At 41.1% G+C, this 126,925-nt stretch overlaps 8 protein-coding genes and 1 long non-coding RNA gene across 14 annotated transcripts; 4 read left to right on the forward strand and 5 right to left on the reverse strand.

The window, feature by feature from the left end:
* Window positions 1-42,441: 42,441 nt before the first annotated feature.
* LOC103713493 (cytochrome B5-like protein) lies at window positions 42,442-49,389 on the reverse strand. Of its 3 annotated transcripts, none has more exons than XM_008800446.6 (7): window positions 49,249-49,389; window positions 47,499-47,590; window positions 47,380-47,417; window positions 46,011-46,088; window positions 45,820-45,911; window positions 44,767-45,006; window positions 42,442-44,554 (listed from the first exon to the last, which is right to left on the reverse strand). In XM_008800446.6, exons 2-6 carry the CDS (start codon window positions 47,575-47,577, stop codon window positions 44,940-44,942), a joined length of 354 nt encoding a protein of 117 aa, XP_008798668.1. In that variant the 5' UTR covers window positions 47,578-47,590; window positions 49,249-49,389; the 3' UTR covers window positions 42,442-44,554; window positions 44,767-44,939. The 3 variants fall into 3 exon arrangements, with proteins under 3 accessions (XP_008798668.1, XP_088564654.2, XP_089782379.1); XM_088708528.2 differs by having other exon boundaries at window positions 45,766-45,911; XM_089926253.1 differs by lacking the exon at window positions 46,011-46,088 and having other exon boundaries at window positions 45,766-45,911.
* LOC103713491 (uncharacterized) lies at window positions 43,202-44,446 on the forward strand. The gene has a single exon (XM_008800445.6). It carries the CDS (start codon window positions 43,202-43,204, stop codon window positions 44,162-44,164), a length of 963 nt encoding a protein of 320 aa, XP_008798667.4. The 3' UTR covers window positions 44,165-44,446.
* A 3,173-nt stretch (window positions 49,390-52,562) lies between the features above and the next one.
* Window positions 52,563-57,546, forward strand: LOC103713490 (uncharacterized). 2 transcript variants are annotated; one of them, XR_605073.6, is made up of 4 exons: window positions 52,563-53,119; window positions 55,136-55,251; window positions 55,482-55,607; window positions 57,071-57,546. XR_605073.6 is itself a non-coding variant. In XM_008800444.6 (3 exons), exons 1-2 carry the CDS (start codon window positions 52,707-52,709, stop codon window positions 55,239-55,241), a joined length of 519 nt encoding a protein of 172 aa, XP_008798666.4. In that variant the 5' UTR covers window positions 52,563-52,706; the 3' UTR covers window positions 55,242-55,251; window positions 55,482-55,662. The 2 variants fall into 2 exon arrangements, 1 of the variants encoding a protein (XP_008798666.4); XM_008800444.6 differs by lacking the exon at window positions 57,071-57,546 and having other exon boundaries at window positions 55,482-55,662.
* A 736-nt stretch (window positions 57,547-58,282) lies between these two features.
* LOC103713508 (ABC transporter C family member 10-like) lies at window positions 58,283-66,942 on the reverse strand. Of its 2 annotated transcripts, XM_088708539.2 has the most exons (12): window positions 66,805-66,942; window positions 64,674-66,709; window positions 63,946-64,266; window positions 63,780-63,866; window positions 62,793-63,389; window positions 62,534-62,698; window positions 62,134-62,428; window positions 61,236-61,450; window positions 60,839-61,144; window positions 59,864-59,927; window positions 59,523-59,762; window positions 58,283-58,761 (listed from the first exon to the last, which is right to left on the reverse strand). In XM_088708539.2, exons 1-12 carry the CDS (start codon window positions 66,818-66,820, stop codon window positions 58,634-58,636), a joined length of 4,470 nt encoding a protein of 1,489 aa, XP_088564665.2. In that variant the 5' UTR covers window positions 66,821-66,942; the 3' UTR covers window positions 58,283-58,633. The 2 variants fall into 2 exon arrangements, with proteins under 2 accessions (XP_088564665.2, XP_088564661.2); XM_088708535.2 differs by having other exon boundaries at window positions 58,440-58,761; window positions 62,134-62,698.
* A 3,225-nt stretch (window positions 66,943-70,167) lies between these two features.
* LOC149768807 (uncharacterized) lies at window positions 70,168-70,488 on the reverse strand. The gene is made up of 2 exons (XR_016397848.1): window positions 70,359-70,488; window positions 70,168-70,267 (listed from the first exon to the last, which is right to left on the reverse strand). It is a non-coding gene; the product is annotated as an uncharacterized LOC149768807 (long non-coding RNA).
* Window positions 70,489-72,121: 1,633 nt separating this feature from the next.
* LOC103713489 (V-type proton ATPase subunit E-like) lies at window positions 72,122-78,188 on the reverse strand. The gene is made up of 6 exons (XM_008800441.6): window positions 77,899-78,188; window positions 76,730-76,830; window positions 75,602-75,758; window positions 74,973-75,169; window positions 73,428-73,527; window positions 72,122-72,422 (listed from the first exon to the last, which is right to left on the reverse strand). The coding sequence occupies exons 1-6, from the start codon at window positions 77,998-78,000 to the stop codon at window positions 72,387-72,389; spliced, it is 693 nt and encodes a 230-aa protein (XP_008798663.3). The 5' UTR covers window positions 78,001-78,188; the 3' UTR covers window positions 72,122-72,386.
* A 4,486-nt stretch (window positions 78,189-82,674) lies between these two features.
* On the forward strand, window positions 82,675-93,872 carry LOC103713488 (hydroxyproline O-galactosyltransferase HPGT1). Its single transcript, XM_008800440.6, has 12 exons — window positions 82,675-83,123; window positions 83,292-83,355; window positions 83,719-83,768; window positions 83,870-84,063; window positions 85,246-85,309; window positions 85,392-85,464; window positions 86,763-86,886; window positions 87,664-87,751; window positions 87,861-87,911; window positions 92,927-92,998; window positions 93,116-93,231; window positions 93,489-93,872. The coding sequence occupies exons 1-12, from the start codon at window positions 83,011-83,013 to the stop codon at window positions 93,512-93,514; spliced, it is 1,035 nt and encodes a 344-aa protein (XP_008798662.2). The 5' UTR covers window positions 82,675-83,010; the 3' UTR covers window positions 93,515-93,872.
* A 762-nt stretch (window positions 93,873-94,634) lies between these two features.
* On the reverse strand, window positions 94,635-102,653 carry LOC103713487 (Ubiquitin-associated/translation elongation factor EF1B protein). Of its 2 annotated transcripts, none has more exons than XM_088708570.2 (5): window positions 102,346-102,653; window positions 99,830-99,882; window positions 97,758-97,922; window positions 95,877-95,978; window positions 94,635-94,988 (listed from the first exon to the last, which is right to left on the reverse strand). In XM_088708570.2, exons 1-5 carry the CDS (start codon window positions 102,497-102,499, stop codon window positions 94,854-94,856), a joined length of 609 nt encoding a protein of 202 aa, XP_088564696.1. In that variant the 5' UTR covers window positions 102,500-102,653; the 3' UTR covers window positions 94,635-94,853. The 2 variants fall into 2 exon arrangements, with proteins under 2 accessions (XP_088564696.1, XP_088564703.1); XM_088708577.2 differs by having other exon boundaries at window positions 99,830-99,903; window positions 102,346-102,634.
* A 7,308-nt stretch (window positions 102,654-109,961) lies between these two features.
* Window positions 109,962-122,659, forward strand: LOC103713486 (G-box-binding factor 3-like). The gene is made up of 13 exons (XM_088708585.2): window positions 109,962-110,496; window positions 113,167-113,247; window positions 113,784-113,828; window positions 113,934-114,026; window positions 118,600-118,683; window positions 118,891-118,950; window positions 119,107-119,264; window positions 119,393-119,447; window positions 119,557-119,605; window positions 120,237-120,502; window positions 121,052-121,129; window positions 121,245-121,370; window positions 121,915-122,659. Exons 2-13 carry the CDS (start codon window positions 113,188-113,190, stop codon window positions 122,140-122,142), a joined length of 1,302 nt encoding a protein of 433 aa, XP_088564711.2. The 5' UTR covers window positions 109,962-110,496; window positions 113,167-113,187; the 3' UTR covers window positions 122,143-122,659.
* The last annotated feature ends 4,266 nt before the right edge of the window (window positions 122,660-126,925 follow it).

A 126,925-nucleotide genomic window follows, 5' to 3' on the forward strand; every position in this document is an offset into this window, starting at 1 on the left:
CTTCTGACTCGATTATGTTGCACCTCATAGCGAACTCATCAAATTTGGCAATGTATTCAGATACAGTTTTTCCTCCTTGATTTAATCTTTGCCATTGATCTAGTAACCTCTGTTCGTAGGATAATGGGACGTATTTCTCTCTTAGCTTAATTTTCATCTGTCTCCATGTATTGATAGGTAGTTCTTCTCTTTGCCTAGTGATCCTCTCAATATTTCCCCAGTATAACCTTGCATGTCGTGTCAACCTAAGCTTGGCAAATTTGAATTTTCTTTCTTCCGACATTTCATACCACTCAAAATATTGATCCATGTCATTTTCCCAATCAATGTATACCTTAGGGTCTAGACTTCCTTCGAAGGAGGGTGCATCAAGTCTGATACTCCTAAGGGCTCGTTCATCCTGGTCTACATGATCCTGTTGTGGTCGTCGCTGATTATGTTCAGGAGTGAAAAGGTGGCGATGGGGTTGGGGTGTCAATTCAGGTTCCACGCGGGTCTGTTGATTTTCCTCTAGGGTTCCTAGCCTCTCCTCAACTTGATCAAACCTATTGTTCAATTGTTTGAACTGCTCAGTCATAGTCCTTAGGATGGTCTCAAGATTGGGGTCCATGGCTTCAATGGGTTGTGTATGTGATGGGTTGTAGGGTGATCCTGATCTAGTTGTCATACAAGGCTCAAGACAAAACAAAATGACTAGCCTATGCTAGGGTTTGCTAAATCTAAATCAAAGACTTATCTAATCAAAATTGGTTCACCACTTGCCCAGGCCAGTTGGACCAAGAGTTCGTGTAACCGCCATTAACCATACTTAGCTGACACCAACCGCTTAACGGGGCTGGGCAGATAAGATGGTAGCCACGACCCTGATCGGAACTTTTCTAGACAGCAAGGAATTAGCCAAATTCAATTAGCCTAAAGACTCGTTGTGGTTTCTAAGTTAAGTTGGCTAGTTGAGTTTTAAATTAGGCTTAGGTTCTAGATTTATGAGGGTGGTTGTTTTGGGCTAAGGAAAGGTGATGAAATCCTTCCCTTATGTTGCAATTAGAGTGCCCTTAATATGATTTATGATGGATGCAACTATTTTAAATGTCCACACAAGTTGAGATTTAAAATTTCAAATTTCAAATTTCGAATTTAAACTTTTGAATTTTGAATTTCAGATTTGAATTTTAGTTTTCAGCTTTTGAATTTCAAATTTCAAATTTCAAGTTTAAATTTCAAATTTAAATTTTGAATCTCAAATTTTTTTTGTTTCAATTTAAGTTCCCATTTTTAATTTCGAATTTTGAATTTCAAATTTGGATTTCAGATCTAATATTTCAAAATTTCAAGTTTTGAAATTCGAATGCAAAAGTCATATTGGAAATTTCAGATTTGAAAATTTTAGATTTGGAAATTTCAGATTTGGAGCCCAAACCTAGAATTTCAAATTTAACTTTGAAATTGTTAACTTCAAATCCTAAATTTGTGGAGATCAGATCTCAACTTTAATAACTAAAATTCGGAATTAAAATTTGAAATATTCAGATTTAATTCATAAACTTAATAAGGCATGCAAACTAGGATTTTGGCATCAATGGATTTCAGGAAAGTGCAGAAATTTCAGCAAGTGCAGAATTTCAGCATAATCAATGTGCGTGTCCTAATTAACCTTGCTCTGATACCAAAAATGATGCGGGATGAATGCGAGGGATTTAAACATAAGGATTATCAGTAAGTTATGTTGATTAACTAGCCTAATAGCAGCAGAAAATTCAGTCACATATGGGATAAGAAAACATTAACATGAGCATAGTAATTTCAAGACTAGTTACCCGCATGTACTAATTCATTTAGGACTTAGAAGAATGGACCGTTGTGGTTGAGAAACCACTTGATTAGGACACTTCCTTCAATAAATCAGACCTAGAGTTGAGGTTTACCAAACATTGAACTTCTGAAATTTTTTTGGAGGAGGATCCTTGATCTCACTCTCGAAGGTTGATGATTGGATGACCAAGCTTCATCTTCCGTTGCAACAGGGCCCTTTTGCTATTGGTTTGGAAGGATAATTGACCCAATGACATGGAGTACTTTAAGGACCTGCAAAGAAATAGGGATTAGAACTTTGGCGTGAGAGGGGAATGGAAATCACAAAAGAAAAAGGAGGCGAGAGGAGGTAGGGCAGCGGTGGATGTGGTAGTGGCTTTAGGGCCTCACGCCCAACTTGGAACAAGGGCCTCACGCCCAACCTTCTCTCAAGGTGACAAAGCAAGATTGCTAAGGAAGAAAGAAGCACTTTTTATTCATTCATCAATTGAAATTACAAGATATCATGAGGAGGTATTTATAGACTTTCCTCATGATTTGAAATTTAAACACATAATGAATGGCGCTCCACATTTGAAGGCTTGGTTGCTAGAGAAAAGGAAAGAAAGTTGGCCGGCTTTAAGGGGGAGGATTTGAAAAGTTGTTGGCTCCCATTTGAAATTTTCTTGCATTTAAATTGTGGCCGACCTCTTGGACTTTGAATTTGGGTGACGTGTCAACTTGTATGAGGTGGCATGGTGATTGGTTCTTCTGATGAGGTGGCATGACGTTGCATTGGTTTCTTTGATGAGATGATGTGGTCGGCTCCTTATGCTTGACTTCATCCTGGTTGGCGTGCTTCCATTGGTTGGAGTGGTGGTGAGGTGGCCAGCTGATGTTGATGTGGATGCCGAGGTGGTGCTCCAAGGGTGTGCAAAGGTGGTGGTAGAAACATGCAACATGTCCTGACTTGGCTTGCTTTCTGACTTATTGAGGCTTGCTTTCTGACTTATTGAATTTATTTACAGGACTCGATCAAAGCCACAGTGACCTTGAGTTAATTGATTGGAGTCTTTTCTGGATTCTGGTGCCCGCACCAGTCTCGGCCCTGATGCAACGAAAGTCAATGCAAACAAAGTGTTTCCTCATTTCACTTTCGTCCTTCCTCTTTTTAACTCTTGGTAGCGTCTCGCCGACTCCTGACTCTTGAAGTTCCTCCGGCACTAGGCCAGGCATCCGAGGGTTAGGCCTCAGGAAATCCTTCCGGCGCTAGGCCAGGCATCCGAGGGTTAGGCCTCAGGAAATCCTTCCGGCACTAGGCCAGGCATCCGAGGGTTAGGCCTCAGGAAATTCTTTCGGCGCTAGGCCAGGCATCCGAGGGTTAGGCCTCAGGAAATTCCTCCGGCGCTAGGCCAGGCATCCGAGGGTTAGGCCTCAGGAAATTCCTCCGGCGCTAGGCCAGGCATCCGAGGGTTAGGCCTCAGGAAATTCCTCCGGCGCTAGGCCAGGCATCCGAGGGTTAGGCCTCAGGAAATTCTTCCGGCTCTAGGCCAGGCATCCGAGGGTTAGGCCTCAGGAAATTCTTCCGGCGCTAGGCCAGGCATCCGAGGGTTAGGCCTCAGGAAATTCCTCCGGCGCTAGGCCAGGCATCCGAGGGTTAGGCCTCAGGAAATTCTTCCGGCGCTAGGCCAGGCATCCGAGGGTTAGGCCTCAAGAAATTCTGCTCATTGGTCGGCCAAGGCTGGCGCAAGCCGAGGCGACCGGTCGGGGCTTCAGGCTAGTCTGCTCTCGGGATGATCATCGGGTTAGCCTGGCATCCGAGGACTGAGCCTCGGAGAATTCCGCTCGTTGGTCGGCCAAGGCTGGCGCAAGCCGAGGCGACCGGTCGGGGCTTCAGGCTAGTCTGCTCCCGGGATGATCATCGGGTTAGCCTGGCATCCGAGGGCCGAGCCTCGGGGAATTCCGCTCGTTGGTCGACCAAGGCTGGCGCAAGCCGAGGCGACCGGTCGGGGCTTCAGGCTAGTCTGCTCCCGGGATGATCATCGGGTTAGCCTGGCATCCGAGGGCCGAGCCTCGGGGAATTCCGCTCGTTGGTCGGCCAAGGCTGGCGCAAGCCGAGGCGACCGGTCGGGGCTTCAGGCTAGTCTGCTCCCGGGATGATCATCGGGTTAGCCTGGCATCCGAGGGCCGAGCCTCGGAGAATTCCGCTCGTTGGTCGGCCAAGGCTGGCGCAAGCTGAGGCGACCGGTCGGGGCTTCAGGCTAGTCTGCTCCCGGGATGATCATCGGGTTAGCCTGGCATCCGAGGACTGAGCCTCGGGGAATTCCGCTCGTTGGTCGGCCAAGGCTGGCGCAAGCCGAGGCGACCGGTCGGGGCTTCAGGCTAGTCTGCTCCCGGGATGATCATCGGGTTAGCCTGGCATCCGAGGGCCGAGCCTCGGGGAATTCCGCTCGTTGGTCGACCAAGGCTGGCGCAAGCCGAGGCGACCGGTCGGAGCTTCAGGCTAGTCTGCTCCCGGGATGATCATCGGGTTAGCCTGGCATCCGAGGGCCGAGCCTCGGGGAATTCCGCTCGTTGGTCGGCCAAGGCTGGCGCAAGCCGAGGCGACCGGTCGGGGCTTCAGGCTAGTCTGCTCCCGGGATGATCATCGGGTTAGCCTGGCATCCGAGGGCCGGGCCTCGGGGAATTCCGCTCGTTGGTCGGCCAAGGCTGGCACAAGCCGAGGCGACCGGTCGGGGCTTCAGGCTAGTCTGCTCCCGGGATGATCATCGGGTTAGCCTGGCATCCGAGGGCCGAGCCTCGGAGAATTCCGCTCGTTGGTCGGCCAAGGCTGGCGCAAGCCGAGGCAACCGGTCGGGGCTTCAGGCTAGTCTGCTCCCGGGATGATCATCGGGTTAGCCTGGCATCCGAGGGCCGAGCCTCGGGGAATTCCGCTCGTTGGTCGACCAAGGCTGGCGCAAGCCGAGGCGACCGGTCGGGGCTTCAGGCTAGTCTGCTCCCGGGATGATCATCGGGTTAGCCTGGCATCCGAGGGCCGAGCCTCGGGGAATTCCGCTCGTTGGTCGCGCGCCTATCACTTGCCGCTCGACGGGGTTTCTCCGTGGCCAGCTGCGATCGTATTTCTCCTCCTCTCGACGCGTCGCCTGGGGAACACCAGAAGACTATTAAATGCTAATTGAGGCATTACCTGAGAAATCGGATCGGCCAGTTGCTGCTTGCGAGGAGTGCCAGTTAAGCGGCCGCGATACGCGCGTTCTTCGAGGCGGATGCGGCCTGGGCGCGTGCGGAGATACGCGTGCCGTGGGATACACGCTGCCCGGAGTGTCCTGCATGAAGAATGCAATTAAGGAGAACGACGCTTAGGAGGTCGTGGGAGGATACGCCTCGAGAGCCGGAACGGCTCCGGATTCGATGCGCCTGCATTTATTGGAGCCACCCGCATCGGAACGACCGGGGGGCCACAGTTTGGCTATAAATATAAGGGCAGGTGCGGTGGAGCCTGCCAAGCCGGAGCTGTTCAGGTTGCCATGGATCGTGGACCTCCTCTCCGGTGCGTGGCTGGGAAGCCCCTGCCGGAATAACGGGAGGTGCGCCCCTCGCGACTTCCGCCAACTAGCCGTTTCATCTGGGATCAACGGGGAGATTCTCCCCGGTGGAACTCCGCTCTAGGCGTTTCATCCGGGATCACATCCCCCCTCTTTTCCGTCCCACCTCCCGATTGAGCTCTGCGCCAGACGCTTCATCCGGGATCGCGCCTCCTCGCGCTCTTCTCCCTTGTATTCCTTCCCTCCCCTTCTCTTGGGGAGGGCCGGAATATTCTTTGGAGGTGGCGTTCCTCTAGGAGCAGTGTGAACTCCTCCTTCGTCCACTTCTTCTTCGTCCGCGCCAGCTCTCCGTCTTTTGCGTGAGGCGTCGATGGCGCCTCCGGGGAGAAGCACCCACGCCCGGTGGGATTGCAGCTGCTTCGGGTGGAGGGTTCGGGATCCCGGATCTTCAACTCTACGGAGTCCCCACCTCTTCCTTACTTTCTTTACTCCCCAATCCCCCTCTGGGAATTCTTTGTAATCACACGAACACGCCATTGCGACCAGGAATTATTGAAATGAAAAGGACTATACATTTTTTGAACTGTCTTTCTGGCTTTGTCTTTCTACTGGTAATACACCCGTAGGTTAGCGGAATTCCAGCTCCTTGGAATTTCTCGACCATCTAGGGCCTCCAACTGGTAGGAGCCAGGTCGGTTTACCCAGCGAACCCTATACGGGCCTTCCCAATTTGGCGCCAGCTTCCCACCTTCCGCGGGTTGAGATGCTTTGGCTCGCCTTAGCACCAGATCTCCGATTCTGAAAAGTTTTGGTCGGACCTTGGAGTTATAATATCGGGCCACCCTCCGCTGATACATCGCCATCCGAACCTGCGCCATTTCCCTCGCTTCTTCCAAGAGGTCCAAGTTTCCTCGGAGTTGCTCCGAATTGGCCTCGGGTCGGTGCGTAGCCACCCGGGGCGAGGGGAGTCCGAGCTCCACGGGGACAACCGCTTCCGTGCCATAGGTTAGGCTGAAAGGCGTCTCCCCGGTAGGGGTCCGATGCGTGGTCCGATACGCCCAAAGGACGTTCTCGAGTTCTTCGACCCAAGCTTGCCCCGTCCGACCGATTCGCGCCTTAATTCCTTGGAGGATTGTCCGGTTTGTCACCTCGGCCTCACCGTTGGTTTGGGGATGCGACACAGATGTGAACCGATGCTCGATCCCGAATTTCTCGCAGAAGTCACGGAAATGCTTGTTGTCGAACTGTCGACCATTATCCGAGATGAGGACCCGGGGTACCCCAAATCGGACAATGATGTTTTTCTTCACGAACTTCCGGACTTGCGCCTCCGTGATAGTGGCCAGCGGCTCTGCCTCCACCCACTTGGTGAAGTAGTCGATTGCAACAATCAAGAATTTTCGCTGGGCGGAAGCGACGGGGAATGGTCCGAGGATATCCATTCCCCACTGTGCGAAGGGCCAGGGTGCGGTGATTGGTGCCAAGGGGACAGAAGGGACTCTCTGGACGTTGGCGTGGCGCTGGCAGGCGTCGCATTTCCGTACGTGATCCTTTGAGTCTTCCAACAAGGTAGGCCAATAATAGCCTTGCCTCATGATCTTGTGCGCCAAGGACCTAGCCCCCGAGTGCGATCCGCAGACGCCCTCATGGACTTCGCCGAGGACGTAGGCCGCCTCCGAGGGGCGGAGGCACCTTAAGAGGGGGGCGGTAAACGAGGTCCGATACAGCCTCCCTTCATAGAGTACGTAGTGGGTGGACTTCTTGACGAGTCGCCGAGCTTGATCTTCGTCTTTGGGGAGGATCCCTTCGGCGAGGTAGGCGACGAGCGGGTCCATCCAAGACGGCTCCGGATCAATCGCCATCACTGCTCCGGCCTCGCCGATGCTCGGGGCATCCAGGGTCTCCAGGTAGATTGCCCTCGACAAGTTGTGCGCCTCTGCGCCCACCAAGCGGGACAACCTGTCGGCCCTGGCATTTTCACTTCTGGGGACTTGCTGGATGTCGACACTGCCGAGGTCGGAAATGAGTGCTTGCACCTTCCGGACGTAGTTCTGCATGGTCGGGCTCCGGGCCTCGAACTCCCCACGGACCTGCCCGACCACCAGCTGGGAGTCGGTGAAGACCTTCAAACGCCGGATGCCGAGCTCCCCGGTGAGTTTGAGTCCTGCGACTAGGGCCTCGTATTCCGCCTCGTTGTTGGTAACTGAAAATCCAAACCTCAAGGCATACTCGGCTATCACTCCATCAGGACTGGTAAGGACCAGCCCGGCCCCTCCACCCTCGGGGTTCGACGACCCATCGATGTGAAGCGTCCAGGTCGGGAGGTCGAGGCTGGGCGTTTCCGGCGGTCTAGGTTCCGCCTCCTGCACCGTGCACTCAGCGAGGAAGTCCGCGAGCACCTGGGCCTTGATGGCGGGTCGAGACTGGTAGCGGATGTCGAACTCACCGAGTTCTACTGCCCACTTCACCAGCCGTCCCGCATTCTCGGGGTTGCTGAGGATCTGTCGTAACGGTTGATCAGTTAAGAGGGTGACAGAATGGGCCTGGAAATAGGGGCGGAGCCTCCTGGTCGCGGTCAACAGCGCGAAGGCGATCTTTTCGGCCTTCGTATACCGCGTCTCGGCGTCCCGTAGGACCCGGCTGATGTAGTACACAGGCTTCTGGAGCTTTGCCTCTTCCCGAACCAGCACCGCACTGACCGCGGTTGGGGAGACCGCCAGATAGAGGTAGAGCATCTCCCCTTCTTGCGGCTTGGACAGTAGGGGAGGAGACGCCAGGTATTCCTTGAGCTGGTCGAATGCTGCTTGACATTCGGCCGTCCAGAGGAAGTCTTTTGGGCGTTTTAACACCTTGAAGAATGGTTGGCAGCGTTCGGCCGATTTTGCCACAAATCGTCCGAGCGCGGCGACCCTTCCAGCGAGCTCCTGAACTTCTTTTACTTTGGTCGGAGGGGACATACCTTGGATGGCCTTGATTTTGTCCGGGTTGGCTTCGATACCCCGTTGGTTGACAATGAAACCAAGGAACCTCCCGGCCGAAGCGCCAAAGGCGCACTTCGCTGGGTTCAGCTTCATGCGAAACTTCCGTAAGGTGGTGAAAGTCTCCTCCAGATCCACGATGTGCTGGTCTGCCTGGTGGCTCTTCACCAGCATATCGTCCACGTATACCTCCATGTTCCGGCCGATTTGCTCTTTGAAGATTTTGTTGACGAGGCGCTGGTGAGTGGCGCCAGCGTTCTTCAGACCGAAGGGCATTACCTTGTAGCAGTACAGCCCCCGGTCCGTTATAAAGGCAGTTTTCTCCTCGTCCTGTGGGGCCATCATTATCTGGTTGTAACCGGAGAAGGCGTCCATGAAAGACAGCAGCTGGTATCCGGAAGTCGCGTCGACCAGTTGGTCTATCCGCGGAAGCGGGAAGTTATCCTTAGGGCACGCCTTGTTCAGGTCGGTATAGTCGACGCACATCCTCCACTTCCCGCTCGCCTTCCGGACAAGTACAACATTTGCCAGCCACTCGGGGTAACTCACCTCCCTTATGAATCCTGCCTCCAAGAGTTTGTCTACCTCCTGCTCGACCACCCGGATCCGATCCGGGGCACAGTGTCTCTTCTTCTGCTTCACTGGCCGGTGGGTCGGGTCGACGTTGAGGGCGTGAGAAATGACCTCCGGGTCGATCCCAGGTACATCGGCCGCCGACCAGGCAAATACATCGGCATTGGCTCGGAGGAATTCCACCAACCGAGCCCGAGCTCCCGGGTCGAGATTGGCGCCGACCCGGACCACCCGGTCCCGGCGGCCTTCCTCGAGGGGAACTTCGACCACACCCTCGGCCGGCTCCCCCTGCCGCAAGGCCACCTCGTCTCTGGCATCAAGAGACTCGACGCTTAGGGCTTCTGCGGGCTTCTTCCCTTTGAGGGTCGCTAGGAAACATTGCCGTGCGGTCGGTTGGTCGCCTCGGACCTCCCCGATCCCGACCGCCGTGGGGAACCGCATGAGCAAGTGGTACGTAGAGACCACCGCGCGAAGGGCGTTCAGTCCGGGTCGTCCGAGGATAGCGTTGTAGGCCGAGGGAACACGGACGACCAAGAACCCGAGTCGCACCGTGGCTTCTGCGGGTGCGACGCCCGCAGTCACAGGCAGCTCAACGACACCTTCCGCCGGGACAGCGTCACTGGTGAATCCCATGAGGGGGGTGGATATTTTGTGCAACAATTGTCTAGACAAGCCCATCTTTTGGAAGGCCTCGTAAAACAAGATATCAGCTGAGCTTCCACTATCCACAAGAACACGCCTTACATCATAGTTTGCCATAGTGAGGGAGATCACCATGGCGTCATCGTGGGGGGTCTGAACCCCCTTTACATCCTCATCACAAAAGGTGATTACGTTGCCGACCCTCTGCCTCTTTGCGACGGCCGCCCCTGACGCTTCCGTCGAGCCCCCTGAGTTCCTCACGGGCCGGGGGCAGCCCCCAGTGATAGTGTGGATCACGCCCGCAACGGGTCGATTCTGCTCCCGAGGCTCCGGAGGGGCCGGGTCGGCCGGACGCGGGTCTGCGGGGGGACGTCGGTCGCTCACATATCGACCGAGACGCCCCCGGCAGATGAGAGCCTCGATCTCGTCCCGAAGCTGGAAGCAGTCCTCCGTGTCGTGGCCGTGGTCTCGGTGGTACTCACAGTACGCCCGGGAGGGCCTCTTCTCAGGGATCCTCCGCATCTGTCTCGGGGCCGGGAGGTCCTCCCGCCCCTTGATCTCCATAAGGATCTGGGCCCGGGGGGTTAGGAGAGGGGTGTACCGGTGAAAACGTCGGGGCGGAGAACGAGGGCGTGGGGCGCCGTGGTTCTTCGCCGGCGACGGGCTTCTGCGCCGACGCTGAGGCGTCGGGCTCCTCCTCTGGCGTGCCTCTTTTCGCCTTTTCTTCCCAAGCTTTTGAGGGATCTCGGCGGCCTCCTTGCTCCGGTGGGCGGCCGCCTCCTCGGCGTCCGCATACTGGTTCGCCCGGGACAACAGCTCTGGGAAGCTCCGCGGCAGGCGTTTGTCTAGGGAGAAGGTGAGTCTGCCCTTCCGGAAGCCACGCTTCAGGGCTGAAAGAGCTACCTCCTGACTCAGGTTCCGGACCTCCAGCGTAGCCCTGTTGAAGCGGGTAAGATAATCCCGCAGGCTTTCTCCCTCATTTTGCCGGACATCAAAGAGGGAGTCGGAAACCAGTCGCCGCCGGCTACTGACGGCGAAATGAGTGATGAAGAGGCGAGTGAACTGGTCGAAGGACCGGATTGAGTCAGCCTCCAGCCCGGCGAACCATGCCCTCGCCGGGCCACGGAGGGTTGCCGGGAAAGCCTTGCAGAGAAGGGGATCTGATGCTCCGTGGAGGAGCATAAGGGTCCTGAAACTCTCGACGTGATCCCGTGGATCCGCCGCCCCGTCATAGGGCTCGATCGCCGGCATTTTGAACCCCGGCGGATTCGGAGTCCGCAGGATCCTCGAGGCGAGCGCCGGCTGGGAGGAGATCTCTAAGTCGGCGAAGGGATCTTTGGAATGGCCCTTCAGGATCTGGAGTTGTCGGTGGAGATCGTCCACCCGCCGGTCCAGGGAGCGCGACCGGTGGGTGGGAGACAAGGAGCGGCGAGAGGGGGACCGACTGGAGCGCGGGTTCCTCGAGGACTGGGGGGTCTGGGAACGCGCCCGGGCCCGCCTCTCGTACCCCGCGCAGCTCCGGTGGGAAGGTCCCGGCAGAATGGAGCGTGCTCGAGAATCCTCCTCGCGCCGGCGCTCCTCCCCATGGGAGAGGAAGGAGCGCGGGTTGAGGAGGACAGGCGAACGCTCAGGCAGCAGCGGCTCCTGAGCCCGCTGCGGCGCCCGGGACATCGCACTCTGCAGATTCTGCACCGCATCCGCGAGGGTGCGAACCTGCTGGGTTAGCTGGTCGAACTGGGCGGCTTCGACCATCTGAATGGGCGGTGGGGCGGTGGAGTGTTGCTGAGAGCGTGTTGGAGATGCAGCGGCCTTCCGGCCAATGGCGCGAGAGGCCCCGCGACCGGAAGCATTGGAAGCTCCACGACCACCTCGCCGTGCCATTACGATCGCTCTGAGATCCGGGCCCTTCCTCTAGCGCCAACTGTTGCTGGGGGTCCAAATCGAGAATGATTGGCACAGCGGTGTGAACGGGGTTCCCTTTGAATTGCTTTGGTTGCGCTCCACCTTCCGCCGGGAAACCTGCAAGCAAGCCTCGCACCACCACTGGGGTAGTGGGGGCCCTCCGACGATCAAGTTAGAGGGAATCGAAGGAGAAGGAGAGGTAGCAGGTAAGATGATGCTATGGAGAATCTTGCTTACCCTCCCCCTTCCCCCCCCAGCCCCATATATATCAGGCTGGGGGGTTTTTCTGGGGATTGGTCATCGTGTGGCATGATGGGGTTGCCACTGACATGGCCGTTACAGGGCGTCGTGGGGCAGCGCCGGGTACGGCCATGGCAGGGCGTAGTGGAGCCCCGCTTCGTACGGTTGTTACAGGGGATCGTGGGACAGCGCCGGATTTGGCCGTTGCAGGGAGTAGTGGAGCAGGGGGCCGCGACGTGCCTCAGGAGAACAGTCTGTTGTTGTCAAGAGATTGCCGACCCGAGGTCGGATTGCTGGATCAAGGGGCAGCCGACTCGGGGTCGGACTGCGGAGCCGAAGATATCCGACCCGAGGTCGGATTGCTGGACCAAGGGGCAGCCGTAGTCTTTCTGGGCGCGTGTGCCGGTCACGTGGGGCATGGTGGCTAAGTTCCCCCGTAACAGCAGGAGTTGAACATTTGGTCAAGGCAATCGGCTCGGCAGGGGTGCCGAGCCGAGCTGGTCGCCCAATGGGGTGCCCTGTGGCGGGGTTGCTTCTAATGCTTCTGGTCAGCGTCTTCTAATCGAGCGCTTTTCTGGTCGGCGTCCTCTGGTCGGCTCTTTCAAGCCGAGCATCCCTATTTGGTTGTGTTGGTTGGTCCGAGCGCCTCTTCTTGGCGCTCCCTCTGGTCGGCACTCTTGGGCCGAGCATCTTTTCGGATCGGCGCTCTCTAGCCGAGCACCCCTCTGGTTGGTGCTCTCTGGTCGGTACTCTTTGGCCGAGCGCCTTTCCGGTCGGCGCCTTTTGGCCGAGTGCCTCCGTGGCGGTATGACTTGGGGTTTTTCTCCCAACACTACCCCCCGACACCGAGTTCCAGTTGGCTACCAGCTGGAGCGCGGGAAGTAGCTTTAGTTGGGTCGTTACGAATTCCGAAAATTTTAATTTATTGCGCATTTTGAATTATCGGACGCTTCGAGATGCCTTTAATAGGCGGCGTCTCTTCTTTCCCGAAAATCCTCATTATTGGGACACCTTTTGCGAGGCGTCCTCGCGCCGTGGGCTCATGATGGGGCCGCACGATCCGATGGGGCGCTTCGGCGTTCGAAGCGTTAGCCCTAATTAAATGCGTCGTTCTGTCTTTTGGACCGACACGTGTGGTCATCTCAACGGGGTGCGGCTTTTCTTTTTGCCGATCGGGGCCGTTGGGGAGGTTTATATAAACTCTCCCCTGGCCCTTCGTCCCCTTCCTATTGCCTTCTGCTTCCGACTTTTCTTCCCCCAGCTTTTCACAGTCCGAAGTTCTTTTCTCCGACATCTTCCTCAGGTCCCCCTTTTTCTTTTTAATCTCTCTCTCTCAATGGGTTCTCTTCCCAGTGAGGTTGTATCTACCATGAGCATCCTGGAGGTCGAAATGACCGAAGAGTGGTTTTTCCCTCTTCACGGGTTCCGTTTGGAACCCGCCAGGCGTGGGGATCGGGTAACCGATCCTCCGGTAGGCCGGATTGGAGTGTACCTGGAGTCACTCTGGGCCGGTCTCCGATTTTCTCTTCACGGCTTCGTGAATGAGTTGCTGATGGTATGCCGGCTGGTTCCGGCGCAACTCGCTCCGAATGCCTGGAGGACAGTGATCGGTTTCCTGTCACTGTGCTTACTGCACGGGATTCCGACCTCTGTCAACGTTTTCCGGCGACTTTTTATTTTTAAGTCGAATCCGGGAGACGGTGAGTGGCTCTACATCGCCCTTCGGGCGGGTCGGCCACTCTTTCATGGTGCCCCCTCGTCCATTCATGACTGGAAGAAGAAATTCTTCTTCCTAGGTTCTGAACGGACCTGGGGGTTTGACCCCAGGTGGGGGCCGGCCCAGCTCAGGTCCATCAACAAACCCCCCCAGCTTTCTCCATGTGAGCAGGGGATCATCGACACCATCCGTGGCCTCGGGGACGGCATTTTGCTGAACGGCCTCATATGTGAGGACGCTCTGGTGAACGTGGGCCTGAGCTCGGCACGTCTCCACGGTAAGGATAGTTAGTCTCTTTCTATTTCCTTACTGTTCTAATGTTCTAATCCTGTTCGCCTTTGCAGATATCGCAAAGATGGTGACTGAAAGCGAAGTCCTCTACGCCCGCTTCCAGAAGAGGGCAGCCGAGCTCTCGGGCGAGCCCACCGAGCCGAGGAAGAAGCAGAAGGTCTCGGCGACCTCAGCGACCGCGGCGACAGCAGTGGCCGAGGCGGGTCCTTCTCGCCCCGCGCATTCCGAGGCGGGGCCTTCTCGCCCCGCGCACCCCGATGCGGGTCAGAGGGAGGGCGCGGATTCCAGGGGCTCGGGCTCCCGGGGAGCTTCAGCAGTGCTCCCATGCCCGGTGCCCCTGGCACAAGTTCCTGGTCGGCAGGACGCACCAGTTGCCGACCAGGGGAGGAGTCCTGCGGGTCCCGCGCTTGCGCGCCCCGCCTCAGTCGTGCGGCAGTCAGATCGGCCGCTTGTCCGACCCCAGCCCCCTAGCTCCGAGCCGGGGAGCAGTCAGGGAGCCTCGGGGTCGGCTCCGCCGAGGCCAGCCAATGCTGGCCTTCCGGGCCCATCAGGCTCGGGGGAGCGAGTGCCTCTTGCACTCACCTGGTCGGTATTCGAGGGCGATTCAGCCCTCGAAAACCCTCGAGTGGCGCGCGAAGTATTTCGGGTCGCGCTGCTCCCGGCCGACCGGGCCACGATACAGTCCATGAGCTACAATGCCTTCATGGACGCTACCCGCTGCAACGCCGTCCGGGTAAGTAAAATTTTTCATCTGCGTAATTTGTAAAAGATTTTTACTCGCAGCGCCTTATGTTTTTCTTTTCGTCTCTTTTACAGCACTTGCACGAGACGGAAATGCTGATGCACATAGTCCAAGACTACCGGGAGCGGGCCCGGAGGTGCCAGTGCGGTTACGAGGAGGCCGAGGCGAGGTACCTGACCGCCGAGGCGAGGTACCAGGCCTCCGAGGCCGAACGTCAGGTGCTCCAAGAAAGAATTGGAGCATCCGACGAAAGAATTCGAGCTCTGACCGCTGAGCTCGATGAAGAGAAGGGCGCGCACACATTAACAAGGTCCGAAGTGCGCGCCGCCGAGGCTCGTTTGGCCGCAGCCGAGCTGGCGTCGGCCTCCCGCGAGCAGGAGATAGGGAATGCCCGCCTCCGACACTTGGAGCTTGAGCGGGAAATAAAAATCCTCGAGCGGAAGGCCGCATACCACGAGGCTCGGGAGCTCGCGGCTCGGGAGCAAGCCCAGAACACGGTGAGGCTCTTCCGCGAGTCGGAGGAGTTTCACGACCTCCTAGCAGAGGAGGGCGTGAACGGGCTAATTCAGGGCTTCCGGGACTTCCGCAACCAACTGCGGCGGCTTCTCCCGGATTTCGATGTAAACCTGCTCCAACCGGGAGCAGGGGTCAAGAGGCTGGAGGCGGAGGCAGAAACTCCGGGGGCCGACCAGGGAGGTCCGGCCGAGGCGACCGAAGCCGCCCCTGAGGCTACTCCCATTGCTGCCGAGGCTACTGAAGCCCCGACTGCTGAGCCTACCGCTCCCGATACTGCCGAAGCCGAAGTGGTCAAGCTCGAGCCTTGATGTAATTTTTGTTATTTTGTAAAGTCGGGATGGCCCCCCATACTTGTAAGGGCCGAACCCGAATTTTTGTACTCAGCCTACGGGCTTTTTGAAATGAATATACTTTTTTGGAAACTCGTCTGTAGTAGTCCAAGTTTCTCTGCTCGGATCCATTTTAGGTTCCGAGGATATGGGCTCTAGGGCCTCAGCTTTACCCGCCACAGGGTTTGGTTTTAGGTTTGGCTAGCCGAGCTCCATTGCTCGGTCCTTCGACCAGTGGTATAGCAACGCTTATGCTTATGCCAAGGGGATTTGGGCTCGGAGAATTTTTTCGAGCCTAGTCCAGAATTCGACCAAGCCCTGGGGCGGTCGCTAGGACTTGGATTTTTTAGCGTAGTGAACTTTGAATCCGAGCCTCGGGTTGCCGGGGCGGACCGGATTCTTTTCCAACGAATGGGTCGAATGCTCGTCAGCTCGTGACGGGGATTCAACAAACTAGGTTTATACCAAGTTTGTTGGTATCGTGAGTGTTTCACGCCGAGGCGACTAAAACATTCTGCTCGGAGTCCACTCTTTGAGGACGTCGGCAGAGAAATCCAAAACAGATAAGATAATGTAGAAACATTAAGTAAATGGGTACCTTGTACCGTGTGCGTCCTTGCGCCGAGGCGACTGAAGACGCTCCTCTGCTCGGGGTCCGTTCTTTGAGGACGTCGGCAGAGATCCAAGAATAGATAAGATAATGTAAAAATATTAAATAAATGGGTACCCTGTACCGTGTGCGTCCTTGCGCCGAGGCGACTGAAGACGCTCCTCTGCTCGGGGTCCGTTCTTTGAGGACGTCGGCAGAGATCCAAGAATAGATAAGATAATGTAAAAACATTAAATAAATGGGTACCTTGTACCGTGTGCGTCCTTGCGCCGAGGCGACTGAAGACGCTCCTCTGCTCGGGGTCCGTTCTTTGAGGACGTCGGCAGAGAAATCCGGTGATGGAGAATGAGCCGAGCTTGTTGGTTGAAGCCGGTGGAGAACGAGCCGAGCTCGTCTTGGTCAGTGAAGACCGCATCCCGACGCATCGGGGCATCCCGAAGAATCGGGGCATCTCGACGTCTCGAGGCATCCCGGCCGAGGTCGGGGTAGGAGAACGAGCCAAGCTCGTTGGCCGATGGAGCACGAGCCGAGCTCGTCGGTGGAAGTCGATGGAGGACGAGCCGAGCTCGTCGGTCACTTAAGACCGTATCTCGACGTCTCGAGCCATCCCGACGGATCGGGGCATCCCGACGTCTCGGGGCATCCTGACTGTGGTCAGGGTAGGAGAACGAGCCGAGCTTGTTGGCCGATGGAGCACGAGCCGAGCTCGTCGGTGGAAGTCGATGGAGGACGAGCCGAGCTCGTCGGTCACTTAAGACCGTATCTCGACGTCTCGAGCCATCCCGACGGATCGGGGCATCCCGTTGTGGCAGGGCATCCTGACCGTGGTCAGGGTAGGAGAAATAAACCTGGGATCATGAGATAACCAGAAAAATCGGTGAGCTTGAAATGAGTATGCAGATCATAAGTTTATTATGAAATGAAATCCACAGAATGAAATTCAATAGTTGAATAATGAGGGACCCCTTGGGGTTCTACTGGTGGTACACGCGGAGGTTTTCTGAGCTCCAGCTCCGCGGAATGGGAGTCCCATCTAGAGACTCCAATTTGTAGGTTCCGGGTCGGCGGATGCGCGTGACTCGGTATGGTCCTTCCCAGTTCGGGGCCAGCTTCCCTTGCTCAGTTGGTCGGGAGGCTTCAGCTCTTCTGAGGATAAGGTCCCGTGGTCTGAAAGATTTGACTTTGACCCTGGCGTTGTAGTATTGAGCTGTCCTTTGCTGGTACCTCGCCATACGAACTCAGGCGGCCTCCCTTGTTTTCTCGACTAGGTCAAGGTTGCTTCTGAGCTGCAAAGAGTTGGAGCTGGCGTCGTGATGCTCGACTCTCGGAGAAGGAATCCCAATCTCCAGTGGGATGACAGCCTTCGTCCCGTATGTCAGGTTGAAGGGAGTCTCGCCGGTGGGGACGCGGAACGTGGTCCGGTAAGCCCATAGGACATTGTATAGGTCTTCGACCCATTGTCCTTTGGATTTGTCGAGCCTGGCTTTGAGACCCTGCAAAATCGTACGGTTTGTTACCTCGGTTTCTCCGTTTGTCTGAGGGTGCGCAACCGAGGTGAAGCGGTGGTCAATGCCAAGCTCGGAGCAGAATTCTCTGAAGTGAATGTTGTCAAACTGGCGACCGTTGTCAGAGATGAGGATGCGGGGAAGCCCGAATCTGTAGATTATGGACTTCCAAACAAAATCCCGCATCTTCTGCTCGGTGATCCGGGCAAGGGGCTCGGCTTCCACCCATTTTGTGAAATAGTCGATGGAGACGACCAGGAACTTCCTTTGCCCGGTGGCCAGTGGAAATGGCCCTAGGATGTCAATTCCCCACTGGGCAAAAGGCCAAGGGGAGTTGATTGAAGTTAAGGGAGCCGAGGGCCGGCGCTGGACATTGGCGTTCCTCTGGCACCGGTCACATCTTTGGACAAAGTCCATAGCATCCTTCTGGAGTGTCGGCCAATAATATCCTTGGCGCAGAATTTTATGGGCCAATGCTCGCCCTCCCAGATGATTTCCACAAATCCCTTCATGGACCTCGCGCATGGCGTAATCAGCCTCCGTTGGGCGAAGGCATCTGAGGAGGGGAGATGTGAAAGATCTTCGATAGAGCTTTCCCTCGTATAGTATGTACCGGGTGGTGGAGCGCTTTATTCGGCGAGCTTCTTGTTCATCAGTGGGAAGGACTTCATCTTGCAGATAGCTGATGAGTGCGTCCATCCAGCTCGGCTCGAACTCAGTGCAGAGGGTCTGCTCTGGCTCGTCTGTACTGGGCTTTTGGAGGTACTCCAGTACTGCCTCCTTGGGAAGCTCGCTCATGCGAGAGGACGCCAGCTTTGATAGCTGGTCGGCCCTGAGATTCTCCGACCTGATAACATGTTGAATGTGAAAAGAGTCCAGGGTCGAGGCGAGATCCCGTACCTTCTGAAGATACTTCTGCATGGTCGGGTCTCTGGCTTCAAAGTCGCCCATAATTTGGTTGACGACGAGCTGAGAATCACTGAAGGCCTTCAAGTCCTTTACTCCTAACTCTTTGGCTAGCTTGAGCCCGGCGACAAGCGCTTCGTACTCTGCCATATTATTGGAAGCAGGAAACTCGAGGCGTAAGGCTTGCTCAGCGACCACCCCCTCCGGGTTGGTGAGGATAAGTCCCGCTCCGTTACCCCTCGAGTTTGAAGAGCCATCGACATGCAGAGTCCATGCCAAACTCGGGGTCGGAACCGTTGGTGGCTCAGGTTCGGGCTCGGCCTCGTCCGGTGTGGTGCACTCGACTATAAAGTCTGCGAGCGCTTGTGCTTTGATCGCCGGTCTGGATCGGTACTCGAGGTCGAATTCTCCGAGCTCGATGGCCCATTTAGTGATCCAGCCCGCACGGTCTGATCTTTGCAGGATTTGCTTGACCGGCTGGTCGGTCAGTACAGCCACTGTATGAGCTTGGAAGTAGGGTCGGAACCTCCGAGCTGAGATGACCAGAGCATAGACAGTCTTCTCCAGCTTGGAGTATCGGGTCTCGGCGTCCCTCAAGATCCGGCTGGTGTAATATACTGGCTTTTGAAGTCTACCCTCCTCTCGGACCAGGACCGAGCTTACTGCTACAGGGGAGACGGCTAGATATAGATAAAGCAGCTATCCCTATTGAGGCTTTGTGAGCAGGGGAGGGGAAGCCAGTAGATGCTTGAGCTCCTCAAAAGATTGCTGGCACTCGTCCGACCACAAAAAGTTCTTCGGCTTCTTGAGGGCTGTAAAGAATGGAAGGCAACGCTCGGCCGAGCGGGAGATGAATCTCCCAAGGGCTGCCACTCGGCCTGTGAGCCGTTGTACCTCCTTGACCGTCCTGGGAGGCGTCATCTCTTGAAGGGCTCGGATCTTTTCGGGGTTGGCCTCGATTCCCCGTTGTGTAATAATGAAGCCGAGGAATTTGCCGGAGGTGACTCCGAATGCACATTTGGCTGGATTGAGCTTCATCTGGTACTTTCGAAGTGTGGAGAAGGCTTCATTGAGGTCGGTTATATGGTCTTGTGCCACCTTGCTTTTCACCAGCATATCATCAACATAGACCTCCATGTTCCGACCTATCTGGTCTTTGAAGATCCGGCTGACCAGCCTTTGATAAGTTGTCCCGGCATTTTTTAAACTGAACGGCATCACTTTGTAGCAGTAAGTTCCCCCGTCGGTGATGAAGGCTGTCTTTTCCTCATCTTCTGGCGCCATGCGGATCTGGTTATGTTGCCCAAGGTGACAACCCAAGAGGGGGGGGTGAATTGGGTCTTTTAAAAACTTTTAAACTACTTCTAATCTTTTAGATTAATTATGCTAAGTTATATGGATGGTTAGTGAAGCTTAACCTTAGCAAGAGTATGATTCTAATCTAATCAACTATTAAGCAGTGGGTTCAATAAAAGATTAGTCTAATTTTGCCCTAGTATGCTATTCAATTTAATGATTGAGTAAATTGATTATGCTTGCAACTAAAGGATGCACGAAGAAGAGTTAAGCAAGCTTAATATCTAAGTAAGTGAGTGAGGAGGTCAGTCAACAAAGAGCATCACAAACACAACAAAAATATAGTGGTTCGGTGCATCCCAGCACCTACATCCACTCCCCAAGACCTCTTGGGAATTTCACTATAATCCTACAGATTACAGCCGGTTGTTTTACAAGCTCACAACCCAACTTGTTGTTTTACGAGGTCACAACGAACTCGGTCGGTTTTTCCAGGCTCACCGACTAGAACCACCCCCGATTGTTTTTCCGGGATCACAATCGAACCCTTACACGTTGGTTTTACCCTCGGCTCACCAACAAACCTAAACCCCGTTGATTTTCCCTTTGGCTCACCAACAAACCTTACACCGTTGGTTTTCCTTTCGGCTCACCAACAAACCTTTATCCCCTTGATTCAATCCCTTGATTGAATCAAATTACAAGATATTAAAACAAAGAATAAAAACAGATCAAAGCTTCTTAAACAAGCAAATATAACAATATAAACAAATACAGTAAAGAGAAGCCCTCAAACGAGTTTTGAAGATGGAGGAGCTCGACTTCTTCTTTACTTGACCCTCTTCTGATTTGGCACGAAGTAGAGGATTACCGCGGCAGCACACGGATGGAGAGGAAGCTTTGGGATACACTTGGAAGCTCTTCTTCTCTCTATTTCACTTTGAATGGCCCTTATTGTGCTTATGGGAGATTTCCCTTGGAATCTCTTCCCTAAATGTTTTCTCCCACTTCCATGAGTTCTCCCCTAGCTCTCTTCTTGTTTTTATAGCTTTAGATGGCGTGGAAACAAGAATATAGCCGTTAGAGACAAGAAAAAGAGCCGTTGGACACAGTCTGCATTTCCTGACAATGTTACCGTTGGGATCGGAGTCGACTCGCGCGATCAGGAGTCGACTCGCCTGTTGCAGGAGTCGGCTCGTGCTCTACTGGAGACGACTCGGCTACTGTTCCAAATTTGAATTAAAGTGCATGCCTTGACTGGGAGTCGACTCGACTTAACCCGGAGTCGACTCGCCAACATCTGGAGCTGACTTGGCATCTTCGGAGTCGGCTCATCCCATGAATCCAGAGGACATACTTTCTGATTTTCTTCCTCGAGTCGACTCGGATTCTCTTGGAGTCGACTCGGCTCTCAGAGCCCGAAAACTGATCCTCTGCATTTTTGGGGTCGCGCTGCCTTGGAGTCGACTCGAACTGTCTGGGAGTCGACTCGAATCTCAGAGGCAGTAACTTGGTTTTCTGTCTGTTGATGGTCGCGGAGTCTCGGAGTCGACTCGTGCAATGCGGGAGTCGACTCGAATCTCAGAGTCCCAAAAATGCTCTCTGACTTTTTCCTTGTGTTCCGCTGAGAGTCAACTCTTGCTTTCTTTGGAGTCGACCTACCAACCATCGGAGTCGACTCGCGTTCCACTGGAGTCGACTCGAATCTCAGACCCGAAAACTGCTCTCTGACTTTTCTGCCTGTGACTCCTAGGAGTCGACTCATACTTCTCCGGAGTCGACTCATACTTCTCCGGAGTCGACTCGAATTCCACTGGAGTCGACTCGAAGACTGTTCTTTTGAATTTTTCTTTTGATTTTACTCCTCCAATTTGAATCCTTTGAACTTTAAACTTTGGGCCAATAAATTGTAGCTTTCTTCCAACTTGAGAGCTTTGGAGGCCTTCTTGTGTTCTTCCAACTTGCTATGTTCCTTGCAAAATAAATATCTTTCTCCTTGCAACATAAACATTAGTATCTATACTTCAAGGTTTTGTGATCATCAAAATCAATCTATGAATCAATCTTTGGGTCATCAATCTCCCCCTTTTTGATGATGACAAAACTTAGAGTATATGCAATATAAAAGATATTGATTTCTAGAAGTAATACATAGCTAAGTTGCATGAAGTAGAAAACATATATATTTAAAAACATACTTCATGATAATGCTTTAGATTTAATCAGCTTAACACAATCAACATATTTAAATTTTAAGCTGATTTGTATTCAATTCACAGTAATAAAGCATTCTGAGTATATAGCATATACATAGATATTTCTCCCCCTTTTTGACAACATCAAAAAGATAGTGAAACATTAAGTACAAAGATCAGAGCAGAACACATCGAGTGTGAATTCAAGAGGTTTTTTAATTTGATACCACAGATAGTTTTCTAATCAAGTGTAGGTGGAATCTTCCTTAGGTTAATTCAAGAAGTACCACAAATGATAGTCAAGGAAAAATATGAGTGGAAATCTAACCTCTCTTCACTAAGTATGAAAGCTTGTTCATTTAAGACCTTTTGCCCAATCTATTAAGTATTTTATCAACATGAGAACAATTTAATTAATTTTCAGAGTAAAAGATCAAAACTTATATATTTGGAAAAACATATCATCATGTTGGATCATTAATTCTTAATGATTTCAAAGTTCTTTTATGATAATAAGAGCATTGGGGCACAAATACCAAAATATGAGTTTATGCAATTTTTGATACATCTTTGAGCTCTTTTAAAGACTTTCTTTTATTCCTTTAGAAAATAAGCACAATTTGATACATAAAATAATGAATTGGCACAAAATAGAAGTTCTAAAGAGCAAGCCAATTAAAACTCATTAGTGAGGTTCAAAATAGATTTTCTAAGAGATACTCAAGAAAATTTAATACATTGTTCTCCCCCTGTTTTATTAAATTAGAGGCTCTTAAGATTTGTAATTTGGTTCATGAGTGATGCATAAGATATACTAACCAAATAACACGCCTCAAGGTGTATCATAAAGATTTTCAGATTTAAATTTCAGATGATACATATTGGAGAGTATTAGGATCACTTTTCATTTAGTATTCTTTTCCTCTCCTATAGATTCATGTAATTAAGTTCCATAAGACCTCTCCTTCTGAAATTTTCTTTCTCCCCCTCAATTGATCATTCCATTTAAGAGTTTAGAATCCTAAGATAATGTTCAACAAAATTGTCAATCTCAAAAATATATTTTCTATAAGTTTCAGCTTATTTTCATAAGACTCAAGGTTTGAGATAAGACAACCTTTATAGAACTCATCTTAAGGTAATTAAAGCATGTCTTGCAATATAAGGAGGTTCATCAAAATCAATCCATAAAATTCAAAGCATGCATCAAAATAAAGTGTCTTTGGGATAGGATACTGAATATCTAAAGCTCCCCCTCAAAAGATGCATTCTTCTTTAATCATTTTAAATTGTTGAATTTCAGATTATAGTGATAAACGGGAACCAATATTAGTATACTGTGTTTGCAATCAAGATCATCGAAAAACACATCATTTGAACCAATATTAGTATACTTTAAAAATAAGAAATGATATGTTTCGGATGCGTATCGGAGCAATCAACCAAGGCATCAAAATTAATTCTGTTTTTCTTACATTAAGAATTTATTTAAAAATCATATTGAGTTTAAGCTTTTATATAAAATCAGATTCTGAATTACATAAGGATTTTCAATAGAGGCTTTCAAAATCATAATTTGAGATATGTATCTTCCACATTGTAGCTCATCTTAAATCATTACGATTGAAAACACATATTTCAAACATATAAGAGCATATTCAGAATATTTGTATTTATGTTGAATTTTGGTGTGAATTAGAACATTATATACTAAAATTAGGCAAGTTGAAGGATAGAACAAGATCAATTTATTTTCCCTAAATAGAGATATCCTTCTCTTCTCCTTTATTCAACTTTCAGGTTTTAATGATGATTGTTAACAACCAATCTGAAAATTTCTTTTCAATAATGCCAAACAAAAATTTTATGTAATATTCCAAACATTCAATCAAGTTGTCCAAGCATGGAGCATTACAAAATATTGAGAACCCATAAATCAAGACATCATACCATATGCAAAATATATCATGTGTTGAGTCATGCATTAAAATACTAAGAACAAGCATGTCAAGAATCAAAATCTATTCCTTTTCAAATAAACTCCCCCTATTTATATATAATCTTGCACTGATTTTATCCTTAAAGTATGTTTTCAAGTGTTTAAAAAATTGACTTGATTCTTCTTATATACTTTTATTAACTTTGTCTTTCATTTTTACTTTCTTATGCTCTATACTCTATTTGCTCCCTATCCGGTGGAGTTGGGAAGGGGCACGAGGTACTACCACTAGCCTCCCTCTTGTGCCGTCCCTAATATGCCCTACACCGAATAGTTGGGTCAAATAGTGCCGGGTACTACCACTAGCCTCCCCATTGGCACCATCCCTATGATGAGCAATATAGAAAGGTTAAAATGTTCACTCCAAACTCTCCCTGTTTGAGTGTAATTAATTATAGATTTTATCCCTTCCAAATGTGCCGAATATATTATGCTTGTTTTGCTTTTCCTTAAGATTGAAGTACTTGCCTATGCTCAGATTTTTCATCTCTTGAACAATGTCCATTTTCTTTTCTTTATCTCTCTCTCTTTTTGTCATTCTCAAGTAATTTACATGAAAGAGTAGAATAAAGAGATAATCTTATGTATCATATAGATGTATATTATGCAAACAACATTTTCATTGTGCACAAGGATTCATAACTTCTCACAAGTTATTTTACATCAAAATTTTAAGCATATACTTGTGTATTTCATGGTTATGATGTAAGCTAAGAAATCATTTAGTTTGGGCAAACCATGATACAATTTCCAAAAGCATAAGTCAATTAATACATATATGGACATGATATCAAAAGATTAACAATTAATGATTTTAATCATGTCATAATAAGATTTAAAGTTATTGACTTTGCTCAGCTAATTTATGAGAGAGATATCTAGAATTACTTATTCATTATATGTTCTTCAAGCCAAACTAGATTTCTTATGTGTGAACTTTTGGCTGAAGAAGATCCTCTCTCTTGTTTGCATGTGAATGTTTATTGTATCTTATGTGGAGGTGTCCTTCAAGCTAAAATCACTCATTTTCTTGCTCAAGGATTCTGCATTATTACCAAACTCCTTTTCTTTCTTGAAAGAAAGTCTTTAGTTTCTTACACAACATTCATATAGCATATTTCTTAACTAGGTAACTCAACCTAAGATATGATAATAATTGAATGTTGAGTCACTTTACTCAAGAAATTGCCTAAACATAAGCAAACATATGTCACTTGAACTAAAGAGATAGTTTCATTAACCAAGACTGTTCAAGGACAAGCATGTGAGGCAATAGGCAGATTTATCAAGGTCAAATCAATTTAGTTTAGATTCTATTTGCTTAAGATAATTATCAATAAGATGTGTTAACTAAGTTTTAATCAACTTATCTTAAACGTTTGTTTCTATCAAAATTCAGATTATGACGTATTTGTTATCAATAAAATATGATTAATTAAAGTTAGATTGAAGTCTTGCACAAGGTCACATAATGAGCATACAATCTGGTCTACTAGCTGTATGATAAAATAATTACTCTATCATGCTTTAATACAGCTTTAAACAATAGATCTACTTTGCTCATCCTTTACAAATTCTACAAGATGGGGTCATAGACATACCTTCTTCATGCCAATCTTCTATCAGAGTTTTCTTGTGGACTAATGTTGGTCAATGAAGATCCCCTTTCTTGTTTGTCTTAATTTGGAGTTTGAGAGAAGATGTTGATTCATTCATCATATATATTTCAAACTCACTTAACATGAGCTAAGTAAAATCTTCATATAACTTTTCATTAGTAGAACCAAAAATTATGTATACTTTGAGCAAATAAGACCTCACAGGTTCTTCTTTTTGATGCATAGATTTATCACGATTACTTTCTATCAAAAAGGTTACTTAAGCTATCATGCTTTTGATGCTTGTTCCAAATCACATATTGCTTTATCATATATGTAATGTGTAATCTTTAAATATGGTGGTTATTTTATTTAGATCTCCTTTTTAATGAAATAACCACATAGGAGTGAATTCTACACATTCATTTGACAGAATATAAAGCTCATGAGGCAAGCAAATGATAGTGGTGATCTTTACTTTTAATCATGCAAGAATCAAGATCTATTACATCTTTTCTTGATTTAGTCTTTTAGTAGTCATCAATTTTTCTTCATTAAGTGCATTTCTGAAAAGCTCAATTTGGTTCTAATTATTAACATGTTTTCAGATTGTTATATGTAAAAGATTAACCATATACATATATAATTTGATTTTAGTATCTTGATAATAAATCAATAGTCTCATAAAGAATAAAATGAATTGATATTTCTGCAACTAAAATCTTTTCATTGAATATTCTATATGCATTGCTTGATGAATGATATCCAAGAATAGAAATATCTTTATCAGATTTGGCATTATTTTCATAAGACCATATCAAGCATAGTATGTACGACTGAAAAATATGAGAGATATGCAATGGTTCATTTTCTATTTTTCAGAAGATCAAAAGAAGTTTTCATCAAAAATAGATCTAATAGAAGTCATATGTATGACAAGCAGTGATGATAGCCTAAAAAAAAAATATTTAAGTAGATGACTATCATACACAATTGTCTTTTTCATTTCTTCAAGAATTCTATTAATCCTATTTTACTTAAGGTGTCCTTGGTGCTGAAATAATTAATTTCTGTATAAACTTTATCAGGATTTTGGTTTTCAACACTGTGCCATGATACTCTTTATCTTCACAGTTTGGAAACCTTTATCATTTGAAACATTTTTACAAGATTTAGCAAATACAGAAAATATTTCAATTTTATTTGCCAAGAACACATCCAATGTAAGCTTTTGAAAACTTAGTGATGGAAACAATATCTTTAGATTTAGAAATTGATTTTTGTTTGTTTCCTTAGTTAGCATACATAGTAAACTTTGACCTTTCAGAAGATAATCTAAGTAATCCAATGGCAAGATCTTTTGAGATTAAGTACATACTAGCATGAGTTGATTTTATATGCCAAAGATGGTTTCTTTAATCTTGGTATTCATAGTCCATATATTCAAAAGCACACCAAGTACACATTATCATATCTATGATCAATAAACAATAATGCCATAGATAAAAACTCTCAATCAAGCATATAGAGAATTCATAGAGTTATTCTTAATAAATTGATTAATTTTTTAGCAACTTATCCAATAGTGAGTAAAGTATACTATAAAATGAAGTGATTTGATTATATTTCTAAAAGTATTTTCTATATCACAAAATTGGTCAATACTTGCAATTCATATTTTAATCAAATACTAAAGCAAAAATAATGATGAAATGCAAGGTTTACTGATTTCATTATTATTATTATTATTTTATTATTTAAAATTACTTTTCATAAGTATGTTTTAAGTTTCATTTTTGACGTGTGTCTAGAACACCCATTTGTATGAAAGTTCTATTTATTCCATGGGTATCTTGGCACACCTATGTCTACATCCTCATATTTTCATTTTGAGTACCCAAGCTTGCTTGGGTCCTTGAGAGTTAGGACATAAGGTTCCTTTTGGAACCCAAATTTGTTTAATTGTAATAACTTTACCACTTGATTTAATTATGTTAGAACGATAGGTAAAGTTGTTATGTCCATTCTTTTCATGTTTGAAATATGTTATCTTATTTAATGATTTGCTTGGTGAATTGATAATCTTTTTCTCTAGAGATTTATTGTTAAGTAAAGGAGTCAAGCCAAGTTTTGATTTATCATAAGCAACATATTGGCTTTCAAACATCATTTTTAATCGCTCTGAACTTACCGTGAATCTGTTAATAAGAGATTTTGATTGGTTAATTTCTTCACTTAACTTTTGATTTTCTTTAATTAAATACTGGTTTTTTTGAATCAATTGTTCTGAATTTAACCTTAAACTTTCATTTTCAGAATTTAGTTTGTCTTGTATTTCAGCAATAGAATTTCTTTCTTTTGAAATTTGCAAATTTAGCTTTTTAAGATTTTTATTTTTCATAGCTAATTTTCTACATTCACCATACAAATCATGAAAAACATTTAAGAGTTCATCATAAGAAAATTCTTCATGAAGTTCATTAGATTCAGATTCTACTTTATCTTCTAGTGCCATAAAACATAAGTTAGTTACCTCTTGTAGTTGATTGTTGCTTCTAGCTTTCAATTTCTTGCTTGACTCTTCCTTGGTCAAGACTTTCTTGCTTTTTATCTTTTTCCTCCTTTCTTCTTGCTTCCTCTTCTTCCTTGTCTTTAGGAAGCTTTTGAATCTTTCGGTGTTTGCGAATGGATCCTTGTTTCCATCACCGGACTCTTTGTTTTTTGAACTAATCTGCCTCAGAGTCGACTCGAGCCTTGTTGGAGTCGACTCGGCTAACTTGGGAGTCGACTCAGAAATACTTGGAGTCGACTCGTTCACAGGGTCTTCAAGACTGTGTCTCTGCCTTTCAGACTGTTCTTCTCTAGGAGTCGACTCGGACAAACGGGGAGTCGACTCGGCTACTGTGGAGGATTCAACACCTTTTTCTGCAGTCTCATTGTTAGTATGTAATTGAAGCACATGTGAGCTAATCTGAGATTTATCATAAATATTTTCTAATGTATCCCAGATCTCCTTAGCAGATAAGCATGCAGAAATTTCATTAAACTTCGTTTCATGAATAGCACAATATAATATGTTCATAGCATTAGCATTCAATTGTGCTAAGTCCTTTTCATTAATAGTCTTAGAGAGTGTATGAAGGTCATTTATTATGATTTTCCATAAATAATAGTTTTGTGATTGAATAAAAATGCGCATGCGTGCTTTCCAATATGTGTAGTCTATGCCATTAAACAGTGGAGGCCTATCAATTAACTGTCCCTCTCCTAGAAAACTATCTATTTGAGTTGTCATGATCTTTGGCTCTTGATCGTGAGATCAATAATTAATCTTGAGCACCTGCTCTGATACCACTTGTTGCCCAAGGTGACAACCCAAGAGGGGGGGGGTGAATTGGGTCTTTTAAAAACTTTTAAACTACTTCTAATCTTTTAGATTAATTATGCTAAGTTATATGGATGGTTAGTGAAGCTTAACCTTAGCAAGAGTATGATTCTAATCTAATCAACTATTAAGCAGTGGGTTCAATAAAAGATTAGTCTAATTTTGCCCTAGTATGCTATTCAATTTAATGATTGAGTAAATTGATTATGCTTGCAACGAAAGGATGCACGAAGAAGAGTTAAGCAAGCTTAATATCTAAGTAAGTGAGTGAGGAGGTCAGTCAACAAAGAGCATCACAAACACAACAAAAATATAGTGGTTCGGTGCATCCCAGCACCTACATCCACTCCCCAAGACCTCTTGAGAATTTTACTATAATCCTACAGATTACAGCCGGTTGTTTTACAAGCTCACAACCCAACTTGTTGTTTTACGAGGTCACAACGAACTCGGTCGGTTTTCCCAGGCTCATCGACTAGAACCACCCCCGATTGTTTTCCCGGGATCACAATCGAACCCTTACACGTTGGTTTTACCCTCGGCTCACCAACAAACCTAAACCCCGTTGATTTTGCCTTTGGCTCACCAACAAACCATACACCGTTGGTTTTCCTTTCGGCTCACCAACAAACCTTTATCTCCTTGATTCAATCCCTTGATTGAATCAAGTTACAAGATATTAAAACAAAGAATAAAAACAGATCAAAGCTTCTTAAACAAGCAAATATAACAATATAAACAAATAGAGTAAAGAGAAGCCCTCAAACGAGTTTTGAAGATGGAGGAGTTCGACTTCTTCTTTACTTGACCCTCTTCTGATTTGGCACGAAGTAGAGGATTACCGCGGCAGCACACGGATGGAGAGGAAGCTTTGGGATACACTTGGAAGCTCTTCTTCTCTCTATTTCACTTTGAATGGCCCTTATTGTGCTTATGGGAGATTTTCCTTGGAATCTCTTCCCTAAATGTTTTCTCCCACTTCCATGAGTTCTCCCCTAGCTCTCTTCTTGTTTTTATAGCTTTAGATGGCGTGGAAACAAGAATATAGCCGTTAGAGACAAGAAAAAGAGCCGTTGGACACAGTCTGCATTTCCTGACAATGTTACCGTTGGGATCGGAGTCGACTCGCGCGATCAGGAGTCGACTCGCCTGTTGCAGGAGTCGGCTCGTGCTCTACTGGAGACGACTCGGCTACTGTTCCAAATTTGAATTAAAGTGCATGCCTTGACTGGGAGTCGACTCGACTTAACCCGGAGTCGACTCGCCAACATCTGGAGCTGACTTGGCATCTTCGGAGTCGGCTCATCCCATGAATCCAGAGGACATACTTTCTGATTTTCTTCCTCGAGTCGACTCGGATTCTCTTGGAGTCGACTCGGCTCTCAGAGCCCGAAAACTGATCCTCTGCATTTTTGGGGTCGCGCTGCCTTGGAGTCGACTCGAACTGTCTGGGAGTCGACTCGAATCTCAGAGGCAGTAACTTGGTTTTCTGTCTGTTGATGGTCGCGGAGTCTCGGAGTCGACTCGTGCAATGCGGGAGTCGACTCGAATCTCAGAGTCCCAAAAATGCTCTCTGACTTTTTCCTTGTGTTCCGCTGAGAGTCGACTCTTGCTTTCTTTGGAGTCGACCTACCAACCATCGGAGTCGACTCTCGTTCCACTGGAGTCGACTCGAATCTCAGACCCGAAAACTGCTCTCTGACTTTTCTGCCTGTGACTCCTAGGAGTCGACTCATACTTCTCCGGAGTCGACTCATACTTCTCCGGAGTCGACTCGAATTCCACTGGAGTCGACTCGAAGACTGTTCTTTTGAATTTTTCTTTTGATTTTACTCCTCCAATTTGAATCCTTTGAACTTTAAACTTTGGGCCAATAAATTGTAGCTTTCTTCCAACTTGAGAGCTTTGGAGGCCTTCTTGTGTTCTTCCAACTTGCTATGTTCCTTGCAAAATAAATATCTTTCTCCTTGCAACATAAACATTAGTATCTATACTTCAAGGTTTTGTGATCATCAAAATCAATCTATGAATCAATCTTTGGGTCATCAGGTTATATCCGGAAAAGGCGTCCATAAATGCCAGCAGCTCGTGACCTGAGGTGGAGTCCACGAGCTGGTCGATGCTAGGGAGTAGGAAGCTGTCCTTTGGGCAGGCTTTGTTCAGGTCGGTGTAGTCCACGCACATGCGCCACTTCCCGCTGGCCTTCTTGACGAGGACCACGTTGGCGAGCCATTCCGGGTAGGATATCTCCCGGATGAAGCCAGCTTCAAGGAGCTTGCCGACCTCTTCGGCTGCTGCTCGCTGTCGTTCAGGGGCAGCGCCTCGTTTCTTTTGTCGCACGGGCTTGCTGGTTGGCTTCACTTGGAGCCGGTGGACCATGATCTCCGGGTCTATCCCCGGCATGTCTGCAGGCGACCATGCGAAGACATCCATGTTGTCCTGTAGAAAATTGATGAGGCGACCCCTCTCATGCTCGTTGAGGCCAGAGCCGATCTGCACGGTTAGTCCGGAAGAGTTCTCTTGTAAAGAAAATTGAATTAATAACTCACCAGGCTCTACCCGCTCTTTCTGAGAGTTGACCCGTGCCTCCAGAGTCTTAGTCGAGGGCCGATCGGTTGCTGGGACGGGCACCTCGGCTGGTCGCTTTGCCTCGTGGGTCGCCAGGTAGCATCGCCTTGCCACCATTTGATCTTCTTGAACTTCGCCGACTCCCTGGCCGGTGGGGAACCGCATGAGCAAGTGGTGAGTTGAGACCACTGCTCGGAGGGCGTTGAGGCCTGGCCTTCCGAGGATGGCATTGTAGACTGAGGGAAGGCATATCACGAGGAAGCTCATCCCCACGGTGCTTTCACGGGGGGCGAGCCCAGCTATGACCAGAAGGTCAATCTCACCCTCTACTGGGACTGAATCCCCAGTAAATCCAACTAACGGAGCATTCATCCTCCGTAGCTGTTCTTTAGTCATCCCCATTTTACAATAGGCACCATAATACAAAACATTCGCCGAGCTTCCATTATCGACTAAGATGCGCTTTACATCAAATTTGTTTATGATCATGGAGATGACCATGGCATCATCATGGGGAGTTTCGACTCCCTCCAGATCATCATCTGAAAAGGAGATGGCTTCAGAGGCGCGCAGGCGCTTCGAGGAGATTCCTTCCCCTGAAGTTTTTCCAACCGAGGCCCCGCCTCGGATGGTGTTGATGACGCCGGCGATGGGCCTGTTGGCATTTGAACCTTCAGGCCGTGTGGCTCCTTCGGCTGGCTTCTTCTCCTCACGCCGGCCTTGCACAAACCGATCGAGCGCCCCTCGGCGGATGAGTGCTTCGATCTCGTTTCGGAGCTGATAACAATCCTCAGTATCATGGCCGTGATCCCGGTGGAAACGGCAATACTTCCGGGAATCACGCCGGATTCTGGTATCTTGTTTCGGAGGTGGAAGCCGGATGCGATCCCGACCCTCGATCTCCATGAGGATTTCAGCCCGAGGAGCATTGAGGGGAGTGTATTTTTCATACCTCTCCTCGGGTGCATGGGCCCGCAGTTGGAACTTCGGGCGGAGTGGTGACCTTTGCTGTGGCGGTCCCCTCAACCGGGGTGGACTCTTCGGGCGGGGCGGATTCTTAGCTCGTCGCGGGGACGGGCTTCTGGGCTGGCCGCGCTCCTCGCGGCGTCTCTTCCTGGGGTTTTGCTCGGTCCCGCCCCGCCTAACGGCCATGGCTTCCTCAGCCTTGGCGTACTTCCGCGCCCGGGCGAGCATTTCGGGGAGGTCCGCAGGAAAATTCTTCTCGATCGAGAAGAGGAACTTGTAGGACCGGGCTCCAGTCTTCAGTGCTGACATTGCGATTGACTGGTCAAGCTCCCGGACCTCCCATGTTGCGGCCGTGAACCGGTCCAAATACTCCTTGAAGGATTCTCCCTCCTTTTGTTTGATATCAAGGAGGGAGTCGGATGTCCGCCGCTGGGGCTGGCTGGCGGCAAAATTGCCAGCAAACTGTCTGCCGAGCTGCTCAAAGGAGGAGACAGTATTCGGCTTCAGCCCGGTAAACCACAGCCGGGCTGGTCCTCGGAGTGTCGCCGGAAAAGCCTTGCACATCATGGCCTCCGAGGCTCCTTGTAGGGCCATTAAGACCCGGTAGCTTTTCAGGTGGTCAAGGGGATCAGCCTTGCCGTTGTAAGGCTCCACCTGGGGCATCTTGAACCGTAGCGGAATCGGTTCATCTTCGATCTCCGGAGAGAAGGGTGACTTCGTAGTGAACTCGAAGTCGCCGTCACGTCCTGATTTTCTCCCGTGGAGTGCCTGGATCTGGCGCTCCAGCTTCTCGACCTTCTTGTCGAGTTCGTCATTCTGGAGGATTGCTGCAGCGGTTCGTTCGGGTGCAGGTTGCCCCGGAACCGACTCAGCTTCTGAAGGTTGTGGCCAGCCTCCGTGGCCTCTGACTGGGTGTTCTCTCCAGAGGGAGGCCTGGACTTGAGAGTCCTGACCTCGAAGGAGAAGTCCGCTTGTAGGAGGCTCCGGTTGAACTGGAGCCGGAGGAGGTGATGCCGTTGGGATGCCCCTGGGTTGCAGGCTTTGGACAGCGGTGGCCAAGGCCTGCACCTGTCGCACCAGGGCATCAAACTGCTCCGGCCGAACTTGAGGTGCTGACTCGGCCGGAGGTGGTGAGTTTTGGACAGAAGTTCAGGACTGGGTGGAGGACGTCGAGAGGCGTTGGAAGCCCCTTTGCTTCTTAGCTTCATGGCAGCGACTCGGGCCCTTCCTCTAGCGCCAACTGTTGCTAGAAATTGGACCCGGGGGCCGCCACGGAGCCAGGGGAGGAGGAGCTCCGCCGCAGGGAGGGCGGACGGCGGTGCGCCGGCCGGCTGCGTCCTCCTGGAGGGTGAGCGAGTGAGGGAGAGTGCGTCCTGTCCTGTCCTGCAAAAAAGCCGGTGGCCGGGCTCCCCGGCGCCGGCCCTCCGATGCTTAAGTCAGAGGGGGCAAATATGTGGAGAGAGCAAGGAGGAGATATGGGGAGAAGATGAAGAGAATATTGTGCTCAATTGTGTCTGTGCTGTTTACTTGTGTTCCGGTCCCCCCCCTTCTTTCCTCCCAGGCTCCCTTTTATAGAAGGATTTTATGTTGCCCGGGAGGTGATAGGGGGTTTGTTCTCTTTTGTAATAATTGGGCACGATTTGGCCCATTAATGGCGTAGTGGAAAATAAGGCCGAATCAGACCGGAACCAGGGAGTTGTCACGGTCGATCGGACCTGTTGGAGTGGTTGAACCGCCGGCCGTGGTAGGCCTGGGGTCCATGGATGGTAAGTGCATTTATTACCGAGTGAACCGGCGGTCAGGGAGAGCCATACGCTTTGATGGTTCAGTGATCCAGAGATCGTCTTGAGCCGCGTTCATTAAATGACTGAGTGCATCGGAGACTTGAGGGGGTCTCATGCATTAATGGCAGGTCGTGCCAAATACCTACGGAGATCTTATGCCTTGATGGCTTGGAGATAGCGGCAGGTTGTAGTGGAGTTGTCAGGTCCCTCAGGGGGTTAGGCAGGAGTTGAACATTTGGTCAAGGCAATCGGCTCGGCAGGGGTGCCGAGCCGAGCTGGTCGCCCAATGGGGCGCCCTGTGGCGGGGTTGCTTCTAATGCTTCTGGTCAGCGTCTTCTAATCGAGCACTTTTCTGGTCGGCGTCCTCTGGTCGGCTCTTTCTAGCCGAGCATCCCTACTTGGTTGTGTTGGTTGGTCCGAGCGCCTCTTCTTGGCGCTCCCTCTGGTCGGCACTCTTGGGCCGAGCATCTTTTCGGATCGGCGCTCTCTAGCCGAGCACCCCTCTGGTTGGTGCTCTCTGGTCGGCACTCTTTGGCCGAGCGCCTTTCCGGTCGGCGCCTTTTGGCCGAGCGCCTCCGTGGCGGTATGACTTGGGGTTTTTCCCCCAACAATACTCAAGACCAATGAAGAACAGCAGCACTGAGAGGGGCATGGCAAATTGGAAAGAGTAGGAGAACGCCATTGTTAGACTTTGAGATGAAATATGGAGGCAATTAAGCGTGCATTTAAGAAGAGAACTCAAGCAACATGGAAGAGAATTCAACCTTTCCCTAAAAATCCACCACATGTAAGTATTGACTACAGAAGTGAGGGGATATATCAAAATTCAGAGGTAATCTATTCGTTGCCACCATCAGAACTCGAACAAAAACTTACTGGGATTTAAAAACGACATAACATGGTTAATTGGTAAAAAATGTCGAAGTTAATGTAACACGTGCAGTTTTTTGGTTTACATGCCGCTCCTGCAGTAAGAAAACCAGTCTAGTGAATGCTTTAAAAGAGATGAGTGTGGCAGCAGCAGGATTAAACGATAAGATTATTGATATTAAAAATGAGAAGCAAACCTTATCCTAAGATCCGAGGGTCAGCTCTGAGGGGTTGACCAGACACCAGAGTAAAACAGTCAAAAAAAGTGATTTCTCACAAAAAAAAGTCAAAGAAAGCGGTCCTGACCAATTGGTTCTATGAGAGTGCTCGGCCAAACAACGCATTCCCATTAATGGAGGAAAGAAGTCTGGAAGTCAACATCCATCCAAACAAGCAGCAGACTGTGGATGGTTCTTTGTTTCTTCGTAAAGTTGGTACTGCAGCACTCTCCATCCTCAGAAGTCTGGAAGTCAACGTCCATCCAAACAAGCGGCCTCCCCTCCGGTGATCATTTGGATGTGTGAACCTTCGGTTTCTCCTAGTCGAATTTAGATACGTGAACCGGCTTGTCTTCTTCTTCTTCAGAAAAAAAAAAACCGGCTTGTCAAAATTACATTCCTTGGACATAATTACAATTTCCAAAAATCCTCTGACCATTTTGTCTCCCTCAAAAATCCCCTAACTATTATGTATCCCAAAAATCTCTTTTTTCCAACTCATGATGAAGGTCGTACCTCGTCAACTAATAGTCTTACCTGAGCTGATGGGCATCTCCTTGAGAGAGGCTTAGGTTCATGATTCCATAAACTAAGGGTTCGAGTAAAACCATTACTTTGTTGGACCTCAGTATCATTGTTCAGCCTCCAACCGGTGCCTAAAGGCTCTGAAGAGATCTAGCTCCGTCCATGCTTCATCATTCAGAGTTTCAACACTACTACAACCACAAAAAAGAGAAGCTCTGCAGAAAATTTAAAATGGTATAATTCCCCCTTCATCAAGCAGCAGCCTCCGCCACAGTCATCCAGTAATTTTTTTTGGGTAAACACTAATTTATCGATGTTATTACTGCTGATCAGTTTTGACTTAGTTTCGGATGTTCTACCATGTGATTGTGATTTTTATCTAACGCACATTCTACATTTTATGCCTCTTATCTGACCATCACCTAAGCACTAATCACCTATATGCCATCGAAGAAGTGAAGGATTTTGTGTTTAGTTTCAAAGGAGGTTGCAAGACTCAATTATGCCATCCTCACCCTCATTCCAACCATCTCCAACCTTTTCTTAATGATCCCATTGATCCAGCTTAGACAACCTATATTAAAGGAAAGTATATCATGGACAACATTCAATGTGCCAATGAAATTCTCCACTACTAAAGGAAATCGAGCACTGAGGGGGCGATTTGCAAACTTGACTTCATGAAGTCTTTTGATAGAGTTTGCCCCTCTTATCTCATTAGACTTCTTGTTAGGATAAGTTTTCCCACAAGATGGATTAATTGGATCTCCAATCAACTACTTTCATCCAAAATTGCAGTTAATGTGAATGGAGAGCTTGGTGGCTGGATTTTCGGCAGGAGGGCTCAAGCAAGGTGACACACTCTCTTTTTTCTTGTTCATACTTGCAGTGGATCCGCTTTATAGAATGCTTAATGCTACGGCTTCGGAAAAAGAATATGAGGGATTGGAGAACCCATACATTTGTGGAGGCACCAAGATACTACAATATGCAGAGGATACATTGGTGTTCTTTAAGATAGAGAAAGATCATTATACGGTATTGAGAACCATCCTCTTTTTTTTTGAGCTACTTAGGGTTGTCCATCAATTTCCAGAGAAGCTCAATCTTTTACATTGGCTATATACATGAAGATGGGCCGGTGCATGGTAGGAGGCTCAATTGTCCTCAGATTCCAACCCCTCTCAAATACTTAGATTTGCCACTCAATGGTGCAAAACCTTCTAAGTTGCATTGGCTCATTCTATTGCAATGAATTGAGAGTAGATTGGCTTCTTGGAAAAGCATGTATCTGTCATTTGGAGGTAGGCTTACCTTGATCAATTTAGTTTTTACTTCACTACCTCTATACTTCATGTCTGTATTCAAGCTACTAGCTTGGGTGATCAAAAGGATTAATAAGTATAGGCAAGCTTTTCTCTGGATCGATACCTTTATCACTTATGGCTTCTCTTGTAAGGTCAACTGAAAGACTGTTTGTTTGCACAAAGAAGGAGGGCTAGGAATCAAGGACATTTAATAGTTTAACAATGCACTTTTGGCAAAATGGGGTTGGAGGTTTATTGTGAAAGACTCGAGCATTTGGAGAAAGCCAATTTAATTTGCATATCATAGGAAAGTGAAACTATCAATGTGTTGGAAACCACCAAAGAGATGCTCTAACTTTTGGAAAGATGGCATTAAGGCTCTATCGGCCTTCTAGAATCTAGGGCTCGTTTGGTTCGCAGGAAGCATTTTCCTTCCTAGGAATATGATTCCTGGGAAACAAATTCCTAGGAAGAGGATGCCTAGGAAAATACTTTTGGCATGTTTGGTTGACCATGGGAAAGTGACAAATTTCCAAGATGCTTATGTTTGGTTGGCCATCCACTTTCCTAGAAAAGTTATATATAATTCCTATTATGCCCTTAATAAAAATTAAGTTTTTAATGCCTCTTTAATGCTTCTTTAATGCTGAAGGGACTTTTTGGAAAAAAGTAAAAATGGAGCGATTCCTGCCTCATGGGAAAGTAACTTTCCCATGTTTCTCATGGGAAAGACTTTCCCATGAAATGTGGGAATCACATTCCCATGGGAATACAACTTTCCCTTCTCTCTCCTTTGAAAACTCCAACCAAACAAGAGGCATTTCATTACTTTCCCGTTGACCACACTTTTCCCCCTTCTTTTTCCGCGAACCAAACGAGCCCCTAATTCACTTCAGGATCGATAATGGCCAAAACACCTTTTTTTGGAAAGACAGCTAGCTTTGTGATGCACTACTCAAATTGATCTTTCCTGCCCTCTATGCTCGCAGCACAAAGAAAAATGGCATTGTATCTGATTTTTTAAATTGCATAATTATGTCGTGAAAATTTAGACCATCGAGCAATCAATTGGCAGAGATCTTTCAATAACAAAATCAATTGCTCTCTTTGCTTGCCTTGGTAACTTTGAATAAAGATGTGGATAAGATTGTTTGGAAACTAAGCAGTAAAGGAATGTTCACCTCTGCATCCCACTATTAGTTCATTAATTCTAGAGGAGTGAAGTGCAATTTTGCCTCCTCACTTTGGAGCTCATTGCCACTTAAAGTAAAATGCTTCTTATGGCTTTGTTTGAAAAAATGGCTCAATACTAGCGTTAACATCGGAAGGAAGCTTGGAAAAAATATGGATGGATGTGTATTATGTTGCGATTCTATTGAATTTGTAGACCATTTGTTCTTGGAGTGCAATATTTTTGCTACCATTTAGAGAGAGTTTTGTCTTTTAGTTAGTGTGCTGCAATCGCATAGAACTTTTGAAGGATTATATTTGGATTGGAGGAAGAGGAATTTTTTCAAAACTGCACAACCGATGGTTCGGATGCTTATTGGCGTCATTTCATGGTCGTGCTGGAAAGAAAGAAATATCAGAATTTTCATGGATAAGCAATCTTCTATAAGCTCGATTTCATCAGAAAGTTTACGGCTATTCTCTTTTTGGTCCAACCTCTATAACGCAAAGTTGCTTAATGAGCATGCAAAAATTTAGCACAAAATAAGAAAATTACCTATCTTGTTAAATGGAGCCTGACGTTGCTGGTACTTGGCAGATGGATTATTCAATGTGGGACAACAAGCAGGTCCTTTGTTGAGTTAAAGTTGCTTCGTTTGTTTCTTTAGGTTTTTCTTCGCTTTTCTATTTCTGCAACTACCTTGTTTCTGTTATATTGTCTTGCTCTAATCTCATCTCCGTTAGCTACAGTAACTCTTTCTTTTCTTTTGTTGTAATTACTTTTGCTCTTTAATAAAAGCTGGGTGGCCGAGTCGGCCCCGAGGGGGTGGTCCGGAGGGGGCACATGTGTTCCTTCATGTGGCGAGAGTTGGAAGGTATCTACCCACTGCCGTGGCAAATACCAAATGACTGATTGGTAATGAGTGGAGTATCGATAAGACAGGTGATCCATAGGTGGATGCCCTCCCTTGAGGTGTTGGCCAACTACGGTCAACGTCGAAGCAGCGGAGGGTCTAAGGGTGAGCGACCTTCTCGACTTCAAAGGAGCGGAGTGGGATGAGGACAGGCTGCGTCAGTTGTTCGGGGAGCATCATGCTGAGCGGCTCCGGTCTCTCCCAATTTCGTGGTGCGCCGATCCTAATATCCGGGTTTGGAGCTATTCATGCAGGACCAGCATGAGGGTGGAGGATTTCTTCCAAGTCCTCTGACGGGAGCACGAGTTGGGTCGGAGTGTGCTTGGATCTAGCGATTTGGACTTCACCCGAGGCTTGTATTATTTTTATGGAAAGTGGTCTGGGAGCGCCTTCCGACGAGTTTGGTATTCAATAGACATGGCCAGAGGATTTTTTTAGAGTGCGGGATATGTGGTGTGGATGAGACAGTGAATCATGTGCTTTTCCAGTGTGCGAGGGTGAGGGGGACTTGGCGGATCACAAGAACTCCATCGGATGTTTGGAGTCAGAGGGATCAGTTCTTATAGGCCATCCGTTGGTGGGCGAGTAGTCCACGACGCGCTGGAAGGCTATTAGAGCAATTTGTACAGCATACCAGATTTGGCAGGCAAAGAATGCTCGAATCTTTGGAGAGTGCAGCATGTCACCGAGATTCGTAGTGGAGTACGCCTAAGCGCAAGCTGCGAAGATCAATCATGACATTGGTTCAGACATACCTTTGACAGCTAGGGATATCTAGGATTTCCATTCTGCTTTTGCAGCTGCCCGTACGGTGTTCTTTACTTGGGAGCCCCCACCTCCGAGTTTCCTCAAGGTCAACTTTGATGGATCCGTCTTGGATAGAAGCATGAGGAGAGGTGCGGGTTTTGTCATCAGGGATCTGAACTCTATAGTGGTGGCAGCGGGCGGCTGCCAACTATTTGACATCTCGATCTCCGGCGTTGAGCTAAGGGCTGCCTGGGCGGGCTTTTGACATGCGCGGCAAGTGCTATGGGCCAGCTTAATCATCTTGGAGAATGACTCGGCCACGGTGATCAGTTGGATCCAGGAGGGCTTGAGGGGTGTTGGCATGGACCACCCTTTACTCTGGAATATCTGATGATGGTTAGGGATGGAGGGGTCTTTTAGGCCAGGCATATATTTAGAGAAGCTAATGGTGCTGTGGATTAGGTGGCTGCCTATGTGGCCAACCATTCCAAAAGCACTATGTGGGTCGGGGAGGGGAAGCTGCTCCGGGCACTTCGTGATATTTTGTTTTTTGACTTTATTGGATATATTTGTATACGTACTGTATGAAATACCTGCTTTAGAAAAAAAAAAAAAAAAAAAAGAAGCTGGGTGGCTGCTTTACCAGTCACCTTTGTCATCAAAAAAAAAAAAAATCACTGCTGGTAATGCATGTTTTTCTTACCACAAACATACGTGATCACATGATTTGCAGAGAAAAGATGCATCATTTGCAGCATTAACTTTAAAGTCCATCACATATACAAGAAATTTCAATCACTTACAGACAAATGGTCGTAGATATATTTATATATAGACAGTATAGTCTGTCCCGCTGAATCTTGGATGCATGTGTCGAAATGATCGCAGAGTCTTCCAGTGCAGATCTTGGCTTATCTTTCTTCCTCACTTTCTTGTGGTCAATGGAATTTAGCCCAAGGATGGTGACAAGTTCATGACATTCGATGACCATCAGTCCTCAAGTTGGGATCATTGAATGAAACAATGTTCTAAAATTATTGAATGAAACAGTGTTCTGAATGATGCCTTTGCTTCTAAAGTGACCCTTCGCCAGCAACATAAGATCTCTTTGAAGCCATACCTACTGTGAAGGGATCAAGCATCTAATTTTCAGGCAATAATCAGAAACCATGTTGGATGGATCTGCCAGATCGTCCTCTTGACCAGCTCGGACCAGACCAAACTGGCTAAAAAATAGTAATAGGTTCTACAGTTTTTTCATAAAAAAATAATTCTTTGGCTTTTAGGAACAAAACCAAAAGGATAAATATATTTCATTTTATTTTTTGAATATTTCAAGTATTACTATTTAAATTAGTTAAAAAATAAGCTTTAATATTTTTCTACAAAATATTTTGAATTTTTAAAAATAGATAATTCATGAGTGTTTTCTCTTTATGCTGCTATTTATGAATACTGTAAAATGTTGGCTTATGTCCTTTTGTATGATGAGGATAGTTCCATATCATTTAAGGGTAGTATTTAGAGCTGATAATATATCATTGATTATGCATATACTTCTAACAGTCAATTTCTTCCATAATATTAACATTTTAAAATGTTTTTAATTATAACTTAGGGTACAAAATATTTTTAACAAAAATGCCCCTTATAAATAACTTAGGGTAGTATTTAAAATATTTTTAATTATAACTGATGACTCAAGCACAATCTTCTTATTTATAACAATGGCTAAAGTTTAACTGCATTTGAGTCTCTATTATAACTTTGAGTTAGGTGATCAGCCGGTAGCAAAAGCGAACAGCAAAGGCATTCATGTAAAAATTTTATATGTCTGTACGTGTTATATTACATATATTACAAGCTCAAGAAAGATGCTTCTTATCTAAATAATCCTCTAATAATTTTCTAGTTGTAAATATTGATTTTTTAAAAAAAACAACTATTTAGCCTTTTATTTAGATGCTCGTTTTTTTTTTCTTTTTTTTTGTTTAGGTGAAAGGGAAAAGAGGGGTAAGAAGAGCCTCACCCGCATAGCAACCCTCACTGAGCCGCCTCCTCATTAGAGAATGTTCGATGCGGGTAGAACCTTTTTTATTCATATCCTTCCCATCCGTAGTAGAGCTTCAGCCCTATCCCCGTATGAGTACGTCACACCAGCACCACCTAAGTAACGGCATACAATATAGCGACTCTACTGGACAATCCAGGCAGGGGGCGTCCGGTCCCCACATTTAATCGACGCCTGCGCGTTTCGAACCTGGGCCACTCCGATATAATCAAAGTCCCGTTCTCACCGTGCTACCATCTCGGTGGTATTTAGATACTCGTTTTGATGTGTTTGTTTAAAGCAGTTTTTTTTTTTTTTTTTGTTGGACCATATTCATATTATGAGTGGCACCTAATGATTTGCCAAACCACTCCACAAATCATGACAATGCCCTCCTACCCTATCAAGATTCTTGAATAAAGTGATGGATAGTGGTGCTGCCTAACATTACTTTTATTAAAGCGATACCTGCATTATAGAATTAGATCAATTTAAAGCAAATCAGCCTGAGCCGCAAATGGGTTGTCATTATAAATCATGCAAATTTTCTCTTGTAGAAATCAAATAGATTCGTACCAAGCCTACGAATTCAATCATTATTTAATTGATCTCTTAAAGTTTTGGCTTCCCATCTCCTTGTTTATCACGCCATTGACATGTATTTGAAACATATATTTTGAAAGGATAATAAATGATCCTTCAATTGAACGTATCATGCTGAGCCCATGTCTAAACAATTGAGCAATGTCTGAAAGACTCTGTAAGGATCAAGGTTGACATGAGATTGTGCGAGTGGATTTGATCCACGCCATCGGCTTTGCAGCCGTTCAAAGCTGGAATAATCCGCTGCCATCCACGGGGAAACCGTCCGAAACGCCGACCGCACCCACCTCTTTAAAGTTTGGAAAAACGACAACCATCGCCATTGTTACCGGCATCACGCGCCTGTTTGTCTTCGTTTATATTTAGAGCTTGGCCAGCCGTTTTCTGTTCTCTTCTGCGTGTCTTGTTCCTTCCGCCACCCCTCGTTGGCGTCGTTCTCTCGTTGTTTTCGAAGCTAAACCAAACGCGTTTTGACAGCTCTTTCGACCATGAAAACATTCCCACACCCCCTTACGAAGAAGAGATTAATCCCGAAAATAGCGGTTTAAAGCCCTTCTCCTCGCCTCCCATGGAAGCAAATTGTGATTTGTGATGGCTCCCTCTCTCATCTTTCCAGCTACCGGTCCTGTGACACCCCTTCCTGCCTCCATTTTCTCGCCCCATCTTTTCTTTCAACCCATCCAAAGAGCTTCTCATCGACGAAAGAAGTTGCGAAGGATTCAATGCATGGGCGAGCTGAGATACTGTTGAAGAAAATTCAAGTGCTTTCGATTGGATCGATGGATCGAAGCCGCTTTTGGTTCTCCATATTGCTGCTCTCCTCTTGCTTTCTCCTGTCGTCGGGCCAAAGCCCGAGCAACATCTCCGCCACCGACGCGTTGGATTCCGTAATCCGAGATCACGCTTTCCAAGCGTTGGAGGGGCATCGCACTGGCGTTGTGTACGACATCTCCCTCCCAGCGAATCTATCGGGCATGACGGCTTCGGTCTTGAGGCTGAGGAGCAGGAGCTTATGGAGGAAGGGTGCCAACTTTACTGCCTTCCATATTCCACCAGGAGCTGCTGCTGTGCCTTTCGTCAGGAGGCTGGTTGTCGTCTCCCAGGACTGGGGCAATTGGTCTGCTTCTTATTACAATGTGACGGGCTATAGACTCGTTGGGTCCGTCATTGGTCTCCTAGCTTATGATGCATCTGATGCTAGCTCCAATAGCACCATGGAGCTCAATTTCAGGGCGACTGGAGCTGCCATCTCCATTAGCTTCCCCGGAGCTGCATTGCCAAAACGGTCGAATTCTACAGCAAAGTGTGCAAGATTCGGACCAAATGGAACAGTGCATCTTGGCGATCTAGCATCGTCGAATGTGTGCACGACGAGGAGCACAGGCCACTTTGCAATCGTTGTGCCATTGGAGGAGCCGGACAGTCCTCCGGTGACGGGACAAGGGAAAGAGAAGGAGTGGTGGATTTGGGTGGCGGCAATTGGAGGTGGAGTAGTTGGGTTGGTTTTGATGAGCTTGATCGCCATGGCGATGTTTAGGTTGGTTAAGAAGAGGAAAAGGGAAGAGATGGCAAGGCAGGCTGAAGAGGGTGAGGCTCTGGAGGCAGTCTGGATTGGGAGGAGCAGGATGCCTTCTGCAACAATGATTAGAACTCAACCAGTGCTCGAGAATGGATATGCGCCATGAGATGTCTTCCTTTTCCTTGCTCCCTCTCTTCTAAGAACATCTTGATGCAAAAAAGTGATGAGGCAAAGGAGATAGATAGGAAGCACCTTCCTCCGGGTGGCTTAGAACGCAGAATTGTTTCCCTAAATGCAGATGCCAGAGACGGCCTCAAAAAGAGAGATGTGGGTAATGATGATGAGAGCCCAAATTTGTTTCATTGGTTTTCCAACTTTGGTCCTTCGCAGATTGTGCATGATTGAAATTGCAGATTTCTTGCATCCATAACATTTTTCACTAGTGTCAGTCCAAATTTCTTGCATCTTGAGCTTTCTCTTCCATATATACTAAAATTCTTTCTGTATTTTCACTCTTTATCAACTTCCCAAGATAGAGGAACACAAATTTGCCATTCTGTAAAAATAAAGAGAAAGAAGTGATACATATTAAAAGAAAATGAAGTAAAAGACCTGATAAAAAGTTCAAATATTACGAGGTCATAGATTGAAAACTGTTTTTGCTAGCAAGCACGTTGAGTTAGCAAGAAATTCGCAAATAATTTGTTAATTCTCAACATAGTTTTTGAAAGTTGCTCGAATCAGTTTAAGAGGTAGACTGAAGAGTACCTTCCCACAGGTCATTGCAGTTCTACGAAAAACTACACTAGCACTACAGGGAACATAGCACTGTCTATCTGCTAACTAGACTAGTTTTGAATTAGGCCTGCAATACTCTCGAAGGCATTTGATGTGGAGCTCACGGAATTTTTCTAAGTTTCAGATTTCAGATAGCTTAAACTTCAGCTCTTCAGGTCCCCAACGTAGAACTCATCAACCATGTCAAAGACACGAGTAGCATGTTGTGGCCTGCAGAAACAGAAAAGAGAAAATTAAATACCCCAGGAGAAACAAGGTGAAAATTTTAAAAGGAAAATAAAATTAAGGTAGTATTACATTTCTTGTCATCTAAAAAACAGTATAAATCAATCAGATTTCATCAAAATGAGATTTCCCGACCATTCAGCTATAACTAAATTATTCTACCTAACAAAAATACTAATAACTTTTATGGGTTATTAACCAACAGAAAAAGCCTGCTTTAGATCAAAAGGTATTTTTCTATATATTAAATTATTAATAGACAAGCATGTTCAATGGACAGATGATGAAGCAAAGCCTAAGCCAGATCTTGTCAAACTCCTATCTCTTTTAAGACTCAAGCTAATATAGAAGAGGAAGTCCTGAGTTTTGACAAAGTTAAATTGAGCGAAAGAGTGATCAGCTTGATGATATTTGATCATGATGCACTCATATTTGATTTTGATAAATTCCACTCAATGCTTGACATTGTCCTACTATTCAGATGGATTGAGACAAAAATACAGGTGGGACTTCGCATACATCAGCTGCTGCCTGGAGCCAACTGACTGAAAACACAAGGCAAGTAACACATGTAACAGATATATTAACAAAGAATCATTAGTAGGAAATCATCAAATTGTTAAAATTTTCTATATTTCAATTATCAGAATTGGAGTGAAGAAAGTTTTGATGATTATAGTGCAAGCAAAAAAGGCTGGAAAGAAGGTCATTCTGCAAAGTAACACCAATCAAAGTTTAACTTACAACAACATGTTATTTACGAAAAATAAAACATGACTTTCCATAACAGGCACAGACCCGTAAAATCCCTCGGTTGAATCACCTCCAGCATTGTTTAGTATAGCATCGCCACCTGGATGTTCCTCCACATATGGAGTAACATCATACACCTACACAGAGAGCAAAGATATTGCTTTGTGAAGCAGACTATTTTGCTATCATGAAACTTTAAAGAAAAAATAGTGTGAATACAAACTACATCATACAACCTTTCCTTTGACAATGATCCAACAATCATCTCTCTTATTATGTAGGGAGACCTCTTTCTGTGTGTAAGTCTTCAATGTCTAAGCAACAAATATAAAGAAAAGAATTGCTCAAGAACCAATGTCTAACAGGGAAATTCTAATTTGTAACAAGATATTCAAACTACATGAGTACTACATTGTACAGTCAGAACACATACATGTCACATACATAACGTACATGGAAAAAGAAAAAGATGTACAAAAAAAAAAGTTTCCCTCCTCCCATGTCTGCAAGCTTTTTCTTTAACTTAAGCATGAGATGTATCAATCTAGTGCACAACGATCCATATAAAGCACTATGCTTTCATATATTTTGTGTGATAAGTGCTATATGGAATTGGCATATCGTTTAAAGATTAAAGGCTCAGTGTTCGGATCTTATAGTGCTTAAAATCTTAAATTCCTTACAGGTAAATTTAGCTGACAAGTTGGGAAAAAAAATTGAGAGATACAATTGCCAAAAGTTAGATTTGGAAAACAACAGATACTATGACATGCCTAACTCATCGTACAAAGGCAGAATAGAAGCAAAACTACTAGGCAACTGGACAAATTGGTATATTTACTGGATCCCATTCCCTTGGTTTGGATAGTTTAGACCTAACTCCTTTCCTGCATTCTGTATGGCATGACCATCACAACTTGACCAGAAATGGGACACCTTGGATTGGCTTAACAGGGATGAGTTTGTGTTTATTGCAGGGATTAAGGTGCAGCATGATCATAGCAGGATAGAAGATTGAGCAGTCTCAGAAAAGTCCTCCCACAAATGCTAGACATGCCATCCAAGTTCCTAGCAGACTGAATCAGAAACACCAATTTCATGAGCGGGCACTAAATTCACTCAGCTGCTTCCTGCTTCTGTCCCCTATGTTCTATTCTTTCATTAATAAAGATTTTACTAGCATGTCTCATGAATCTTCTTAATCACTGATTTATGATTTCAAAATGTAGTTATATGGATTCAATTTTTCCTTCCATCCAGCTCGTCTATACAAGACATAGAAGATACATGAAGACCAATATTTACAAATTCATCAAATTAAGAAATGATGCGCAAGATTGATAGACAGTCCTGATTGCATGGGAAAAAAATCAATTCAATTAATATATGCAGATATAGTTTGGATAAAGAAGAAATTAAAGAAATTTTCTAATTGTATAGATGCCAATAAAGAACAAGTTAAATTTTAGTAATATATTTCACACCCTAAGCCTTAATCATTTTTTATCATAAAAATTAGGCATTCTTAAGTATCTCAAGCATAGGAAATAACAAAACCAAAATAAATATCCAACAAATTGGTAATTGTATGTTTAATTAATGTACCTTTGACGTAGCACTGGTATTAGTTCCTTTAGCTTTACCTACATGGATAAAATAAGGTGGAAAATTGGCATGATTAGAGCATATATCGCTCAAAAGATTTAGGATGTGAGTGATGCTACCTTTATTTTTTGATCTTGGGATGAGATAAAGAGCTCCAAGTACAATAAGTACAACCAATGTCATGACAATCATCTCCATTTGAATCAAGACTCTGCTATTGAACAATAAATTAAAAGAGGGATCCCATGACTATAAAATTAAGGAATTAAAAATCGAATTACAAATGAATTAAAAGAAAGAAATACTAGAAACAGACTTCATTCAATCAGATATCTGTAAGAAAATCTTCTCATGATTGTCATCTACATCAAATGATGAACCACAAATTGCATTCTTAATCAAAAAATCTTCTTAGGAAAAGGCAGTTGTTGTCTTTCAGAGCTCCAGTTACCTTATTGAACTGGCATTTGCCCAGCTCAGATCAGAACCCACTAAATAGAACAGAATTGGAGCTAATGAAAAGAAGGTTTCCTGGAAAGGTTGTCACCACAATAAACATAGATCTTGCTAAGTTTCTTAAAGAACATTACTGTTACTAGCCAAAAGGAGTACTGAATCAAAGTATTCTACATTGACAGAATAATTTCCAACAGAATGTATCAATAAAATTACACGGTGTAGTTTTCATGATTGGAGAATCCTGATGCACATAAATTCTATTGATGTAATCAGTTGTTCTAATGGAAGAATTTCATGTTCAGATTTTCCGAGCAATCTTATTGTAACAATCGAGGACCTTATCCAAAATGGCTAGCCGAAAGATAATTTTTTAGTTCCTTAATCTTGTATAAGTACGCAAGATCTTCCTAGCGAATAACCGATGTGGGATTAAACACATGCTCGCATGAGTCCTCACATTCTCTTTCCGTTTAAAACATAACGTTTTCGTCATGCTAAGGATCTAAATCCATTCAAATCTAATCACAAACACCACGATTGGCCCATGGTCAGCCTTAATGAGCCCATGTTGGCTATAGGCTGGGTCTGCTCTGATACCATTTGCAACAACTCAGGATCTCACCCAAAAAAGCTAGCCGGAAGGTATTATTTGGATTTCTTAATCCTGTATAAGTACCCAAAATTTTTTTGGCGAATAACCGGCGTGAGACTAAACACATGCTCGCATGGGTCCTCACACTTACGCTGGGCCAGGAGTGTGTAGATCATTGTTGTTTTTGTGTTTTTGCTTTTCTACAAATTATAGCATCTGCACAAAACTTTAGCTATCTCTTGCCTTTTATTTTCACTCTTGAAAGCAATAAATCTTTGCTATCAAACATTCTAAAGATTTACAAACAATTTAGAAAAACACAATGGCTTCGTCATGCATGCTGCTCAGGTTTGGTTCACTTTTCTTCTTGGGTTTTTGAATTCAAAAACAGAGACAAAAGCAATACAAAACAGGCCCTGATATCCTAACAGTACAACATACATTCGTTTTCTTCCACAATCCCCATCGAATTCCACTTCATCAGCGTTTGCAAAACTATAAGCAGATCACATAACCTCTCCCCCCTAATTACGAGGCCTTATCAGGTGTCAAATTATCTTTTTGAGCGGAAAACCAGAACCAGGAGAGCCTAAAATTAGAAAATCAAATCAGAAGGTCCCTAATTCAAGGAGAAAAACTCCGAATACTTATTATCCTATTAAATCAACCAGAGACGAACTGCATTAATGTTTTCCTCTAAGTCTACAAGCTCGTCAGAAATCCTCACATTCTCAATCATCTTTTGGACAAATTTAGCATGCTATAACGATCCAATAGAAACAGAAGTGCACCAAGAGAAGATGGAAGGATTGACGTACCAGAAGTCCCCAAGATCGAAGCTAACGCCGCCGGATCCGCCCAGGTTCTCGTCCCTGGACGCGGGTTTGATCTAGGGTTTAAGATTTTAGCGGCCCCAGAAGTGGGAGATGGGGACGGAGTGTGCTCGAGGGAGGGAGCACGGAGCGATGATGGGCTTTAAAGAAAACAAGCTGCTCGGAGAGAGAGAGAGAGAGAGAGAATCTTTTGTGCTGACGAGCTGCACGGCCAGCCACAACTGGGGACTGGCGTCTGTGAATTCTTCCAAGTAAAAAATTTCGAGGTCACGAGCATCCGGACAGGTGAAAAACCAAGATCCCGGGTGGTTTTAGCGGCCAACCGGTGGCTCCGGAGCGTACAGTTTTACATAACGTCCGTCACGAAAACGTCAAGCCTCCGTTACGATGAGGCTTGGGTTTGTAACCCGGCGAAAAATAGCTAGCGAGAATGCCCAATATACTCATTCTAGCTAGGGGTGGCAAAATATGACTCGACCCGCCAACCCGATCCGTATTCGACCCGCTATAAATAGGTTTGGGTTTGGCCTAAACAGATTCGGATCGTAAATAGGTCAACTCGTTTAACCTGTTTATTAATTGGATCGGATACGGATTTTAGATGTCTGGCCCGTTTAAACCATTTAATCCGTTTAACTGTTGGGCAGGTTAAACAAGTCTAAATAGGTTAAACGGGTCTAAACAGGTCTAAACAGATCGGGTTGGGCCGGTTAAACAGGTCGGGTTGGGCGGGTTAAACTGGTCCAAACAGGTTAAACGGATCGGGTTGGGCAAACAGGTTAAACAAGTCGAGTCGGATTGGGCAAACAAGTTACCTATTTATTAAACAAGTTAAACGGGTCGGGTCATATTACCTGTTTATTAAATATGACAGGTTTAGGTTGTAATTCTGACCTATTTAATAAACAGATCGGGTTCAGATTTATGATTTTCTAACCCGACTTGCATGTGACCCGACCCGTTTATGATCCGACCCGCCCGATTGCCATCCCTAGGACGCATTATTGCTATTACACACACAAAAATTATTATTATATGCATTACTTTTTGGTTGGATTAATTAGATTGGTCCACAGTGGATCTGATCCAACTAATAATTTCTTGCAATTAAAAGTTGCTAGTTGAACAATAGAAAGGAGGGATAACATGATGATCCGGATTGCGCGTCTTCTAGTTACAGTCATCCATAATTGATAGAATAGCTGTGATTACATAGGACCATCATGGTTAATTATAGATGGTCATTGAAATAACATAATAACATGCCCTCTCTAGTCTCGACAACCGCAATTGATGTAATAGCCATGATTAAATTAGACCAACTTAGCTAATTGTAAAGCGTCGTGATTGAAAAAGAGGGTGAGATGAAGCTCCACCATCCACTGTGTTAAGGGAAGGAGCGAGGTACAATATATAGCATATTTTATTTATTTTTTAGTTTTGGGTTCACTCCAGCAAATCCGCAAACTCAGTTTAGCTTTTCGGCTCTTATCAAACTGGCCTCTTTATTAGACCGAGTAAAGCTCAAGATTTTGAGAATAAAGATCAATAAATCAAGTTTCAACTAATTCAATTGGTAAATTGTTGGACAATATGTCATGAGTCTAAAAGTACTCATGTATCTTTTTTATTCTAATTGGATCAATCTTGATTAAGTTAGGTCAACTCAAATTTGACTTGTTATAGATTTTGAGAGTAAAGATCGAGAATTTAGGTTTCAATTAATTACTGGTAAAGTTGTTGGACTTATGTTTCAGTCCCACCCATGTCACTATAAAATTTATTAGTTCATTAAGGGCTTAAAATCCCTCTCTTTCTCTAAAGAAAATCAAAGCTCAAGATCTAACTTTGCTTATCTCTAATCTTGATTAAGCCTGGTATTAACCCTAGCGTCGGCCATTTGCAAGTGGCTTAATTTGATCACCATATGGCTCAAAACAAAGCAAAGATAAGGTTTACAATTATGCTCGTAATTAAGAGTTACGTGATCTAACTTACTTTTGCTTGATATAACAATTCCAAGAAAAGCCTCTTTAGAAATATCCAATGAACCTATTCTGACAAAAAAAATAATCTTTGTAAGCTGTTCAATTGGTATATGTCTATCTCCTTTTATCTCATGATTAAAAATATCATCAGTGAAATTTTATTTCAAATATTATAACGAAGTGAGAATAGACATAATCTATGGCATAACCATTTCAATTGGTATTTGTTATAATTTACATTTAAAAAATAATATACATCTAGCTCCTCCTGGATCCCATAATTATGGAAGCCTCGTGCTGAGCCATCTTTTTATTTTACTCAACCAATCATTATATATTTAGACTTTGAGGATATAAAGTTCCTCTTATTATATATAAAATTCCAGAGTTCTATCCGAGCAACTCGTGCTAGTCTAACTATTAGGTTCTTTTTTGACAGGAAATTAATATGATTTAAATAAGAACAAATCTAAAAATAAAATTATAAAAATCGAAAAATTGGACAATATCACTTGTGTATGACATCACTATATTATTTCTTTAATATAAAAAAATAAACTTTGCCATTGACCAACAAACCAATTTGAATTTAAATTTTGGAAGATGTAGAATTATCTCTTTATTCGTAGAATCATCGAAAGTCTGAGTAAGACGGAGTTCTTTATCCTTGTAGTCCTCGTCAGAATAAAGAATTTTTAGAACTCTTTTTTAATTGAAATTTGGTATGATCGTATATTTATGGAAAAAAAATTAGAATTGTTATGAAAATTGAATATTTGAAAATAGTTATTTTTATATAATTTCAAAATTATAGTCATATAAGGATAGGAACATCATGCGGCATAACTATCTCAACAATGTAGAGTCTACGACACCTCGGCCATTGGAGCGGAGTTGCGGGCGGTATGAAAGGGTGTCGTCTACACTAGGTGCACTCTGGGTACCGAGTATATTTATCTGAAGAGCGACTCGGCCTTTGTAATTGAGAAGATCGGTGGGCGGCACACCATAAAGGACGGGCTGTCGCTGGTATAGGACATACGGAGGATGACTGAGGACTGTGGTGCTTTCAGGATAACACATGTTTATCGAAAGGCAAATATAGGGTGACCTCCTATGCGGTACATCACTCAGGAGGCTTTTTCTAGGTGAACCAGGCGGTGCTTCCGATCCGTTTAGACAGCTTTTTTTTTTTTTTTAATTTTTTATTTTGTTGGTTGTACTCATATACCAAAGGAAGGAGCAGGTGTACCAAAAAAAAAAAAAAAAAAAAACAAGAAGAAAAAAAAAAAAAACAATGCAGGAATTCCATCTTTGCTGGGAGAAGCGGCAAATCTTCTGATTCAATCCCTTCTCCGCGGAGAGAGCTTCCTCTCAGCCGCTGCCCGTTCAGCTCTCGCTTTCCAATCAACCGGGGAAAACTATCAAGGAAGCAGGTCAGAATTCCAAGAAAAGATGCCGGCAATTACGACACCGAATCCCATTGTAAACGCTAACCTCTTCACCGCCTCGCGAACCACCCTCCCAGAGAACGCCCATCGGCTTCTCGCCTTCTACCCTCCCCCTTTCTCCCAATTCCTTTCTCGTCCCCAAACCCTAGCTTTCTCCCTTAGGAGGAGGAGGAGGAGGAGGGGAACCCTAGTCTCCTCGAAACCCTCGTCGGCGGAGCTCTCCGCCGCCGAGGAGGAGTGGCTCAAGAAGCTCCCGGACAAGAAGAAGCCGCTCTACTCCCACAGCCTCCCTTGTATAGAGGCGTGGCTGAAGAATTTAGGGTTCTATCAGAGCCGCGAGGACCGGGCGGTGTGGTTCGTGGAGAAGCCCGATTGGCACGCCCAGCTCTCCCTCGATGTCACCGATCTCTACATAAGGTCCCCTGAAAATGATTTCTTTCCATGAACTTAATCTTGTTTAGTTTGCTATTTGGTGGTTTGATTTATCATGCTTTGGAATATGTAGTATTCGGTGAGTTCTTATTCGTTGTAGTGGTTTGAGTTTGTTAAGGATGGAAACTTTCGGTTGATTTCCTGGAAAAAATGACAATTTTTGGTTCGAGTTTGTGCGTAGACACCATTGCATGTGAACGAGAGATGTAATGTATTTAGATTTGTAGAAGATGAGATTTTATATGTCAGAAGTTGTTTATGGCTGTAATTTATATCGGGTCATTCGATGTATGTTCGTTCGAGTTATCGTAGTTTTGAATCTTTAATATTTATTTAGGTTTCATCGACCTAGTTTAAGATGTATCGGTGTTGATTTGCTTAAAAAGATGCTTACTTTTATTTTGATTCCACCATGGATACTTGCATGTGAAAGATCAGATTTTTATAACTTAAAAAGTTGATTGAGATTATTATATGCTTTTGTGATTCAATATATGTATTTCTTGATTACTGCTGGTTTAGTGGAACAATATACGGATACACGGCCACATTGAAATAGATGTAGAAGATGCAACCTGTAGATTTTGTGCTCCCTGCCTTCAGTTTATATGGAGAGAGAGGTGAAGAGATATCCAACAAATTAGGTGGATAGTGGCTGAATTGTGCTCAGGAATTGTTTCATGAACCACTTATGCCAACAGGTGACTTGACCTCGGAGAATTTTGAGACAATTTAATTTGGGTTTGATTTTTTGAGAAATTAAGGGGTTTGGGCACATAACTCGTGTTTCAGAAAAAATGATGTGTGTGTATTGTAACTAGGATACTCATTGTTAGAAATGAGTTGATTATATGAAGCTTAGGAGTTGCAGTAAAATAATGATTCCTTCATTCGCTGCTGTTGATTTTCTAGGTCTATGCACTTTGATTTTCTACGTCTATGGAGACATCTCGCACTTAAATGAGTCATCTAGCATGAGAACTTTGCACACCTGCATCCTTTACTGAAGAGGATGTTGGCTGCTGTTGCCAGCACACTTCAACAATTCAAGTGCATTGAAAATATCATCTCTTATGTGTAATTCATGATTCACTCTGTTTCTTTTTAACAGATAAATGTAGGCAGAATTGTGCTTTGAGGCCGTGAACTAGAATGTATCTGCTGTACTGGGTGTAATCTGTTGAACCAAGACTCTTCAAGAGCTCATTGTGGAGTGTCATGCCCTTCGGAATGAAAACAGAAGGAGCATTACTTTTCTTTAAGATATTTGCAAATTTTGTTGAATACATCTATACTAATTATAAATGTTTGAACACCGTGTGGTCAGGCCAAACCTAGAGAACACAATTTGAAGAACTGCTTTACAATGGGTTGCCACTGTACTGTTCCTTTTGGTTTGTGTTATTAGCTAATTTTCTCAGAAACAAAAAATCCTATGGCTTCCACATCTTAATGGAACTTAGAGCACTTCATTTTGTTGGTTAATGTTGGACTAAACATTTGTTGGCAACACATTCAATTAAAGTTGAGTCTCGAGTTGAGTTCATGGATGAGAGCATTGAATTCCGTGGCCTACATAAAGCCAAACTTTTGCATTTGATACATACTGCTGACAGGGTACAAGTACAGGATCAGTATATTATTTTGCCTAGGGGATACCTCTGGTTACAGTGTGATTTCAATATTCAATCATATAGCGTTAAAGCAGGGGTTGGATGCATTGTGCAAATTTTATTGAAAGTTGGTTTGTAATGTTAGAACATGATTTGATTTGGCTGGATCTACTTTTATCATAAACTAATTCATTTTTTCAGTTTTATGTTAGATTTTTCAATTGCAAGTTAATCCATCTAGCATATTTGAACTTCTATATATGTTCCTTGAGCAGAGCGTGCCTCTGTGAGAAAAGTTTTTCCATCTGACCTGGCTATTGAGTCTCTGATGAAATCATTGTCTGATGCTGTTAGCTAAATTGGCTGGTTATGGTTTTTGATGTCACAGGTACCTGAAGAGTGGACCTGGAGATCTTGAGAAGGATGTGGAGAGGAGATTTAGCTATGCATTGAGTAGAGAGGACATTGAGAATGCTATAATTGGTGGACCATGAAGACAAATTGGTAGGCACTAATTTGAATATGCTTTTTGATGAACAGATGTCATTTTATCTCCCTTTGGGATCATAGAAGCAAGGACTTCACCTGTCAACTAATTCTTCTTCTTCTTCTTCTTCAAAGAATTGCTTTCTTTTTTTTGTGTGTTTTTTTAAGCTAATCAGGTTGAAAGATGAATATGCTTCATAATTGTTAAGATCAGTATTTTCACAGAAAAATTTCTTATCTTTCTGCAGGGTCGATGATGTATAGATGGATTTCCTCGTAAGTCAAGCTAGGCCTTGCAGTTGTCGAGAATTTGGACTATTTTGGGGTGTCAAAGTGACCCAAGTTCATCCAACAAGTAGCACCTATTGTTTCTGGTATCTCAAACAATTGAATCTCTAACTTCTATATATATATATGTTCTCTCAGAAATACTATATCTTTTTTTTTTTTTGGAGAAAAGTGGAAGGAGTAAGGTACTCCCCGCACTCTAGGATATCATTAATTAGATATGGGTAAATAAGAACAGGCATCCTATGCTTCTCGATGCGAAAATCACAGTATAGTCTCAAAAGATGGACAAACTTGATATGTAATACAAGAACCTCACACTTCTAGTGCTTCGTTGGCACTGTATTCTTGAACGTGACTGATCTGGCAATGATGCCGATATCCAAGGTCTCCATGACCTTGTGAACTATCCAAGCTTTTTCTTTTAGTCTGTGCTAGTGGCATTTTCAATGGATCCTCCCAAGCTTCTAAACCTCTCTAGATAAACAGCACTCTTTCATAACCCAGTCTTATGGTTTTAACCATTCCTCTGCTCATAGCTGCCAGTCGCCTTCATCAGCCTGATTCGATAAGATGCTCGAACTGTTTCTTTTACTTCATAGCTTCGAACTGAAAAATCTGCTGATTTCTTTCTTTCCATATGCACCAACAGCATGTTGCAACCAAACATTCTAAAGCTGGTGACCATTTCTTCACTTCCTCCTCTGCTCTCCATTTTCCACAAAGATCCTGATAAGATGATGGTATCTCCGGTATCCTAAGGCTTAACAGCAGTATGTGCCAACACTCTCTTGAGTATCTACATTGCATCAGCAGGTGATCCGTTGTTTCGCCACTATTAGAGCAGAGTGGGCAGGAAGCTGGGCCTCTTATTCCTTTCTTTGCTAGATTCTCGGCTGTCAGAATTTTGTTATTGTAACAAAGCCATGCGAATAGTTTAGCTTTCTTTGGTATGGGTAGCTTCCAAACAACTTGTCCAAAGTCGGAAACAATTCCCCCATGCATGAGGAAGTGATAACATTGACTAACAGTGTAAGTGTTCCTGATGCCCCATCTCAATTTAGTTTCCTGAAGGCATACAATCCAACACTTTTGAGTCCTTAATGGTTGCTCTAATTATCCTCCTTTTAGAGGTCAGCCCCCATCAACATTCCAAAACAGTAGCTGCATTATTTGGATGAATTACTCACCAGAGGTTGCAGACACCAAGTTCCCCATTTCCTGCTTATGAGGACTCGTTTGATAATACCCAGTGAATACTGAAAGCCGATAACCCATATATATTCTTCCATTCAAAACTTGTTGTACAAAACGCTTGCGCTAAGGCACAACAAGGAACAAAAGTGGAAGAGTTAGGATAATCATAGAAGGAAGCAAACATTGCACAAACTGCTCAGCTAAGTCTATAGCACTAGATTTTCAGGTTTTCCATCTTCTGAATATACCCTGCAGAATCTTCCTCGCCCAGAATCAGCCCACACTTCTTCCCCAACTTTGCAAGGTCTCCTGCTGTGAGAGAGTTGATGAACAAAGTATCTTCTTCTTTCAGCCAGCTTTCTTCCAACCCAAGGGATTTGATCTTCTTGCTTCAAAGACGGACACTTCGTTTTGCACTTGCTGAAGATTGCAGAACTGGTGTCGGCTGTGGAAGACTGATAGCTGAGGGCTTGGCACGAGCTGTAGAGCTGAGGACTGCCCACAAAGTCTGGCACACTCAAGATACTGCAACTAAATCATGCGAACTCTGTGAAGAAGGTTCTTGTAACGGCTGTCAGTGTGGGGGTGTTAGAGGTTTTTAGATCCATCTGACCAGTGGTCTCACAGGATGATTTAGTGATCTCAAAGGACAGAACAGGGATTCGTTTGGCTAGAGTAGAGGTGCCTGTTCTTAACTTTGCTTGAGAACGTTAAGTCCCAGCTTCCAAAATCCTGTAGGAATGAAAAGACTAGGAGGGGCCGTGTTTAATGAGATAGCAGAACTACTATATCTTTGAATATCGGTTAATTTGAAATAGTTTCATGATTTACACATAGCATTCATTCCTTTTTGTTCTTAAACGATGAGGCATGACCATTGAAACTTTTAGACAACCATCATCAGTTTCTGTCAAGTTCCTTAGAGGGCTGTGAAATCCTCATTATCAAATGCAATTCTGTACATTTCTCAAATGATGCTTGATGCACATTAGTTGGGTCGAGTTCTGGTCCGCCTCTAACTGTGTGGAGTTAAATAATTGCTTATTAACAGCATTTCGCTGTTGACATGGTTTCCTCCTGAGAACTTAGTTGGAAATATTCAGAAAAGGTTTCTCAGCTGGTCGGAGGCATGTCACACAGATTCCACAGGACCATGTTTTAAAATGAAGGCTTGTGGGTGACTGGCAGCTTCCTTGCAGCATTATCTCTCAGTCCTACTTGAAATCATACAGTCGGATGATCGGACTGTTGAGATTCGCAAGAGCAGATGAAGTTACTGCAATAAAGCCTTTGCTACTGTGATTAGGAACATCACATTTGGCATGCATGTCACATGAACTGGATCAGAAGATTGGAGCTGAGCCCTAGTATCGGCACTCGATCAAAGAATAAGATGCACAGCAAGGAAAAAAGGCTCATGAAATCACATTTCTTGTTTTAATGGGAGGTCTATGCATTGGAGAGCTGAGTTTTTACCACATCCAATTCATAAAAGGAGTTGCTGGCAATATGAGAGAACCAAATCAGTATATGCAGGTGGAAAAGAATAAAGCAATGCAAAGGCTTTAAGATAAAGTCCTGTCTCCATATATACTCGGCCAGCAATTTTCCAGAAAATAGTAGAGTACTATGAAATACACGGCATAGGTTGCTACAGTATCCTGAACAAGCCTTATAAATACATGAGCAAATAAGAGAAATGCCATATGAGTATTCCTTACCCACTTCATGTCCAAGGTGCAGTCAGTCAGTTAATCACCGGGTGTGGATGGAGATAGCAATTTGATTTCAAATAACTGGAAAAGATGATGCAGCTTTATCATGTATTTATAGAATGAGAACTGAGGCACCTCCATTTTCCTGATCGAATCCGGGTTTGGAATGCAACCAAAACTGGGAGCTCGAAGTTTTAACTTCACTGTGAATTTGTGGACTGGATTTCAGCATTTGAAGTATGAGAACCATACTCCTTGACAAGCTCCGCAAACAGAGACCCCTCACTCTTCATCAGTTTCTGTGGGCAATCGTACTCCACTAATTTCCCTGTCAGAAAAGGAACAGCTTCCCATGAGATGAAAGATTCTACCCATCAATCACAGAATGTACCCATTAAGACTGTGGTTTGATAAAAGGAGAAAAAAGAGGGGAGACAAGCTGTCTTGGAATTTTTCATAGCAAAAGTCGCTCAATTTTGTGATGGAGATGGCTAATTCATTACCACCAGCAGAATTAAAAAAAAAAGGAGGTCTTTAGAAGACCGCAAATAGGATTAGACGAGTCAGAAAACGCCATATAAATGTCTACCCATGAATTAAAGGAAGTTACTAGCGACAAGAGACAATTATCTACAGAGTTTAGCTCATGAAAATGCCATATAGCATGGTAAAGAAATTCTGATATTCATGACAAACAGGACACCAAGTAGGCTTGACAAAATGTGAAAATTCTTGAAAATTAAGCATGGAGACTCGAAATCAGGTGACACAGTGACAGTACATGCATTTCATCCTTTTGTACCTCAAAAAAAAGAAAAGATCAAGGCTTTGCTACTCGTCTGATCAACTTAAAATCTAATTTTAGCCCTTCTTTTTAGTGATGAGTAATGCTTGGTAAAAGCATTTTGGACTAGAATCTATACTGGCAAGAAATATCATCTGCTCATAGCTGGTAATTAGTCTTATTAATTATGCTGTTTTCCTTTTTTTTGGTTTATATACATGCATAGACCTTAAAAGTTTCAGGGCAGAAGAACTAATTTTTGATGTGATGACTGAGCTTGCATTACATAGACACAGGGAACTCACCATCACTAATAGCAAGCACCATTGTGCAGTCCATCACTGTTGGGATTCTATGAGCAACAGTAATGACTGTGCTACCTGCAAATTCTGTTCTTATGGTTCTTTGAAGAATTGCATCCGTGGCATTGTCGATTGATGCAGTGGCTTCATCTAGCACTAGCACGCGACTTCTCCTTAACAGGGCACGTCCCAAACAGAATAATTGTCGCTGCCCCATGCTCCAATTCGATCCATCCTCGACAACTGCATGACATCGCTGTTAGTATAATTTGATGATAATGAAGATAATGTCGGTCGCTGTTAATATTATATACAAAAAACATACGATGGAGATCGATTATTACCTAATGAATCCAGCCCCTGTTCTTTCTCTTGAACAGCTTCTCGTAGCTGACATTTGTCAAGGACCTTCAAAACATGCAAGAAAATACATCCAGACAGCAATAATAGTTACAATGGCGACTAAAGAAAGTATAGTAATATTAATATCCCCTTAGAGGTTTTAACAACCATAAACTAGTCTGAATTACTTGAAAAGTTGTCATTGTCTGAACACACACATAAATATAGAGCTATTTGGTGAACATATAGGTATAAAGGCGAAGAAAACAGTATGTAATAGTTGTATAATGCATATGGCTTCAAATAAGCAACCCCACTAGATATTGATGGTGTTGATTTTGGTACTCTAACATCCGGTAGTCCTTTTAAAGCAGCCTCTGTAGACTTTATCTTGCAAATAATCCTGAAATATCTACTGATTTGGATGTAATTATACTACATCATCTCCTTTTAGACACAACAAGGCCTATTTTAATGGTGGAAACTATAAAGAGACTCTCTCTTTTAATTGTCTCTGTTTTGTTTGTTTTTTTTTAGTACATCCAGACAAAAAATGATAAAGCAATGGAGGAAAGATCCCATGGTGTGTCCAAAGGACCTCGTCAGAATGCTGAGCAGTAAAGGAGGCGACCCTGTCTGCAGTTCTGTTCATCTTACGGTATACATGTACGGCCTGAAAGGCCTTACAATCGCCTGTCATCCGCTAGATACCACTCAACATAGGGTTATCAACACCCCCCCCCCCCCCCCTCCTCAAGTAGGATGCGCTCTGCCCTCAGCACCCGTCTCAAAATAATGTCTTAACTAGTCCGCTAATCAACTTGGATCATTCACCAGATGAGTCGCCAATCTGAAAGTCCTTTTTACTTAAAACTAGCAAGTTTCCACTCAGATAGTGGTAAACATCATTCGCTAAAGCAGTTCGCAGTTCCTAAAACTTATAGAGATCTAACAACATGAGAAGAAAGATTTATTACCTCCCATATTTGCTGATCCGTATGTTGTCCGAGAGGATCCAAGTTGTACCGAACGGATCCATTGAAAAGTGTTGGATCTTGAGGTATTATCCCAAAACGAGACCTCAGATCATGGAGGCCGATTGTGGCGATGTCGAGGCCATCTATGATGATCTTTCCTCCAGCAGGCTCAACAAGACGAAACAGTGCACTTATTAGAGTAGTCTTCCCACTTCCAGTTCGGCCAACTATCCCAATCTTGTGCCCACCTTCAAATATGCAACTGATTCCCTGAAGTACAAGAGGAGTATCCGGCCGATATCTGATCTGCTAAAATATAGGATTTGTAAGCACAAACATCTAAAATACAGTGTTTACAATGTTATTTTTGAATCGAACATAAACAAGAGTTATTCACCACTAGATCTTGGAGCTCCACTCTACCAACAGCAGGCCAATTGGGTGGAGGCCGGTTGCCTTCTGCAACTTCTGGGGCTTCACTTGAAATGTGCATATACTGATTCAGCCTTTCTACAGAGATGATGTAATTTGCAAGTGTGCACTGATTTTGAATCGAGAAAACAAGGGACATGTTTAATGAGAAGCCATAAGATAGTGCCATCCCAACGAATCCTGCCCAGAAGTGAGCAACCAGATAAGTATATATTTATTCTCAAAGACTAATAATTTTTAAAAATACCGATCTTGATCTAGGCTCATAAGGCATGCATGAAGAAAAGTATGTGTTCATCATAAATGCCTAGATATTGGTCAGTATAATAATGCATCTGTGCATGTTCTTAAGATTATACTTTCAGGAAGTCGAGCACTTTCGCTTCCTTCAGAAAAGAGTCTTTTGTATGTTCAAATAATTGTCTTATTTCTGTTGTAATAATACTATGAATTCTGCAAGAAGGGTATAATACTTTCGTGAAACAATGAAAGAAGCCAACTTTTATCAGTTTATCATTTTCGAGATGCTGCTCTTAGTAGTTATATTACAAATATAATGTGTCATTCAACCATATAGAAAGGAGCTAACTTATGGTAGTCTTATCTTTTTCCAGAGATGGTGCCTGCCCTTAGGGAAGATTTGTCTTTCGAGAGCACTGCTAAATTGTAGTGGCTGCTCGGCGAGGAAGGGACTTCTTTGCTGCTTTGATTTTTCTGTGAGTAATATAGATATCTTGTGTGGAGTTGTTCATTCTAAATAAAATGAGTATTATGGAAGAACATGTGCATGATCCTGAAGGACATAATGAATGGAGGTTGCAGCGGCAAAGTCAAGCATTTGTTTGACACAAAATATAACTCACCAGAACTAAAAGTTCCTGGAGGAAGTAAAGCCATCACAAGGCCAGATGTTGAAAGAACAACAGCACTCATAGTCTCTAATCGTTGGATCAGCCACTCGCTCGCCGCGAAGTTGTGGAAGAATGGACTGGCGTTTCTGTCAATAAGTTCCAGATTTTTGGCAAAGAACCGATCTTCCTCTTCAAAGGCCCTGATCGTAACGGCTCCTGCGACGGACTCGGCTAAATGATTTGCCACAAGAGATTTTGTGGTGCCATTGATCCGCATAAGCTCCTTTGCAGAAGCTAAGTAGTATGCCTGTGAATCCAAATATACAGTTGCACCATGGTTGCTTTTTTTTAAATAAACAAAATAGGATTTCTGGAACAACCTAGCACCAAATACTGCAGTTATAAATGTTACCTGCAAGCGAATGGTTAGATAAACCATTGGTATGGAGACAAATAATACTTGCCATGTAACAACAGCTAACACCACAAGATTGCTGTATACATTCATCATAGCACTGATGCTAAAGATTAAGCTGAATGGCACATCAAGATCAACTATACTCAAATCAGAAGAGACCTGCATAAGATCCAAACATGTTACGTTATCGAAATTCTCCAGAAGGCATCTCAAGAGATATGTTATAACTAAGTTTTGCTTTTTAGATTTTTACCCGACTCAGAATCCTTCCCAGAGGAGTAGAATCAAAGAATGACATCGGCGCACGGAATAATGAGTTGAGAAGAAGAGAAAACAGGGATTTTGATGACTGGAGACCCAAGACAACTACAAACACAGATCTAGATAACAAGAAGATAGCTGTGCTGCACCCAATTGCCAAGTACACTGTAATAAGCCGCATTGTGCTCACTTGAGGATTTTGAACATTGGCAGCCATCCATGAGTTCTGAGAAATCTGCCCAGCTATAAATATCACATGAGAAAGAACTGCCAATGCAGAATACAAGAAGCCTTTGTTCTGATTCAAATACTGTAAGTACGGCTTTAGACCGGTGTCACCTTTCTCTGTCTCCTCTTTTTTAATCAACTGAACTTCTCCTGATAATTTTGCCATCTTTTGCTGTTTATTACTTGAAGTGTTATCAATCTCACTCGTAGACATCCCGCTATCTTTAGGAGAAACAACCTTCTCAAGCCTTTCAGGACCAACAGTGTCTTTGTGCGCATTGACAAGATCCTGGAATTCTTTGCTTGAAACCAAGAGTTCATGATAAGGAGCAGCTCGCAGAACCTCCCCGTCAGACATCAACTGTCAAGGGCATGAGTCATTTATTTCAGATAGCGTTCTTGGATTATTAGCTAAAGTTACAGCACACTATATTAAACTGCAAAGGTGGTTTGAACAAATAATACTACAGCACCAGAATTTTATGAAAAGCTTGTTGGAGAAAAATAACCAGTTTTAAGTAAGAGTGGTGATGGTGTTCACTGTTCCGGGAGAATCCAGAAAGAAAATGAATCGACATGAAAACATGGTTATTCGAAGTATTCATTAAAGTTAGGAAGGAAATCTTAGTGTCGCAGATAATTCCTATGTTACATATAAATTACAAAGTTGGACATCACTGGTGGAGGAAAGAGCACTTCACATAGGGAAGAAGCAGTCAAATAATTTCCTGGAGATTGTCTGATGACTAACCAATATGGAATCAAAGGCTGGAAGGAAATCAACTTGATGTGTCACCAATAGGACTGTCTTTGCTGACAGAGCTCCCATGACATATTCCTGCATACGATCGGAAAAATCTTATACAGCAATCCAAAGGAAAATTAAGCACAAAGCAAGCACACAATGTAACCATTACCTTAAAGAGGCTAGTAGCAGTACGGGCATCAACAGCACTGAAAGGATCATCCAAGAGATATACATCTGCATCTTGGTACAGCGCACGGGCTAGCTGAATGCGCTGTTTCTGACCACCACTGAGATTCACCCCTCTTTCTCCTATTTCAGTAAGATCTCCAAAGGGTAGCATCTCAAGGTCCTTGACCAAAGAACATTTCTCTAGTGCTTCCTGGTATCGTTGCTTATCCATGGCAGACCCAAAGAGGATATTCTCTTGTACGGTTCCGGTCTGAATCCATGCGCTCTGAGAAACATATGCAATTTTTCCACAGACTTGAATCTGCTATTTCAAGAAGAAAGGACATGTTACTCCTAAATACATCAATTCAGTATAGTTAGTGGAGAACTGAAAACCACAAAAGAAAGTTAGTCGAAAACATCAACATCCTGTGAGCAAGTGCATAATCAAACCTTTAACATGCATTTGTACAAGATAAAGGTATGAACATGCAGCCCACAAGTATAATTCTGAAGCTTTATTTGCAGGATGGAAACTACATATAAATGCACGAGTGTTAAGGAAACAGAACATTAGTATGTCTTGCAGACAGACAAACTTGTCGGTATACACACACATACTAAGAGCCTCGTATTCTTTTAAAGAGCATGACAGAAACCATTTAATGTGGAAACTAAATACTCTTAACTGCCACAAAATGGAAGGTTATATCATTGATCAAAACTTACCAAGCCCTCTGTACTTGGAACCTCTCCAAGAATGGCTGCCAAAAGAGTTGATTTTCCGGAGCCAACCTCGCCACATATAGCCACCTTTTCCCCAGGTTTAAGTTCCAAGCTTATGTCTCGGAGCGTAGGTTTTGATGGGTTGCCTTGCCAAGAAAAGTTTGATGACTTGATTACTATCGGGTGCTTGAGGTCCACGCTGCGCCTCCTTTTAACATGCCAATTCTGCAGCTCTGCTGCATCGAGAAACTTGACTATCCTTCCAAATGCGACCTTTGCTTGAATCACAGCTCCAATAACATCAGGAATAGATCTCACTGGATCTTGCACAAGACGTAATGTGGCCACAAAGGTGAACACATTGCTAGGATATAGTGGAACCTCAAGAAGATAGCAAGTCAAGAAAGTAGCAGCTGAGACCACTACAGGAGATGACCAGAAGAGGAAGCTATTATATGCCCTCTGTAGCTGAAATGCTGATAGCCACCTGCACTCCTCTGTTCTCAACCCTTCAATGACCTTCCTAAAATGTGTTTCCCACGCATAGAGCTTTAGCACTTTCATATTCACCAGAGCCTCTGACATAGCCTTTAGCCTGTTATCCTGAGCTTCCATGAGCCTTGTCTGGAACCTGTGCTGTAGTTTGGCCACAGGAGCATTACAGAGCACAGTAAGTACTATCACAGCCATGGAAGAAATCGTCGCGAGACCCACAGCATGGTAAAGAATTACTAAAGCAATACCAAGTTGGAGGCTTGTTGTCCATGTTTGATGAAACCAGACTGGAAACTCGCCTATCCTATATGCATCAACCGTAACGTAGTTCATTATCTCCCCTGAAGAATGGATCAGTTTGGCAGAGCTTGACAGCCTCTGTTGCTTCTGATAAATAGCCGCAGATAGCAATGACCTCACCTGCAGTCCCAACATTCTGGTTCGGAAGTACCACTGCCTCTGTGACAAAGATTCTAAGAATTTTGCCACAAACATTCCAAAGGCCAACACATAACCTTCATATTTAAAAGTTCCCATGCCTACAGACACTTTGATGAAGGCATTTAGAAGCATCGGGCCAGCTGACAAGGTAAGGACCCTAAGCAATGCAAAGAACCCAGAAACTAGAATTTCTTTCTTATGGCAAGAAAGTATTACCCATAAGAAGGATGGTGAAGTTGTTTGCTTAGTCTGTTTTTGTCTGTTCAGTTGCTCCACAAACAAAGAGTACCGGCTCTCAGTTCGATCTAGCTCACATAACTGAGGTATGTCTTTCTCCTCCAGGGGTTTCTCATAGCCTTTCTTCATCAGAGGGTTCAGCCACCGGAATGACATTCTATTGAAGAAGCCAGCAGTTGCAAAAGGAGTCACAGAGCCATCTGAATCATTAGAATTGGCATAGGACCTGATATTCAGAGGTGCATGAAGAGAGTCATTGATGATCTCACAGTCATCGGCATCTTTGGATCCTTTGAAGGCAGAAAGCAGCAAAAGAACGGCACCAGGTAGCGACAAGACATCAAGAGCAATCTTTATTGATGTTTTCTTCTCTACAAGGATCCATAAGATGGAGGAGATACAGAGAAATCCAGCAAACACGCCTGTGACTCCTGACCAGGCCCTGACGAAGGCCTCTCCTAGCTGTTTGGCTCTGATGCTCACCGCTAAGCCAGAAAGAGCCCAAGTAACACCTTGAGACAACACCACCAGCCACCAATGCAGAGGGAAAAGGCCCTCCCCCCTCCTAAATTTTTCCTCCAGCATCCATAACCCAAGGCCTAGATAAGCCAATCCCAAGGAGACATTGAAGATCATAGAAGATATTTGTATTGATGAAGAGAGCCGGAAGAGTGTCTGCATGCGAACTACTCTCGATGACACCTTGCGGATGAAATTCAGGAAGAATGTGAAGAAGAGAAGCACAGTGATGGAGATGACCAAGAAGTGGTTCATGCAAGTGTTGGAGTAAAGGATTCTGCCAAGACCACAGGTATCTCCACCATGGTAGGAGCATATAGAACCCCCACAGAAAGCCATTCGAGCACCTAGTTAAAATACACAAGTTTTTCATGAGAGTAAGATTTCGATGTAATCACATTTTTCTAAGGGGGGAGGGACACAAAAATGGATTCATGCTTACGTGCGAGTGCATCCATTGTGTGTGATCCCACTCACACGCTGCTACCAATCGACCCCCTTCAATCTATTGGTGAGCCAATCTTTGTTTTTCAATATTTAAGAACACTGCTGCAAGAATTCTGATACAAGAGAGCCATATGGTGAAATTTTACATACTCAAATAATTCTCTCTTAAAAATAAAAAATAAAAAAAAAGAAGAGGTAACAAACTCTTGTCATTCAAGCAGTACAATTTATAACTATTAAAATTAGAGAAAAATATAGAATCCAATCATCATTATCAATACCTTCTAATGCTATATATCCGATTTGTTCCGAGTATGCGCCAAATTGCATCACTCTTCACAAAGTTGCCAAACTCTAATGAGAATCTGGAGCTTGCTTTTAAAAGAACTGAAAATTACTATTTCACTTATAAAAAGCTTAAAAAAAACTGGTCTGCTGGAATGATTAAAAGAACACCAGAGCAACAACTATCTGTTCCATGAAATAAACTTGTAGCTAGCACTTGACCTCCTTTAAACAGTAGAATCGCATCCCCATCACCAAGCAAGATTTCAAAAGTTTCCATCATACTATATGAATATCTAAGAAATAGGAAAGATGGCCAGAGGAAATTCTTCACTAGCTAGTCCATTTTTTTTTAAAGAAAAATATTTAAAAATGTTTAGAAGCATTCAAATCTGAAGTTTATTTCGAACATCAACCCATTAAAAACCAAAACATTTAAAAAAAAACAACATAATAACAGAAAACAAAATAATAGGATGCAATAACTCACCTTGCTTCGTATATTACTGAATGCGGAGCAGATAGAAGGTGATGAAAAAGGGAAAAGAGCCGCAGCAAGAGATAAGACGATCAAAACCAAAGTATAGTAGACAGAAGCCAGACGAGTCCTCTGTATGATGGGAAACAGCAGCGAAGTGGTGCGGAAGAAGAGAAAAAAAAAAGGAGGGAGGGGAGGCCATGGAATTAAAATAAGGTCCCCCGGATGGTTTACAAGAAAATTGAGTTCCTCGTGGCGGTAATTCTATCGCCCGCGGTGATCCTATCTCGAGGGAGGCCGCACGGCCGAGGCGCACCGCAGGCTTTGGTGCTGCGCAAGCGAAGGGATCGCCGCGGGCGGTGACCATATCCGAGGGGGGTGGAAGATGCGGCGTTGGTGAATGGCGGGAGCTTCGCTGCGGCCCGCCCTTCGGTTATCTTGTCCGTTAAATCGTGCCTTCTCGTGTACCGATGATATCTTTGTTCCGTAGATACCGTACTTATGGATTTTGTTAGATATAAAATTTTTTTTTTCTCGCATAAATACCTTCCTAAATATCAAATTTTGCATAAATATTCTTTCAAAATTAATATTTACATATATACCCTCTTCAAACATTTATTTTACTATTCTACCTTTTTTTTTTATTTTTGCATATGTACTCATGCAATCTAACGCCGTTAAAAAATTAACTGTTTCAAATTAAAATAACTAAAATACTCTTAATAGGTAGATGTGCAAATAGAAACATTTATAAAAGATCGCGATTGTGATCCCAATGGTAGGAGAAAAAGATAGAGTCAATAGCATAATTTCAATATTTTATTTTATTTTTAATTAATATAAATATGATTTTTCTTAATACCGTTAGAACAACCGTTATATTAGAAGTATTTGTACAATAACAGAGTTTTACGACGGTATACATGTAAATATCAATTTTGAAAGAATATTCATGCAAAATCCGATATTTAGAAGGGTATCCATGCAAAAAAATCCTAAAAAAATTGTTAAGTGAGTATTCTTCTAAATATCAAATTTTATATAAATACCTTCTCAAAATTGATATTTATATATATACCCTCACAAAATACTTATTTTTGCTACTCTATTCTTTTTGTATTCTTATTTTTGCATATATACCATGCCATCTAATGCTGTTAAAAAATTAATAGTTTCAAATTAAAATAACAAAAATACCCTTAATGGGTAGACATGCAAAAAAATATTTATAAGGGTTACAAGCAAATAGCAATTTTACAAGGATATTCAAATAATTTTGCATATTTATAAGAGAAAAAAGGTAATTTAAAAAATTTATTTTAGTTTTAATTAAAATAAATATGGTTTTTATTAATGGTATTAGAAGAACTGTTATAATAGGGGCATTTGCAGAAAGTAGTATTTTTTAAAGATACAGATATAAATATAGATTTGAAGAAGATATTCATGCAAACTTAAATTTTTAGAAAAGTATTTATGCAAAAAAATTCTAAAAAATATATATATCAAGGCTCTTCTACCCATCACTTATTCTAAAAGAAAATGTTAAGATTATTTGCTATCTAATGCTTATTTAATGAAAGTTTGGGCTTATAAGATCACGAGCGCGGGTTTAAATTCGTATATTTCAGATCTCGCGTATAACTATCGTTTCTTGGTATGTCCTGTGATTTGTGAATATGATAAATTAATGACAATTTTATGAGTACTTATGCATTTATTTTTATTTTTATTTTTATTTTTTTGGTAGAAAACTTATGCATGTATTCGAAGCTGGATGCGTGTACCAGTAATCCAAATATCTAAACTTAACCCGCAAGGCATTCTGTAGCAGTATAAAAAAATTGTGGTTAGTTTTTGTTATATCCCTAGATTTGGTCTTAACCAAAACTTTTTTTCTTGATTGAAAGGGAGGCAAGAAAACAGAGTTCACTAAGAAAAAAAAAAAAAGGTAAAGAAAGTGTTGGGTTGCAATAAGAGCTTTTGGTATTCGCATCCGTACCATAGTGGGCAGAACAGATCGAGGGATACAAGCGACACTGAAGAAAGCGATTATGGATCATCCTGGACTAAAAGAAAGTTCGTAATAATCCAAAATTTCATCCAAAATAGCTAGCTAAAGATACTATTTAAATTTTTTGATTCCATATAAGCATTCAAAATCTATCTAGCAAATAACCGATGTGGGACTAACGGATATCCGCAGGGATCCTCACATACTCCTTCCGATTAAGCTTTAACATTCTCGTTAGGCTAAGAGTTCAAATCTAATCATAAACATCACGATCAGCTTATCGTCAGCCCCAATGAATCCATGTTGCAATGTTCTCTAGTCCATATAGATTATGTGCTAGGTCCGCTCTGATACTATTTGCAACAACCTAAAATCTCATTCAAAATGGCTAGCCAGAAGATATTATTTGGATTTCTTGATCCTATATAAGTACTCAAAACCTACTCACGAAAAATCGATGTAAGACTAAACACACGCCCGTAGAGGTCCTCAAAACATTAGATGAAAAAAAGCTGCAGCAAATAGAACCAGCATTCTAAATTCGGAAGATCCACAAGGCCGTGCCTTGCGAGGCAAGATGAAAAAATAGTCATCAAATATATAGGACTCAGGGATCGGCCATTTTTCCATGGCTATGCTTGATCTTCGCCCACACCTCTCCAAACTGAAAGGTTCTACCTTGCATGTTAATTAGAATATAGCATATTAGTATATATACAGCACATCTAAAAGTTTGCCAAGCCAAGAAGTGGTGATGGGCTGCTCTTACCCTCTAAATTTTATCAAGATCTCTGGCCTTCCAGGAAGCACCCCTGAGCCCCGGATGTTTGCCAATTGTCAATTTTCGTAGGTACACCTCACCAACCTGTAATGCTCCAAGTTTCTGCAGCTCATCTGAAACATGTTACAACACTGTAGCCAACTTCCACCGTATCACGGCATCAAACACAACCGAGTCCGACTGAACCATGAGCTCTGTATCTGCGAAACGAGAATTACGGCTGCTCTAGTGCAAGGCGATGACGAACCAGCATTTGGCAAGAGATTCGCTGCTTTAGAGACAAACAGCAAAGGTGCTATTCAGGACGATCACAGCCGTCCACCACCAGATCACAAGCTGTGGTCCACAAAAATTATCAGTGCGCCCTGCATGCTTGCACCTAGATCCCCAACGCTTAACGTTGCTACGACTGCCATAGTGCCCACCTTAGGATGTCCGATGATATTCTCCAGATCGAACCAGCGAAGCATGGAAAATTCCTCACCCTTCGGTGACCCCATCTCAAATTACAGTGTAAGCTAGGTAAACCTACCGCACTCTAAAGGGCGAGGGCGTTTTGAGAAATTTGAGATATGCTCTGCTCGAGTGCATCGCGAGACCCAACAGCAACTTGCAGGTAAAACTATACTTTTTCTTTCTCTTTCTTTTCTTTTCTTTTTTTTGATAGAAGGATTCCTGATCCCTTTGGTATTTACTTGCATACTGTGTATTCCTAATCATTGTATGATAAGTCTGCGTTAATCCTAATTCCTTATCCTATTTCCGCTTGGAACTCTCCAAGCTGCGTATACTTGTAATAAAGAGGCAATAAAGCATGAATCAGTCTTGGCGCGATAAAATCTCCATTGCTAGGGTTTCCAAGAGAACTCTTATTGGCTAGTGTGATTAAACTTCTCAACCACAGAGAAACGACAGACATGTCTAATGCCGCTGAATCAACTGTTCTTCGCATCCCCAAAGATCGGTGTCAATACCTCGTGAATGCACGGCCACTCTTGCAGAGCGAGGTGACTGAAGGAAGATTGATCAACTTGACCATGGAACCTCAACAGGTGATTACCTCAAACTATTGTCATCAGTACACTTCATTCTTCCACCGTTTCTTGTTCCTGCTTGTCTCCTAGAAATTATTCTCTCTAATCTATACAAAAACTGAATACTTCTTAGCTTGCTTGTTTTTGTTCATGAGCTAACCATCAGGTATGTAATGTTCCAGGATGGGACAGGAGAGGTTTTACTGAGCACAGAAAAAGAGACGCCAGATGTCACCGACCTGTCAAGATGTTCTCGATTCATCGAAGAAGCAACTCGAGGCCAAGCAAGTGGCCGAGCAGCGTATGGGCACGTCCACATAATTGGGTCATCATCAGCCATTATTCATGCACGGGACCTTCTACTCCACTTATAGTTCCACGTTGGGAGCATTGCCACCCCTATTCCAAAGAGAAACTGAGAGAGTTTTCCCTGCAACTATGTATTTTTGCTAGTATAATGTCTGTAATGTTCCACCCTTCAATGGTCTTTCTTCTTTATTCAGTGCCACTGAGAAAGGGTTAATGAAGTAATGAGATTGGCTGGAAGCTTGGACCATACTGTGGTCCGGCAACTTTGGAAATTTGCATCAACTAGCTTTCGTCTGCCATTATGCATGCAGGCTGTTAATGACAGACCTGTAATGCTGGACAACAAATTATGACCAATGAATTCTGGGTGAAACTGGCTGAGCAAATCCATACATCAAGATAAAGATCTTAGTCCAAATCAGTTTATTCCAGAGCTTTCTAAAATAGTGATATCGAATTTGAGAATGATGAAGAGTTTTGCAAAAATTCAGGTAAAATGGATAAATCAAATGAAGTAGAGATACTAAAGCTAACAAGATATTGAATGGAGTTTTTTTCCAAGTGAACTGGGCGCAAAAGTACTTCGACAAACAGGTCTGATCGCTAATGGATGAGCCATCACTTATTATCCAAACAAATGAAATTTGCAGCATTACCAAATTAAACCGGTTGATCAAGCAATAACCTGGCCAAAGAGATGCCTCCGGATCTGCAATAAAAGAGACAAAAAGTTGCAGCAAGTTTAGAATGCAAATTTACATTTAAAAAAAAAAAAAAGTTTAGAAGGAAAATTATGTATCTGATGAAATTAGATCTGAAATGGACTAAAACAAGATTTAATGGAAAGCATAACGTGATTTGGTACAATTCTGGGGATTACATTCCACATAGGAAGGAGTAATGTGTTCATGTGGCCATGTCAAATTTTCACAAATAATGTCTGAACATATCAGTTGCCGAGGAAGCACTAAGACTCCCACAAGTTAAAAACTAAATAATCTACAAACTAAGAACCAGGAAGTGTTTAAAAATTTTATCATGGGATAATGCTGACTCCATAATCAGACAAATGTCTTCATAGATTAGGGTCAATATCACACTTAAATGTATCTTGGTTCTTAAAGCATGTCAGAGTGCCCCTTACAAAATTTAAATTATTCTGCAAAGAAGCACGTTGAGTTGATATTTACACAGTTTTTTGGGCAGCAGAGGGAGGACAGCGTATTAGCAAGTAATACCATGATTACTGAACCCAATTATCGAAAAATTTAAATTTTCATTGACAAATTATATTATAAGGCTCAAAGAAATGTGCATTAAATAAATATCTACCTTCAAGGTCCATTCAAACCAGAAAAGGAAAACAGGAGAAAAAAGAAACAAGAAGAATAAATAGAGAGAGCACAACACCATAATGCCTAAACAACTAGAATTGAATTCAGATGCTAAAACAAATTTCCATAGATGTCCCAATCTGCTGTCTATTTTTTCCAAAAACATTATCACTGCCCGGCATCTAATGGTGGGACTGATGATTACACATTGTCAGACAGTGACTGACTTGAAGCAGGCAGCAGATCAGGGTGTCCATGCAGAAATTTTCCATGCATGCACTAGGATAAGATATTCAGAGCACTTTGTTTACTCAACAAATTGCCAACTTGTTGATGAAGCTCAAAGAAGTCAAATTATCTAGTGAAGAGAAAGTGAGCACCTCTGGAAGTTTCTTCCGGAAGACAACATCCAGCCTTGCATCAAGTGTGTTCTCAATAACAATCTTCCCATCTATAGAAGCCAAGACAACACCTCCAGAGCTGAATCATTAAATCCCATCATCAGTCATCATTGATGATCCTTTATAATTAGAGTCACCATATAGAAAATAAACATGAGGCAAAAATCCCACAGGATTAATGAGTTAACACCTAAAGCCACTAATGCAACTAGAACAAGAACCCTAAGAACAATACAACATTATCAAATGCCATTTTATCCTTAACATATGGAAGAGCCAGTTCCATGGAAGAAAATAAGTGCAGGACAAGGGCCCACAAAGATGGAATACTGTTTTGATTGATAAATATGGACCTCGATTTCGGAGATGATGGTGCATTTGGCATGAGATATCAGAGATTTTTGGCCTTGTTACTTGTATGCATGGCTTGAACAAAAAAGATTAAATAAGAGTAGGACTGACAGTTGGAGTTAATGACTATTTAAAAACACTGGATTAGGAATGGGGATTTCCTTGGAGATTCCAATGATTTTTTCGAAATTCATGTTCCGACTTTGAAGTTCTTTGAAGAAGAGATGGTTATGATGGATGATGAAATCACTTGATATCCATTGGTGTATGAACCAAATACCGTCCCATCAAGAGCATCTTATGGATTTCTTGAAGATACCTTTTTCCCTTCTCCGATGATGAACTTCACAAATTTGCCTGTTCTTTAAGAACATGTTGATTTAGTCATAGGGAAGTTTGTTAAGAGCATGTATTTAGTGGAATAGTTCATTGTGGAATTCAACCACCTTCTATTGGTTGTTTTATCTAAACAGAGGTGTTCAATTAATTGGTCATTGCTATTTTGATGTTGACCTTTGCTTATCATTTTAATGGCCCACTGACTGATTCACCATCAACTTTCCTCTAATATTTTTTGCAGGGTGAATCATTTGATCAGTGCATAAGGAAAAAAACATCCTTCTGAAGTCCTTAGATAACATGGAGTTGTCATGATGGTTATGATACATTTAGTCAACAGGTTCCCTTAGATATAAAAAATGGGTTGCATCTTATAGTTGTGATAATATTAGAGGTAACTGCAATACAGATATTAAGGAATATAAAGGAAATTTGTAGAAATTAATCAAACTCTCATTATGATAATCAGAAATTATTTGTTTTCTCTAAATACATGTGCCTACTTGGACATAAACATGTAGAGAGTTTCTTAACCAATGATTTGATATTTACTTTTATCCCTCCAAGATATGAAGCCATGATTTTGCATATTATACAGCATTTGATGCATTTTACAAGCAATTGTGATTATTAATAAAAATTATATATTCCCTTCCAAGCTTCTAAGTGTATCAAGTTGTCGTTTATGAAAAAACTAAACTAAAGCATGAAGTCTACAAGCGTCTAAGTAAATCGATTAGGATTGGCCTCTCAGTTATGACTGCAAAACTATTGATATTCAGCTCAGATATTTAATCACTAAACATTTATGAACTTAGATGGAAGGTGCACTACCAAAAGAGGCCATGTGCATGATGATGGGTAGGAGCTGGGGGCAGGTAGACATTGTAGTCTACTACAATTTCAGGAGGAACAACATTTGCTTTCTCTGCATATTCATTCTTTGCTGAATCCAAAACTGACTGCACAAGATAAAGGTCAGCTTCACGACAGCGCAGCAATACGGCTGGTTCCTTCAATCTAAGCAAGCTCTGAAATGATTAAAAGAGGAGTATTAGCTTAGTATCTAATAATAATAATAATAATAATAATAATAAAAGATGGCAAATGGAACCAAGTTATGGAAAGCAAAGATATTTAAGTAATGATGAATTAGCTTGGAATGATAGAAAGCACTGATATTGCAACTAAAGTGGTTAACAATTGACAAGAAATTTGAGTTATCTCACCAATATTTAGTGACTATTCCGGCCGTATCATATGCAGCATCTAAACAAAAAATTATCTAAGCCATGCTTTTGCCTCCTTTTGCAATCACATTAATGCAAGATCTTTGTCTGGTTTATAGCTTTTCATTGCATAGCATACTAACTCATCAATTTTGTGTTGTCATGGGAAATGGCCATGGTATTTTAAGCATCCAATACTAGTAACTACAAGAAAATATGCTCAAACTCTGATACCTGAACAATCAGTTCTTTCAGAAGCTTTTCATATGCATATTGATCATGGCTGATATGCAGGAGTTCCTTCCCCGCAGCCTCCTTCATGGAGTTGACTAAATCATCCTGCGCCTGAAGAACTTTGATACGAGAAGCATTCAGCTGCATAGAATACTCACTGCAGAAAGAAAAAGTAAACTTTGTCAAACCATGACATCATGCTGATAGATGTTCACAAGTGTTAGCTTTTATAAGCATGTAGGCACATGCATATATGCATGTATGCACAGTTGAACATATATGCATGTGCCTACAAACTAAAAACTTTAACGCATACATGCATATATGCATGTGCCTACATGCTTATAATTCATAAGTTGCAATCATAACATATCACTTTACTCTCTTCATATGCCTGTACATGGCTTGCTATCTTACAGTGTATGTGCATGAGTTCCCCCAATATGGCATCTTAAAATATGCCTTAGTGGTGATTGTTCAACACTCTCGTATCATCTTCTACAATTTTAATCTATAAGGGTAAACTGATTTTGCACTTTCCTCTGGACCACTCGCCTAGAAGAGCCTCCTTCCCTTCTAGTTGCTTCCTTAAACAATGAATACATTAAATCTATGGGGGCTAATCAGGCCTCTATGGTATCCCATAACATGTGCTACATTGTTGCTCAGTGAATAGATTTTGTTAGAAAATTTAGTTGAACATATGAGGTAAATGAAAGAAATTGAACATTGCTGAAAAACCCATTAGACAAAGTGATGCAAGATTCAAGCATAGATTAATACTTGCAGCAACTTTGAAACAAATAAGAAGGTAGTTTGAGCATAAACTTTGGAAGTAGCGGTGCATTTTAGAATTTATTGATATGAATTTTTGTCAGCTATATGGTGTACAATTAGATTTTTGTCATTTCTTTAGTGGGATTGGGCCTCAACCATGAAGTGTTCACTTTAATCTAGTGCTTTTCCTTCTTTTAGGTTTCATCTTCGTCTCTTGAATTTACGAGACACATTGCTCTGTGCACCAGTTCTCTTGGGTTAACCGTCTTTTAAAGTTTGTCAGCAGGGAAAACAAATAACAAAAGAAAATGAATGTCAAAGAACAAAAAGAAGAGGTGCCAAGAGGATTACATTTTTCTCCGAACTTCGACCAGTTTCTCCTTTCGTTCATATTCTTGTCTGATCTTCTTCTTTTCAGCTTCAAAAAGTTGCAATTTCTCGATGTTAAATTCCTACAAGGCCATCAACGCATAGAACAAGACTTTAGGGAGGGAAAGATAAAAGAAAGAATTCAAATCGGTAAAACGGCATTTATATGAGCACAACAATCAGTAAAACAGCAAGAATTGCAAAACATAAAGAGGCTATTTCGCATTGCAGCAAAATCCTTCATCATTACCCAAAAAAAACATTGTAATCTGATTTCAGTTTCCAATTATCTAGATATTCCTCTGTTGTTTGTAGCCCTTGCAGTAATTTTTTTTATTTATTAAGAAAGATTATCACTCTCCGTATCCAAATTTTTAACTTCACCATTTAATACTTAATCCCTAATATGTGAAGATAAATCCATTCATTAAGCCCTTGAAGCTTATGATGAATGATCTGTTTGACTTGTTGCCTGGCATTAAACAGCAATAAACAGTGCTAATCGGCACAGTAAAATGAAATCTTCTTTCTATGATTACAAGTTAGCTTCTCTTTTCTGCCACCTAACCCAGCCAATCAACTAATTCTGCATCGACACCTTGTCAAATTAATGGGCTTCCAACAAGCAACTAAATGATTTAGAAAAAGATGAAAAGAAAAATCAGCACTGTTAACAAAAATTCCAGGACATTGGGATGTACATCTCCAGCAGCTGATAGATAGGCTCATTTGTTACTTCTGCAATGTAGAATAACTCTATAATCAGAACACAAACACCGAAACACCAATTGATTCAACAAAATATTTTCGATCTAAAGAAGCACAACGATAGCAAAACTCAGAAGATCAACTTTTTCCATGATATACTCGCGTAATCTTTAGTACATCCCATCAGCATCATCCATCCAAATTAATCATCACAGGAAGGATAAAAATTACTCCTCTAAGCTTCTTTCATGCCAAATCATAGATAATCAGAGAACCAATCTATCAAGATTTCCCTAAATTACCAATGAACGATAACAGATCAGTCAAATAAACATCACCAAGAGAATCCGGGGAAAAAATGGCCAGATGAATGGAAATCTCACAGCAGAATTTAGCAAAGATATGGAGAAATGGGATCAACAAAAGGGGAGAGAGATCGGAACCTCTTCGGCGGAGACGGAGATCTCGTTGGCCTTCTCCTCCGCCTCCTGGAGGATGAACCGCACCATCTGCTGGATCTGCTTGGCCACATCAGCGTCGTTCATCTTCGGATCGCGGCGAAGATCCGACGGCTATCGATGGATCGAGCTCCCGAAACTTCGAACTTTCCCCGGTCGAGAAGGGAGAAGGAAAGCTGCGGGTAGACGGAGAAGAAGACACGGTGATGACGGCCGTATCCCGTATTTATAGGTGCGTCCATTGAGTGCCGGACGAATTATTCCCTTCAGGGCGGAGGAGCCCCGCTATGGATCCCAACCACGGTAAACCCAACAACAAAAAAAAAAAATCTATGCCACGCGGCATGAGACAATTGGATAATATGCGTAATAGTCCATTCCCTCGGAGACGCGTGGCAACGGGCAGCAGGCTTGTGCCTCGAAGGTCTGATTCCGACTTTCCTGTACCTTTCTAGCCTATTTGGTTATTGACCACACGCGCACAAGAATTATTATGCGAACGATAAATCCGCCGTCCAAGATTGACGCTTTGACCGCATGAAGTTATCTCGTCCGCCAGTTTACGGCGTCGTCGTGAAGTATGCGACGGGTAAATGTGACCTGGTTTCGTGGATGTGCAAACTATTGCGTCTTGAAATGACATTGACCGGTGCTGGCTTCGTTACAAGAGATCATATTGAATACGGCATTATATACGGGCTCGCCCCCGCTGGAAAGAGATTCGCTAACAGTGGCGCAAGGATTAATCATGCCAACTCTAAATTTTAGCCTCCTCCCTTATATAACATCATACGAAGATCGGTACGAACATGTATTTAGACTCATATCAGCTATATATTGGATAAAGTTTAGATATCTTCTGACTAACTTTATTGAATGAGGTCCTAAATTATGACAAAAGAGTTTTGCATGCAGCACGGGTTTACAGGAGTCGATCACCGACCGATTGTGGTGCTTGTAATTAGATTTAAATGAATTTGAATTCTTAGCTCGACGAGGATGCTATGCACTAACTAAATTTTGGGTACTCTTATAGGGTCGAGAAATCTAAATAATATCTTCGGCTAGTTTTTTTTTTAGTGAGATTCTAGGTTGTGGCACATAATTTAGGCTAAGTCTTTTACGCACGATATTCATGGCCACTCGGGATAACAAAGAAGCCAACTCCCAATTTGGTTAGCTTATGCAAATGAGGACCGCCTAGCCAGCTACACCCTACATCCTAATCTTTCCCTTTTGGCGCTTGTTGATTTATAGGAACGTACCCATCTTGGATTGTAAGTGCGTCTTCTTTTTGTTGGGCTTGGTCCCTCTAATGTACCAAAGAAAAAAAAATGACATCTCAAATAAAATAAGGAATCAATTTAGGTCCCAATATGGCAACCGCATTCTCCTCTTACATTCAGAGAAAATCCATCAATTAAAATAATTAAAAACATGTTTGATTGAAAAAAGTTAGATCCAAAATGAGAACAAGAATAAACAACAGTTATTTGATTTAAGAGAGTCTCATTCTCATTTCCATTCCAATGAGAATTACCCCAATTTCTCAAAATCTAATCTTGATTCACCTTCCAAAATTTAAATCCCATTCCATTATATTTATATCAAAAAATAATTTTTAAAAAAATACCCCTCTATTTTTAATTAATTCTTCAAAAATATTTTTCTGCTTAATTGATTTTTCGATTTTGATTTCGATTCCAATCATAAACGAAATGCGTCAGAAAATATGTCTATTTCGATTTTCATTCAAATACATTCTTACTCCAACTGCAAACCTAACACATGCAACTAGATCTAAATTAACGCACCCTAATGCACCAATTGGTTGTGATTGACCGGGACTTGGGAATCTGATGTGCGTTTTTATCTTACCATAAGTCAAACATTGCGATCATGGTTCCTGGTGATCTAAACTTTTTGAAAAATATTCCTATATGGGAACATGAGGTTTCGGTTATCTAGATTATATGTGTGTTGCTTCATGGTCTGGGCCCTCCCAACTGGAGCAGACCTTGAGTTTTTTCTAATTTTTATGTATAACAAAATTCTTTTTTATAAAAAAAAATATCCTCGCATTATTAGCTGCGGTTTCCTGCGTTATCTAATTGAAGCAGCACGATGGAGTTGTTAAATGGCATAGAGCTGGTTTTTAGTATTAGCTCATTTAATATTTGGGCAGTCGCGGTGTTTGCCTCAACTTTGAAAAGTCGAGGATCGGTCGTTGCTCCATAATATTCATAGACTATTGAAGAAATACACCTCCCATCAGACTTCGCATGTCTACTGAGAAACGAATGGTGTAGCTGATTAGGTGGCCTCCTATGCAGCTTACCACTCAGAAAGTTTTACTGGGGCAGATCACGGGCCAGTGCTAGAGTCTTTATATAGTATTTTGATTTCTGATTTTATTGGCGCATTTATATCCATCACATATGAGCCGCCGTTGTATAAAAAAAAAAAAAAAACCTCTCATTCGTCTCTTTTTAATAGATATTTTAGCGGCTAGGGAAAGAAAGAACTACGTTACAAGTTGAAAGGACATTTTTGATGATTTGAACCAAATAAAATAACAGTCACACTAAGCCATGCAAAAACGAATTTGTATGAGTGTCCACAAAATTGCGTTGAAAAAAAAAGGAGGGATTAAAATTATCTACAAAGGAGTTAAAAATTCCAGTTGTTTTGGAGTGAATAAACCACAACAATTGTAGCCCCTTTTTATCACATTCTACAACTCATGAGTGATTAGCTGCAACTTACAAGCAGTTGACTTGAGAAGCTTGTGACCTTGTGTTACTTACCTGTAATTAGGTATTAAGCTAGTGGAGATACAAAATTTTTTGAATGCATTCGCTCTGATATGCTTTAATGAAGAAAATAGATGCAGTATTTTAGATTATCTAGGACTACAAATTGATGATTTGAAGAAGACGCCTTTACTTGAGCTAATTTAGAAAGAACAATAAATAAGGGGTTGTTTGGCTTGCAATCTAAAATATATTAATTAAATTACGATCGTTGTTCTTAAAGATTGTGTTGCTATTGGCTGATGGCCAGTGAACATATATAATCAAATACTGATACTTAATGTGAAAGTTGCAACATGCATGAAAGGAATGCAAAGAGCTATAAGTTGCCTTTGTGCCATTAGCTTTCGATTAGCTCCATTATCAACCAACAGGGGACATCTCTTTAAGGCTTGTTTAGATAATCTAGCAGAATTAGGCTGGATTTCATATAAGTATTAGACCCATTAACATGCTTAGCTTGTTTTCTTCTTAAAGCCCATTTTAATCTTGGTCTAAATTCCATCTATGGATCTATTGAAATCTTTTTTTCTTCTTTAGAATTTGAACTAAGGAGGGATTGGATCGATATAGGCCCTCCCCCTATCACCATCACAGGTAGTTGGATCTGGTTAGCTGCCACACCTGGACTACCCTTGGACAACTAAACATGACATGCTCAATAAACTCCTCTACATCTAGGCATCCATCACAGGTAGGGTGGAGCTTCACGCCCCACTCCCTGGCCGGGAAGCAACTCCATATAATCTTCTACAAAAATAAGGCAACCCAGAAATGAACACGGAGCTTCCACAACTAGCTGTCTAGCTGCTATCCATCGACCGAGACACTTTAGCTCTATACATCTCCCCAAGATCAGCGGCTCTTGCCTTGAATCTGCACGTCGTACTCCAAATCTTTCTATGAGGCCCTCCCCCTGGGAACCGACACGGCTAAATTCATCTCTATCAACTGGGCCTCGAAAACCTGCATGACCTTCGTTGCATCCCATCTTCACTCCTCGAAGATGAAGAGGTTGCACACTCTAAGGCTGGAGCTCTCCACATCAACCATAGTGGGCCACAACCAAATAGAAAGATCTTACACCCAAGTATCATTCAGGACATTGATCGACTGGCTATCGCTGACTACCCCATCATAGCATGCCATCATCCAGCCTTTATCCAATGGCTTGCTCGATCTCGCTGCATTCTTCTTTTTTCATAGGAGATAAAATATGAAGCACTTTTATACCAAGCTGAACTTAACTCGTAATATCCCATTTTATGGAAAACATTTAAATTTTCTCTAAATACAGGATACATGCAGCTCAAATTCAAAACTCTCTACGCACAATGTCACATGAGGCATTGCCCTAAATATGAAATTGAGACTTGTCTCATTGCAATAACCCTCTGTTCAGCAACCATGAATTCAAATCATGGGCACTCTCCACCATCGAGATATAGAATAGATAATATATATTAGAGCAAATTATAAAAATGACCCTTTATGATAAGAGGTACATTTATATTCAATAGTTTGGAGAACCTACTCTTACCTCCGTAGAGTTCATTTTTATCTAACATTTTAAATTATAACTTAACATAATATTAATCAAACTATTAATTTTAAATAAAACCCGTATTATGTTAAATTATAACTTAACATAATATTAATCAAACTGTTAATTTAAAATAAAACCCGTATGCTATATCAAAAAAAATTGAGAAATGAGTAAAATAATTTTAAATGGCATGATAGTCATCTAAAGATATAAGCTTTTTTTTTCTTCAAGAATAATTTTGATTTTTTATATAAAATAAATAGTTTTACTAATACTATTAATTTAATCAGATAAGCATAGGTTTTACCACCAGCTAGATATAAATATAATAAACCCAAATTTCATCAGAGTTTTTATAATTTATTGTATATATTATATATGTGGGTTTTATTTTTCTCTTTCAAAATACACGGTGACAGGGGATCGAGACGGCCCTCGTTGGCCGATCACTGTCAGACGGGTCTTACGGGTCTTCTCATTTTTCTTATCCATCTTCAAATAAGTCCGTCTTTCTTGTCCAAATCAAAAATAAACCCCCATCCTCCCCTCCATGCTTTCATTCCTTGGGATCGCTGCCGAGATCGGTTGAGACGTCGTTCGTTTCCATCGACCAACCTTCTCTCTCCTCCTCCTCCGGCTCTCTCTCTAAGCCACCGCTCCCAATAGATCTAATGACAGAATTGGGGAGAATGGTGTGAGGATTATTGGGTCATCGAGGGAGGGAGGGAGGAAGACAAGATGCAGAGCCGAGGATCGGGCCACCGCCTGCGGGGGCTGTTTCTTCGCTCTCGGATCTCCTCGGTGATGCTCGCAATGTTCGCCACCATGGCCTCCTTCTACGTCGCCGGCCGGTGAGACGCCTCTCTCCCTCCATCGATCGCTTTTTCTTCTTCTTTTTCGGGTTCTTGAAGGAATTTTAGGGTTCTTCATCGCCAGAATTAGAGTTGCGCGCCTGCGTTTAAAGAATTACTTATTCGAATTTAAGTGCAATCTTTAATCTTTTTCTTTTTTGGTATTAGTCTATGGCAGGACGCAGAAAATAGGGTTTATCTCATTACAGAACTCGATCGGAGGACCGGCCAGGTAGTCCTTTTCGTTTTTCTTGAGTCGTGTTTTCGCATCTCTTCTTGTTTTCAATCCGGTTAGGGTTTTGTGGAGTATATTCGATTCTTGATGCTTTTCTTGACGCAAACTGCTATTAAATTTTGAATGTTACATGGATTCTTGTACGATGATACGATGTCCATGTGTGATTGAAGTAAAATTTTGAGCTTAGGTACAGCATCTAGTTCTTGATGCTTTTCTTTCATGTAGATCGTTTAAATTTTTACATCAAGTCTCCTAGAAAAGGCATGATCTCAGTGCATGAACTTCTGAGCTTGGGCAGTTGTCTTTATCCTGTGGGTAATAGCATCGAGGAGATCTGAGCTTTTATCTCTGTTTCAGGCGCAGTCCGCTATATCAGTTGATGATACACTGAAGGTAGTAGCTTGCAGGTAAGTTGCCTTCATATACCAATTTTTTGGGTAGAATGAGAGCAGATCCGAATGATTTGAATTTTTGAATAGGACTTGAACGTAGATATTTTAATTCTCAGGCACCAGCATAAGCGATTAGCAGCACTTGAGATGGAGCTGGCTGCAGCGAGGCATGAAGGTTTTGTTGGGAGTTACTCTTCTGAGACTAATGGGACTAATAATAGGAGAAGGCTGATGGCTGTTATAGGAGTCATCACGGAATTTGGGCGGAAGAACAATAGGGATGTGATTCGGAGGTCGTGGCTTCCAACTGGTACCGTGCTTGCCCTCTCTTCTTTTGAGATTCTCCATGAAAGAAATGGACCGCTTTCTGCTTCCTATATTTTAGAAGTAGTGCTGCTACTCCTACTAGTTGTAATGAATAATAATAAAAGGTTGTCTAGGATCCTATCGAGCGGATCTCCACTCAAATTTGGTCAAGTCATGATTGGAGGTTCAGCATCGATAATCCGAGCGATTGGTGTAATCTACTATCTCTGAACTACTTATACACTAAAAATGTGTAATTTGGAGACCCCTAGACTATGCATCAAGTTGTCAAAAAAGGAACAATTTAAATAGTACGAAATAATACATTCTTTTTGACCATTTGATGCATAGTCTAAGGGGTCTCAAATCGCATGATTTTTGGTGTGGAAGATCATATCCAATAACTTAGATATCGATGTTGGATGCCCATTCTCCAATTATAACCTGACCTTATCTGAGTGGAGATCCACTCAACCAGACCTAAATTTGGAAAAGCAATTGATTGCTTTTATGTTAAATTTAATTGAGTTATACTTCTGTATGTTTGTATGAAAATATATTATTGTTTCACTGCGAATACATTATACCAGTTATGGTGGACAAACCTTTGTGCAATGTGGGTACTGTTTGGTAATTGTTTTTATGAGTTAAATTATGAGAATGCGGGAGGTCTATGTCAGACCAAACTGTCTATTGGAACCCATACCATCCCCTCTGTAAGGGACAATTTATGTTTGTATCTCCTTTAATTTAATTTTTTCTCTCACATATACATTTCTAGTTGTTGCTGCATTTATATTGTGTTCTGTTGTCAATATAATCACTTCCATGTTCCAACTAACCGCCACCTCCAAACCTCGTCCTATCAAGAGAAAGTTTTATAAGCAGATCGAGTTGTTTTCTGCCAATTTGATGTCAGCCTCCCAATAATCTTGATTAATCCAGTTAACAGCTATGGGAAAGCACATAATCACTTTCATGCATATGATATCATTATTATTTGCTGTTCGGTTCATATGTAAAATATATTTTCATTTCAGAAGTATATAGTGAAATATATGAATTGATATGAGCCACACATTTCAAGAAACATTAAGAGCTTTATGAATGCTAAAATGATGCATGATTTTAAAAGTTATCTATTTTGCCAAATCAAATGCTTTGTCTGATCTTTGACTTTGCACAGGTCCTGCATTGAAAAAGTTGGAGGAAGAGAAAGGTGTCCTAGTACGATTTGTGATAGGAAGAAGGTCTTATTTTGTGTTAAAATAACATATCAAAAAGATTCCAGGGGAAACTTTTTCTGATTTTTTTTTTGTTGCTGACTTGCAGTGCAAATAGAGGAGACAGTTTTGACGGGGCAATTGATGATGAAAATATGCATACTAAGGATTTCATCATTCTTGTATGTTTGTTTGCTCTCTTGACACTTTCTTCACAATTTCCTTGATTGTTATTCACATCTCTCACATTCTTGTTTGTTTGCTTACTCCTTCAAGCTTCCTGCAATTTATCTTTCTAACTCATATATGTGCTGATAGTCCTATAAAAGAATTACAACAGTTTGTTCTGTGGAGAGATATACCTTATGTTGTATTTTTGAATTAAGGAACCAAATAGGAAATGGCTATTTAAACTACAAGATAACTTTTAATTTTTAAGCGTGTAACTTTTTACAATGATTGCTTTTTTATGGGAGAACAAAACCAAGAATGAGAACATATCCATTATGAATATTGAACTAAGCTGTTTTCTAATGTGACTTAGTTGTATATAATATTACAATCTGAGCTGAAAAGGAAGGCTCGAGCTCGCTCTATAATAGCCAAGGCTAGCTCAAGCACAATTAAAGTAGCTCCAAGCCAACTTTGAAATTAATTGTGCGAAATAGACTGTTTACCAACAACTTACTTGAGGGACTTCGCGGAGGTTTGCCAAGGATCATGATATTTGTATTGTTTAATAAAGTTGAAATTACAACATGCAACCATCAAATATGCTAATTAACCAGCCATGTGTAGCGTGTACTTGTGTCAAAGAAATCAGTGATTGTTAAGTGGTTGTGCTAACTGCTCTGAGACATGTGACGAGATGGAAAATACTTTTAATTGGTTGTAGGAGAATCTAGTAGCTTCAATAAATGGATGATGAAATGTGTTTTTTTGTTGTAACATTGATGATTTTATATAATAGTGTTTAGCACCTAGATAACACTAAAGAATAACATTATTATCGCAACAGAGGACAGCCCTATTTGTTTGGCAGGATCTTATAGTCTTCTGTTTTCTTGTAGTAGGAATTTTTTACAAGGTTTTGCTTGCTGGATCTCCTTATTGTTAACTTTTTTTTTTCTTTTTCTCACTTCGTATTCTGTGTATCATAACTTCATGATGATATTTTTAGGACCTTGAACTTGTTAAGAAATCAAAACATGCGTCACATTTTGTTTTTATCCATTATTATTAGACACACCTCGAATCTATGTCTTGGACACATCTTTAATATCATGTAGTAAACTATGGCTGAGCTTCAGTTTATGTTGTGGTTATTTGTTTGACAAGTTAGAGAAGCCTGTGAGCTAGTAAGCTGTTTGTTTTAAGTAGAGAATTTTTAGTGGAAAAATTCCACAAATTGACTTTGATATAACCTATGTCTCTTTCTTTGGACGGCTCAGACTGGCTTATATTATTTAATCTCCAATAGGATAATCATATTGAAGTACCAGAAGAACGTCCAAAAAAGACAAAGCGGTTTTTCGCTCATGCTGCAGACACCTGGGATGCTGAGTTCTATGCTAAGGTCAATGATGATGTTTATGTTAACATCGGTAAGAATTGTCCTTAACATGTTCTGGATGACTTACACTGGCATTTTTTTTTGGTCAATACACTGTAAGAACAATTCGGTTCATCTCACTAATGCCAACATATATCATGCCTATAACTACTAAAAATTAGATTGAACCTTAAACTGACTTGCTGTCACGATAGTTTTGTTATATTTTAGAAATCTGATGTCTGATGCATAAAAATTTGTGGATCCACATCAAAATCAAAATTTGCCCTGTGTTGTAATAAAATCATGAAAAATCAACAAGTTATGTGGATATAGATAAATTAGTCTTCCTTGGTTGAGTCTTAAGGTAATATAGAAAATTGTCTGTAAGTGCTATAAATTATCTACCAAATGTTCCCTGATGATAATAATATAGAGTGATGATGCTGACAAATGACAGTCTGACATGCTTAAAGTAGCTTTTTGGCATATTAATGTTATATACTGTCTTCATCCATTTATGGTACACTATAGAACGAGGTCAACAGTCACTTTAATTTTTTTTAAAAAAAATGAAGTTGGAAATTGCTGCCGACTTCACTTTAAAAATTTCAAAAAATATATATAAAGGTACCGAAGCCCCTGTTCCGGCATCTTAGAGAAGAGAGGGCTTCAAGTGAACCGGACAGTTTGCAACAGTATCACCAACCTTGCTATAGAATGAATAAGTGAACTGCAAGTGTGGGCATATACGCATCCTGAAATATTTTTGAAGGTATTTGATATTATAATAACTCTTCTTTCTTTCGAACTCTTTTTTTCTTTCTAGATGCTTTGGGAGCAATGCTTGCAACTCATTGGGACAAGCCCCGCGTTTATATGGGATGCATGAAATCTGGCGAAGTTTTCTCCCAGTCGTGAGTAGTTAGTTTTTTTGAGTCATTGATACTTTTTCTTCGAGATTAGTATTAAGGAAGTTGGTTTCTTTTTCATATTTATCAAATATTGATCTCTATATTTATCCAGGAACCACAAATGGTACGAACCAGACTGGTGGAAATTTGGCGATGGAAAATCGTGAGTGATATTTTACTGCCTTTTCATTTATGCTTAATTTAAGGATCATTAACATCTTGCGACAACTTACAAGTGTTGAGCATCCTTTAAAAGATCTTTTTTTGGTGTACTTATCTACGTAAATTTGGTAATTGCTCCTAGTTTGGTTTAATACTCTGAAATATAGAAACTTTGAGAAGAGGATTTCTATCATGTACCCTCCACAACCTTATAGCAGTATATGGTTTCCCTAATCTTTAACTTTCTGGGTCGCTTTAGCATCTGGTTTGGTCACATGCAAATTACAGAATATATAGCCTGAACTGTAACACCTAAAAAGATTAGAATGAAACTGCTGAAAAGCATTAGTTTTTTGACAGAAATGAATCACATCACATCATTTGTAATGCTTACCACAAGTAGCTCTTGTTAGGTTTGTCAAATTTATCAGCATGTTGCTTGTTGTGTTCGTTTTTGTAATTTTATTTTTTCATTCTACAATATATGACTATAAATGATGAAAATGTTGTAATATCTTTGATCTATGCCAAGGTTTTAAATTATGGTATTATAAGCAATATAAAAGGTTTCGATGCCCTCCCATTACATTATATTTAATATGGGAGAAAAAGATAATGGCCGTTGTTTTGGCTTATACTTGTCTTTAAATAAAATAGTTTTTTTTTTAAGTTGAATTTGTTTGCATCCAAGTTCCCTCCAAAGGTAATTGTTTGGTCCATAAAATAATATTTTTATCCAATGAAAAGTGAATAGAAATATAAATTTTTAATTTCCCTTCTTTGCCCATTACTTTCTGCATAACACCATTACAATAGCCATCATAACGGTGATTATTTTTTTATTTTAATATAATTTGAAATGCTTCTTCTTGAGGCAAATAATGGTTGTTATAATTTTTTTAAATAACAGTTTTAGATGGGGTCAGTTATAAATGTGTAACACGTTATGAACCTTGATATATGCTATCTTACAAGCATGGATGCATGGTTACAAAAACTGGACCAGAAACCAACCCTGCCAAGGGTCTGGGTCACTGATCCAATCACTGGGTCAATTGGTCAGACCGGGTTAATATTTAAAATATATTAAAATATTTTGAAAATGTAACATATTAGACGTATTCTAAGAATAATATGCATAACTGTTGATAAGTTTTATACTTAAAATATCACTCATTTACATATATCTACATTCTACACTTGAATCATAAACAGACAAAAGTTATAAATCATTTAATTTTAAAATATAAAAACATATAACATAGAAAATATGTACATTGATATTAAAGTGTTAAAAGTAAAAGATAGATCTTATTTCTTTTCAAAAAAATGATTATCGAAAAGAATTAGTGTTGCACATTATCAGAAGTGTTAAAGTGCAACTTTTTCTAATGATTTTAGTAAATGCAATGAATAATTATTGTACCAAACTGATTTGGTTGCGTGGTGGCAGAGGGGGTATGTTGGTACCTAGGAGAACAGCAGTTCGAATCAAGTCAGCATGTAATTTTAAATTTTTTTTTGAAGCTGGTTGACCTTGTTTAACCACACAGGTCACGTGTTTTCGTGAAAACCAGCTGGTTCAAGTCAATTCTTACAAGGCTGATTGTATTTTCGGTCCTTTTCCAAAACCAGACCAGACAGATGATCAGCTCACCTGTTTTCTTATTGGACCAGCCGGTCTGGTCCAGGTTTTTATAACTCTGTATGGGGAAATTCTATAAACTAACTCTTGCCTAGGCATTTGAATGACAGCATGTCAGGTAATCAAAGAACGGTAATTTTTTTGTTTAAAGCACTTGGATCACTGATTCGCATGAAAACCCACTGGTTCAACCTGATACTTATTGGGTCAACCACATTGCCAGTCCATTTTGCAAAACTGGACCGGACAGGTGACCAGTTCACTGGTTATCCTGTTGGACTGGCCGGTTTGATCTGGTTTTTACAACTATGGAAGTTCCATGAACTAACTTTTACCTAAGCATTTAGGATGACAGCATGTCAGGTAATCAAAGAACAGTAATTATTTGTGGTTTGCTTAGTGTTTATCTTGTGAGAGGTGACAAAATGATTAAACAATAAAGAAGCATGGAAGGAGTGATCAGATTGATCCCAGTGAAAGCTTGGAACATGAAAATAATAATTGGCAAAGTTCACTCAAGAGTTACTTGAACTTTGGTACTATTTGATTTTTGGTTGAATACTATGAAGAGAAGAGATCCAATGACTTGATTTTCGAACAGTTTTAACTTTTAAGGGTGTCAGTATATCAGGCTACCTTCTAGCACAAACTAGGCCCAACCTTGATTGGCAGGTTTTTTTGTTTTGCTGGTCATTTTTAAGCTTTTTTCGAACATCTGGCCATTAAGGGCGAGGAGTGGGCTTGATATGCTTGAGTTTTAGTTGGGCCTTCTTCAATCTTCTTTTATGGGGTTGATTTTTTTAATTTTTGCTCTCTAAAGATTTGCTCTGGAAACCACTGGCCTGTTGTCTGCAGTTATTATATATGCTACAAGATGTCAGATATGTATATTTGGTTCACCTAAGTCATACTTATTGGATCTACGAGTAAACCGGATCTTATCAATTCATAGGACTTGAAGCAAACCCGAAGGAAACTCTATACCCACTGTATATCATATTACTTAGCAAATTAAAGAAATCGATTATTCATGCTTTTAAGATGAAAACTAGATGGTGAAAACTCTTAACATGGGTTGGTGATTGAGATGAGTTAATTCTAAATATGTCCTGAACTCGTTTTGAAGGTACAAATTAATTGGAACGCCATTTTAGTTGATTTGGCAACAGGACGTTTTCAAATCAGTTTGGTTCAATCCAGGTAGTAGCATCCCAACTGTATTTTCCTCAAGGGGGGAAAGGAAACCATTTTAGTTGACTTCTAATGTTATCACAGGTAAAATCTTAGATGCTAGGTGCGAGTTTGATATTCCAGAAGTTTCCTAGCAGATGCGTGTACCTTAGGTAGAAGATTCCTACTACAAGGGTAAAACAGAAAGAAGTTTATTGTGACTACTTGTTTTGGGAATGATTCTTATTAGAGATATCTGAAACAAAACCAGGGAGTCTTTTTAACTTTACCATCAAATGTTGTCTTAAGTTTCTGGTGTCAACATCAGGAGAACTCTCTACTTACAATAGGTCCAACCAAGGACTGTCGAACAGGCCGAGTTGGGACATACAGAAACGAACTAGTCAGTTACTAGTATGGTTCAGCCTTTCGAAATGGATCATAGCCTCGCTCGCTTCGTTCGACGCCTCGCTCGCTTCGTTCGATGCCTTTGAAGCCCTAATCCTATTTGAAGCCATCTGCCATTGGCGACGGACGACGACGACGGCAGGTGAGTCTCCCCCTCTCTCTTTTTCTCCCTCTCTCTCGATCAATTGATCGATCAATGTCTCTCTTTCTCTCCCTCTCTCGATTTCTCTCTGTCCCTCTCCCTCCTCTCCTTGTCCCTCTCTTATTGTCTTCTACTTCAATTTCACAGGGTTAGGGTTTCCTCTCCCCCTCCCTCCCTCTCTCCCCCCCTCCCGCTCCTTCCCTCTCTTTTCCTCTCTCCTTCTCTATCTCACCCTCCCTTTCTGTTTCGGTATGTCCAAGAATGGCATGAGACAGACCCATACCATGTTGAACCAATTGCCGACCAGTACACCCTCCAATACTGATTTGGCGAACCTGGGGTCCAACACTTAGCAAGACATAAAATCTAGTTTTTTGAGCGATATTCTTAATGGTGATTCTTGTTGGAGTGAGCCTTGCCGGTAGGGATATTAGCAATATTTTTTTTTGTAATTTTGATTAAAAGAGAGATAGGAACTACCCAAAAGGATATAAGCAACATATCAAAAAAAATGCACTTTTTTGCATTGTAGAGGATCAGATAGAAGATAATTTTTGTATTACAAAGTGGCCAAGTTTGTTAATCAGAAACATATAAAAAATGCTCCTGTTTTATTTTTAAAAGATTAGATAAAAGATAACCACCAGTGCATAGTACGGGTTTGAGTCTTGAGGCTGTCACTTTGCCACAAGTGCAATGGTACAGGTTTGAGGCCTGGGGCAGTGACTTTGTGCAAAAAATATCAAAAGTTAGGTCTGTCTCCAATTTGCCCCGATCAAGATTTTGGATTTCTAGAATCATAACTGCGCTAATGTACCTTCTTAGATAAATGATAATTTACCATACTATAAAGTGGCTTCATTTGGTCACAGCAATGCTCCCAACTCTGTGACTTGTACAGTGGACTTGTAGCCCGGAGACCATTAATAAATAAGATTGAACAGAAGTGGATTTAGTACCAAGTTTATCTGATAGCAAAGTTTCAAAGAAAGAAACAGGGTGCATTAGAAGCCAAGAATGGAGGGTGAAGGCACATTTCAGGATGTTGAAGCCAATTATCAGTGCTTCACTGGTATATGGGATTTTTTTTTTTGGAAGTGAAATAAAAAGAGAATAGTTGTTTAGGGATTTTTTTATTTGATCAGAGATCCTTGTTTATCTCATAACTTTTTCTGTTTATGAGATTATTTAGGGATTTGGATAGCACTATTTTCCCTGTTTTATTAGTGATCTAAATTAAGGCTAGCTGCTTACTTTCTTGGATCATTTTTTTTTTCTCTTTTTTAGGTAAAATTGAAGATATTTATTCATTTATCATTTCTCTCATTTGATATCAAATCTTCTCTTTTCCTTGTTGTCTTCCTTTTTTAATAATAATATCTTTTGATGTTTCTCCATGATTTCTTTTGGGAACCTTATTTTCATATGACATTCCACCTTATTAATAAATGCTTCCTGCCTATTGAAATAAATTTTGGTCCTTCAGTCACCAAATCTCATTTGTGCTAAGCTTACATATTCTAGTGTAGATTTGCATAAATGAGCCATGGTGTTGTACTCGATAACATAGTTTTGTGCATGTAATTTATGGATTATGGATTCTAATAGTGCCTTAGCTCATGTCCTGTTGTTTTTCCCCTTCATTTAACAGATATTTTCGTCATGCTTCTGGTGAAATTTTTGTCATATCCAGAGCTCTAGCACAGTTTATTTCCATAAATAGGTGGGTAGACTGTCACTTTCTAAAATTATGTTTGAGTTGCATGAATAATAATGAGATCCTATTCTCTCGATGAATCACTTGTGTACTACTATATGACCATTTTTTTTGAACCAATAGAGCTATTCTTCGTACGTATGCCCATGATGATGTTAGTGTTGGATCATGGATGATTGGGCTTGATGTCAAGCATATTAATGAGGGGAAATTTTGCTGCTCATCATCATGGTCCTCAGGTTTTTCTCTTGCCCTATGATCACTTTAATGATTTCTCAATGCTATTCCTCTGCACTAAATTTACTTATAGATAATTATGCTAGTCTTAGGTTGGTGTTATTTACCGTGCCTTGGCTGGTAAAAAGATCTGATGTTCATACTGTGCACATACATGTTTCATGACTTCCATCTTCGGCCATGCTCGAACTTTTCACATTCTGCACAGTAGCTAAGCATTTTCCCCCGTTGATGGAGTTGGTGACCCTGTACTTTGCAGGAGCCATATGTACAGCTGTGCGATGATGTGTTTTAGGAGAGAGGTTTACAATTCAAGTGGAGTGTCCCTGGCTCTGCACCGGCCCATCTGCATCACTAGTTGAAAGCAATGGGCAGCAAGTCTGACAGGAATCCACGTCGTCTTGGATTGGGTCTACTAGAAAGATGGCATGAGACCCCCAAATCTCAAGAGGACCTTATTCCTTCAGGATTCAGTTCAGAATACTACAATGGAGCTTTGTCCCAGAATTGAGAGAGGAAATTTTGCCTCTAATTGTTAGCACATTCTTTTGTCGAGGATGATGAAATTTTATGCCGCGCGATTGATTGATGGGACTACAGGAAATCAATTTTTACACGAGTTGCAGTTTTTGAGTTTTAAAAATATTTCGTGCATATGGCTGTTAGCACTGCTTCAGCTCATCATTTCTTCCCTATTGTTGGCAGTACTCGGAGCAATAGGCGTAGCAAAATATAAATGCTTAAGAAATTGGTGATTTCGGCAACCGATGTTAGGGGGTGGGTAGAAGTACTGGTGAGATCTTGTTGTATATGCAGATTGAACCGGATATTCCTGGTAACAAGGTTAAATCTGTTGCAATCCATGGATAACTGCATCTTGGGCGGTGCTGGAAATTCCTAAGCCTCCTTTCCCGAGTTTAAGATGAATATCGTGCCTACAGAATATAATATAATACGAAAAAAATTGAAATTAAATATCATCTGCCACAGCTTTAGTGCAACGATGGATCCATGATGCGAATGTCTGCCCATTTATGCACACGAGAACGTGCACAGCCGTTGATGCGCAATTTCGTCCTCAAATCTCAATTGTGTTTGCACCGCCCCCTTCCAACCACCTAGATGAAGCGGCAGAATACTCAAGATACCGGAACCCAGGAATATACATTGTTTATGAACATTTTCAGATGAGATTAGATGAACCCAAGAATGAGCAGCGCATCAAGATTTGAACCATTTGCAGATTCATGCATAACACGGTAAGTTGCAGTGCCTCGCAGGTATCGCGACAGAAGGAACTACAGCAGTTACAAATCATAACTGACAAGACATGGCTAAAGGGCCTCCTTATAAACCGAAAATGCATGAAGTTGCCCGTCAACACCACATTTCACATTGCTGGATATTGGATAAATGATCCAATCAATAGGATCTCGTACGGTAAAATATAGCTTCGATACCTTGAGTTCAACTCTTAAATCCCAAATGTAGAAGAATGAGAAACTCCTATGTTTCAAGCACACAACTTGCCTATAAACACTCCCCTTCTATAACAGAGGGCGAACCCTGACATGTAACACGAAACAGTACAACAGTTTTAAACACAAATGATCTATGTACGCAGTCATGATGAACTGTTGAGGAAGTAAGCCAAAGCCTTGTCAGTGTCATTATCATACATCGCCAGTGCTTCAGCCACATTCTTCGAAGAGAAACCCATTTCTCGGAGAAGATTATAGCCTTTCACAAACTCCCTAACCTGGAAGGATCAAAAAAATCCCTGAGTCGGTGAAAATTCATACCTCCAAATCATAAAAATTTAACAGCAAACTTAATTGCGCATTTTCATTAGCTTATCACCTTGACTCATCCAATCAGCAGATAATTCCACCGTAATATAGTCTAACAGGCAAAAGTCAGATTGTTACCAGACTAAGCTTGTAACACGAATGGCAATCTAATAAACTGGGCTAGTCACAAGATTAACTGATGATAAATCAACTTGGGTTGCTGCCTTAGACTTGACCAGAGTGCCATGTTCCATCTATAGGTTGGTTTCACTGATCAAAGAACAATCCAATAAAGCTTGCAGATTCCTTGTGAGCCCTGCCAATTTAATCCTTAGTCCAGAATCAGGATTAGATGCAGGAGCAGGCAAAGGGGCAGGTGCATGGAAGCCAATATTCTAAAAATATTTGATGGAAGTGCTCAGAGAGCAGATGCTAGTTTGAGTTCCTTTCAGAGCAAGGTCGTCAACCTAGATAGAAGTTTCCTGCTACCAAGTCTCTAATATGATGTGCCTCTGGTTCCACATTCCTTCTAAGGCAATTTCAGGCAACCGAACTACACCAAGAGGATTGGTTGGTAGGAGGGACAACCTATCTTAACAAGCAGCAAACAAATTGGAAACATAGTTATGAAAATTTAATTCACTTCAAATATTTATAATTGCTTGCGCAGATGATCTAGCAGCAGTTAAGACTTGACAGTAAAAACAAAAAAAAAAATGTATTTATGGTGACACATTTGCTCAGTGACGAGTGGAGCTGGGCTGACTGGACCTAATAGACAATTAATTATAATTGCTAAATAGTTCATTAAATATAATCTCTTTTCTGACAAAGGAATTTGGAGATTTAATTGTTACCTTTGTTGGATTATCTCCATAATTTAGAACTGCAAGTGATACAGCTTCTCGTCCAAGCCCTGAGGCAACATATTTGTCCACTACTGGATCCCCTGTTGAACCCTTCAAGGAAAAGCAAATGTCAGGTTCATAACTCCTTGGAACACATACATATCATTCTATTGCATGCAGTTGAATGTCAGTCGACAGGCATCTAAGTCATATACATTATCATTTAGTCATGCTAATCTGATTTTGACTTGAATGGGCAGCCAGGTCACAACAAATTATCTGGTATTCTCATATTGTTCAGATGATGCATATTGTAAAGAGATTGCAGTGCATTAAAAAAAATGTATATACAACAGTGGACATAACATATAATATCCAGTACATATGAGCAGCAAGGGAATTGGAGCTCCATGATCCTGAATAAACTGATTATTCAATTTATACTGCAGCTTTTGCACAATGTCTTAGTTATCTGTCATCATCCATTAAGACTATTACAAAGATTTAAGCATATATCATGCACCATTGATCTAATCCCCGAATAAAGACCACGTCATGACAACGTTGAGGATGCTGATGTGGGTAATCAGGCTCTTTTAAGATAATCTCAGAAATGAGGTTTAGTGGTTGCTGGGAATGCGACCAACCCAACAAGGCAAATGATGACAATCATCAGGGTTAGGGTTAGAGGTAATCAACATGGTGGTTCTGCATACTGCAAGGTTATCAGTCTGGGCAACTAGCATTAGAATAGGGCGATCAAAGATGTCCCTAGAACAGCAAACATATACCAGATTATGGACTCTATATCACTTTTCGCCTAACCATCCACATTGGACAAATAAGTACACCAAATATCATTAGGCAGCTCATCAATTTTGAGATATTGACTAGATAATGGAGAAAAGTACTTTTAAATTGCCGTTTTCGTTCACATACATGTAATCCGTACTATAACTAAATTCTAATATTGCTGTTCTAATTCACATACATTACAATCTATACCATTTAGTAAGTTCTAGTCCCGCCCACTATCTATATTTTCAGCATAAAAGGCATATAACACGATAATCTTCCAACTATTTATATTTTTTCAATGATGCAATTTCATGACTACATAAGGTCATAACATCTTGTTCCGCCATTGTAAATTTTCAGAGCACATGATTTGCATCGGCTTCTTGCTGCATTGCACTTCGTCCAATAAAACAAAAAATATTAACATGGTACTCCTATCTATTATAATTATGTTTTCAATTATATTACGGCATTTAAAACTTTCTGAATTTTCTAAAACATTTCGACCACGGTTTCAGTCTGAAACTGTTTAGCCCTTCATCATATTGAGATGTCAACCGGAATTTTTTATTTTTTGCAGAGATTGAAATTGTAAAACCATGCCCAACGCAAAATAAATTAAGCAAGGTGTGTTGCTTAAAATTACAATAAAGTTTCCACCATTTAACTATTCTAAGAAAACCAAACTTCCAAAAAACAGATGTCTAGAACAATGTGACTTGTGAAAATGATGAGCAGGATATGGAGATAATCTTTGACGCATAGACACCTTCTTATTCAGAATTTCAGAAAAAGCATTTAGAGAATGTCTGAATCTGCTTAAACCAACTAAAGTTGCGTGATTATAAATAACGATAGGCCACAATCCTTTGATGGGATTGGTGTACTGGTTTTTTTTAATGATCACTCGAATTCCAGAAGTTATTGTTCTGTTTAATTTGTTCTGTCCAGAAAGTTAGAATGCCAAAGAAAAAGGCATAAATTACCCTATGCCTATTAACATCACCTAACTTCTAGGCTGTCAGAAAAATAAACACATACTGTATCTGCGCACTAATATTCAAATTAACAGTAGCGAGAAAAATAATATACCACAGATGGAGTTGAAGCTGCAGTTTTTGATGACTGACTTTCCACTGCAAATTTGCTCCAGTTCTGGCTATCTCTCTCTGCCTCAGCAAGTATTTTCTTTTCAAAGTCAAAGTCGAACTGAAATGTGCTCCTAGGAACCTCTGCCACTTGAGGTACTAGCTGAGGCTGAAAATAAAAAAAATACAAAAAAGAAAAACAATATAATGGTAACAGCATTCTCATATTAATTAGAGATGAAACTGGTCGGTATCATAATTAGAGATGTTGCCAGATGCGAACTTGAAAACAATCAACAAAAACAACATACAATTATTCCCTTGGATGTACAAATACAATCTAAATAACTTAGTCCATTTTGCGAATCAATAGAAGCCCCATAAGAAGGACAAATACATTAATATACACAGCAAATAATTGAGAAGCATTTCAAACAGTTCTAATATCAGGTACTTACAGAATAAATAAGGAATAAATGCAATGTACCAGCATATAACTCTGGGATCAAGGCCAATAGTTATAGATACCAACATGAAACTCACAAGGTAATGACACAGATGCAAGAAGACAAGTTAAACAATAAACAAATGAATTAACACAGTCTTAAGATCAAAATGTCATTGTCATTCCCTAAAGCAGCAAAATAAACCATCAGATGAACCAACATCTTTCTCAAAAGTGCACCACCAACCTTGTGGTAGGCCAGTCTTTCATTGAACATTAACAGCGACATAACCATAAGAAACTGAACTTCAACATGTTCTGTGAGCTAGTCAACACACTGATTGTTTATCCTGAGAAAGTCTACCAAACAGAACCGAAGAATCAGTGAACCTACGTCTTAAAAATGACAAGATGATGAATCACCTTGACATGTTGTCAGCATAAGCATTGTCATCCAAGACCATAGCCATCAAAAAAGGGTCAGTCATTGATCACAACTAAAAGTTCATAATGCTCATGGAAGAGTAAACCAACTTTTAACTGACTGTCAACTTAACGTCAAGCCTCTAAAAAACCAGCATCAAGTCTATAACCAAGGCAATTTTAGTCCAGACAGGGACCTGCCATGAAACCTAAAAGGCATATTTATGGATAGGGAGGTCAACCTAGTGTTTTCAAAGGTTAAGGTGGAAATGAGGACAGAGGCAGTTCAACCTAAAAAAGTGGCTTATAAAGAGACAAGGTGCAGCATCAACATTGAACAAAGTGATAGTGATTTTCAGAATAAATATTCATGCTTAACAAAGACAAATGGGTCCTTTGTCAACAAAAAGGCACGTGCTTGTGTTGATGGCTCAAGCAAAAAAATGAAAGACAATGGAAATAGGATAGGTTGCAAAGAAGGAATAGAATAAGTTCTCAAGGCTGAAACTCATAAGATGGTGAAGATGGATTCATAAGATTATATCAAAAAGATGATTATTTTACTCCATCATGAGCTTCTTCTCTACTTGCATGTCAAACACGGTGTATAATTTTTCACGGACGGCTCAAAAAAATGTATCTTGAATTATCATAAGAAATTAGACCAACTTTTATGGATGAACTGAAGAAGCTTTCATTGGCTTTGTTACTTGTGATCTTTTGATCCATTTCTTTACTATAAGGCTTCAACTGGCTATTGATTAATTCAACTATTATGGCATGCCAAGAAAATTTTCATTATAATTATACCTTTAATCAATAATATTTTCTCATTAATATGGCAGCTCTCAACATCAAAGTATGATCCACCAAAGTATGTCAGCTCTCAACATCAAAGTATGATCCACCAAAGTATGTCAGCTCTCAACATGATGCCAACCTTACATAAATCATTTCCAGTATAGATAACTTTTGGCAGGAGAGGGATCTACAATTAACTCAAGTAGCTAATTTTGAGTAGATAAATTTACCTTGTCTTAACTTAAGCTCATGCTAGTTGGAGAAACCCTTAAGGTTCTCATAGTCACGGAATGAACCAAAGAGGGAAGAGTAAAAGTTCAGACATAGGAAGTAAACAAGTACTACGAACAGAATTCAATATCAAAATAAATCCGCATCAAAATAATTAACAGCAAATTGAATCTTACAGGAGGTGTTATCTGATATTCTGGTTTTATTGTAACTCGAATGCCCAATCCTGCTGCAAAACAAGATAGAATACCTGAGCTATAAGAAATGTTCCATTCATGAGGAGCCAAAGGCTAAAAGTAAAATAACAAACAGCATTTTCTTATGGAGTTAAAAGTGAATTGAAAACTATAACATATAATAAGTCTCAGAAACAAGCTTAGTTAGTAAATGTTGCATCCAATCATGAGTAACATAAAAACTAACCTGATCGTATATAACCTTCCCTGCTCAGATATAGCATTATGACGAAACTAAAATAAACATCAAATCATTTCTAGTTTGTGCATCTTCAACTTTACAATGTGCTTTTCAGACAGATAACAAGGAAGCCTTAGTGAAATTGAGATGATAGTATGAAAGGAATTTGAAAACATTGGCCATAATGAACAAAAGTTTTATTGGCCATGATTTTTATACTCCAGATCTAAAAAGCTTAATCTTTTAGAAAGTATGCTATATTTTGACCATGATATTTCCCTTGATATGGTCATTGTAATGAAAATCAGAGAAACACAATGTGCTCATGATGTAAAAAAAATTGTAATAGCAACTGCTGCCATAAATAGGTGTATCTTATTTAATGATGCACAATGTCGGCATGCTATAACAAAAATTGGATTGGTAATTTGGTATCCATTGACAAATATGGATAACTGTATGGTATTTGAACATGTTAATTAAAATATAATTCACAAGAATCAAGCCAGGGAAGGAGGGGAAAAGGGGGGAGAGAGAAGAGAGAGAGGGGGGAGAAAGAGATTATAGTATGCAAAGATGAGAAGATATACCAGATTAAAATTATTATCTGAATTTAAGTACATAAGCTTAAATTATTATAAGCAACAAATATTTGTTTGAAAGTATCCAATATTGTCATGCAGTCAGAGTCCAGTAGTAATCACAGTATCATATCCCTGGAATAAAGTAAAATTAGATAAGGCTGGTAAACTGCATAATAACAGTAAAGAAAATAGGAACTCTTGGTCATTCAATCCAACCAACATATGCCCAGGTCATTCAAATGAAGAAAAAATTGTCAACACTCACCTTAATGTAATTAGAAGATTAGAAGTCACATTTTGCTTTACTTAATAAAAGTAGTATTTGACATTGTATGCAGGCAAAATGATGCAAAGGACCAAGCCCGAGGATAGGTTGGAACCAGGCATAAAATGTGCAAAATTCTTTTGATTCTATACCCAATTAATCAGCATCACTATGTAGTTCAGTTATCAAGTAACACAAATAGACTTATATTTATTGAATCCTGTCACCTGTGGATTATAAAATGATAAAAAAAGATAGAAATTGCTCGAGAATAGCATGATAATACCAATATTACGAAAGCTTAGGGTCATACAGAGAATTTTCTTTCAAGAAAGTATGCATGAGCCATAAATTGATATGAACTACTTACATAAAGTTCAAATTGACTTGTCCTAATTCTAAAATTTAGCTAGACATCGTGCTCAAAATAAAAGACTAAAAAAGAGAAGCCCAATATTCTATCAATCCCATATAAGATTCTTTTGGGCTTGATGTGTGAAAATAAATCTCATTGGTAAGTTTAACACTAAAGAAAAGAAAATTGCCTCCCCAAACAATCCCAGAACATATCTAGAAACTATAGTTTTAATCTTCATTGTCTAAGATCTTATTTGTAGTGTAAAATGTTAGGTAATTCTGGGAAATAAACTTAGGAAGGTGGGGAATACGGAGCCATTAAGAATCCTAACTCAAACAGGGATTATTTTCAAAACCAAAATCACTTTGTATAGATATTGAGAAAGAAAATACTTAGAAAAGGAGATTACATCAGAAAGATTTAATCTAATTCAATCACCTTTTGTAAGAACTGTCTTTCTGACGTGCTACTAAGTTCTGATCCTAAAGATTGAATTACAAATCATGAAAATGTTGATATCAAGAACTTGAGGGACATTGGATGACAACAATGTTTCGAGGAACTCGGGTATCAATCTCAATGGCACAAAATATCATCTCTGCTAATGCAATAACAAAGAGAACAGTAAGCCTGGTAAGTTTACACTACGAGTATATTGTAAACAAGGAACCATTTCAGGATTGTGCACGAAGTTAACATGATTGATGGTACCGACATCATAAAAAAAAAAAAGAAGCAAAAAACAACAATAATTAATATTGCCAGACTGATCGCACTTAATACTTGTCAATTAAACCAATAATTCTTGAACTGGTCGAATTTATCTTAAGCGACAAGAAACCGATTATAAGAGATGATTATGACCTATTTTTGTCATCAACTATACTTTCTTTTCGGTGCCGTGTTCCAATAAGGGTTCAAGAAAAAGAAAAAAAAAATGAATTCCTCGTCATAACCACAACGAAACCATAACCAACAAAGCCCTAGCGACTTGGAGATACGATCATCGCTCATCGAGATTAATGAAAATAGGGTTTTCGAGGGAAAGGAGAGAGGAGAAGGTCTTACAGGACGGAGGAGCAGAGGAGGATGGATGAAGATAAGGGGCTCGGGAGACCGGCGGGTGGCCGGGCTGAGCGACTCTGGGGTACAAGGAGGCGGCGCCACCGCCGACGCCGGGACGGTACGTCGGGCCCGTCCGGTTCCGATAATCGTAGTCCATTGGAAATAGGATAAAAGAGGGGAGGTGGAGGAGGAGGAGGAGGATTTCGGAGAGATTTGGAGGTGGTCGGAGTTCGGCAAGAATTCCTTCTGACGGGAAGGGTAGCCTCTTTTTCCCGGACTCGAAAACTTCGCAACAATTGCCCAGATTGGGTAGAAGCGACTTCGGCAAGCTACATGCCGACTTTGTTTTATTCAAGCGGACCAACCGTGTTGACGTTGGGAATTAGGAAGGGCGGTATGTGTGTGATGTAGGATAGACGCTGTGGACGGCTACGATCGGATGATCGAGAAGGATTTTTTTTTTTTTTTGGTATGAATCTAAAATTGGTATTTGCATGGATATTCTAAAAATATTTATTTTATTATTTTATTTTTTTTATTTTTATTTTTATCATCTAATGCCATTAAAAAATAACAAATTAACGGTTTCAATTTAAACTAACTAAAGGCTCCGTTTGGAGAACCTGTTGGCAGTAGAGCTTTTGAAAGTAGAGATTTCTGAAGTGGAATTTTTATAAAAAGTTGTTTGCTGTTTGGTAACTAAATTTTTAAAGTGATGCCGCTTTCACATGTGTTTGGTAAACAAACTGAGAAAGTACTTTTGGTATGACAAAATGACCATAAAGAATATTGCATAGTATTATACAACAAAGCATAATAAAATATAATATGTATTAATAAATAAATATATGATATAGTATAATATTACTGTAATATAATATAATATTATTATAATATAGTAATATAATATCTCATACTATAGCATAATAATTTAATATAATATTAAATTATTTAACATAGTATATCAATGTATTATGATATAATGTAATATAATATTATATTTATAGTATAATATAATAATAAAGATATAAAATATTATAATTATTAGCATAAATTAACTTTTCATAATAACAAATTTCCTAGCTAAGTTATAAAATTGATTAAACAATTATTAAAGGACATTTTGTGTAATCGTTATATTTTATTATGGATATTTTGGTTAAAAAAACAGCTTTCCGGCGGGGCCTAAAAATTCTTTTTTGAAAAGTTCCAAAATGGAGCTTCTCCCAAAAAATTATTTTAGTTTTCTGAAAAAGCTAAAATAGCTTCTCAAAGTTTTTACCAAACATCCCTATTTCATTTAAAAGTGCTTTTGGAGGAGTAGAAAGTGTTTTTTGGCCCTCCAAAAGCTCTTCTAAACGGGGCTTAAAATATACTTAATGGATACATGTGCAAAAAAAAAAAATATTTACAAGGCGACCATGATAGAGAAGAAAAAAAAATAATTTCAAAATTTTATTTTATTTTTAATTAAAATAAATATGATTTTTATTAACAATGTTAGAACAATTGTTATGTTAGGGCATTTGTGCAAAAACAGTATTTATAAGGATATAGTAATAAATATAAATTCGAAGAAAATATTTATGTAAATTTAAATTTTTAGAAGGATATTTATGTAAAAAAAAAAAATTCAAGGGTGACTTCAGCGCATAGAGATGTCAACCACACGCCACGTTGCCCTGTGGGCAGGGCCGGACCCCATAATTCGGAGTTGATATCCAAACCAATGTTTAAAAATCACACTCACAAAAACCTTTTGCGTGCCGATGCTTTGGAAACTAAATTAGCAATATCATATGAGCTGCTTTTAGGGAGGGGGTTGGACTTAAGCAATGCTAGTCCACTAGATTTTATATTATTCCATGCCTTTCTTCTTCTCTTCTCCATTTGGTGATATAATCAAAAAAAAAAAATTATTCTTTCCTTTCAACAATTTCAACAATTGCTTCAGACCATCCCCTTGCGCATACCTTTTTCAAATGTTCACATATCATGAGCATATTCGGAGACAACGATCCATTTCAGAATATGCGTGAGGTGTTTGAAGATATTTTCTAACTTTTACGACCAGTTTGCATTAAATATAACAAATACGGAAGTTCCTGACATGCAAACGTGAACAAACTTTTGTGCTGACTAAAAATATCCTTCCATGTCACTTATATTGCTCTTCTCTAGATTAAGAACTCGATCAAGCAACATGTTTTTATTTAAAGTCATATGTATAAGTCCTTTTGAAACAAGGTTTATGTTAGCAAAATAGGATGGCATTGGAGATCATTAAGACGGGCTAAAATCCTTTAACGCAAACTATTACATGAAAGAGCCGATACGTAGTTATCATTCTGTTCAATAATTTATAAATTTATTATCAAATAAATTATAAAAACTTGCTTGAAATTTATGTTTGTTACATTTACACTTATATATGATTAAATTAACGGCATTAGTGAATTCATTTACCTTATATAAAAAGTTAAAATACATACATTTTCTTATATCCTTAGGTGATTGCTATGTTACATAAGGTTATTTTGGTTGTTTTCAAAATTTTTCTGATATGGTATTAGAGTCCTATCTTAAATCAATGGTTTGACTAACATTTTATTAAGTTATGAATTAAGGAATTGGATAAAAATATATCTCGAAGAAGTAAGCGTAGATTTTTCCGGGTGAAGTGTAATTTATTTCTAATTTTAATGAGGTTTTTATAATTTACTCATTATTTTCTGATGAATACACGCAAAAGGTTTATAAACAAATACAATGATATGTTGAGGGCGTAGAAGCAAAAGTGCACGGAGGACCATGCGCAAGGGCACTCCCGTAGTTACATCCAAAGCCATGGGCGATGAAATGCCCTCAAAGACCCGGCCAGCGGATTTTGACCACCAGGTTAATCCCAGTTTTCTCGATGGCCACGACACTCCGCCGAAACCGGGTCCTAAATGACAAAGCCCTTTGCCTTTCCTTCTCATCCACGTCTTCTGGGCCCCACTTCACTCAACACAGCCACGTCATCCCGTAGAAGTGAGGCACGTCGAGATCTGTCCTCCAAAACAGCAGACAGCCATAGACGGGCCCCTGACTGGAGCCGAGTATTACGACCGAGCATAAAGTTTTTATCTAGATGCCACGTCAGTTAAAAAAGAGCCGATGCTGTCAGGACCCAAGCAGCTTCAGGAGCTGGAAGTGCTGATAAAGGAGGTATCGAAAGGAGGAGAAAATTAGTACCACGTCACATCCTCCCAATCGTCCGTGCCTTTCCTCTCATCCAACGGCTGTTGTCTCGCGGTGATGTGGACCCGGAGTGGATGACGTCACCGCGCACTAGGGCTCTCTGTCGCGTCTCGCTTTTAATATTGGGAGCTAGGGCGTAACCTTCTTGATGAGGATGGAACGAAACAATCAGAATCCGACACGTAAAGATCACCACGTGAAGCACCGCAGCGCCACGTCGGCGATCGGGAAAAGTCTCTGGAGCGTGAGGCGTGAGCTGGAGGCGAATCCCCTTGGGGATCCTCGTGGTGGGGCCCACGGGCTTTTTGGGGGGCACGGGGGCCCACAGGTTTTCGAGGCCACGGTGGTGCTCCTCGAGTGGGACCCGCTGGGCACCGACAGGAGGCCGGTGGGGACCAGCTACCGGCTACGTGTGGATGACGCCAGATCGCTGTACCCCTCTAGAGCGCGGAGTTATTTGGACCGTTGATGCATTAGCGTGTTGATGAGCAGTTGGATTTCGGTGCGGGTGTCAGGTGCGGGGCCCATGATAGGAAATTTTCTCTCTTGAGTTGCTCGACACGTGGACGGACGAGGTCCAGGAGGAGCTTGTGTTATGAGTGGACGGTCGAGATTGGAGTCCGCGAGTGGGGGATGGCGTGGGGAACGGGGCGTCAGAGATGGGTGCGGTCAGACGTCGGAGTCCAACCAGAAAATGGAGATCAAATTACATAAATGCCAGGGCGGTTGGGTTCTTTTCGGGTGGAACGTTAAAAACGGGCTTCCACGTGCTCGGGCCACTTCTAAGGTCTCGCACGTGTCTTTCACGTGAGATGTAGTATAGCTTGTATCTTTTCGCCTCAAAAATTTTGTTGGATTTTTAATTTTAAAAACATTCTTATCTACTAACTTTTAGTTATTTTAAAAATTTTAAAATATTTTTTTTGAGACATCTTTCAAAAGGGTTGTAACTCTTCCACACAGAACGTTGGTTTTCGAAAAAACGCGGTGTTTCTGAAACATTACGTATCTTCGGAATCATTGCATCTCTTCGGTCTTCGGATAGAGTTTATAAATAAACTTCTCCGAGATTAATCCTAATCCAATCCAATCTTCCGAAAGTTTCTTCCACAGACATAATTTTTTTATTTTTCAATTTTATACTATCTACCTTCTTTTATTTTCTGGGCAACTGAAAGAGTCGGTTGAGTCAAGCCTCCCAGCGATTGGGCTGAGCCAGGTTGTTGTATCTTGATGACGAGATCGCTGCAAATTCGCACGTAGGGGGTGAATCACGTTCTTAGAATACTATATAACACACGCCTCGATTCAGACAAGCTTTCTTCAATTTGTTGAATCTATTTTAGTAAATTATTTTTTAGAATACTATCATAATATGACGATATACCAATTTCTAGACAATAGTTTTTCAACAAATTTAAACATTAGTCTTGAATTTGAAAGGCGTACAAGTATATTTGACTTGTTTCTCATAAATGGATTTATTTAGTTAAGATAAAATTAATGGTGATGGTCTCAAAACAAACGAGCCATTCATATGAAATAATATGGTATTTTTTGTATTGAAATAAATTAACAACCATCTTAGTGCGTCAAAAATGACTATGATAGGCTCAATAAACTTGCTAGCTTGGATGGAACTTGCATGGCGTAACTCGCTAACTTTCGTCAATGATGTTATATGCTTCTATGTTAAGTTACATTTGTTGTAGCAAATGCCATTTAGTAGCAATCATTTATCAGCATATTATTTTTAAAGGCTCGTCAATATATTCCAACAATAGTACAAGAAATATCAATGGCCATTTAAGTAGTCAAGACTACAATAATTCTCTCATGATTTCTCAAAAAATTGTGTTAGCATCATGGGCTATTTAAGATTATTCGTTGCAATTTTTTTTCCCGGCAACTTGTTATGATTTCGAACTTTAGTATTATAAGAAATCCTAATATGTTCAAGGCTATGATTACCAACCATGCAAGACCATTCTGAATTTCACCTCATAGCATAAGCTCCAGAGCAATACACGAGGAGTAATGAGTTTAAAATGTAATGATGTTTGAAAGAATCTATACAGTGCACTAAATCCATGCAATATATATATATATATATATATATGCAGAGGAATATGCAACATGGGATGGAGCAAATATAATTAGTACATGCATTCTAGATGTTCCCCGTCTGGCTCATCCGGTGGAGTCGTTATCTAGTCTGCTGGTACTGAGGTGGCGCTGGGATGACTACTCATACATGGGTGTTGATCCTAGTGGGAGAAGCCCATGGGTCGGAGAAGATACGCGAAAATTTGCGGCCTGCATCGAATATTCTTCAATGAAAAAGGGGTTACTAAGTGGGTGAGGTTCGCCTCCCTCCCTCGCCTTTTATAATTTTTTTTTAAAAAAAACTAAATTGAGAATGATAACCAAAGAGAAATTCGTTAGGAACAATTGAGGGAGCAAGATTGACACCCTTGTCGAGGAATGCATGTTAATTCCTCCATGAAACGCAAGTACACAGACCATCCGTTCCTTGTTACCAGTTTTATTTATGATCAAGATGACAATAAGACATCCAGGTGCAGCAAAAACAAAAGCGTCAAGCAAGGGGACAGAAGAGCATGAGCTCACCGTGACTTCAGCAAATTGGCAAGCTGTCGTTGATGATGATCATGTGGCACAAAAAAGTGATTTGATAGGGAAAAAAAGACATAAAAAGACAGAAGAAAATGGTTTCATTCTCCCTATAGATTCATCAGCTTATGATCTAAGTGACCATACTTAAAAATTCTCCAAGACATTCCGAAATAACTTCCCAGCTGGCCTATAATTAAGTTAGGACGAGTAGACCAGAAGCAGCTGATCTCTAGAGTTCAATTTTTTCTGGTGACCTCGGCAATCAATTTGGGTTGAGCAGAATCTCTCCATGACAGAGGCAGCTTGGTCCTTTTATGTAAATACACACGAGGTTTCAGTAATTCCATCATATTTTAGGTGGTTACATCATGTTTTTGGGGTGTTACGCTATGTTAATGGATTGTTCTGTCATGACTCTAAGTTTGTTAAGATACGATCCCTAGAAGATTTAAGATTATGGCTATAAATAAATCAAGAGTCCTCCTATAAAAGGTGAGACAAAAAGAGAGAGAAAAAAGCTCTATTATCTAATCTCTCTCAAATAAGTTTGCTAGCATTGATATTTTCTTCTTCCTTCTTGCTTATAACTAAATAATCCTTTCGGATTTTTAAGCATCGCAGGCTCGGCCAAAGCTAATATGACAAGCTCTCCGGTTATGTTTTTGTTGCCTCACAAGTCCTTGAAGGTAATCCGCATCGGATCCTAGGATCGACGGCAGCAAAGTCTGATGCACGTGTTTAATTGTTTACCCAAAAAATTAGAAAAAAACATCATGATTCGGGACACCGGATGTTTGCCATTACAAAGATGTACGAAAATGCAAGAGATCGTCATCAGCTGGTTGTTGATATGACGAAATTTTTGATTTTGTTCATTGACCTTGCTTTTGCAAGTATAATTGCACACGAAACCCTAGTAGCAAATGTCATGCTAAGTGCCATAAGCCAAATAACAACCAAATAAGGTTCATCTGCCAATCACTTTGACGTGATCCGATGTATCAAACGTCAGAGCTAGTGAACCGAACATGTACTTGCATGTAAGGAACGGGTCAGCTCCGACACCCAAAACTAGTCAACCCATCAGCACATCGAGCCCAACATTTTGCGAAGTTGGTTCGCCGGACCGTGACAGGTGCTGCATGGCCACCTATTAACTAGTAGAAACTCGATGTAACAATATCCAAGATCGGAGCCAAGGCCTTTTTCGTCTTTTCATCAATGCCTTAAGATTCCCGTAATTTCTTCAATCTTCGAGGGCATTTCAGAGCCAATGCAAGAAAAGTCATAATTCGTCTACTTTTTTATTCTGAAGGCACGCGGCGGATCACTGGGATCGGGTGGTCCGTCCCGCGTCGGGCGTGAGGCGCAACTCCAATCGAATTTAATCTAAATAACGATAGCCAACAACAAACCACACAACAAATAATCTCACCTATCCAACCCAGTCAACATGCATCACGTGCTTCCAGGTGGTCCCGGTGCCAGGTCACGACAGCTGTCCAATGGGAATAAAAATGAGGTCTTGCGTAAGGACACGTTGTAATCGTGGTGGTGCCGGTCGTCTAGATTTCGGGGAGTCTTGGCGCCTCCCGGCCGGACCACGTCGGCCACATGACGGGGAGGTTAGCTGGACCTCGAGAGGCGCGACCCTCGGCGCACAGATCGTTCCCGAACCCGACACGTGTAAGAAAGTGGTGACGAGGAATAAACTATTCCCTTCGCCCAGACCGACGGCCAACTCGACAACCACCATCTTGTCTGGCCACAGCCGACGACCCCATCGAGCCCAATGCCGGAAGTCAGGCCCCCGAAAAAGAACCCAACTCCAGTTTTCCATTGGGATTCGTGGGATAAGGCAGGTTTGGTTTCTGTGGGTTTTCTTTTTCTGGTCCATGTATTATATGAGATATAGGACGTATGCCGGGAGCGAGAGATAGACACGTGTATCGTGACGTGGCAGTCGGCTTGGCGCCCGCTTCATCGCCTTGGCTTGTTGGCTTCTTGGCTTTCTTCTTCCCCGCCTCTTGCCCCCTCTCTCGCGGCCTCTCTTTTCTTGCCTTTTCCGCTCCGGTTCGAATTAATGGCGGAAGAATAGAAGCTAGGGTTTTTGGGTAAAGGTTTTGGTTTTTGTTCTCTTCGTTAAGTTTTATTGGGATTGCTCGAGATCGCGAGTTCTGTGGGTAGTGCTTCTTTTGTCCTCTGGAGGAAAACTGATAGCGATTTGGTGTATTTGGTGGGTGTGGTGAAGGATTTGTTGGAGGAAAGATTCTGGTATGTGGATCTTTTTTGTTTAATTCGTCGATTACCTTTTTTTAAATGGTGGATTTTGGTTCTTTTTTTTTTAGACAAAACTGGTTCGAGATCGTTGATATGTTGATGTGTTGGTGGTTCTTGGACTGGATTTTGATTTTCTCGTTCTTTTGGTTTGGATAATCGCATTTGCATGGGATTGGTTTCAATTCTGTGCGCTTTTTTTCCTTCCGACGATCACATTAGTATGGGAATTTGATTAGTTTGCTGGTACGATAATCCGAAAATTTGAATCCTTTCTGCTGAAATTTGATTTTTTTGTGACGTAAATAATTTTTGTCTGAAGGGAGGGGGGTTTAGATTCGGAAGAAAAAACTAGATTCCCGGAAAGAAAAAGAAAAACAAAAGGAGGAAAGAAAACCCGGAAGATTAGAAAAAGAATGAGCGGATACGGTAGAAATTTCAAAGTTAGTCTCTGTTCATGCCGAGAGAAACTCGCTCCGAGTTCGAAACCACTAGGGAGCTCTGGTTTTCCAAATCGTTGCTCGTCTTTCCCTTTTTGATTTGGGGTATTCTTGTCGTTTCGCCTACTAAATTACCATCATGATGCGATTAATGACTTTCCAAGGTTTATAACCATCAAGTTCTACAGGCCGATCTGTTGTTTTCTCTGATAAAATGGCACTTCTGCCCCTCTGATTAATCGAAAATCGGCTTCCAGGACCCATTACTTTCAGAAAAAAGGAAAATTTCTATGTGGATCAGAAATTCTGTTCGCGTCTCTTCAAATTAAGTTTCGAAAAGAACAATATTAGCAAATTTAACCACACATTCACCCCTTTCTGTCCTTTTCCTTTCTTTTTTTCCAACCTTTTCCGTTTATGTGGCAAGATTTGGTTGTGTTTGAAGTTTCTGGTTATGGATTCAATATGAAACTCTGAAACATGCATAGTTCCCTACTACTGCATGCAAATCCTTTGTTCTGTTTTGGTCAGAAAACCTTTTATTCTTTTCTGGATTAATGGAATGACTGTAGCAGAGGAAGTTGTCACTTCTGCCGGTTGTGGTGGTTGTTACTTGTTAGTCATGCAGCTGCTTTAATGGTGTTGAGGATAATTGCCATGAATTACAATTGACATGGGATTTGTTAACTCATGAAATAACTAAGAATTAGTTATTTTGGTTTATCTTTTTGAATCTCACTTTTAACTATGGCTTGCTATCTGAACAATTATTATAAATTGGCCATGTCATCTTTTTTTTTTTCTTTTTTTTCTTCAAAATCACATTGACCAAAGAAAAGGTTGCAGAAACACATGCATTCATAAGGCTTAGTTTAACTCACTTTCACCATAGAAAAGATGGAATTTTTTTGATAAAATATTCCACTTAGAATTGAAAAAATTGCATATGGTAGGGAACTAGGTATCCAACACTTTCACCTGCAATTTTTTTTTGTTTTGTTATGGTACTGAATTAGCATCACTTATGGAAGGAATATTTTTAGAATCTGCAAATTTTGAGCTGGATCTGGGTCAGTGCTTGAGCACTTTTGTCTAATTCTTTCCGTGATGCATTTTGCCACATTTTTATCATTTTAGTCACCAACGCTTTGACATATTATTAACTTGTGACTGCCAAAATAGATGTATTTGCAGTTGCTTCTGGTTGTTTCCTTAAACTAATCTGCTATTCTATTAGCCCATTAAAAAATCAATGTTTATGGGATAAAATAATATTAAGCCATGTGATTATTATTTTGCCAAGGAATATTTACATCTTTTTTATAATCCTTTGGCAAAAGGTGCTAAAAAATGGAAACGAGGGGTATATATGAATATAGCTGGCTTTAGTATTTTGGAAATCTCCAATAACCTGTCAATTATTTAAAGGGATTTAGCACTTGTTGGAATCTTGTATTATACAGAATGAATTAACGAGAGTCAGTAGTGTAAAAGGTCTTAGTTGTTTGGTGGCATATGTTTGTTATATATTGCAATTTTGTTTTCTCCCTTTATTGTGTCTCACTACAGTATGCTGCTATATTAAAAATTATTTCTTTTCATGATCTTGGTGCTCAAGAACATGGTAACCCTTACATGATGTCAGGAACATATGACCTTTACACTTGGCACAATATTGTGCTGCTTAATATCATTTTTTATCTGAGAAAGAAAATTAAGCCTACTATATTGCAAAAATTGGTATAGAATATTGTATTTCTCTGGTGCATCATGTATTCTCCAATATCTTTCCAATTGGAATTTCCTTGCTATATTTTTCTGTTTGAGTGGTGATGCGCTGGTTTCAGCATTGCGGATACTCTCTATACCTATGAAACTTCATGTTTTATTTGTATCTTGATCATATACGATAATAGATGCATCTTTCTGAAGTTTAAATGTCATCTGGAAAGCTGAGCATGTTAAGACTTTATACAGAAACTGGCATATGATTTGGGTAGTTTGCTGGTTCATAATCTGCTATTTAGCATGTTTGTATTTGGGATTGCCTCATTCCCCTTAGCTGTCAAAAGATTCACATATCTCTAGAGATATCATTCTTCCTTTTGTCCTTTTCTAGATTTTCTTTTATTATTTAAATATTTTACTTTATCATCCCTATGGAATTCGACTAAACTTTGAAAACTTCAAAAAAAATTATTCTTTAATACTTATATACCATGTTCAGGTGACCTACAATTCAACTTTCATGGGGAATAATGAAGCTGGGACTCCTCCAAAGTCTGACAAAACTTCTTCATCTGTGCAGGTTAGCAGAAATTCTTTTAGGACATGGATAGACGGTCTTGTGAGAATAAGTTATTCCTATATCGTAGAAAGCTATATATCTTAACCTGACTGAAATATCAAGGACTTTATTTCTGAGTTTAAAGTACATCTTACACATATTCTTCTGTATATGCAGTATGCTGTGTGTAGGCATTATTAGATAAGCAATCTGCACTATGTTGGCAGTTTGTAACAATAACTGCTTGCCAGTTAACTTAATACAGGAAGAAAATGAGAGTGAATCATTGTCAAAGTGGTTGGTCTAACAAGTATCAATTATCTTGCAATATTCACTTTGTACAGCTATGTATTTTAGCATAAGCTGGGTGCTGTCATATAGATAGATCACGGCCGATGTTAGATTGACTCAATATGCACTTAGATAGAATCAAATCTACTGTAATAATAAACCAATAAGCAAGTATGTATAGTCTAGACAAACATAAACAGTCCTAGTTTTGCTATTCTATTATTTTTGTGATATGAGGCAACGGTTACTTTAATTTTCCTTCGCAGGAGAAACCGACCATTCATCCGTATCCTGATTGGGCGACTATGCAGGTCGATTACTGCCAAGGATTTCACCCTTTTCTCCTGAACACTAAATTTTTAAAGAATTCATTTTAATGAAATGTAACCAAAAAGGCCTTTTTCTTCTCTTTTCAGGCATATTATGGCCCTGGAGTGATGCCACCACCATTTTTCAGAACTTCAATTGCCCCTGGTCATCCACCCCATTCATATATGTGGGGGCCTCAGGTACTTTATTTTTTTTACCTTTTTATGCTGTTACGTCATTTCCAATTCATAGGTGCTGTAAGAAATCCTTGTAAAACCAACTTTAATTGTCATATATAAACCATATAAGAAGAAAATGTCGTAACTCCATTTGCTGGTGTTTTAGATAGACATGTGGCATTGCATTCTTTGGTTTCAGGATATAAGTGATGCATCTTACATGGAAGCCTTTCGTGCACTGGGAGAAGGAATGCCTGTACTGTGTGTTTTCTTCCAGCCATGCATAAGAATGTACCAGGCTTTTTTTTTTGGGCTTACAGTTTGATTTGGCACCAACTGATGCTAGTCATTCTGAAACATTTATGTGAATAAATGTAACGAAAAATTTCAAATGGCTTCTTTGACTTAAGAAACAAAATTAAAAGAGCCTTTTGGCTTATATTTTGATTATCACCCAGTGGTGTAAATAAGTATGAGACTGTGAGCAAACGTAATAAAACATTTCAACTGGCTTCCTAGCACAAGGCAATGTTGCAAAATTGCCTTTTGAAGTAAACAAGACTATAAGAGTGACATATTGGATATTTAGAGCATGAATTTGGGCCCTTCCTAATATAGATAGGCATGATGGCAGTGTATTGCTTCATGCCGATTAGTTTTAGCCTTCGTAGACAAAATGACAGGCTTCTTAGCTGGAAGCGGTGACAGGGGTAGGGGCACTTGTAAGATGTTTCATCTCAGATAACAACCAAGACGATAATACTGGTGTGATGCCCTAGTTGGGGGGCCAGATGGTTCCTTACCCCATGTCATTGAGGCCCTTCAAGCCACTTTATCTGGGGCTCTATCTCAACGCTCTTTTGTTGACCTCCTAAATTGCCCTGTATAATTTTTTGACCAAGTGTTGATGAGAAGCCTACTGAGTTGGGCTTGGACCATAGTGTTTTAGGTTTTTATTTTTTGTTTTTCAATGGTCTGCTTTGTTCAGGGTTATTGGCACTGGGAAAAGACAATGGTTGTAAGGAAATGGAGAAGCAATAGGAGGCTGAACTAAATCAGACAATGGTTGTAAGGAAATGGAGATGCAATAGGAGGCTGAACTAAATCAAGTTAGATATATTCTGTTCGATGTGGTGGTTACTTGGCATGATCCTTCCCAATGGTTTAGCACCTATTATGGTCTAGTGAGCCAGCATAACCGAAAAAGATGATTTCACTATTACTCATAATAACTACAAAGATCTAACAAAGAACCATGTACTCATATCCTTTAGTTGATGCAAGTATCTGACGACGTTTCTGAAATTATGGGTTAAACCCAAAACAGACCCCTTTTATTTATTGGATTCCCATTATTCCTTTTGTTAGCCTATGATGAATAAATTGTTCATTTCCAGTAGGAATCCTACAAAAAATTATTTTCAACGGCGATCATGGATAGACAATGACTTGATCTCATAGTCTTATAAAGATTACCTGGGCCCCCTAAAAATATAAAAAGAAAAGGGAAAAATAGAGTTGATATCAGGTGTTAGGTGTCTAAAGCTATTATGAATAGCTTAATATTTCTTTGGCACATGCAAATAAATAGAAAGAATTGGCAACTTTCTGTTAATGCAATTTGTACCCTAATGCATTTGGATGCACTAAAAGATTGAATGCTTTGTTTTAGCAAACAAGCTCCTCACACACATATATATTTAAATTAAATGTTATACTACTATGACCACTGAGTACTTTCTCAGATGATATCACTTCTTGCCACTTGGGCCAAGGGGGCTTAATTTTGGTTGGAGTCGGCCCCCTGAAGGTGGGGGGAGAAAAAAGTTGGGATTAACCCCTCCTAATCTGAAAAAAAATTTGAAGTTATGTTACTACAGAAAAGGACTGGTAAACCTGGATTTTTACGTGGGGAAGGCTATCTACATTTATTGCGAACCACAAGGAGCCTCTTAATGTGAGCCTTGCATCTCATTTACATTTTTTTTTTTTTTTTTGGGGGGGGGGGGGTGTTTTTGAGCCTTGCATGACATGTAAGGGGCCTAGATATAGGGCATGCAATGCTGAAGTGTTCTTCACTATTGTTTTGGTTGCTGACCTATGCTGGTCCATGCCAACTAACAAGTACTGTGCTCGCTGAATATCAGCTCCCAGACTTAGGTCATCATTGAAGAAGGCATGCTAGTCGACATATACCTATGCTGATTTGGCATCATTCCGTATGCTTGGTATTGTTCAGCACCAAGTCAAGTGTTTCCTTTTCAACATAGCAACGCATGTGCCGTGCTATGCACTAGCTAGCATGCCATGGGGTGCAATCGAGCCAAGCTGAGTCAGGTAGCTGGAGTCTCGAGCTCGATTTGATTAAAAAAAAAAAAGCAGTACTCGAGATCGACTTGACTTGACTTGAATATCTATCGAGCCATACTTGAGCTCAAGTTCGAGCTCGAATTTGAGCCTTGATCATAATTAAAAAATATGGTTAAAATAAAATATAACGTAATAATACAGTTTAAAATATTATTTAATATTATAAATTATAAACAAAATATAATATTATTAAATATATATATATATATACTCGACTAGACTAATGAGCCTTCAAGTTGAGTATTTTGCTACTCGAGCTCGGTAACAGTCTAGTCAAGTCAAACTTGGACCCTAGTTGAGCTTGAGCAACTTATGAGTTGCCCAACTCATTTGCACCCCTATGTGCGCAAGGACACTTAAATCTTTGGTCTTTGCCTAAATGCTCATTTATGTTTAAGAAGTTTCCTATCATAAGCTAGAGTCATACGGTGCTTGAAATCTTGAAATTGGCTATCATTTAGCCAATCCAAGTACCCAGCTACATTTCTAAAATTATGAGTTGAATCCAAAACAAACACGCTACATTTTTCTAGGTAATCATAATTTCTTTGATGGTAATTGGGAAATAGATCAACCTCAGTGGCTATCTTGCCAAATAAAAATCATTGGCTTTGGTGATGTTGGATAGACATCACTTGAATTTTCAATCTTAAGGGGAAAAAGTCGATATCATGTATTAGGTGTCTGAAGCTATTATTAATAGCTTAGTATGTGAATATTTTGCTTCGGCACATGCAAAAATAAATACGGCAACTTTCTGAATATGCAATGCATACCGTGATGCATTTGGATGCCCCACATGGTCATAATAGTTTTTCTTGAGCAAACAAGATCATAATATATTTTGGTACTTTTTTTGGGAAATATTGCAAGTTATGATGCTATAGAGGAGAGCTGTTAGACCTACATGTACATATAAACAAAGGCCACGTAGATCCAGTCTAAACCGCATGCAACCCTCTCTTATGTGGATCTTGCATCTCATACATCTGAGCCAATGATTTATAGGTGCAAGGTGTAGGACATTTAAGGTGCATGGATTTGAGTAAACCTGTGTTGGTTCATGCTGTTTGACACATACTGTGTCAGGTTAGTATTAGCACCTGACATTGGATTGATATCAAGTACTATGCATCTTGGGTCTTATCGACTCACGTGAACTTGGCATGGGTTGATACACATATCATTGCTCCTTATCGGGCCAAAAAGTCTTTTATCTATGTTTTGGGGTGTGGCGTGATACAACATGTGCGTTGGCCACTAGTCGACTTGTCCTGTGCCAACAATACTTTAATTATTGTTCTTTGCCTGCATGCCCATATAGGTTTAGAAATTTCATATTATAAAGTTGATTTTTTTTTGTTGTGTACTAAAAGTAATAATCCATATATATTCATAGAATTGGAAACTTTTGCTTCAAATTAAATCTTTTAGGTTTATGATCCATTTCCTGTTTCTATCATTTTATAGTTCGATGTTTGGATTTGCTGCTTTTAACAACCAAACACATCCTAAGATAAATTCTCAACTCTTAACATGGAAAGTTGGATTCAAGGACAAAAAGGATCGAATTATGATTTTTAAATTGGAATCCTTTAAATGTCGAACCTTTAAATGGAGTCTAAGGTTTGCAACAATTTGATACATAAGATTAAAATATGTCATGCACATCAGATACAACACCAAAATAATACACAAATATATGGTGTATGGACATATTGAACTGCAGATAGACCACGTAATACAGCTACATGCAACTTATATTTCTATATTGACATAGGGTTAAATTTAAACTCCTCTATGTAGAGTAGGAGTGTAGACCACTTGACCAAAATCGTCATTTTTTGGTTGCTATATTTGTATGTTTGAGTATTGGAATCTTATTGAACACATATCAAGGACTCTGCAGATTGTCAAAATAAAAGTGGCATCAATGACTGAACACCCTTCATGTTGGTGAGCGCAGTCTAACATCTGCCATGCAGTGCTTGATCAGCATGCGACATGGCTTTGTGTTTATATATGTCAAGTTTTAGCATGGCATGGCATTGTGCTAGTGCTAGGATGGAAGGGCACCAGAATATAGAACATAAAGTCTTGGGTGATACTTTGTAGTAGCTGCATCTACTAGCTTACATGTGACTACAGTTTGACATGGCTACTAAGTCATTGATTTTACTGTCATTGAAACTCATTATTCTAATGATAAATATTTTTATTTCAGCCTTTGTTACCGCCTCCTTTTGGGACGCCGTATACTGCAATCTATCCAGCTGGAGGAGTTTACTCTCATCCCTCGATGCCCTTTGTGAGTAGAGATAATTTTTTTGGGGGTATTATTTCCTTTTCTTGGCCTGGTATCCACTGAGACGTTTCTAATTCTAAGTGATTCTTTTCATGAGCATTTAAGATAGCAATAATTTTAGTAGATAAATATAGAAGAGGCTGTACAAACTGAAATACCGTAGGTATGGTGTGAAGTGCTCTAATTCATAATGATTTATTATGCTTCCAGGGATCTCACATGCAATATCAAGGAATTGCACCATCTCCCACTATTAGTGAAGCGGTAGTGGTAGGTGCTGTTTACCTAGGAAGTCTGACTTTACATTTATTGTTTCTAGTAGTCTAGCAACTCGAGTACTGATAGATACTGCATATTCTGTCATATTTTACTTTTTGTGCTGATCATTCTTTTGGTTTAGCTTTTATTGTTACTGCTGTTGTGCAGATGGCAACTCCTTTAAGCATGGAGATGCCTGCTAAGTCACCAGGCAATAAGGATAAAGGCCCAATGAAAAAGCTTAAAGGGTTTGATGGGCATGCTACGGCAATGGGCAATGGCAGTGCTGAAAATAGAGGAGGTGATGTGAATGGGTCATCAAAAAGGTTAGTTCACATTCAAAATTGCTTGATGGTTCCTTATTTTTCTTCTAGCTTTTCGATGAAGCTAGTTTTAATTCAATCCGAAATGGTGTGCTTTGGTGGCTGTTTTTTATTAAAAAATTGTGGTGCAGTGGGGGTGATAGTGTGGAAGGCTCAAGTGATGGCAGTGATGGTAATAATGCAGGGGTAATTCTTTTTGACTCTTTAATTTTTGGGCCAACCAATTTACTTTTCAAAACTTGCATCTGGAGCTATGCTACAGCAAGTTTAATCAGCAGTTCTCTTCTATTTTAAGGGGAACAAAACTCAAAGAAAGCGAAGCTCTGAAGATATAGGGGCTCCAGGTATTGCCATTCTTGCCTGCCATGGATATGTTATCTTAATCAAACCAACAAGGTCCTGTATTTCTGGCATTGCCACCCTTCATCATGCATCTCAGAGAACTTAAAGCATAATCTTTTATTTTGCAGAGATTTTGGTTTATTTAGTTAACATATTTGGCTGCAATGGTATATGTGTTCTGCTGGTGGATTTATTCTCATTATGGCTAACATATTTGGCTGCAATGGTATATGTGTTCTGATGGGGGATTTATTCTCATTATGGCGGGAAAATGATGGTGATGTTTATTAACAAGAATGGCCTGTCAACTTTCAAATTATAGCATTTCATTGTATCACGAGTCTTTTCTTCTTCATCATGCATCTCAGAGTATTTAAAGCATAACTTTTTGTCTGCAGAGATTTTAGTTTATTTAGTTAACATTTTTGGCTGCAATGGTATATGTGTTCTGCTGGTAGATTAATTCTCATAATGTCTGAAACATAGCGGTTATGTTTATTAGCAAGAATGGTCTGTCAACTTCAAATTACAGCATTTGCTCGTGTCACTAGTCTTTTCTTTACAACATGGATTGTGAATTTTTTGGGGTTCCTTAGCAGTTGTGGCTAAGGTACCTTTGTTGAACCTTTGCAGGTGACGGTAAGGTTGATGCACAGGCCAATGCTGCTCATGGTGGGGAAACAAGTGCATCCTCAAAAATGTCTCTTGGCATTACTGTTGCACCTCCAAATATCTCAGGAAAACCAGTAGGCACTGGACCTTCATCTAGTCCAACACCAGGAATGGAATTCAGGGTTGCTACTACTGGAAAAGTGCAAACTAGTGGGACAACTATTTCACCGGCAGCTGGTGCTATGATGCCGGGTCGTAACAGAGGTTCTTCTGAACTCTGGATACAGGCATGTCCACTCTGCAAATGTTTGTTCCCTTGGCGTTTGGTTCTTGTTATTGCAACTGTTCCCATATTATTACTTCCTACCTGTTTGAAGAAATTACACTGGCTTGCTTGTGGCCATTTTTAATGTATTCTTCACCTTGCTCCTAGACTTTATGTTTAACTGTTGCTTTCATCCTTGTTGAAAGACTGAAATTCTTATAGGCTTACAACTGGTTTTGTGCTTCTTAATTGACTGATATTCCGGGTTTCCTCCCTCCCACCTTCCATCCTGAATTAAAGCTTATCCATGCTTGATAGTCTTTCTATTCCTACATTGAATCCTAAATTTAATAAATATATTGTCAGAACATCTTCCTGTTGAAGGTTTTCAACAGAAGTAAATTTCAGTATTTCTGAAGTTACGCCGCATTAGCAAATTCTTGGGGAACCTTATGCTGTTTTTATTTTCATCGTGTTCTGTTCGCATGAATCTATTTTCCGAAGAATGTTTTTATGTTGTTCTGAATTGAGCTTTTAGGCTTCACCTTTTTTAATGGTATACTTTCCCCAGGACGAGAGGGAACTCAAACGTGAAAGGAGGAAGCAATCCAACAGGGAATCTGCTAGAAGGTCAAGGCTGAGGAAGCAGGTACACTAGAGCAGAATTTTGACCGTATACTTTTGCTAGCTTTTATGAGTTGTCTCCATGATATCTTTTATCTTCTTCCTTTTCTTCATATCTGAAATCCTCATGCTTGCTTCAGGCTGAAACTGAACAACTCGCTGTGAAAGTTGAGACCCTGGATGCCGAGAACATGGCTTTGAGATCTGAAATCAGTCGGCTATCAGAGAACTCAAATAAACTCAGATTAGAAAATTCAACCCTAATGGTACCTTCAGATTCTCCCTTCCATAGGTTTTATTGAACTGCAATTCTCTATAGGATGATTCTGGAGTAGAGCTTCCTATCATGCTTTATGACTAACATGTGAAACTTGCATGAACTTGAAATTTGAAACATCATATGCAAGAATTAGAAATTGCAGTTGTTGAATGTGAGGAGAAATTGAGAGAATGACAATTTAGATGGTTTGATACATTTAATACGAAAGAGCGGTAGGGATGGATCCAAAATCACATGAAATGAAGTAGTGAGGAAGGATTCAATATCTCAACATGGTATAGCCCTAAACCAAGAAGAATGGAGGAAAAGGATTCATGTAGCTGGACCCCACGAGTTTGGGATTAAATTTTAGTTGAGTTAATATAGATCCATCAAAATCATACAATAAAAATGATTGACATGGAGAATATATTATCAGCAGATGTGTTACATTTTATACTTGCGTGATATGTATATTTGGTCTGATGTCCGCTTGTTTTGGCATAGTGAGGTTCAACTAGTTTTGTTTTGTTTTGTATTTTGGTTCACAGGAGAAACTGAAGACTGCACGATTAAGCCAAGAAGAGATTTCTACTGCTAACATGGAGTCTGAGGGAGCCCCATCTGTTGTTGCAGAGAATTTCTTGTCAATGATAGATAACTCAAGCTCGATTAGTAGAAGTGTGCAGCAGGAGGATGAGGCTCATGAGAAGTCCAGTGGCAAGCTCCACCAGCTTCTCGACTCCAATCCTAGGACAGATGCTGTGGCTGCAAGCTGATCTGCAAGTGATCTAACTAATCCATAGTTTGGGTCCAATTATAAGCCCAAAGATATTGCTGACATTAACATAAGGTAGGTATCAAGTAAATTAGGCAGTGATAGGAGACTGATCAGCTTGAGAAAATGGCCTTAAGACTCAGGAAGTCTGCAGGCCTAAGAGCTTCTGGCTGGGGGGTCTACTATTATCTGAAAAAAAAATTGTGCTAAATGTGTATGATCCATGCAACTTGTATGATCCAATCATGGCGTTGGAAATCTTTATAACTGGATGTTGCTGAGGATCGTAATTAGAGAAACATATCTGTATATTTTAGGATATCTATAGGAAAGTGCTCTTCCTGCCACTGTGGTTAACTGTGGCCTGCCTTTGATATTTTACTTGGCAGGCTAGTCATATTAAGTGCTGTTTTTTCCTGAGAAATTCGGTTGTGTGTGGTCTGGGCCACTTGTGTATGTGTTAGTATATTACTTTTAAGTTTTGGTGCTATCTGAATATGTTGTTTGCACTTTCCAAATGGAGACATGTCTAGCAAAGTCAGGTTCGATATTCTGATCTTGTGATTTAGTCGAGTCTGATAATGCCCTCATTCTGGGTTGGATTTGCTGCGTGTTCTGGTTCTTAAAAAACAGTAAGGGTTTTTGTTTATTAGAGAGGGCTCTTGTTATCATATTGATGGGCTGGTGTCTCGCAGGTGTTTTGTTTTTTGGGGTAATTTGGATATGTGGAAATCAGAAAATAAAATATTTAAAAATTAAGGTGGAAGACGTGCTGAAGAGTTCCTGAACATGTGTGTATATGTAATTGATATTCATCCCCTACCTTCTTTCAGGACTCATCTAAAAATATTTGCTAGAACAGTCTGCATTGTTTGAAGAACAAATTAGTCTGAATAATGTAAATAATATGTCGTGACAGGTAAAAATGATTCAATTAATGTGATTCTAAATGGCAATATTTCTGGAGGTAAAAGTTGAAGGCTCTCATTCAGAAAGATTTGCTGCTAAACCTGCCCGATTTAAAGATGTCATTTCTTTTTCTTTTTGCTATGTGCTTTCCTTTTCCAGATCTTTGAAGATCATCATATGAGAAGGCCTTCTTCCTATTAGTCCATGAGACTTGAAGCCGGCATGGGGAGGCTGGTTGCATTTGACCTTAAAAGTAAAGCCAAACAGCGTAATTCAACAGGCGTCACCAGGCAAGTTATCACCATCAACAGCATTCAGGTACTTGTCCTGCATGATATTGTTTATCTTCAATACAATGAAAATGCTTTTGTGTAGAACCACTGTACAAAAAAGGAAAAAGAAAAAGAACGTGATGCTTTGGCCTTTGAATCATCATCTTAGGACCTAAGACTGTCAAAGGACAAGTTCTCGAGCCAACTTGAGTTTGGCTCAATTAGAAAATGAATCGAGCTAGAGTTATTCTTAGCTCACTCATGGTTAGGTTAATTTAGCTAGAAGCATAAATATATAAACATATGCTATATTACTATTCATGTAATTTTTTATGTTTTTAATTAATATCAATCATGTAGCATAAATATATTTTAATTATAAAATTCAACTATAATTGAAATTATTAATTTAATTATATAAATAATAATAATAAAAAATCAAATTCTAACTTAGATCCTTTTTAACAAGTTATTAATGAGCAGGTTGAGTTCGGCTTGAAATTAAATAAGTTGGCTTAAGCTCAGCATGATTATAAAACGAACAAAAGTTGAGCTAAGTCTAGTGTGCTTCTATTCTACTAATTTATGACCTTAATCTCTCTCTCTCTCTCTCTCTCTCTCTCTCTCCCCCTCTCTAGCGTATTGGTTTGACCGGTAGTGAAGGGCATAATTAGTCAAATATATTTGTTAAAGCTTGATATAAACTGTGATGGATAATAAAAGAAAAAAGTCCTGAGCGCTCTCGTCAATGCATGCAATTTATATGCCGCCACTATTCTTAGAAGATAATGCGTTTATACTGTATGTAATCTTGTATTATTGAATTATTTTCCCTTTTAATTAACAAAAACTTTTGTACGCTCGTACCGTCCAATACTAGGTTTAACATAATAACAATATTATTTTTATAATGGTATGTAATCTTGTAGTTCAGTCGAGAATAAACCTCCATGCATCCTGCATGCCAACTCCCTGTGCCCCTCCTGCACCTCGTCTCGCCATCAACAACCCCTTCCTCCTTCCATGCCCCACTCCAGCCTTACCCGTCCACAGGTCGGTCGAGATTCATCAAGGCCGGGCGATGCTCGTAACATCGACCAGTGAAAGAGATGAAGATGGAGTGAGAGGTGGGAATATGAGTATATGACCCCCTTCCTGCTACTACCATGGCAGTAAGCAGGTGGTGATGCCCCAAGGAAGCAAGCCCGGCCTGGAGGTCAATGGCGGCAACCATAAAGGCATTGTCGTCGGTCCCGCCCAGGGCTGGGCGAAATCTCGAGCTCTGCCATATATATATATATATCAACAGGATCCGGTCGGCTGACTCTAGGATTAATTTGGGTTGTTGCATGAGGATTTAAGAGTTCTAGAACTAGAGGAGTTCTCCCACTTCGTTGCATCTCCTTCTCCCTACTCCGGTATACCTTGGTGCTTTCTTACTCGCAGAAGCCTGACCAATACTGCAGGTTGAGTTCCAAGGCTTCAAGGCCGTTAATATTAAAAATTATTAAAGAATGAGAAAATTATCTTTTGACATGTTGATCTGGCTCATTTTTTCCGTTATGATCCCTCCATTTGAAAAAATTGCAAATAAATCCTTGATATTGCATTCCATATTGCAATGTAACAATTTTTCTTTTTCTTGGTCGCAAGAGGAGCCGCAGCTTAATTATAAATAACATAGCAAGATCTGAACCGGAAAATACAATATAGATGCAGGACACGATGGCACCAGCAACGTAACAACTTTAGCTGCAGGTTGAATTATAACAACCATTATTTATATACGAGAAAACCTCTCTTTTGACATGTCAATTTGGCTCATGTTTCCCTTAAACCCTTTGATTTTGAAAATAAAAAATCGATTAGATCTTTGACATTATATTTCGTTGCAATGTAATCCTCCTGTCCATCTCTTCTATAATGCCATTGGCCACTATTCTCAAGTAATCAAATACCTTACCATTTTTGAGAAAAAATTTCAACTTTTTATTTCTTTTTTCTTTTTATTATTTTCCTACTCCTAAAGAGGCCTCAACACACCACCACTATTGTTACCATCCATCATCATTTACTACTACAATTATCAGCACCACCACTATCACCTAGACAACAACATAATCATGGCCACCACCACCACCATCCTCTATTCTCAAGAAGTATACTAGTAACCAATCTCTCACCCTCACTGCTTTTCTAACTTTTAAATAGATTTATATTTACATCTCTCGATCATCATCATTTCCTTTCTGGCGAACATAATATTCTTAATTTTTTTCCTATTAAAATTAGAACAAACTACAGCCCCATGCCAACGTCGACCACCAAAACCCACTATGCCCGTTGCTTCCTCTCATCTTAGCCTTTTAAGATGTATTAGTTAGCATGATAATGGATATCATTGGGTATTAGTTTAGGTCTATTTGTGTACCACGTAGTATATATATGTGTATCATCTCGTAGGTATTAGGTCATAATGGAATCTCATGCTTTATATGCAATAGCGTTATATATTTGTCCATAGATTCCTTGACCTTCCAACAAAAATGTTTTTACTAAACTATGGCGACTCTGTGCAGCCAACATATGTGAATTAGGAGCATCTGCCCGCTCGTTAGAGAAAGCTCCTTCTCTTCCTACCTGCCGCACAAGTCCAAAAACAAGAGGGGGACAATACGGAAGGAATCCATGTGCATGATGTGATATTACTAAAATATTTGTTTTTGGTAAGATAGTATATTATAGCTAGCATCGGTATGTAAATGTTGGGATAGCCAACTTTTTTTATAGGGAATATACCTAATGTTTTGGCTTGGGAAGAATTTAATTTGGTGTATTCTAGTTGCGGATGCATATTTTGCTATATATCAGTATACATGCTCTAAAGTATGATACACATTTGTAAAAAGTAATTATTTTTGATTTTATATTTTTCATAAGATGATGTACACATATATCAGAAGCAATACACATCCGATTGAAGTTGGGAGATGCATATATTGACTTATATTTTAGGTGGTAGTGATGGCACATATAATTGTATTCTGGTACACAAATGTAGTTTGTGTACATATTAGCAATGCGATATCAATATGTATAAATATTTCAAGCAATATAGATATCCATCCCCTTCCTAGCGGCCATCCTGGTCACCACTTTAAACTTTTCTTTCACTCATTTCTTCTTTCTTTCCTTTCTTTTGCCATTTTGTTCTTTTTTTCTTTCCCTCCTTCCTTCTATCCTTCCTTTCTTTCTTCGTCATCATCATCATCTTTTTTTTTTCTTTCTTTCCTTTTATCCTTTCTTTCTTCTTTCCTCCATATCTTTCCTTTTACACGTCTTCCATTCCTTTCTTTTTTCCTTCCTTCCTTCTTTTCTTCCTTTATTTCTTTCTTGTTCTTCTTTCCCTCCTTTTTTTCGTTCATTTCACCCATATGCATGGGTTTCAAGGTTTCACCCCTACCCAGGTTTATAGGGTTGGAATCGAACCGAACTGGGCTAGGCCATGCCTCTGTCCAAACCCGGCCCAATTTTCTCTTTCAAGCTTCAGGCTGGGCTTAGGTCCATTTTTGTTAGAAATGGATGGACCTGGTTGGAAACCAA

Source organism: Phoenix dactylifera, chromosome 1 (assembly GCF_051530095.1).
Source record: "Phoenix dactylifera cultivar Ajwa chromosome 1, Ajwa_hap1_PhDact_Kaust_v1.1, whole genome shotgun sequence".
Lineage (NCBI taxonomy): Eukaryota > Viridiplantae > Streptophyta > Magnoliopsida > Arecales > Arecaceae > Phoenix > Phoenix dactylifera.

Coding starts and splice junctions, on each gene's coding strand:
- LOC103713491 (XM_008800445.6), top strand. CDS start 43,202: ATGCATGGGCGAGCTGAGATACTGTTGAAGAAAATTCAAGTGCTTTCG.
- LOC103713493 (XM_088708528.2), bottom strand. CDS start 47,577: ATGGAGATGATTGTCATGACATTGGTTGTACTTATTGTACTTGGAGCT. Junction 46,089..47,379: donor ATACCAGTGCTACGTCAAAG/GTACATTAATTA, acceptor TTTGTTGCTTAG/ACATTGAAGACTTACACACA. Junction 45,912..46,010: donor GGATCATTGTCAAAGGAAAG/GTTGTATGATGT, acceptor CTCTCTGTGTAG/GTGTATGATGTTACTCCATA.
- LOC103713490 (XM_008800444.6), top strand. CDS start 52,707: ATGCCGGCAATTACGACACCGAATCCCATTGTAAACGCTAACCTCTTC. Junction 53,120..55,135: donor GTCACCGATCTCTACATAAG/GTCCCCTGAAAA, acceptor TTGATGTCACAG/GTACCTGAAGAGTGGACCTG.
- LOC103713508 (XM_088708535.2), bottom strand. Junction 63,390..63,779: donor CAGCCTTTGATTCCATATTG/GTTAGTCATCAG, acceptor TGCCCTTGACAG/TTGATGTCTGACGGGGAGGT. Junction 59,928..60,838: donor CGGATCAGCAAATATGGGAG/GTAATAAATCTT, acceptor CATGTTTTGAAG/GTCCTTGACAAATGTCAGCT.
- LOC103713489 (XM_008800441.6), bottom strand. CDS start 78,000: ATGAACGACGCTGATGTGGCCAAGCAGATCCAGCAGATGGTGCGGTTC. Junction 75,759..76,729: donor GTCGAAGTTCGGAGAAAAAT/GTAATCCTCTTG, acceptor TTCTTTCTGCAG/TGAGTATTCTATGCAGCTGA. Junction 73,528..74,972: donor CATGCACATGGCCTCTTTTG/GTAGTGCACCTT, acceptor TTAATGATTCAG/CTCTGGAGGTGTTGTCTTGG.
- LOC103713488 (XM_008800440.6), top strand. CDS start 83,011: ATGCAGAGCCGAGGATCGGGCCACCGCCTGCGGGGGCTGTTTCTTCGC. Junction 85,465..86,762: donor CTAAGGATTTCATCATTCTT/GTATGTTTGTTT, acceptor AATCTCCAATAG/GATAATCATATTGAAGTACC. Junction 87,912..92,926: donor AAATTTGGCGATGGAAAATC/GTGAGTGATATT, acceptor TTCATTTAACAG/ATATTTTCGTCATGCTTCTG.
- LOC103713487 (XM_088708577.2), bottom strand. CDS start 102,499: ATGGACTACGATTATCGGAACCGGACGGGCCCGACGTACCGTCCCGGC. Junction 97,923..99,829: donor AATATCAGATAACACCTCCT/GTAAGATTCAAT, acceptor TTTTATTTTCAG/CCTCAGCTAGTACCTCAAGT. Junction 94,989..95,876: donor ATGGAGATAATCCAACAAAG/GTAACAATTAAA, acceptor TGATCCTTCCAG/GTTAGGGAGTTTGTGAAAGG.
- LOC103713486 (XM_088708585.2), top strand. CDS start 113,188: ATGGGGAATAATGAAGCTGGGACTCCTCCAAAGTCTGACAAAACTTCT. Junction 113,248..113,783: donor AAACTTCTTCATCTGTGCAG/GTTAGCAGAAAT, acceptor TTTCCTTCGCAG/GAGAAACCGACCATTCATCC. Junction 121,371..121,914: donor TAGAAAATTCAACCCTAATG/GTACCTTCAGAT, acceptor TTTGGTTCACAG/GAGAAACTGAAGACTGCACG.